General features: G+C 41.6%; 16 protein-coding genes, 2 non-coding genes and 1 pseudogene across 21 annotated transcripts; 10 read left to right on the forward strand and 9 right to left on the reverse strand.

Annotated features, from left to right (window-relative positions):
* Nucleotides 1-3,170: 3,170 nt before the first annotated feature.
* On the forward strand, nucleotides 3,171-13,392 carry LOC127779281 (uncharacterized). 2 transcript variants are annotated; one of them, XM_052306013.1, is made up of 21 exons: nucleotides 3,375-3,514; nucleotides 4,587-4,791; nucleotides 4,898-4,967; nucleotides 5,571-5,613; nucleotides 6,032-6,109; nucleotides 6,237-6,321; nucleotides 6,407-6,489; nucleotides 6,623-6,680; nucleotides 7,392-7,502; nucleotides 7,903-7,960; nucleotides 8,139-8,235; nucleotides 8,720-8,755; nucleotides 8,971-9,107; nucleotides 9,968-10,038; nucleotides 10,128-10,181; nucleotides 10,294-10,436; nucleotides 10,546-10,695; nucleotides 11,219-11,452; nucleotides 11,585-11,644; nucleotides 12,109-12,339; nucleotides 12,964-13,392. In XM_052306013.1, exons 2-21 carry the CDS (start codon nucleotides 4,677-4,679, stop codon nucleotides 13,114-13,116), a joined length of 2,067 nt encoding a protein of 688 aa, XP_052161973.1. In that variant the 5' UTR covers nucleotides 3,375-3,514; nucleotides 4,587-4,676; the 3' UTR covers nucleotides 13,117-13,392. The 2 variants fall into 2 exon arrangements, with proteins under 2 accessions (XP_052161972.1, XP_052161973.1); XM_052306012.1 differs by lacking the exons at nucleotides 4,587-4,791; nucleotides 4,898-4,967 and having other exon boundaries at nucleotides 3,171-3,514.
* Nucleotides 13,393-15,058: 1,666 nt separating this feature from the next.
* Nucleotides 15,059-17,688, forward strand: LOC127779385 (transmembrane emp24 domain-containing protein p24delta9-like). The gene is made up of 4 exons (XM_052306123.1): nucleotides 15,059-15,425; nucleotides 15,558-15,767; nucleotides 17,150-17,226; nucleotides 17,330-17,688. Exons 1-4 carry the CDS (start codon nucleotides 15,165-15,167, stop codon nucleotides 17,472-17,474), a joined length of 693 nt encoding a protein of 230 aa, XP_052162083.1. The 5' UTR covers nucleotides 15,059-15,164; the 3' UTR covers nucleotides 17,475-17,688.
* Nucleotides 17,689-18,057: 369 nt separating this feature from the next.
* Nucleotides 18,058-23,114, reverse strand: LOC127779384 (integrin-linked protein kinase 1). The gene is made up of 11 exons (XM_052306122.1): nucleotides 22,687-23,114; nucleotides 21,936-22,010; nucleotides 21,112-21,228; nucleotides 20,371-20,465; nucleotides 20,047-20,167; nucleotides 19,885-19,964; nucleotides 19,219-19,278; nucleotides 19,019-19,140; nucleotides 18,845-18,930; nucleotides 18,630-18,745; nucleotides 18,058-18,520 (listed from the first exon to the last, which is right to left on the reverse strand). Exons 1-11 carry the CDS (start codon nucleotides 23,056-23,058, stop codon nucleotides 18,391-18,393), a joined length of 1,374 nt encoding a protein of 457 aa, XP_052162082.1. The 5' UTR covers nucleotides 23,059-23,114; the 3' UTR covers nucleotides 18,058-18,390.
* Nucleotides 23,115-29,055: 5,941 nt separating this feature from the next.
* LOC127779609 (uncharacterized) lies at nucleotides 29,056-31,865 on the forward strand. Of its 2 annotated transcripts, none has more exons than XM_052306434.1 (5): nucleotides 29,056-29,468; nucleotides 29,557-29,643; nucleotides 29,735-29,842; nucleotides 29,971-30,174; nucleotides 31,378-31,603. In XM_052306434.1, the coding sequence occupies exons 1-5, from the start codon at nucleotides 29,172-29,174 to the stop codon at nucleotides 31,378-31,380; spliced, it is 699 nt and encodes a 232-aa protein (XP_052162394.1). In that variant the 5' UTR covers nucleotides 29,056-29,171; the 3' UTR covers nucleotides 31,381-31,603. The 2 variants fall into 2 exon arrangements, with proteins under 2 accessions (XP_052162394.1, XP_052162393.1); XM_052306433.1 differs by having other exon boundaries at nucleotides 29,068-29,468; nucleotides 31,459-31,865.
* Nucleotides 31,866-31,900: 35 nt separating this feature from the next.
* LOC127779611 (glucan endo-1,3-beta-glucosidase 4-like) lies at nucleotides 31,901-36,406 on the reverse strand. Its single transcript, XM_052306435.1, has 5 exons — nucleotides 35,975-36,406; nucleotides 34,638-34,734; nucleotides 33,520-33,858; nucleotides 32,438-32,465; nucleotides 31,901-32,336 (listed from the first exon to the last, which is right to left on the reverse strand). The coding sequence occupies exons 2-5, from the start codon at nucleotides 34,702-34,704 to the stop codon at nucleotides 32,114-32,116; spliced, it is 657 nt and encodes a 218-aa protein (XP_052162395.1). The 5' UTR covers nucleotides 34,705-34,734; nucleotides 35,975-36,406; the 3' UTR covers nucleotides 31,901-32,113.
* Nucleotides 36,407-38,156: 1,750 nt separating this feature from the next.
* On the forward strand, nucleotides 38,157-41,322 carry LOC127778769 (serine/arginine-rich SC35-like splicing factor SCL33). Of its 2 annotated transcripts, none has more exons than XM_052305388.1 (6): nucleotides 38,157-38,402; nucleotides 38,944-39,098; nucleotides 39,625-39,702; nucleotides 40,434-40,598; nucleotides 40,676-40,777; nucleotides 40,884-41,322. In XM_052305388.1, the coding sequence occupies exons 2-6, from the start codon at nucleotides 38,950-38,952 to the stop codon at nucleotides 41,029-41,031; spliced, it is 642 nt and encodes a 213-aa protein (XP_052161348.1). In that variant the 5' UTR covers nucleotides 38,157-38,402; nucleotides 38,944-38,949; the 3' UTR covers nucleotides 41,032-41,322. The 2 variants fall into 2 exon arrangements, with proteins under 2 accessions (XP_052161348.1, XP_052161347.1); XM_052305387.1 differs by having other exon boundaries at nucleotides 38,157-38,302.
* Nucleotides 41,323-43,752: 2,430 nt separating this feature from the next.
* Nucleotides 43,753-45,522, forward strand: LOC127780616 (uncharacterized; annotated as a pseudogene).
* Nucleotides 45,523-60,549: 15,027 nt separating this feature from the next.
* Nucleotides 60,550-63,683, forward strand: LOC127778766 (IQ domain-containing protein IQM2-like). The gene is made up of 10 exons (XM_052305385.1): nucleotides 60,550-60,652; nucleotides 60,772-61,174; nucleotides 61,263-61,377; nucleotides 61,496-61,561; nucleotides 61,714-61,802; nucleotides 61,912-62,002; nucleotides 62,112-62,258; nucleotides 62,355-62,447; nucleotides 62,568-62,669; nucleotides 62,776-63,683. Exons 2-10 carry the CDS (start codon nucleotides 60,795-60,797, stop codon nucleotides 63,448-63,450), a joined length of 1,758 nt encoding a protein of 585 aa, XP_052161345.1. The 5' UTR covers nucleotides 60,550-60,652; nucleotides 60,772-60,794; the 3' UTR covers nucleotides 63,451-63,683.
* Nucleotides 63,684-64,000: 317 nt separating this feature from the next.
* On the reverse strand, nucleotides 64,001-64,119 carry LOC127780969 (U5 spliceosomal RNA). Its single transcript, XR_008018861.1, has one exon. It is a non-coding gene; the product is annotated as a U5 spliceosomal RNA (small nuclear RNA).
* A 690-nt stretch (nucleotides 64,120-64,809) lies between these two features.
* LOC127778450 (DEAD-box ATP-dependent RNA helicase 36) lies at nucleotides 64,810-68,931 on the reverse strand. The gene is made up of 6 exons (XM_052305055.1): nucleotides 68,093-68,931; nucleotides 66,549-66,871; nucleotides 66,013-66,216; nucleotides 65,824-65,908; nucleotides 65,326-65,424; nucleotides 64,810-65,195 (listed from the first exon to the last, which is right to left on the reverse strand). Exons 1-6 carry the CDS (start codon nucleotides 68,762-68,764, stop codon nucleotides 65,073-65,075), a joined length of 1,506 nt encoding a protein of 501 aa, XP_052161015.1. The 5' UTR covers nucleotides 68,765-68,931; the 3' UTR covers nucleotides 64,810-65,072.
* A 2,014-nt stretch (nucleotides 68,932-70,945) lies between these two features.
* LOC127780002 (uncharacterized) lies at nucleotides 70,946-73,171 on the reverse strand. The gene has a single exon (XM_052306945.1). The coding sequence runs from the start codon at nucleotides 73,063-73,065 to the stop codon at nucleotides 71,308-71,310; it is 1,758 nt and encodes a 585-aa protein (XP_052162905.1). The 5' UTR covers nucleotides 73,066-73,171; the 3' UTR covers nucleotides 70,946-71,307.
* An 8,507-nt stretch (nucleotides 73,172-81,678) lies between these two features.
* Nucleotides 81,679-84,338, reverse strand: LOC127780261 (uncharacterized). Its single transcript, XM_052307186.1, has 4 exons — nucleotides 83,658-84,338; nucleotides 82,747-82,983; nucleotides 82,391-82,611; nucleotides 81,679-82,240 (listed from the first exon to the last, which is right to left on the reverse strand). The coding sequence occupies exons 1-4, from the start codon at nucleotides 84,336-84,338 to the stop codon at nucleotides 81,973-81,975; spliced, it is 1,407 nt and encodes a 468-aa protein (XP_052163146.1). The 3' UTR covers nucleotides 81,679-81,972.
* Nucleotides 84,339-85,067: 729 nt separating this feature from the next.
* Nucleotides 85,068-88,742, reverse strand: LOC127779885 (TSL-kinase interacting protein 1-like). The gene is made up of 8 exons (XM_052306804.1): nucleotides 88,294-88,742; nucleotides 87,355-87,531; nucleotides 86,933-87,135; nucleotides 86,595-86,833; nucleotides 86,298-86,493; nucleotides 85,843-86,211; nucleotides 85,664-85,750; nucleotides 85,068-85,550 (listed from the first exon to the last, which is right to left on the reverse strand). The coding sequence occupies exons 2-8, from the start codon at nucleotides 87,461-87,463 to the stop codon at nucleotides 85,425-85,427; spliced, it is 1,329 nt and encodes a 442-aa protein (XP_052162764.1). The 5' UTR covers nucleotides 87,464-87,531; nucleotides 88,294-88,742; the 3' UTR covers nucleotides 85,068-85,424.
* A 4,729-nt stretch (nucleotides 88,743-93,471) lies between these two features.
* On the forward strand, nucleotides 93,472-96,315 carry LOC127779046 (ras-related protein RABA5a). The gene is made up of 4 exons (XM_052305723.1): nucleotides 93,472-93,770; nucleotides 94,929-95,321; nucleotides 95,523-95,850; nucleotides 96,008-96,315. Exons 2-3 carry the CDS (start codon nucleotides 94,982-94,984, stop codon nucleotides 95,843-95,845), a joined length of 663 nt encoding a protein of 220 aa, XP_052161683.1. The 5' UTR covers nucleotides 93,472-93,770; nucleotides 94,929-94,981; the 3' UTR covers nucleotides 95,846-95,850; nucleotides 96,008-96,315.
* A 1,030-nt stretch (nucleotides 96,316-97,345) lies between these two features.
* LOC127779044 (uncharacterized) lies at nucleotides 97,346-99,154 on the reverse strand. The gene is made up of 3 exons (XM_052305721.1): nucleotides 98,649-99,154; nucleotides 98,190-98,565; nucleotides 97,346-97,621 (listed from the first exon to the last, which is right to left on the reverse strand). The coding sequence occupies exons 1-2, from the start codon at nucleotides 99,060-99,062 to the stop codon at nucleotides 98,209-98,211; spliced, it is 771 nt and encodes a 256-aa protein (XP_052161681.1). The 5' UTR covers nucleotides 99,063-99,154; the 3' UTR covers nucleotides 97,346-97,621; nucleotides 98,190-98,208.
* Nucleotides 99,155-99,903: 749 nt separating this feature from the next.
* Nucleotides 99,904-102,361, reverse strand: LOC127779043 (uncharacterized). Its single transcript, XM_052305720.1, has 7 exons — nucleotides 102,231-102,361; nucleotides 101,434-101,499; nucleotides 101,284-101,349; nucleotides 101,096-101,193; nucleotides 100,874-100,999; nucleotides 100,478-100,735; nucleotides 99,904-100,386 (listed from the first exon to the last, which is right to left on the reverse strand). Exons 2-7 carry the CDS (start codon nucleotides 101,477-101,479, stop codon nucleotides 100,147-100,149), a joined length of 834 nt encoding a protein of 277 aa, XP_052161680.1. The 5' UTR covers nucleotides 101,480-101,499; nucleotides 102,231-102,361; the 3' UTR covers nucleotides 99,904-100,146.
* Nucleotides 102,362-105,661: 3,300 nt separating this feature from the next.
* Nucleotides 105,662-105,733, forward strand: TRNAH-GUG (transfer RNA histidin (anticodon GUG)). The gene has a single exon. It is a non-coding gene; the product is annotated as a tRNA-His (tRNA).
* Nucleotides 105,734-112,989: 7,256 nt separating this feature from the next.
* LOC127779911 (pectin acetylesterase 12-like) lies at nucleotides 112,990-117,089 on the forward strand. The gene is made up of 12 exons (XM_052306842.1): nucleotides 112,990-113,616; nucleotides 114,245-114,327; nucleotides 114,461-114,590; nucleotides 114,689-114,762; nucleotides 115,116-115,202; nucleotides 115,295-115,419; nucleotides 115,551-115,611; nucleotides 115,786-115,839; nucleotides 115,925-116,002; nucleotides 116,104-116,209; nucleotides 116,297-116,442; nucleotides 116,583-117,089. Exons 1-12 carry the CDS (start codon nucleotides 113,442-113,444, stop codon nucleotides 116,697-116,699), a joined length of 1,236 nt encoding a protein of 411 aa, XP_052162802.1. The 5' UTR covers nucleotides 112,990-113,441; the 3' UTR covers nucleotides 116,700-117,089.
* A 10,344-nt stretch (nucleotides 117,090-127,433) lies between these two features.
* LOC127778605 (myb-related protein Hv33-like) lies at nucleotides 127,434-129,103 on the forward strand. The gene is made up of 3 exons (XM_052305224.1): nucleotides 127,434-127,705; nucleotides 127,981-128,110; nucleotides 128,254-129,103. The coding sequence occupies exons 1-3, from the start codon at nucleotides 127,573-127,575 to the stop codon at nucleotides 129,029-129,031; spliced, it is 1,041 nt and encodes a 346-aa protein (XP_052161184.1). The 5' UTR covers nucleotides 127,434-127,572; the 3' UTR covers nucleotides 129,032-129,103.
* Nucleotides 129,104-138,304: the final 9,201 nt, after the last annotated feature.

Below are 138,304 nucleotides of genomic sequence, written 5' to 3' on the forward strand. Positions count from 1 at the left end.
CTAAGCTAATCTAATCTAGCAACGCGATTTAGCCGATACCGGCAGAAACCCTAAAACGAGAAGCAGCCGATAGAGCTAAATTGATATGCTAAGACTAGATTAACAGAGACATATGATAAATAGGTAGGCAAATATATCATCCAAACCAGAGCAATCCAAGAGGTCGAATGTTCTGATGCAGCCTTGAACGACGCCGACGTAGACGATACAATTGCCTGGACCGATGAAACATTGGACTTATCCCTTCGCTAGAGATCGAAAGCCGATGCAGCCCCGCGTCGGGTGCCAAGTTCCGCCGGAACGTAAAAACAAAAGTAGAAGTAAAAAGGGTGGCGATGCGCCGAATTGTATTGACCGTGAAGATAATTACATAGACCCCGGGTGTACATATTTATACCCATGGGTTGATACAAGACCTTGTCAGACAAGAAAGAAACTATCCTAAAAATAAAAGGAAAAGATAAAGTCCTTATCGGACACTAAACACACTTTCCTAAAGATAAAAGGAAACTAACAAACTATGTCTAATTAATAGATAAACTGCCATGCCGCATCCTTCTTGAACTTGAACTCTTCTAGATAAGCTTCCTTTGATTGATCTGACTCCACCAAGAACACGACAGCATGGCAACTTGATGACTCCCATCGGCTGTTTCCTTCAATCGTGATTCCAGTACTCTAATGCCGATATTGACTCTAAACCGATGATGACTTCGGGCTTTACCAAATTTCACTGTTAACACATATATGTGTGCCTAGATTTATTAATATCTACATAAATGTGGACAATGCTAGAAAGTTTTATAACCTGAAACGGAGGTAGTACCTCATAATTTTGCAAGCAGTTTCAGGCAAACATAGTAGTGTTGGTTTTCAACTAGTACCTCATAATTTTGGTAGGACAGTATCAATCCTCACTCTCCAGGTAGCAGAGAGTCTCCTGGTGTTCTTCTCCATTTCTAAGTGTTGTTAATTCTGTCATCCATGTGATGAGACGGGTTTAATCTGATCTCTGCAACTTATAGTCCGATTGGATGAATGGTCCGTTTGTTGATGAGTGTTTGTGTTACAAGTTTGCAACGCCAGAATCTTCTTGCCGATGAGCTCCAAGCCTTCACACACATTCACATTTCACAGCCTCGCATCGCATGAGCGGATGAGCCTCTGCACGCTGCTGAACCAGCAGCCTTTACCCGCTTGGCCGCTTCTGCCACTTTCACAGGAGGTTCAGTGCAAGTGCAAGTGCAGGCCGTCCTGAATGCAACGGCTGCATTGCATAGAGACGCTTTAATTTGCCGTGTGTCCGAACAGAGGCAATGATCTGGGGTACACTATCGACGGCGAAAAAGCGCCTCCTTCTCTCTTGCAGCGACATGGACTACCAGCTTAGCTAGCTGCTGCCTGTTGATGATCGTTGGAAGTATTCGATCGGTACCTTTCTTCTTTTTCTAGTGTCTGCTTTGATGCATTTGACCAAAAAACACCCAAAAGACCCCAGGAAACAGCGGTGACCGTGAGAATTAGTAGCTACTCCCTCCGTCTAAAAAACAGATAGAATGTAACACATCCTATAATAAATAATAATTTGTCCAGATTCATTATTTTAGAATAGATCATATTCTATTTTAATTTGTTTTTTTGACGGAGGGAGTAGCTCTTATGAAGGCCATGTGTGATGTAAAAAAAAAAGAAAAAAAAGGCCATATGTGGGAAATTCTCTCATGTTCCAAACTGTGTTATTTGTACAGATTGTACAGCATGATCAATACATGAAAACTACCGATGTATCCTCATGAAAAAGGAAATGTTTTCTTAGCCCCAATCCTTACAAATTCATGAGACAAAAGTCCACTTATCCATCTATTTCTTCTAACAAAATCGGTGTAGAGACTGAATTTATTTTCGTCATTTTAAACTAAATCATGTTACCTAAGAAAATAATATGATAGATCGCCCTTGCAAAAGTACCCAACAACCCAAATTACTATCCATTTATTTTAAACCCAATAAACTACATCTTAACCGGGCAGGGCTCTGTATACCTTGTTACACCCTCTTATCAATATTTCTCACAAGGCAAAGCTTTTGCCTCTGTTAAAAAAAAACCAATAAACTACCATCTAGTAATTATTTATATTAATTTTTTGAAAATGCTACTACCTCCATTGAAAACACAATAACTTAGGATACCTGCTATATTTTGAGAACGAGTAACTCCCTCCTTTCACCGAAAAGTTATTATATTTTGGAACGGGGTAGTAATAAAACATTCAACAAAATGTATGTACGCTGCTGTGTTTCAAAAAAAGATAAATCCAAAAATGGTAATAATACAAATCGTATAGCTGTAAATCTTTACCTATTATAAAAGTTTGAGATGTTTTTGCCATATTATTTGGTCCATCAATTAGAATCCCAATCGCTTCCGTCTTCATTTTTTTTTTCAGCCTAAGCATATGTTTCCTTTTTTTTTTCTCATGACCGTAACGCATCGTCGCCTACTATTCGTTTTTTTCGTGTCTCCTTTTTTTGATTCGTTTTGTCATGTTTTTTTTTGCTGTTTTTATCTGGTTTCTTTTTCTTCGTTGTTTGTTTTTTCCCGATTCGGTTTTTTTGCTAGGTTTCTTTTTCGCTTTTTTCACCCGGTTTTTTATCTCATCCGATTTGTTGCATGCTTCCGTCGCCGGACCAAACCCTTACGCCGCCGCCACTTCGATCTGTCTCCCCATGCGTTTTCTCCTTCAACTGATTGCAAAAATCGATTCTCCACTTCTCTCTCATCATTTTTCTTATGATTTCTCCTTTCGATTCGGTTTTAAATATCTAGATTTATCAGTCACTAATTATGGTTGGCCGACCTTTTTATCCCAACTTTGTGAATTCATTTTGATTTTGGGAAAACGAAAAGATGATATTGAGTGTTCCCCGCCGACCGACACCCTTGTCCCCACCCATTGGCGAATGCCCTGGAGGTTTGGGTTGAGATGGGAGTAGAGGGGAGTGAGGTGAAAGAAAATTGCTGGTTGGCTTGTGGGGTCCACGTGGGCCCTACACTGACTCAGCCACCACGTCAACCAAACCGCTTTGCACAAGATTAGGGGTTTAGGGTCGTTTAAAACTCAACGACAAGATAAGGGATCTTAGATGAACTTTTTTGGGAGATGAAAAAACTCCAGCCTCATGGGCCTGTGCACATGACCCATAGGCAGGCGACACCGCGTGCACGCCCTCCGCCTCCCCAATCCGTCCCGTCTCCTCGCCCGCCGCCCTCGACTCCCGTCTCCTCGCCTGCCGCTGGCGCCGATCTCCATCCTGCTAGCAGAGGTGGCGCCGGCGTCCTCCTCCTGCTCCCGCCGCATTCGCTCACCGGTGAGCATCCTAATCCATCCCATCCGGCCTCGGCCTCGGCCTCGAATTTCGTCTCCTCGCCCGCCGCTTGCGCCGATCCCCATCCTGCGAGCAGAGGTGGCGCCCGGCGTCCTCCTTCTAGCTTCCACCGCATCGTCGCTCGCCGGTGAGCATCCCTCCCTACCCACACCTCATCAGGTATTCTGCGTTATCCCTCAAAAAGTTTGGGGGTTCAACCGAAACAGGGTTAGATCTGCCTCTGCCCAGCTCCACCTACTTTCAAGTTGTTAATTTTGATTTCCGTTTTTAGCATATGTAATTTGGTTACTGAATCTCATCCAAACACCCTTAGAACGAAAAATGTAAGCTCACATAATTTGTACTCATCCAAACTCACGTAAATTTCTTAAGAAGAATCTAGACCACAAACTACCGATAGTCACACAAAATATCTTTTTATCAAGGTATATTCTTATAAGTAATTTTTATTCCACAAAATTTTCTAAAGGACATACTGTGACACTTGGGCATTAATCTAATTTAACTTTTTTTTCTTTATCAGGTTATAAATTTTCTAAGACATTTGTGCCACTTGGCATTAATCTAATTTAACATTCTTTCTTTATCAGGTTATAAATTGAAACCATTGAACGTACTTTGTCTTCCAGTCCCTAAAACATTGTGATATATCTATAATATTTTAATATTTTTTATTTTAAAAATAATTTAGACTAATAATATAGATATTTAAATTAGGTAATTAATAAATTCAAATCAACTATAGTTTAGAATAAAAAACAAAATGATATATGCCAAGTACAATCTAATAACAATAGAATGTTAGAAACAATATGAATTCAATATTTTTATAAATTTTAAGTACGATTCATACATAAAACTAAAGAAAAATATAAATTTATATATAAGTGAGAACATAATAAAATGTAAGTTAAAACTATTAAAGGAAAAATATTATTAATAAACAATGATGTTGATCTATTACGTATTATTTATTAAGTGTCAATAATTGAAATGGATGATTTACCATGTGACAGATTAATTATTAAAATTATAAAATTATATTGTTTTCATCCGTTGCAATGCACGGGTATTTTGCTAGTAAAATAAAAAAAATACTAGGATTACAAAATAACAAAATTACCTTTTTTTTTCTTTTGCAAATTTAGAATGGTAACAACCATGCTCAAACTAACCTACTCTTAAAACCCCTAATTAAGCCCCTTTGTCCCGAGACCCGACGCAAAGTGGAAAAGCTCTCCCGATACTACCTCCTTTCCTTTTCCTCCGCCCGGCGCGACCCATCTCCGATGGCGATTCCGGCGGAGGTGCGCCGCTACTGGCTGCCCATCCTCCTCGCCGCCGCCGGGTTCCTCTTCCAGCTCCTCGTCCTGCCCATCTCCTTCCCGCCCACCCACTACTACGGTGAGTTCCCTCGTCCCCGGGCGCCCGTTTCAAATTCCAGTTTCCCCCAATCTGGTCTCGTTTTTGAGAGATTTTGTTTTTTTCTTCGGTTGGTTGGATATTTTAGCGCTTGGGATCGAGAGGTTCGCGCCGGTGGAGAGGGTGGTGGAGGCCTACGAGCAGCTCTCCAAGGAGTGGTGAGTGTGGTCGATCCGAATTTGCTGATGATTTTGGGGTTTATTTCTGCGGTGTGCTTTGTTCGATGCAGTATGCGGAACCAAATGCAGTTCACAGGCCTGGTTTAGTGATATAGGAATAATCTAGTGTGATATGATCTTAACGTGCACATCTATTTGGAGAGTACCAGTTTGGTAGTGCTGATGTACTTGTCTGTGACGGATTTCACTGCTTTTATTACTGTAAAATTTAGTCTAATTTAGTTATTCCTCGTATGGGAGATGTTAGTTAGCGATGATCATACTTAGATATGCTTTAGATATGCTTACGAAAGAGTTCTAAATCTGAGATATCTGTAAAAACAATAATTTTTCTCACCTGAGCACTTCGGTAAGGTACTTTTAAGTTTTAACTAGTGAAATTACTTGTAAGTGGACGCCAAGCTTAGGTTTTGGTGAATTACAACTTAATGAGGCTCTTCAAATGCTTTCCAATTTCCAAACCTGAAATTGAGAATGCGTGTGCCAGTTATATTTCACTTTAGCAATGCATGCTACTTTAATTTCATTTTGCATATATCCATTGTGGTAAACTGAATGATTGTTTTCTCAATGTCAACTCAGGCTCGCTGAGACGAATCAGCAAACAACTGTTGATATTATAAAGGTAAGATCAAACCCCATTATCCAGTGGCTAGCCACTATAATGTTGTAAAATGCAGATAACTTTTTCCAGGGGAAGTTTTTCAATAACGTACACATGGGTCCTGAAACAGCCTTCCATTGTAAATTGTAATACCTTGAATAAATACAGCATTTTTGTGTCTCCGTGGTTTCTATTTCAAAGTTAAAACTGAAGGGATTACATGAACTTTTGTACCACACATCTTCAGCCATTAAACCTTATCTATGTTCTTTTCAGATATGTTCAGGGCCATCCTTTTGTTAACATGGAACTTTGCAATCTTCTTGTATTTTATGCAGATTCGTTATGCATATGAACCTTATCTATGTTCTTTTCAGATATGTTCAGGGCCATCCTTTTGTTAACATGGAACTTTGCAATCTTCTTGTATTTTATGCAGATTCGTTATGCATATGAGCTGTTGACAAATCCAATTTTGAAAAGGGATTATGATCTTTTTGGTCTGGACCATCATAAGGTGGTTCTCTCTCTCTCTCTCTGTGTGTGTGCAGGTTTACGTGTTTGCACAAGTAACAAGTTTTTCTCAATTAATTTTTTGTTTCTGGCTAACCTTCACTTATTCGTTCAATCATGATTCATGGTAGGATGTCCTTGAGAAAGTCAAAGAACAGTATCAAAAGGAACACTTTTTGAAAATAGATCTCCCATTATTAAAGGATTCTTCAGTTCGTAAGTTGTCTATATAATTTCTTAGAATTAGGATTGATGTTCATTGGTTTTTCTATCTTAACATTAAACTATGTCCATTCCATAGAATCAACTGATTACGCCTTCAACGTACTGGGCTACGAGTCATTCATGCATACTATTGCTGACGAACACCCACTGCTCATAATGGTAAGTTATGCTATTACTGTAGGCTTCAAGTGTTCTATTTCACATTATATTCACACAGCTCTTAAGAATATTCTTTTGTAGGAATACTGGAAACAATATCCTGCTTCTAGCTGATTTTTGTTCTACTATGTAGGTGTATTCAAAGGGTAGTCCTCGGTGTGCTCAATTTATTGAAAAATGGAAGCAAATCGGTACGTCTTTCACATTGAATTAGTTGGCATTTGGTGCAGTGCTGCCTTTAACTACATGTTTATACATTTCATGAAAAATTAGAACCAACATTCTTCCTTTCATAGTTAGATATATGCTGTAAGGAACTGAATTGCAATAAATCCCAGTTAGTATTATTTATGTAGGATTAATAGAAATTAGAGTTGGTCTCTCCTTCCCCCACTTTAAACTGCCATTTTATATATGGGGCATTTGCAAATTTGCCACTAGTTTTTTCAATATTGCAAGGATATCACTCGAATGACAGTTCTAGTGGTTTTTTTTGCAATTTTCTAGTGGCAGTCTTGCAATAACGATTCAAAGTAGTGGTAAATTTGCAATTGCCCCTTTATATCAGATGCATGTCAGGTTCTTCTATTAAAATGATTTGGATGACATAAATTTTTGGCACTTCTGAGCATTTTATTTTATTTATATTTTAAGGCTGGGATCCTATGTAAGGTATGTAAACTTAGAAGTCACCTCGTTCTTTTCAGCAGTACTTTGATGGATATGCTGATAGTTGAGTTAACAAAATCTCCTTTGCCAAATAACTTGGTGTTGTTAATGTAAATACAGCTACTTGCTAAGAATGGAAAACTGTATCCTTCTGTAGAGGAAAGCCCTCTGCGAACTGAAGTGTCTCGTATACCTTTTCTTTTCTCTGATTAAACATTTTATTCATGATTTAGGCAGCCGACTGGATGGTGTAGCAAACACTGCTATGGTAGAACTTGGTGATGTGCAACTGACTGGTCATTTTGCAGAACAAAGGTTCTCTAAACAGCCATTTTTCCGTAATGGTACGTCAAGTCAGCATTTCCTGTTAATCATAGCATGTACAATGCAACTGCAGCAAATCTGCACATTGTCATTTTATTTTTCATTCATTATTGTTACATAAATTTTGTCAAAATGATTAGGTACACGGGCATGATTAAATTAGGTCAATAAGAGTAGTTCATATGAATTTATAACTGGATTTACCGTGGTATCTAAAGGGGAGTACTCAAGATAATTGGCAGGGTTCACTATTTATGACCAAGAAATAAGGGGCCTTTTCAATTTGATGAATACAACCCAAAGACTTTCACAAACTCTCCCTAAAGTTCATTGTTAAATTTTTCTTTCCTTTAGTGGGAACTCGGAACAAAGCCTTGTATAAGTCATATGCACTTTACTCTATCTGTTTATCACATGCAGGTCTACCCACTCTTGTTGCATACCCTGCAGACTGCAGAAGTCCATCCTGTTACATGAGGTGACTATTCTAGTCAAAGTATTGATTTAGATTACTAAGAGAGTGAACAATCTATTCCTGTTATTTTTTCTTTTGCACAATGAAACCTTATGTCTTGGCTGCCTGTTCATCTTTTCCCATCTATTATAAGCATGGGATATATGATTGTAATCAATATAACTTTGTTTTCTATGCCTAGGTACCCAGGTGAGCTTTTTGTGGATTCTGTTGTTGACTGGGTGGCAACGTCAGTTGTTGGTTTACCTCGTATCTTGTACTATTCCAAGGAGACATTGGTGAGGTTTATGACTGGTTAGATTTTTTAAATTGTTCCTTTTGTGGCTGTCCCAAGATCATGCTAAGTCATAAACAGCTAATTGTTGTACAAATGAATTCTTAATTATCTCCATTCTTCTGTTGAGCTAGCTAAGATTAATATGACCTACTATATGTTGCATACAAAACTGCCTTCCTTGTTCCTTTGCTGGAAATCTTTCTTTTGTTATGCCAGTCATATTAATATTATCCATTTCTCCTGTTCTTAAACACTTAGATTGTAGTTTGATTAACTGAGGTTTTACCCTTCCTTTGTCATCCCTTGTGACATCATGTCTTGATTTAAGGATGATCTCGACCTACCAGCTGAAGTATATGACCATGTATATGCTCCATGCATTATTCATGTTGTATTGTTTGTTATTAGTTTAGAAGCGCGCTTTAGTTGGATAAACTTTTATCAAGAGGATTATGTTTTTAATACAAAGCTGCTATCATTTTCAGGGGCCTGAGTTCATCGGGAAGAGCGGCCATCATAAGGTACATTTGATTTGCTTTACCAATTATTGTGTCATACACTGGTGCATCTATAGCTACTTGGCCTATGGAATCACTTGCATCATTGTTTATGTGCGCATGAGTATACATAACATATCTGGTAGAATGAACAATATTGATAGAATCATTTATAGGGATTTCTGGGTGTTTCATTCTTACCACAATTAGTGCCGCCATCTTTTGCATGTGTTACATAGGTCAAGGTTATCTTTTTCTCAAGTACTGGGGAACGTGCTGCTCCATTCCTTCGCCAAGCTGCCCAAGAGTATTCGACCTATGCATCATTTGCATTTGTCTTATGGAAAGAAGATGAATCCCAGATTTGGTGGAATTCGTATGTCCTTTTTGTACTACTTACTGTTAGACCTTATCCATTCCTTTATTGGTATTCAACTATTCATATGTTCATTCAGTATTATAATTGATACCAGTAGCTGATAATTTTATAATGAATCATGATTTATTTAGGAAATGTGGAAATTTATTCAGTTTATAGAAGGTATTTAAAACTATCAAGCATTTTAGCTTCCTCCATCTAAATCTGTTATTGAGTTCAAAGCTACTTACTGCACATCTGCACCTTTTAGATCTCTATTGACTATATTCATATTTGTAAAGGTAGTCATAAGTACTGTTACTAGCTGATGTAATAGTTTTCTAGTATTAACAGCTGATCTGCGATGTAATAATAGATTGGATGAATGAACTTAATTTTGTTTTGTTTTCTGTAACCTATGCCTTTTGCTTGCTTACTGTTCCACGACTTTTGATATGTTTATATCATATCAACCATGATGATCCATCCAGTGGAAAGTCCAATAGAAGAGCCTCAAGCTAGTTTTGTTCTTTATTAAACTTTACTGCTGTGGATCTGTTTCCTAATCCTTTCCACTTATAAACAGCTCCTTCTGATAGTGATGCGCTTAGATGTTAGATATCTGGATTTTGAAGTTGCTAAGCACCAAGAATAATTCTTTCAGGGGGCTATAAAGCTCTTCTGTGGAGAAAAAATGTTGGTATCTGAAACACCGTATGCAGAAATCACAGATAGGGGCTAATCTGCTAGTGTTCAAAAGACATGATTTTCAAATCAATGAGCATTTCAATGAACAAACATATTTCTATATGTCATGCACACAATTAATTTACAACGAAGTCTTGTTTATTAGTGTTTTCTTGTCTCTTTCGGAGCAGGTTAGGAGTGGAATCAGCTCCATCACTTGTTTTCTTGAAGGGACCAGGTGCCAAGCCCATTGTATACCATGGCAAGTTTCCTTTTCATATATAGCTCTTTCGTTGTTTGGTTTTCTGCATTGTTGAGTTCGAGGCTTACTATTTATTGCCTCTATTCCAGGAACTTTTACCAAGTCAGAGTTTACAAAGATAATGGAGGAGCATAAGCACCAAGGTACTAAGAATGAATCAGCAATATACCTACTTGCCATGCTACAGTTGCTTTTTCATATCTTTATTTAGAAAGAAAATATGTGCTGTCCTCATCATGCATCTTTCTTGTTTAGAACTCCCACAGCTAAGAAGCGATACATCTTTGGAACTGGGTTGTGATGCCAGAGGTTATTCACGTGCTGGAAATGATATAGCAATTTGGTATTGTGTAATTGTTGCTGGTCGTCCTGGTGTAGAGCTAAGTAAAAGGAGACAGGTACTTTTGTGTAGTTGGTACTTGGTAGGGGTTTATGTACTTTAATTATTTTTATCTTCATTATTATCTTCCCAATTTATGTTGCCTTTGCAATTTCAAACTTCTTCAGATTTTGCGGAAGGCCCAAGACCAACTATTTAGTGATGTCGATGCAAGTACTTCCGAGAATGTGGATAGTTCAGTTGTGGTATCAAGTGCCGCGGCTGCCTTAAAAGATGACAGGTTGACCTTTGTTTGGTTGGATGGAGAAGTGCAGAAGGTAGACTGCCTCACAATTCCAACTTTAATTTTTAACTGAGCTGTATTTGAGCTTGTGTTTTGTACTTCCTGTTCGGTGACATGATCCTCGCAAGGTTGGATGAACTTTAAAAGTTCACATTATCATTCCTGCATGAATTGAATGAATAGTCCTTTGAAAGAAAGAGGAGAATATACCAGATACTAGTAACTGTTATATGTGATATTTCGCTCTGCTTTTCCTCACCTTGTTGAGGAAAAAAAGCAACTAGGTGAGGGATATTTGTAAACTAGTTGAGGGATGGGCCTATTTCATGGATTTTCCTCTCCTAACATCGAGGTCTGGTATCTCATTACACCATTATATTACCATCCTACAATCTGGAATCCTAGAATGCTTATTAATTTGTCCATGCTTCCCATGTACACCACTGGAAACCATAGTAACTGAAACATTTTATATCCTAGCTAAATTAAACAAATCTCTGTGAAACAAAGGAGTGCATGACTACTTACTACATGTCCGCTTTCTACATTGTTTGCAGAAACTTTGTGCCTTCTACCTTGCAACTGATTACAGTGGAGCCTGTGGTCCTGGAGGTTTTGGAGACGATAATGATAAATCTGAACTGTTTATTGTTCGTTTCCAAAGAAATGCAACATTTGAGGCGTTGAAAGCTGAGAAAACAAATAATCTTATGGAGGCTCTCCAAAGACAGCATACCGCTGATGCCTCCCAGCTAGTGGCAAGGTATAAAGGCCCGGACGAAATAGAGGAGGTGAGCATTCTAATGATTTATTGAAATATGGTATATCTGTTTCATTTACTATTGGAATCATGTTATGTCGTGCAGTTTAACAGATAAATCTAAATACATTGTTAACTTGGTTGCTCATCACTAACATCGCAGATAAACAAATGGATCTCTCAGATTATCAAAGATGGAGATACTAGGGAAATACCTTACTTTGTAAGTATCTTAAAGCATTGTAATCAATATCTAAACAAATCCTTCTCCTCCTTTTAAACAGTCTGTAGCATGCCTCCTTAAGTCAAACAATCATCTTAAACTCTCTCTAGCATGTCTCCTAAAAAGGGAAAAACCAATGTGACATGAATCATTAGCTTCTGCCATAACTTTTAAGAGCAAGGATATCTTAGATAACCAGCTGCTAAACTTGTTCATACTTGATCCAATCTTTATGCATTGTATGTCCTACTTTACCTACCATCACAATTGGCACAATTCAATCAATACTACTTGCCTCTAAGCAATATTATATTATCAGTATCCCTTGTATCTATCTGACCATATTAATTTTGGCACCAACTGTAGAATTCACCATGTCACCAATGAATGAACATACACTTATTTATACTAAACATCAGCACCCAAGTTTCAGCTTTTTTATGTGGTTTTTCCTTTGTATCTAGACTTCAAAGGTACCAGATCTTGTGCCTGAGGAAACAAGTAAGGAATGGATAAAAAGTACCAAAAGTATCCGCTCAGCAGGAAACAGTGTAAAACAGAGGATCCAGAGCAGTGGATTTCATTTCGGAGATTACCTGACTGACCCAAGGATCGGCCCAGCTTTGCTTATGTCTGCATGCATTTCAATGGGAATAATATGGTACAAGAGCAACCAACGAACTCAAACTACGGAGGTCAGTGCGCATCTAATATAGCAACTCTAATGAGTACTCACTTTGAACTTTACTTACCAACTAAAACAAATATTTCATTCTACCAGCTTAGCTTTCTCATTTGTTTGCTCAAGCCAGTTACAATTTGATAGTGCAGTTTAGCATGAACTATTGAATCAAACCAATATTCCCTCTATCTCTCATGCCATACATGTCCCAGTGGCTCGTGTTCGTTACTTCTCATAGAAACTCAATTCATGTTTGATTTTTTTTTTCCTTTTGTCAGCACAGGACTATGTGTGCAGAATGGATCGTTTTCCTGAGAAATTGTAACTATCTGTCTCCATGGGCGAGTTTGTAGCCACTGTCAACCCTACCAAAATTTGTCATTGCCAAATTGTCAATTTTTGGTACATTTTGGCATTACCAAATTTTGGTAGCATTGATTGTGTTTACTTTAGTACCTTAAACAAAATTTGGTAGAATTTTAATAGTGAAAACTTCTAGAATTACTAAAGTTTGGTTAGATAGCATTGGCAAGAATGTGTTCGGTTTGTTGCTTTACCAAAATTTGTAGAGCGTTTTATTTTGATACCAACATGCCCTACCAATGTTTAAATTCTGACTTAATGTTTTGCCTCACAGGATGGAGCACCTCCTAAAGACAAAACTAAGAAGCGTCGTCCTCGTCCGAAGCTTAGCACGTCACTGTTTGGCCAGCCCGAGTATCCCGCTGACGCTGATCCTGAACCCAAAGATGCTCGTCAGTGGGAGATGACTGACTCTGATTCGGACTAGCGAGTTAAACTCTGTATAATCAATCCACCAATAGGACTAGAGATAGGACTAGGTAAAATGCTAATGCCACCAATATCTGCAATCTTTTTTTTTAGAATTCCAATATATGCAATCTGGAAAAACTTCGAGCAGTTCATCTGTCTGTTCATTCATGTATCTACCCAACTGCTTGGAAGCGGACAAGCATGATATAGACCTCTCACGCAGTAATATACTGTATGACTGTATAAACGTACGTGTACTTGTCTGATTTTGTTAATGGTCGCCTGCCGGAACTGTGGAAAACAGCATAACAGTTTTGTTGATTTTTTTTAGATAGAAAGTATTTATAAAGTAACAAACTTACCGCATACACATCTTAAACAATGATAAATTCAAAAGAAAAATATTTATGAGTGGAGAAATTTGGAAGAGAAAAATGGGGACAAGAAAAAATAGAGGAGATTAGGGAGAGGATTGGGATTATCAGGAGAAAAAATGATAAATTCAAAAGAAAAATATTTATGAGTGGAGAAATTTGGAAGAGAAAAATGGGGACAGGAAAAAATAGAGGAGATTAGAGGAAAAAATAGAGGAGATTAGAAGAAGAGGGAGAGGATTGGGATTATTGGGAGAAAAAAAAAAGAGAAAAAGAAAACTGAAAAAAGGGAGAGAGATTGGGAAGGGGCGTGCGCACTACATACCTATCGGGTTCCCTTATCCCATACCCACACCCGCAATAGCTAAATATGCCCGCTTAAATACTCACATCCGTCGCGTACAAAATCATCCACATATCCACACCCGTGCGGGTAACGGGTACCCATACCCATATAATTGACTTGTACTCCCTCTGTCCCATTAAAACCAACATAGTACTGCATGTAACACATTCTAGTACTATGAATCTGGATAGAGGTATGTCCAGATTCATTGTACTAAAATATGTCACATCCAGTTCTAGATTCGTTTTTTTCGGGACAGAGAGAATATCATTTATAGTTTTGTAATGTAATTGGTGTATTAGAATTGTAAACCATCGATATTTTCTCTGGCAACAATGCTATTAACATTAGCCTTCAAAGACGAGTAAAGAAAATCCATAACCACATTACATAATCAAGAAATCAAATAATAATTTTATATAACTAAATTAGAACAATACTTAAAAGGTGAAAGGAGTTTTATGCTATGATTTAGTAGTCGTTGGGACTTAGTTACTCATAGTTTAGGCTCAATCTTTGGGTTTTTTCACCCATGGGTTGGTGGGTACGGCCGTACGGGTGGGTAAAGAACGGAATCATACCCACGTACCCAACGGGTAAGAGTTTTCGCCCGTTAGTAAACCCATGGATCTAAGAGTTAGAACATGACTAGCTCCTAAGAGCAAGGTCAATAGTGCAGCCCACTGCAAGCTCCAATTACCTCCATGTCATTTTATAACTAATAGAGTAAAAACTTGTCAGGTGTCAGGTCACGGGTCCTGCCATCTCTAGGCGTGCAGCATCGAGTGAGGCGTGCGGGATGGTGTGGGTTAATCTGGGATAAGGATGTATAATAGTTATTCTAGATTAACATCGCATTGGATATGATTGACATATAACCAATTTAAATTTCAACTTAAACACGGATAACACATCAAAATTTCAATGAAAACATCTTTAATTTTTATAATATAATAGTAGAGACTAAAATAAGAAAGAAATGGCCATAAATATTATGAATACTACTCCCTCCATCCCAAAATATAAACATTTTTAGCTATAAATTTGGACAACAACCGTGTGTCCAGATTCATAACTAAAAGTTGTTATATTTTGGGACGGAGGTAGTACTATCACGTATCCGGATTCATCATTAATTTCTGTAGCTAGGCCCATATAATTTGTGCACAAATTCCCAATCTCTAATCCACAATTGCAAGCTACACTCTCCCGGCTTTAATCACTTTGACGTTACTAGTAGCAATCTGCAAACTTGACCTCAATAAGCCAAAGCGCACGCCAAGTCGCTAATACCACCACCGCCGCCCCGTGACGACCTCCCCTCCCCGCCTCCGATCTCCGGCCATGGCCGCGCGCCGCCCCGGATCGCCCGCTCCCAGGTGGGCGCCATGGCCCCTCCTCGCCGCCGCCGCCGTGCTCCTCCTCCTCTCGGCCGCGCCGCGGACGGCGCGCGCCCTCCGGTTCGACCTCGAGTCCGGCCACACCAAGTGCATCTCCGACGAGATCAAGGTCAACTCCATGGTCGTCGGGAAGTACCACGTCGTCGGCCCCGACCCCAACTTCCCCGACAACCCTCTCCCCGACTCCCACCGCATCTCCCTCAGGGTAAGCGACGACGAGCAACCGCGAATCGATTTAGCTAAGCAGCCATGGCGATGGCGCCGAGGGTTTTTGGGTGGGGATTGATGCGATTCGACGCTGATGCCGAGGGGATGGATGGTTTGGTTTGGTTTGCAGGTGACGTCACCGTACGGGAACAGCGTGCACTACGCGGAGAACGTGCCGTCGGGGAACTTCGCGTTCACGGCGACGGAGGCCGGCGACTACCTGGCCTGCTTCTGGGCGCCCGACCACAAGCCGCTGGTCTCCATCGGGTTCGAGTTCGACTGGAGGAGCGGCGTCGCGGCCAAGGACTGGTCCAACGTCGCCAAGAAGGGGCAGGTCGATGTGAGTGTGCTTCGTCTTCTTTTCTGCTCGATTCCTAACCAATCGAGTTCGTTTTCCGTAGTTGGATTGTTGTGTAGGAGTACTTGACTAGTTTTTTCACTAAGCAAACAGATCGTGGCTACTGATTTGTGTGTGACAGCATGGATTTAGGATTTTTTTTTGGTCGATTTCGGCGGTTCTATGTGGAGTGGATTGGGAGTTCATGGGATGAATATTCAGATAATTAATTAGATGGGCTTGAGAGTGACTTTTGTAATTTACTAGCTGTGTTCATCAATTCCTTGCCAAATGATGTTTGGATCCTTTAAGTTTCAATTAGAAGTTTGTTCCCGTTAGGTTTGGTAGTGATTTTGTGTGTGTAGGGCTGCTAGATTTTACTTAGGTAGGTTTGAGCTCTTGAAAAGCTGAAAGTAAGGAAATTATGCATGTCATGTGATGAGAATCTAGATATGAAACCTCTGCATGATTTTAGATGCTTCTTAGTAATCCATGGTGGATTTGCTACTCCCTCCGTTTCACAATGTAAATCATTCTAGTATTTCCCACATTCTAGATAAATATATATCTAGATTCATTAGCATTAATATGAATGTGGGAAATGCTAGAATGACTTACATTGTGAAACGGAGGAAGTACTTGAGAAATCTGTTTAGCCAAGTGATTGATAAATCTCTCCGCCTGAATTGGACTTTTTGATGTCTGAATGTTTGTTTGGATTGTTTATATATTGATGATATGTTTTTGGATTCCGAATATATGTTTTGCTGTGAAAGCATACTAGCCAATTCTTCCTCGGTTCAGTTGAATTTGTTTCCATGTAAATGAGGAAAACGGCTGATTCTCAGTAGCCAATAGACTACCCTTACTCTTTTTGGTGGAGTGTGCACGTCTTGATTTTATACTATATTTCTGGATTGATTTAAATGATTGACATTTCAGTTGTTAGTTGTTTGAAAAATTTAATCGACGTGTATCATAAGTAGTGGCATCCATACTTATTCAGGTACTATTAGAGGTGATCTACAATAGAGCTTGAGCTTTTCAGGATTTCGATACATGGCCAATATACGTGTCCGTTTTGATCAAAGGAAGACTCATGCTTGCTGATTCTTTTCTTAGTCTCTCATAAATTGGGCATTGTCAAGTAGCTTAACTGACCATCTAGGAATTGTGCTAATAAATTTGGTGTCAGGTAGTGTTACCACGTTAGCCCTGTGAGCACTACTCACAAGTCCCTAAACATGTCTGATTTTGTGAGAATATCAGGGCCAATACATGTGGCCATGTTATCTGCGAGAGCAGTTGAGCACTGGAGTAGTGGGGTATTATCTTTCAAAGTAGCTTACAGGTGATGAACAAAATGATTTGTATATGTATTGCAGGTGATGGAGATGGAGTTGAAGAAGCTAGAAGAAACCATCAAATCTATCCATGAAGAAATGTTTTACCTACGTGAAAGGTACTACATATCATTGTGACGTTGTCTAACATTATTGCACTAGTCCAACCTACCTTGTGTCTGGCAATCCAGAAATCATATGTTTGACATATCATTTGTCCAGGGAGGAGGAAATGCAGAACCTGAACAAGCAAACGAACTCAAGAATGGCATGGCTCGGGTTCCTCTCACTCGGAATCTGCCTATCCGTCGCGGGGCTGCAGCTGTGGCACCTGAAGACCTTTTTTGAGAGAAAGAAGCTTCTGTAGTTCTTCTCCAAGATCAAAAGAATATATTGCAGCACGAAAGCGGCTAGGTGTACTTTTTTTTGTGTCAAGTTTATGTTGCTTAGCGATTACTTGTAAGCAACGATGTGTATTATACTCTATAAATTATATTTAACCGTGCGCCCTAGCTTTGTCCAGTTGAAAGTTGGAACAGTTGTAAAATGTCATCAGGTTGATCATCCCAATATCTTCTTTACTCCAAGATTGCCGTGGATTTCAAGTGTCTTGGAAGGACAGCATCATATGAGGCCTTTTCTCATGTGATTCTAATCTTGCTCTGGAGATCACAAAAGGAGCATCCGTTGAAGATCTGCAGTTTCAAACCACTAACTCTAAGATTCTAATCTTCCAAACAATTCGAATTGAGACAGAAAAAAATGTCATTATTTGTCATATGCATACGATTCATGAAAAAAAAAACAATACAGAAATAGAAGATCAAAAAGACTTCCAGCTCCGATTCCCTGCCGCAACATTTCTTTTTCATTTCTAATCAGTAATCTGTTAAAAGGAGTCTGATTAGAGCATACAAAATCTGTTAAAAGGAGTCTGATTAGAGCATACAAGACCAAAATACAAAGTTCACAAAGAACTAGCTTTTTTTTAATCCCCGTAAAAGAAGTGCTTTTAAACAGATTACATGGTACATTTACTTCCTGTATCCACTGTACTGATTCTCAAGAAACATAAAAAGAGCAGGGAACCTAACAACAATAATAATTGTTCAAGAAAAAGAAAAACAAGATATCTGCTTTAGCAGAACAGTACCCATTTTGACCCTTCCTTGGGGCCCTCTAAATTTTGTACATGATAAAATGTCAGGTCTCCCATGAATTCCTCACTCGTAACACCACGCGCAGTAGCAATCGATCGCGATGAATAGACAGACATGAAGCTATTACTGGGAGAACAAATGCCAATGGTGATCGTGCGCAGCTAAGTACTCCTTGATCTTCTCGAGCCTCTTGAGGATCTCTAGGAAAGATGGCCTCAGATGGATATCCCCGGACCAGCATAGCTCAATTAACCTGCAATGAGGAAATCCATGTTAAATTAAGGCGATCAAGTGATAAGAGACTAGTTGAAGTAAGCATGGCTGTTGGAATGTTTCAGGGTTTTGTTTTAGCTTGCACGTACTCCTTTAACTCGTTAGTAAATCCCTTCGAACGAAAGGGTGGGCGATGCCCTTCTCCCACATACTTTGCGGCTTCATAAGGTTCATAGTTAGAGAAAGGTGGATCCCCTTCAAGCATCTACAATCAGAGGAACATTTTGTCATCCAGAACAGAAGTGATCATACGATATAACTTGCTACTTGGTGCTTGCTTGCAAGTTTTAGGTGGCAAAGTTACCTCGTAAAGTATCATAGCAAACGAGAAGACATCAACTTTCTTGTCATATTTCCGGTGTTTGAATACTTCAGGAGCCATGTACCGGTCTATGTGAATACAGAAATCAAACAAGTTGTCAAGATGAATTCGAAAGAAGAGATACGAGGAAAGATAGTATAACGCCTGAACACTTACAGCTTCCAGTCTCCCCAGTCATCTTGTACACATCATTGGCGTGCTGGGCTTTGATAATCTTGCTAAGACCAAAATCTCCAACTTTCAAGTGATTGGCAGCAGAATTTACTAGAAGAATGTTTCTGGATGTCGACACAATAGATTAGAGAGACCAACCCAGGAAACTACTTGTATTAGCATAACCACAGAATTCAGCATACCTTGGTTTTAAGTCCCGGTGAATTACAACATTAGGTTCATTATGAAGATAGGCCATGCCCCTGCAAGATACAGGTGATTGTGGGAAAAGAACACGTGGGTCAATGTTCAATAATTAGAGGGGGGAAAAAGACCACATGATCAATTAAGTTAGAATCCACTAAAGGCTTTGTTCAGTTAATCCCACCAACAAGGGTATTGAGGTGTGGAATTAATCCCTCTTAATCCCCTCCGGATTAACTGAACAAGGTCTAAGGGTAATGCATGATGGTTCAAAGATGTTATAGTGTTAGCACTATAACTAGAAAATATTATGATCGTGATGATACGCTCATTTCAAGCTGAGTTTATAGCATTTACTACATTAGTGATGTTGGCAGTTCAAATGGATCTAATAGATCATTGACTTGCATTGGTCTTACTGATCACTTGGATGCCAAGAAACTTTGTGTAAAGCAGAGGTGTTATTCCATTAGCCAGTATCCTAAAGATGAATCTAACTACAGTCCATAGCCTCAAGTGCAGAACTAGAGTATAATAGAGAATCATTTTACTGTCAAAAGGGTATAGTTTTTTAGCAAACGAAATTCTTGCACAAGCCATATTTTCATCCAGATTAGGTGTTTTATAAGGCTAAAAGCACATCTGCACGTGAGAGCTGACAATACCTGGCAATGTCTAGTGCGAAATTAACAGCAGTTGCTGGGGCAAGTGCACCTTTCTCCTTCAGGTATTGATGAAGGTCGCCCTGGAAAACACATTTGAACTCAGCATTTGCGAGTATTCCAAACAGTCCAAATGACAAGATATTATTACAAAAGAATACGCACTCCTCGTAAAAACTCAGTAACGAGCATTAAAGGCTTGGTTTCTGTGACTGCTCCAAGGAACTGCACAATATTTGGATGTCTCAGCTTTATTAGCAAGTTGACTTCATGCTTGAAATCTTGTCTGCATACCCCAAAAAAACTGATGAGGAATCATTCCAAGAAGCAAACATGTTACACAAAACTAGAACTGCTTCTATTCAAACCTTGAATATTAGTTAGTTAACCAGAATACATGCAAAGTACATGTCCTAGACCCCTAGTTATTCAGTTGGAATACTCCAAGATTAATAAATATTAGTGATTAAGTAGATATAGTTCACTTACATCACCAGCCTGTCATCAGATAGAGATGGAAGAATGCGCTTGACAGCAATAGGTGTTCCTCGCCAGTTGGCTTTCAGAATTTCACCAAAAGAGCCCTGCAGTAGTTGAGATGTTTGGTTAACTCAAAATAACACAACATTAAATGGACTAGTACATGGTCACAATGCAATGGGTATGTTCATGAACTTCCTAGTACGGTTAACTTTTATTTTCATTTGTTATTTAAACAGCCAAAACGATCTTTTATGGCTTCAAGCCATGCTTAACAGTTAAACATCTGTTAATATCCGCTCATGTATACCAATTTCTGCCTCTCAATAGGCCAGTTCAAGAGGTACAAATCCAGTACCTCTGAATCTCAGTTGGCAAAATATTCAGAGAGTTAGACAGTAATTAAAAAAGGTTTTGATTTCATTGCAGTAGGAACATACCAAATGCTGCAGAAATTGAAACTTCAATATGTTAGTGATCAAAATTTCTATCTAGAAATGAAAACTGAAAGCGCACAGCTGGTTCACAGCTAATATAATGGCAAGTTTTGAACACCCAACTATCTCTATTTGCATATAACATCTAAAAAGATCATCCTGCAATCAATTTACATCAATTGTGTGATCGATTCTCAGTGTCAGTGTGTCACTACTTCCTATGGATAACCCCATTCAGTTTACTTTCATAGCAATGGTCATGTTTTCTTACCAATGATTTGCATGAAACTAAGATAATTAGGGAATTATATACCTTTCCGATGATAACAGCTTTTGAGAAATCCAACTCAAGAGGGTTAATCTCCCAGTCAGCCTTGTTTGTTAGGGGTGGTGGAATTGTCTTTGGTTCAAAATGACTTCCAGTTTTCCCCTACAGGAGAAACACAATCAGAGGAATCCAATGTATTTGAGCACAATATCATACTGCATAAATCAATAAGCACAAAAAGATTAATTAGAAATTTCTACCCTAAATAGAAGATTTATTTTAACTGCATGGAACATAACAATGTAGTTGTGCTCAAGATGCACCAAAGTTGCACATGAAACGAAAATAGCAAAAAAGGTTCTATAAAACTCATTCATAGCATATTCGGTATGATTCCAAAAAGAACAATATCACAATATCAGCATCCATAGCATATCCAGTATGATCTCCAAAAGAACATCATCAGAGCTTTCATTGACAATGATGAATTTGTTGTACATACTGCAGTTGCTAGCTGATGCTTGTGTAGCACCACCACAACTGAATCCTTTGGTAACTCGTCTAATATTACGCGAAAATTGCCACTGGCACATCCAAATACCCTGTTTCTACACTAATAACAATATTTGCGACCATGTGCCTGGATCAAGCTTATAAACATTATGCCAAGAACAGCTGCAGAGCGATATACAGGGAACTCACCCACTAATTCCATAACACAGAGTGACTGGTGGAATCGGAATACCTGGTGTTCAAGTTAGAAATTTAGTAATGTTGAGCTAACGGTTAAACCTAAATTCCCCTATTACTTTGCTAGGCAAATAACCAAGACAGACTCTCAAACTGAACCTAAGTCAATGGCCACGTACATATGTCAATCCACCATGTTCCTTGAGTAGCTCGATCATAGCATGCCTCTTTGCACCCTCCGCATCAGCAAGTGGCTGTACAACAAGCAAAAGTCAGCATTATAAACTGCTATCCCAAATACAACCACAGTATTACAGTTGACTGAAATCCCACTGCATGCAGAACAAATCAGCAGACCAAACACAAAAGCTCTGTCCAATAACACGTGATAGACCATTTTTCCCATCAAAACTTATCACCAAACCAAATCAGCAATTTAATGGTCCAATGCACTAAATGGAATTCGGCGAAATGTACTATATCCAAACGATTAATAGCAAACAAGTCTGAAACTCGATGAAGAATTCATTGCAGGAACACGCATTCAACAACGAGCATAGCACTAGCCCCAAGTCAATCCACAGCATAAGCTTCAAAATTCGTCAAACAAGCAAGCTCTAACCCTACCCAAAGCGATCCCCAAAATCCAATCGAATCAAAAGCAGCATATTGCAAACTAAGAACCGTAGCTGATCGCTTTCTCTCCGAAACCATCGATTCGTCGCAGAACAAGCCAAATCCAATCCGAACAAAAATCCAAAAATAGCTCAAACCGAATCCCCAATCCGGATCATTTCGATACACCATCCCGAACAGAGCCCAAGCCGCGGCACGACCCCAAATCCAATCCACACCGACGCAACACGCCCTCCATTTCCAGCGCGCGCAGACGTCGCGAGAGAGAGGGCCGAGGGGCACGGCGTGCCTCACCGTGTTCTGCCAGCGATCCTGGGCGTTGACGTCGGCGCCGTTGGCGATGAGGCACTCGGCGACGTCGTGCCACCCGTGGAGCGCAGCGACGTGGAGCGGCGTGCGGCTGTCGTAGTCGCGGGCGTTGACGAGCGCGGCGTCCTCCTCCAGAAGCTTCCGCACGGCGCCGGCGTCGTTCTGGTGCGTGTGCCACAGGATCAGCGACGTCCTCGCCACAAGCCCCTTGTCGTCGAACCGCCGCCGCGCCCCGCTGCTCCCCGACGACCCCGCCCCTCCCCCTCCCCCTCCCCGTCCACCTCCTCCGCTCCCCCCGCTCTCGCTCCCGCTTCCCCCTCCCCTCGCCGCCGCCGCCTCCTCCTCCGCCCCGCTCATCTCCCCCTCTCCTCTCGTCTCTCCTCGTGTCTGCGTGTGCTTGTCTCTCCTCTGACCTCTCGCGGTCGCGGCTTTCTGGAATCCTACTATTCGGGGGATTTTTATTCGGAGGGTGTCTCGGGGCGCGTGAGCGATCGGATCCGATCCGATCTGACTAATCTCTCTCTCCCGACACCTTAGTTAGCGACTAATCACAGGGGTAATGAACTATAGCCAACTAGTACTATAAACTTATAGCAGGTACAATAACAAACTATAAGCCAGCTATAACTATATATCGAGGAGATAAAAGAAAAAAAAAGATAAGCAGTGGACTATATATTTATAGCTAAATGTAGCACGACTCAAGACACAATGTATCTATGACAGATAGGATCAGATATTAATTGTGTAACATATATTTATAGACAACTATATTGTATAAATTAGCTATTAAATCGACATGATTTGAAGCGAGTAGTATAGCTCGCCACTAGTTCCAAATCATCTATAATCAATTTAATAGCTAATAGATATAATAGTTACCTATAAACATATATCTATACTATTGTATATGGTCCCATCTATCGGACACATATTACATCTTATAGTTCGTGCTATAGCTAGCTATAAATATGTAGTTAGCTATCCGATATGACTAATCTCTCTCCATGACAGCGTAGTTAGCGAGACTAATCACAGGGGTAAGTAAAAGCTTGGGCGTTTTGGTTAGCTTAACCGACGCCCACTTGTCGTGTGCCAGGCTGGCCGGTTCATCGAACCAGAATACCGGACCCATCTGAAACTTGCCAAACACACGCCACGGAATAAGGTGTAACAGACATAATATGGCCCCGTTTATTTTGAGCTTTATTTATGGGTGGAATCATACACTGTATTAGTGTATTGTTTAATGCCATCTTTTGCATGGGCAACATTTCATTTATAAATCATGGCAGAAGAAACCGATTATCTGATGCTCAGTTTGAAGCAGATTATTAAGAAGATTGTTTTGTGAATTATCTACTTTGTGGTAGGGATAAATTACATATTTTAAATAGATGGGTTTAACAGATACTCCCTCCATTCTAAATTGATCTACATATTTCATAGATACACCAAGACCAAGAAAAGCTAATAACTCTTTCATACTATATTTACTCTAGCAACAAACTCTAAGCATGCACCATCCCCACTATTTCCTAGCCAATAGCAAATCAAGATATTGCATGTGGGTTATAAATACTTGTATGCATGGATGCATGCATCAATGTCCATTTACTCTAATGCACAAATAACGAATAGACTTAATGAATGAACACAAATATGTAGATCATTTAGGAATAACCTTAAAAAATCTATATGTAGATCAATTTGAAATGGAGGGAGTAACTTACAAATAATGAGTACAATAGAATTAGTGTTTTTTTTTAAAAAAAAGTGTGTTTTGAGGCGTTGAACAAATAAACTGATTCAGCAATTGATAATAATTTGAAAATAACTGTTGAATCAGTTTATTTATCAACATTGGAACCGTAGTGCTATCATATAATTTCAAAATACTCCAATAGTTTTCATAATAACCGCTTAGCATGTAGTATTACCTTCATCTTAATATATATATTTTTTAGAGATTGATACGGTTATTTAAAAAAAAGTAAAGTTTAATGGTGAAATATTGTGTTTGATTAAGAAGTGAAGCTACGTAAGAAAATTGGATGATGGAGGTGTGATTGTTTGATAAGAGAATGATGATGGATAAATTGTTATATTTGGAACAAATTTTAAATACTAAAATTTGATAAATTTTAGGATAGAGGAGGTATGTATTTTGATTTATCTTACCTCTGAAAATTTCTTGGCTCCATGCTTCCTCTGTTTTATAAAAAACCAAGATAGTATTGGATATTGATACGTCTTAGTTTCTGTGCATATTCATATTATTACTATGAAGTGTCAATCCGATATTTTTTTATGGAGGGGTAGTTAGCACTGACCCTTCGTGGTTCCTACGGTGCACGCAAAAGTGATCGTCACTTCTGTGCTACAACGGGCAGGCAATTGTTCTGGCTGCAGCTAACTCCGTGCTGTATATTCGCAAAGGGTGTCACTTCACTGTCCTCACTTGCCTGGAATAAACTAAAGTTGGGTTCTTTTTCTATACATAAAAAGAGTCGCGTGCTTTTTTTTCTTTTTCAATGGGGCCTGATACGATACGAGCATAATGCATCGCCACACTTAATGCTACTGATAATATATTCTGTGTGAGTCAGATAGGCTATCAGTTTATTTCCAATAAGCAAAAGGCAATTAATGATTCGATCAGGTCGGCAATGTGCATCGTCGTTGGCCGTTGGGTCGCTTGGATTGATTGATTCCGTGTGCTGCTGCTAGTACTATACAGCACATGGATTTTGACATGTTTCGGCTCTTTGTGGACTCTGTGATCTCTGCAAGATTGCTATTAGTACTAATCCCCTTTCTCTTAAGAGCCCACTTCATATTATTAAAACAACGTATATAACACATTAGCTATAAGGTTGGGCATAATTTTTTTCTAATCTATCTATCTGTTATTTATGTATTTAATGTATTTGTTTTAGAGCTTATATTAAGCTAGCTTTTATATAAGAGCTAACATTTTTCATTTTTTTTATATATCTCTTCTTGACGTAAGTTTAAAAGTAAATTTATAGCTTATCATTATGCTTGCTCTAATATCCTTTTCATTTTTGTCTTTTTTAGGCCGTGACAGCGATACCAGTATTTGTCGGGGCGGAAAATGACACCGACACTGACAAGTTACAACTTGTGTTCTATTCTGAACTTCCAATGCGATTTCATTAGCAAAATAATAAAAAAAAAACTCTAATCTTAAGCGCTGTTCTGGATTACGACCTATACTTATCAGTGACGCATTATGTTTACTTGCCAGATAATCTATTGTTTGATTGTTTTTATCGGAATCGTCGATTTACGGGTGCCACTTGAGATAATCATTATGCACTAGAGGATGACGCGAATTGATCAAAATAACCGGGGCGTGACTATATAATTGCTCACAAAGTATATATGCTTAGACGAAAGAGTTGACCAAGATCAGGTTAAAGAAAATTTCATCAAAGGGATAACGCACGTATGCTCCCCGATTTGGCTATGATGATTCAACTTAGAGGTAATTACAAGTCAACTTAAGCTAACCAGTTACTCGTGTGCAATCTAATCACTGTATTTAGCTATTACTAGTTGCATATCCGGTTAGAGGGCAGAGGCGCAGGATGATGTAAGATTAGACTTCCGCTTTTTGTAGTGCGCTTTCGTCATTGCGGGTATCCGGAAAAGGAATAAGTTCATTTGAGGTCCTTTAATTTGTCAACGAATCCGATTTTCGTCCTTCAACCGGAAAACCAGATATAAGAGGTACCTCAACTATCAAAACCGGTGCACTCAAGGTCCCTCGGTGGTTTAGATGGTGGTTTTGGCTGATGTGGCGCCTACGTGGCTAGTTTGACTCGGTCTTCATCTGGCGTGACATTGACGTGACGCTTACGTGGCAATTCGATCTGAAAAAATAAAAAAAACCCGTAGGACCCACATGTCAGTTTCACACACAAAATAATAATAAAATGGTGAGACCTACGTGGACCCCATATGTTATCCTCTCCTTTCGTCTTCCCACTCTCCTCTCTCTCTTCTTTCCTACGGGGCGACGGGCGGAGTGGGGCGACGGCGGCCGAAGCGGCGGCGGGAATCGGCATCACCTTGGACGTCTTCTCGTCGGAGACCAATGAATGGGCGAAGCGCGATGCGGTGTTCGGCGGCGTTGAGGCCTCGTTGCTGTCCCCCAGTCCCCCACCATGCACTATTGCGGCAGCGTCCTCCACGTGCTCGTGTACCCCCGACCGCGTCGTGCTTACGGACCTCGGTGCCAGCCTCCTCTCTATCTCCTTCTTCCTTTCGCTCCCAAAGTCCCAATGAGGAGGCATGGTTCAGAGCTTGCACCATCGACAGCAGAGTTGTCCGCGCACGGCGCATCCTTGTGCAGCTCTATGACACACCCTGGTCGAAATTGCATAACGAATTGATCACCAACACTGTCAATATACTGCTGGCCTATCCTTGTCCATTTCAGCAACCTCATTCATCACTCCTTTGAACCACTCAAACGACAACGGCTCCCGGGTAACCCAGGAAAATTGTGCGCGGCTTGTTCTGTATGCCCTCTTGTTGTTGTTACTTCTTGTTGACACACTGAAGCTGTTGGCGACGACCGACGGCGCCCGGCAAGAAAGGGAGGAGCGGCGGGAGGTGGCCGGCGATCGAGGAGGGAGCCGCGGCATTCCTCGGCGGTGGAGGAGGTGGCGGCTATGGCGGAAGGCGGTTGACGAGGCGGAGGAGGTGCAGCCAGCAGCCGCCGCCCCTGTGGAGGAAGAAGAAGAAGATGAAGACTCGACCGCCACGTCGCCGGCGTCTGCACCCGGCACGAGCGAGGAGCCGGAGGAGGAGGAGGAGGCCCCGACGTCGAGGCGGAGGAAGTGATAAGCCCTTCCATTGAGTCATCGGATGAGCCATCCGCCGCCGCTGCCACCATCTCCCCGGCCGCGGCCACCGTCAACAAGGGCCCCGTGGGAGCTCCCGGCCCCGGGACCGCCGAGGAGGAGGAGGAGAGCGGCACTAGCGCCATGCAGCATATGGTTGCCTCCCCGCCGCTACGCCTCCTCGTTGCCGCGGCTCCCTCCTCGCCAGGCGCCGTCGCCGCTACTCCGGCGAGGCAGCGACCCTTTCCCGTGCCGCTGCTCCCCACCGCCGCTGGGAACAACCTATCAGTGCAGGGGAGAGAGAGGGGGGATAGAGAGAGGAGGAGGGGATTGAGGATGACATGTGGGGTTCGCGTGGGTCCCACCATTTTTATTAATTTGTGTGTGAAATTGACATGTGGGTCGCATGGGTATTATTATTATTTTTGGATCGAATTGCCACGTAAGCACCACGTCAATGCCACGTCAGATGAAGACCGAGTCAAACTAGCCACGTAGGCGCCACGTCAGCCAAAACCGCCATCTAAACCACCGAGGGACCTTGAGTGCACCGTTTTTGATAGTTGAGAGACCTCTTGTATCTGGTTTTCTGGTTGAAGGACGAAAATCGGATTCGTTGACAAGTTAAGGGACCTCAGATGAACTTATTCCTCCAGAAAATGCTGCCCGTTTTAGAACAGTCTGGGCCCACTACGCGCTTCGGCCTGGTTATCGGACAGACTGCGTGGGCTCAATTCAGGTCCACCATATCTGGATCGCTACCATTTCAATCGGCCCAAGAATGCTCCGAATTTCTTCATCCTTCATTTCACTCTCCTTAAGCAGGTACAACAGGATACTATAAGCCAGCTATAAACATATATCAAAAAGATAAATGATAAGAGAGAAAAGTAGCAGACTATAGATTTGTAGCCGGCTATAGCACGGACTTAAATACACAACGTGTGTATGACAGCTGAGACCATGTATTAATAGTATAGTATATGTTTATATGTAACTATTATATGAATTGGCTATTAAGTTTGACTATAGATGATTTGGAGCTAACAGTTGGCTATACTATGTAATCGGCAGTCGTTCTCGCAAATTATTCTCACTGATGAAAAAAATGCAAATTAGACACAGTAATCTATTTTTTTTCTCTTTATTTACTTTGATTCAGTTAAATGCTTTCATTGGAAGATTTTTTTTTTATATTGGAAGGTAAAAAAGTGTCCACTACATTACAAAAATAAAAGAGAAGGAAAAGCGAATGCAGGCGGCGACAGGCAAAGGCTTCCGAGCCTCCAATGGTTGGGTGCAGACGTCACGACCCACCGCTCTCCTCTGGTTGGTCGGTCGGACTTGGACCTGATCAGGTCGGATAACGACCAATCCGACTATCCGACCGACACACGGCTCGGCGATCCGACACGTCGCGTTGCTCTTCGCAATCGTGTTACGAACGTGAGGTCACAATTCATCGGCCACGTAACGTACGTGCCCCCTTGTCCCGACCCGTCACGTGGGGGAAACGAGTGATCACTGATCAGTCTACGCGAGCTACTAGCTTGCTAGGTGAGCTAGGCTAGGTAGTAGGTTGGTGGTGGCGCAGCCATGGCCGCCGCCGCCGCCGCCGCAGCTGCGGCGAGCACCGCTCGCGGCGGGCACCGGCCATGGACGGCGGCGAGCCGTGGTGTTAGTGCTCGCCGTTGTTCGGTCGCCCCTGCGCAGGTCCGCGCGAGAGGCCCAACCGAGTGGTGGCCTGCGGCGGCGAGGAGGAGGAGGGCGCCGCGGCGGCATGCCGTCGCGGCCAAGGCCGGCGCGGCGGACGCGCGGCCGTCGTCGTCGTCGGATGCCGTCTCCTACTCCTCCAGCATCTCCACCGACATGCCGCTCTACGAGCCCACCGGGGTAAATCCGCATCCCCTCCTCGATCTCTGCATCGCCATGGATTGATGCGACGAGATGACCGGAATTCATGCCGGCGAGCGCGGTGCAGGTGTCGTTCGACGAGTACCTCCTCGACCGCGCCCGCGTGTTCCGCGCCATGTTCCCCGACGAGAGCAGGAGCCAGCGCCTCAGCGACGTAAGCAAACCAAACCACTTCGCCGGCGACGACCTCGCCGGCGGCGACGACGATGAAGCTAAGCTGATCCTGTGTGCGTGCGTGCGTGCAGGAGGAGTGGAGAGTCCAGATGCTGCCGCTGCAGTTCCTCCTCCTCACCGTGCACCCGGTCGTCGTCATGCAGCTGCGCCACCGCGACGGCGTGCTCGACCTCCGAATCGTGCGTACGCATGGACTAGCAAAATCCATCCCCAATTTACACATCTCTGCTTCGTGCAGCAGCCGGTGAACCGTGTGCGCGCCATGTGTTTGTTTGTTTGTCTGTTTGGGCCGGAGGGCGCGGCGCAGACGGAGTGGGAGCTGCGTGGGCTGGAGCGCGACTACGCGCCGGCGAGCTTCGACCTGGGCGTCCGCGGGTCGCTCTACGCCGACAGGAGCCGCGGCCGCCGCGCCTGCCGGCTGAGGGGCCACCTCGAGATCTCCATCGGCTGCATCCTGCCGCCGCCGATGCGCCTCGTGCCGGACGCCGTCATGCGCGGCGTCGCCGAGTCGGTAAGTGTAGGATTGAATCACAAGAACTAAGCTAACCAGAGGGGGTGAATGGTTGAGATATCCAAATACCAAAAACTTTTAACGGAAATAAAAGTTACCATCGAAATCGATGGATCGCGGTCTGACCGAGGTAGTCGTGCCGGTCTGACCGTCTGAAAGCCACCGGTCTGACCGAGATTGGAACTCCGGTCTGACCGCCTGATCAGTTGCCGCTTGCTGTCGCCGCCGCCGGTCTGACCGCCCTTACGCCATCGGTCGGACCGCCGCGATGCCGCCAGTCTGACCGCCACTGAGATGCCGGTTAGACCGCCGAAACCCGGTGAAACACAAATCGAAGAACTCTCAAAGTAGATGACAACTTTATTGCTTCTATCTGTGTTTACAAAGTGCACCAACAGCACCCCTTACAAAAATCTCGACTAAACTCGAAACCCTAACTAAACTAGCTCTCAAAAGCTATACAAAAGCGATACAAAGCGATACCGGGAAGACTCACGCTCCCCCTCTATTTATACATGAGGTAGGCAGCCTAAAGCCACGAACCAAACTCATACTAAGAGTCCTAAACACCTTAGGAAACCCTCTAGTACAAGAAAGAAACTTTACATAACAAATCGTACCAAATTTGGACTCCTTCCAAATTCGACTCCGCATCCCATACGCACACAATACCTCCATCGTATGCCATATGGAATCTCCATCAACCACGTGCATCAACTCTAGCCTTAGTATCCCGCATGATATCTGACCACCACGGACATCGTCTTACCACCAAGCCGACTCCCGGTCCATCACCGCAAATACTCTCCCGAGATATCGAGTCACCTACACATGAAATAAACAAAGAAACCATATTCCGAGACCAAACTATCTCCAACTTGACTCATTAGTAGCAAACAACAGTATTACATACGTATAGTATCCATCTAGAAGCCATAACGATGAAACAATCACGAATATCCAAAGAAACAACCCGAAACCGAAACCGACACAGTGTCGGCCGGTCTGACCGCTACACATGAGCCGGTCTGGACCGCTACACATGAGCCGGTCTGACCGGCAACCACCGCCCGGTCTGACCGGTTCCGACAAAACAGTAAACCCTGTTCATCACCTGAAAATCAATTATCTCCAAAACCACTTCGATAATAATCTCCAATTATCAAAACTAATAATCACAGATGCCAATTGTTCATCTTACAGTAAGATCTTCGGTTCTTCGCCAACGCCGGCGGGGCCACAAATTTTGGTTTCTTGGCGATCTTGAAGATTGTGGCGGTGCAGGTGCTGCAGAGACTGGCCGAGAAGATGAAGCAGGACGTCGACGTCGGCATCGTCGCCGACTTCCAGAGATTCCGGCGGGAGAAGGCCGCCGCCGCCGCCGCCGCAACGGGGAAGGTGAACTCCACAGCTGACAGAGAAACCTGAAGCATGGATATCTGAAAACCTGGCCAAAATTTCATCAAAATTTGATTCATATACTACATGATTCATTTTGCTCGTGGGAAGATCAATTCTTGCAAAATAATACTAGAATTTTCTGCGAAGGATATATCCACAATATAGAGTGTGTTGGACTATGTAATTTTGTAATGTGAAATTAAGTAATGTTAAATTACTTAAGTACCTGTCCGAATATGAGTCGTTAAAGAAAAATGGAAAAGAAAGATTCATTTTTAGATTTCCTGTGTTTAGCATCAAAAGATTTGGACCAAGAACACCAGGATTCCACAAAATGGTCTAAATAAAATAATTTCATGATCCAATCTGACATCTGACATATAAACACTGGTCATTTACTCGGGAATAAAACATGTCAAGGTGACTCCTGACTCCTGAGTCGTCACTGACTCTCTCTAGTGAGTGAATTTATAACGAATGACATAATGCCATATGCATAATTTACATGGACAAACTCCAACTAGTGCTGAACTGCTGATCAGAGAACGAGGGAGAGGAAGATCGGCGACGCCAGCAGCAGCGCGCAGAGCGCCCGGCGAGCGCCGGACATGACGCTGTCGGCGGCGTCGAAGGGGGTCAGCGCGCCGCCGGGGCTCCCCGTCCCCGGGAACGTCGGCGACGACCCGTTGCCGAACCCCGGCGTGAACGGGCCGACGGCGGACGGCGCGTTCGCCGCCGGCGTGGTGCCTCCGGCCATGGAGCTGCCAATGTGCTATTATGTCAGCGAGACTGAGCAAATGGTTGACAGATTTCTTCAGACTTTCAGAGAATGTTGCCCGAGAGAAAGAGGAAAAATGCTCACCTTCCTGAGAAGACGCATTGCCCTGAACCTGAAACCACGAAAGAATTAGAGCCCAAATTTCGAACACGATTTATAAATTTTTCTGAACATTGCTAGTTCTTCAGTAATTTAGCATGCAGAGGACAGAAAAAGACAGCCAATCTTTCAGAAAAAAAGAACTTGATCTATTAGCCCAAATCTATGCTATAGGCATGACACATTAAACTGTTTATATTGTATTTTTGTAAGTTTTAAGCTAAAATGCTAGTTTTATTGGAGTATTTGAGCAAAATTTGCATATGTAAACTGAGTTTTCGGTGTTATGAAATTTTGGAGCGTGGAGTCCCAAAGAAAATTTTCTGGAGCCGCCACTACCTGCAACTAGAATCTTTTCCATTTCTAATTGTTGTTCTCCTTTAAATTTCTTTAGTGTTTTTCTGTTAGTCGATATAAAGCAAAAGATCTTGAGTAGGAAAAAAAAAGAAGAAAAAAAAACTGAATTTAGCAGACATTGGACAGGTTAACATAGGTTGATGGGGATCAGGATCCTCTGCAGTCGAAGTCATGTGACTTTGTCTCCTGACATGTGGGCCAAGGGATCATGTGACAAAGGCATTGTGCATTTTGACTGTATAGGGGATGTTTGGGCCTGTTTGGTTACCCGGGCTGCGGCTGCGAACAATGCCGCACTCAATGTGCGCAGCTGCAGTCGCAGCCGTCGCAGTTGGCCTGCCGAACAGGCCCTTTAGTTACAGGGGTGTAAAATTTTGGCACGTCACATCGGGTATTATATAGGGTGTCGTATGGGGTGTTCGGGCACTAATAAAAAACTAATTACAAAATCCGTCAGTAAACAGCAAGACAAATTTATTAAGTCTATTTAGTCCGTCATTAGCAAATATTTACTGTAGCACCACATTGTCAAATCATGGAGCAATTAGGCTTAAAAGATTCGTCTCGCAAATTAGTCGTAAAATATGCAATTAGTTATTTTTTAAGCCTATATTTAATTAGTTCGAGCGTGTCATGTGATATGGTGTAAAATTTTTGTGTGGGAACTAAACATGGCCATAGTATCTCAATCCGGCTGATGGGTGGCTTACTGGGGTCGGTGGCGGTGGTGGTGGCGGTGCCGTTGAAGCTGCAGGTGGCGCCGGCGCCGGAGTTGCGCTGGTAGTAGTCGTTGTAGGCGTAGGAGGCCAACGCCGGCAGGTTGTTCGCCTTGTAGCACGGGCCCCCCGGCTGGATCGCCGCGCAGTTGGCGTGGCCCTGGCCGCAGGCCCAGTTCAGCCCTTCCTGCAGCGCCGTCGGGTCCGCGTTCGGCAGCGCCACGCAGAACATCCCCGTCGCCAGCGACCGCCTCTTGCCCTCGCCCTCTGTCGCCGGGGAGATCTGTGGACCGATCGCCTCGGCCTGGCCGCCGCTGCTCTCAAGAAGACTCCCTGTAAAGATTTTATGAGATGAGTTCTGAAAAGTTTAACAAGGAAACTTTTTTTTTAAAAAAAAATCAAGATAATATAATTTCTCTTAACATAAACTCTCAGTATCTGTAGAATTAAGATGCACATAGTCTATAATAAAAAAAAGACATGATAACAAATACTCTCCCGTCCTTAAATATTTGACGCCGTTGACTTTTTTAAAACATGTTTGACCGTTCGTCTTATTAAAAACTTTTATGGAATATGTAAAACTATATGCATATATAAAGGTATATTTAAAAATGAATCAAATGATAGGAAAAGAATTAATTACTTAAATTTTTTAAATAAAACGAACGGCTAAACATGTTTAAAAAAATCAACGGCGTCAAATATTCAGGGACGGAGGTAGTAGTACCGTAGCAATCTACAACCATCATCTGAAACTAGTAATCCATGTTCAGATTCAGAAAAGGTAGTGCATTTATCATGCTGTAGAGTTCTGACTAGTGGGCTGTATATTCAGATATTCTTCAGGTTTAGTAAAAAGTTAGTAGTAATTTCAGTCAGGTGCAGTAAGTGGCAGCCTGATCATTTTTCACTGGAGAGAGACATGAAAAGGATGGCAAGCAATTCCGGGCTAAGCAAAGCTTCCCATGCAAAGTTTTTGATATTTTGCAGCTTAAAAGTCATCCACAAACAGTTGATCAACTTCGTATCAAATTGGCAATGCATTTCAAAGGTGTCGTTAGGAATCTCAATAAATGAGAAAAAGAAAGCGAGATAGCTACACTACACACCGGATGCGTCTGCGAGGAGAAAGGCGAACAGAAGAATGCTGCATCTTTTCAATCTTTTGGCCAACATTGTACTGCTCCAAGAACCCTCCAAGAGCACCTGTAACAATAATAAGGTTAGTACTACAAACTACAAAGTCGTAAAAGTAGATGAGCAGTGCCTCAAAGTTCAGAGATGTACATGTTCTCTAAAGAATTTAGAGATGTACGTCTCTGAATTCTTCAGAGAACAATGTATATATTCTCTCAATGAATTCAGAGATGTAGCATAGACAATGTAAGAATCGGGACCATGAACATAGAACTTGATGCTTTCGGACCAAACTGCATATTCGCACTATAATACAACAGAAGTCCAGTAAGGTACGTCTTTGGGAGAGGGAATATAATGAATTGCGTCATGTCAGGGACGAAATTTCAGTCCCTAACTATTGACTCCCTATCAAGTGACATGATTCTGTCGGCACGAACTTATGTCATTAAGACGCTAATTGTTTAATTATAGTTCAAGTTATCCTGACATAACTTGGAAACATGAACTGGAATTTTTTTTGAACGAATCATCGAGCCGCCAATTTCATTGAATGGAGAAGGAGCAAACCGGAAATTCTGGGTGCAATAACATGGAACCGCCCATGGAAACTAAAGCTGTGGATTGTTGGTAAAACGGAAGCATCTAGCTACATGACCACTTAATTGTTCATAGCACATCAAAAGATTCTACTTTTTGTATCAGGACAAAGGTATGGGGGTATGCACCTTTCTTTCACCAATTCTTGCAATAGAACTAAAGATGACCGAATTTGGCACAATTCAAATCTTCAGTAATATATTATTCAGCTCGCTTGAGTTAGCTTGTGATCCAATGAAAAAGAAAGGTAAAATTTCTCTCTTTCTTTAGGAGAACGGTAAATTTCTTTACAGAAGAAACCAAAGGTGGTGGACTTCTAATATATAATTCTCCGGTTTTGGACTGAAAATCTGACTGTTAAAGAAAGGGGAAACGAAAGATCATGCTCTGTCTACCCTTAACTGAAACAGGTTGATCATGCTGTTGGGAACACACTGCAAATATTTTCAGGGAAAAATCAAAGGGTATCGGAGAAGAAAGCCAAGAACTTAAGAACAGAGAAGAGCTGATCGACAAAGGCGCCAACAGAAGGCCAAAGATATAAGGAACTGGGAAATCTAGCTCAAATAAAAGACCGATGATTGGAAAGGAAAAACAGGCTAAATTCAGATCAAGAAAAGGGGAAGGAAAAGGATAAAAGGAGCATCAGAATTGCTTCGAGAGCACAACTCTTCTAGAACTTAGAACAGGATACTGAAAAGAATCATACCTTGGCCACCAACTCGCCAAGTTCTTAGCTTCTTCCAACTGCCAAGAACAATCTCTTGTTCCTTTCTTGTGGACAGAGCTCGAACTTATGAAGTCTGAACCCTCAATTTGCGGGATATGAGCAGAGCCTAGCAAGGAAACCTGGATATGTGGTCTTTCCTACCTTCTATTGGCACTAAGTATATACGAAGAGGAGCGATTAGGCTGTAATTTTGCTTTGGAAACAGATTAGAAGAGGTGCAATTCGGCACTAATACTAATACTGCCAAGAGATTATATGAGAGAGAGAGAAAGGAGATAGTGTAATGGTTCAGACTTCAGAGGAACGCAGAGTAGTTGGTAGGCAGAAAAAAAAACCCAGCAGATTTTCTTTTTCTGTTGTGTTTATGGACGGTGTGTGTGATTGATTTTGTCGCTATATATGGTGTGTGTTCTTTTCAGTGTGCTGCAGGATACTACTACTGAAATTCTTATTTTCATATGAAGAAATACTACTGAATTTTTCTGAATTTAAATGACCTATCATATATGGAGTAATGTTTTTTTTTTTTGCGGGGAATATATGGAGTAATGTTGAGTGGACCAAACAGGCAGAAAGGGAGTTAAAGGTAACACAAAACATAGACTGATCACTGTTTTGTTGTGCTACTTTTGATCAATGATCATTGATCAGTGATCACCCCAAGAGTGGATGATGTGCATGCTAAATTCTTTTGATGATACACTAATGATCAATCAACCTGCCTTTATCTCAGCTACACTTTCCCTGCCGGCCACCTCCACTCTGAAGAACAAGCAACCACCAAGCACAAGTAACAGTATCTTCATAAGAAATTCGAAAAGGTACCATAAATTTTTTTTGCAACAAATAAGGTTTAATTTAAAGCGTAAGTTTTGTAAAGTTCCAACTGCTCTTCCCAGATCAATTGTTCACATGCTTCGCATAAAGATCATGCATGCTCAGTCATCTTTTCATTTAGTTTGCATGAGTGCATGGCCTTTTTTCTATTCTGAAGAAAAAGAACAACCTTACCCATATTCACCGACAAGATTCTCGTATTACTGCTGGTGCAGTTTAAGCCACTAATACGTCCGATCGGGGTACCGGACCCACTTGTCAGTGACTGCTACCGCACAAGTAGTACTGCAGATTCCATGTCCATATTCACTTCTGAATTCTGAATTACCAAATGAGGTACAGCTTTCAGTTTTAACTATAATCTTCTCCATGCATCTTTGTATCTTATCTTTTGTTCCATACGTCCATACGCCTATGGAGTGTACATGTGGAGGACAGACAGTGGCACAGGTGGTTGGTACTAGCACATCAAACATGAACGGAGTCACAATCAGCTAAGGCCAATCAGTGGATTACACACATTGGGTTCGGACCATTCCAGGGCTTTCTCATCCCCATCACTTTGATCACTTGTGTTGATCCTAATCTAGAGCTTGTTTAATGTACTAGTCGTACTACTCATAAATATTATGGATGCTAATCTTGAATGTTCCTTTTGCGTTCTTCTGAATAAAACTTTGGATATAACCTCTGAACCCTGATCAGGAAAGCTGGTTAGATGAACTGTAAGCATGAGAATAGCTATGCTGGTGATATTGTCAAACAACATCAAACCTATTTACATATAGCTACTCAAATCACGAATGACAGATCAACAGAAAGGAAATGTTATCATCGTGCGCAGGAAACAAGAAAAAATGTTAGGTAGATAAGCCTTAGCCCTTGAAGAGGGATGGAATGCAATGCCTGCTTTTTTAATGTAATACTACTGCAAAAAATCTTTTGTCTTAGGTCAGCTTCTCACAATCCACAAATCCATTTATTCAACTTACTTAGGAGGAGATCAAATTTCAAGAATTCAATGAACAAAAATTACCCAAAATTTCTTTCAAAAGGGTTTCAAAATCACCCAATACAACATCAATAATAGAACAGGAAAAAGAGAAGAAAATGGATGGAACGGCCTCGGTTTCCTACCTTTCAGGGCCGAGAAAAGGCTAGGCCCACGAGCCGATGACAAACTTCGCGGCCCACACAACGACATCGCCACTCGCACCGTCCAACCGCGTCATCTCGTGGACACGTGTCACGATCCGACGGCCAACACGCCACGCGTCCCCATCATAAAAGGCCTTCAGGCGCCGCCACGCGTGTGCGCTCTCCCGTGCCGATTCGGGGCTGCTCCGGAAGCTTCTAGAGCAGTAGAATCCAAAACTCCAGAGGCGAACGCGACGCGACGAGACGAGACGAACCGAAGAAGCATTCCCTCCCTCCGCTCGAGCCCCTCCGTTTTGATCCGATTCGCTCGCGGTAAGCGTGATTCCATCGCTGTAATCGCCTGCTAGGTCGGTTGTGATGGTGAGATTGTTTCCTGTTTGATCTCCGGGATGAAGCCTAAACCCTAGGAGAGGTGTGTTTATGAGCAGTAACATAATTCGTTGGGTGATTTTGGTTATATAATGATCCGGATCGATGCTGTAGTTGATTATGTGGTGGCTCTAGGGGCGTCTTTAATCTACTAGTTCGTTAGGTGCGGTTGGATGGGGTTTGGGATGATTTGGTCGTGATGCTTGGTGAATTTGTGGTCTCGCACTGTGATGCTGCGTACTTACACACTGAAATTCTCGTTTTCAAAAAACAAACGCTGAAATTCTATGCGGAAACTAGTGTTGTTAGTTGGCGCCTTGGTAGTATAGACTTGTATACTCTGCAATTATTCGGCTGTGTGGTGATTGTACTCTGAAGCGCTCGATTAATTTCTACCTTTTTACTTTCTGTAAATAGTTTAAGCCATGGACTTAATTTCGATTAGAGGGAATATGCTTGCGCTATGCTCTTGAGACAATTGATTACTTCCTGTTTATTATTATTGCTAGTGTATTAACGCTATTACATTTGTTTACTGCTAGTTTTATTTTCTTTTTCTAATCTTATGCTGTTTGTTGTTCTAGATTGATATGGGGAGAGGCTACAGTTACAGCCCATCACCACCTCCAAGAAGCTATCGGAGAAGGGCCAGCAGCCCAATTCCCCGTGACCGTTATGGTGGACGTGGTAGAGATCTCCCGACCAGTCTTCTAGTCAGGAATCTTCGTCGGGACTGCCGGTAAAATTTCTTGAAATTTCCTGTGGCCAGTAATTGCGAGCGCGCAACTTGTAGATGTGCCATGTATGAAATTTATACTTTGTTGTTGAACTCGACATATTTACAAAATATTGTACGGTTACGCATCTGTGGCATTCTCAAGTTCTTTCTTTTGTGACGCTCTGCTTATTGAGCTAAGATGGTTTTGTGAGCCTATATGTGTTCTTTTATTATCACTTGGTGCTACTACATTGGTAATTGGAGTGATAAATTTCAATATTTATAAAATTCCAGTTCCAGTCTTAAGCCGGTTATAGCGGCCAAAAGAATAGGTATGTCTTTGAGCTGCATGCTGCATGCTTTTCTGTGTGCACGTGGAAATTTGGCGCGAATAATTGGCATCAAATTTAAATGCATTCCTGAAGAGGAAATCAGACATTTAGTTGAAGCTTCATTATGTTCTTGGTTATGATTCTTGTATGTACTGCAACTGGAATTCCATCTTTCCTCTTTAGCCCTTTTAACTCACAGTACATTATGTATGCAGGCCAGAGGACCTTCGTCGGCCATTCGGACAATTTGGTCGTCTCAAAGACATATATATTCCAAGAGATTACTATAGCGGGTAAGGCACCGTATGTAGACTAGTACTCCCTCCGTTTTACCATGTAAGACTTTCTAGCATTGCCCACATATATATAGATGTTAATGAATATAAACACATATATATATGTTTAGATTCATTAACATCTAAATGAACTTAGGCAATGCTAGAAAGTCTTACATTGTGAAACGGAGGAAGTATTAATTGGCATTTACACCAGCAGAGACTACTTAAAATTTATAGCTGGGATTTATACATTGACATAAAAAGTGCACTCTGCGAACTCTCCTTTTTTTTTAAAAAAAAAGTGTGTTCTAGTTTTACTAGCAGACATTAAAATACTTCTGTCATCCACTTGAGATTAACAGTGAAAACAAGTTTGTGAAGACACAAGTCTTTAGTGATTCAAGTCTGTTGAAGAGAAGGGAAGAGACTGAGAGTTGCAAGTTAAGAGATATGCAACATAAATATTACAGATGAAGAGAAGAAATGTAATTACGGGTTTAAGAGATAGTTCAAGTCATGAAGTGTTTGAAGTCTATATTTATAATCTGACAGGTGCAAGGTCAGAAGCAGAGTGCACACTCTTGTTTTACTTAATTTGTATTCAATGCTGTACAACCATGAAAAGCTTCATAAGTGAATTTGTTTGTTTGCTGGGTGTCGCATAGCTGAAAACAGAACCACTGCCATTTTTAAGTAAGACTGTTTTAAACCTTTTATTCAGACATCCATTTATTTGTCCTTTTCAGTGAACCGCGTGGATTTGGATTTGTCCAGTACTACGATCCTGATGATGCTGCCGATGCAAAATACTACATGGACGGGCAGGTTATTCTGGGCAGGGAAGTAGCTGTTGTATTTGCAGAGGAGAACAGAAAGAAGCCTTCTGAGATGAGATCTCGCGACAGAATAAGGTTCGTTGTCCCATCCTCCCTAGCGCAAATGCATAAACTCGCTGCTCTATTCACTTATCTGCTTGCACAATCTGCAGTGGCAGCAGAGGTCGTTCCTATGACCAAAGGTACTCTAGGTCACCGCGATACTCTCCTCCTCCAAGGGGCCGCTCGCCTTACCGCAGCCCGAGCTACTCAAGGTATATATGCGCACACGCTCTTTCTGTCTTCATGCTTCAGCCTACCAGCTTCAAACTACTGTTGCATTTCACAATGACACGCTTGAAAACATGTCTGTCTTGGCAGGTCTCCTTCGCCTCGGTATGCAAGGCGCAGGATGAGGGAGAGGTCCTACTCACCAGTTGAGAGCAGATCAAGGAGCAGGAGCCCGGTCGAGGAAGGATACGGTGGTGGATCCACACGGAGAGAGAGGTCGCTCTCTGTCAGTGAATGAGGTCTAGAGCGCTACCGGTAATCTTCAACTAGTAGTCGCTATGGCTTTGCGAACCATATGTTACTGTCGTGCTGTAGTGGTATCAATAACTTGGCAAATGTTGCGTCATTACGCCTTTCCTGGAAGATCGCAAACATATTAAGTTACAACGCCGGTGAATTCTGCTCACTTTGGAGTTGTTCTTGCTTTGTGCTTGTTTTGCTGTGGATTCTGAAGAAAACGTTTTGATATGGTTGCCCGGTGGATGGGGATCTGGCACGATGGTCGAACCTTGGAGCATTTACAGCATAAGACCCTTTTACAGGAGCTAAAGAAACAGCTGATCTGAGTATCTGATTAGCAGCAGCGGTATGCCATATGTGGACGTCGCAGCACCGATAAGCCTTAAACCAAGTCGTTGCCACCCCAGCTAGGTCGGGCGCACTAACTAGTCAAGTTCACTGCACTTGCACTGCAGTGGCCGCGATCTCACGATCACCTCGCCAATGGAGCGGACGATTTGTGGCTGCCTGAACTGAAGCTGATTGATTCATTCAACTATTCAAGCCGGATCGAGGTGGATGATCTGGATTGGATTGCACGCTAGATGATTTAGACCGTTGGATCTGTTCAATGATAATGAGTAAAACGAGTTGTGAATTATAGGACTGCGGCGGCAGCACCACAGCAACAACAACAATAATCCTCTCTCCCTTTCACTAGCATCGTTCACTTTCATTAACATCTATATAAATATGGACAATATTAAAAAATCTTATATCATAAAACGGATGATAGCATACAATGGTACTCCCGCACTTGGAGATGGTTACGTGGGTAGGGGGTACAAAGCGGAATGCAATGTTTAGATTCAGGGCTGAAAAATTTTGTTGTCACATCGGATATACGGACACACATTTAAAGTATCAAACATAGTTTAATAACAAAACAAATTATAGATTCCGCCTATAAACCGTGAGACGAATTTATTAAGCCTAATTAATCCATCATTATGAAATGTTTACTGTAGCACCACACTGTCAGATCATGAAGCAATTAGGCTTATCGTCTCGCAATTTACACACAATCTGTGTAATTCGTTTTTTTGCCTATATTTAATACTTAACTAGAAAAAATGTCCGTATGTTACAACGGGTAAAGACGTTTTTTCAGTGATATATTAAGAGTTGAGCAATAAATTAAAATATTAGGATCACTATATATTACAATTGAAAGTATTAATGGAAATTCTAACATTGGGATCGCTATAGATTATAATTAAAAAATTTCATGAAAATTTTCCAGTGTTTTTAGCCTAAAGCACTCCTTCCTTTTTAGCCTAGGCTAGTCCGGCACCTCCCTCTATTTGGTCTGCTTCCCTTCGACCCAGTCACAAGTGGAGCCGTAATCCCAACTCGCACAGTTTCAACCTCCCGAGTATAATTAATCCTGTTCCCGAGAAGATGACTACCAACTACATCTTCAACCTCCCGAAGATAGTCCCGTACCCGTACGGTTGCCGGAGCAAATATCCCCATCAAATCAAGTCGAATCTTTCTCGATCAGCCAAAATTGTTGAGGGTTTTTATCCACTCGATCTACTCTTTCTCCCTTTTTTTTTCCCAAAATCAAAGCATATAACTCGGGATAAAAACTACCGGGGAAGATCGCTGTCATCATCAGTAACTATTAAACGGAAATTAAATCCAGCGAATTAAAGCCGAATCGGAGGGAAAATCACGAAGAAAATGATGAGAGAGGAGTGGGGAATCGATTTTTACAATTAAATTGGAGGAGAAAATGCACGATCGATGTGGCGGCGGCGAAGCGCTAGGGTTCAATTCGGGAGGTGTGCGGCGAACCGATTAGATTAAAAAAACCAGATGAGAAAAACAAAAAGCGCACCGGAGAAAAAGCCGGCGACAAAAAAAAATTGACAAAAAAAAAACCAAAAGCCCCCGAAGGCGAGCGGTGAACATATCGGATTAAAAAACTGGACAAAAAAAAATCAAAATCCTTAGCGTGTGCGCATAAAAAACTCTTTCGTGTGAAAAAAAGGAAAAAAAATACCGGTGCCAAAAAAACACGGACTTTTTTTTTTACTGGGAGACTTTATTTTTTTCCTTTTTCTATGGGAGTCAGCCAATTTTTTTACGATGTTTTTTTTCCTTTTTTTTAATCTCTAGTTGAGTCGGACTGGACTTTTTCTTTCTTTTTCCACCTTTTTGAGTCAAACTTTTCTTTCTTTCTTTTTTACGGACGACAGAAATTTCCTTTTTAGTAAAGATATAGATTAAAATAAACATAAAATTAAAACTGATTCAAACACGGATGACGTACTAAAATACCGGCAAAAACATCTTTAATTTTTATAATAGTAGAGTAGAGATAGAGATGCATGTGGCTAAATATTCATTGGGATAGGGTAAAATGCTTTGCTAGGGGATTTAAACAGACCCTAAGCTAAGGTAAGCGCCTAATACTTGTATGTAAATGTTGAGTATTTGTTTGCAAATAGTTGGATTAGTTTTTTGGGAAACTATAAGTCAACTATTATTATTTTATTTGAATACATTGAAAGTAAAAAAAAGTATAGGAATTAATTACAAAAACAAACGAAAAAAGAAGCAAACCGTGGGCAGCATTGGAACGTTACTGGGCCGAACGATTTCTCAGGCCCATTATTATTAGTCGAGTCGAGTCGAGTCCATCCGCCTAGCAGCTGGCCTTCCTTCTCTCCTCTCCTCCGGCGGCGCCACCGATAGCAATCAACCCTTGATCGTCGATCCCTGAGGGTAGCATGGCTACCGTCGGCAGCTGCAGCGGTCATGAGGAGGAGGATGTCCTGCTCGACGGCCATGCCTACATCGGCAACAAACCCAACCACACCACCGCCGTCGACTTCACCAGGAACTCGGAGCGACTCGTGGCCTCCTTCTGGAGAGCGCCGCCGCCGCTCCCCTCCACCCTGTACGTGTACAGCCCCGACATCTCGGATCCCGCCGCCTTCTCGGAGGCTCCACGCATCATCCGCATGGTGAGAGGCTTCATCCTCTTCCGCGTCGTCATCCGCTCCCGTCACCGCTTCTGCATACCCATGGAGGATTTCGACTACTTCGTCTACAACGTCCATGGCCGGGCGCTCTACAGGATCACCAACCCGGCGCCGCTCTCCTTCCACGACGACGTCGTCGGCCTCCTGCCCCGGCCTTTCCGTACGAGTGCCCGCTGCTACGTCGCCGCGCTGGTGCCCACGCCCAACCCTAGCGTGTTCGCGCTCCACGTATTTCACTCGGATATCGGGAGATGGGCATCCACCCAGGTGGTTCTCAAGGATCCACAGCAAGATTTCCCAATCAAAATCCCCAGGAACGCTCGTCGCCTCTTGAGCCATTACCCAAGCACCGAGATTACGATTGGTGGTGAAGGCGGCACCATGGGCTGGGTCGATCTCTGGCGGGGCATTCCTCTCTGCGACATACTCTCCCCGGATCCCGTCCTCCGAGGTGTACCTTTGCCCTTGCCAAGGGTGCTGTTCAAACCTGATGGTGAGATTAGCTCTGATCATTTTGGATGTCCAAAGCCATTTCGCCGCATTACATTCATCAACAGGCCGGACGGCCGCCCCTGCCTCAGGTTTGTCGATTTGGATGTCAGTTGCACACGGCTTCCTGATGAAGATGAAAGTGGCAGGCCCTCCTTCTGGTTTGATAGCTGGAGTGTCATCACATGGAGCGACTTCAAGATGAGCAATTCCTTCGACGACTGGAAGAACGACTGCATGCCAGTCCACGCAGATATCATCATCTTGAAAGAGCAGATGCGTATGCAACTGCTGGAGTACAAACTGCTGCGGAAGAAGCCATCACAGGACAGCAAGAGTGTGTCCACCAACGCAGAGCGGAAATTGGAGAACCTCTGGGTTTCTCAACCCACTCCCAGCATGCTTCCTCCGAATATTGTTTACCTGATTGCCAGGGCCGAATTCATGCATCCCAAGGCTTATGTTCTAGCTGTTGACATGATAAAAAGAGAAGTGCATGGTGTGACGGAGTTTGGAACCATGAGGGAATTGGCCCCAGATATCATTTGTATCCCTGGTAGTGTCTCCCAGCATAAGGTGAGCCTGGCAATTTCTCAAGGTAATTTACATTGTATATACTACTCACCTGCATCTACAGATACGTTTAATTTACCACCTGTTATTTGCACAATGTTAGAGATTGCTATTAAGGATAGAGATCGCATTCCTGTTTTTCTTTACTCACCAGTTGAGAGCAGATCAAGGAGCAGGAGCCCGGTCGAGGAAGGATACGGTGGTGGATCCACACGGAGAGAGAGGTCGCTCTCTGTCAGTGAATGAGGTCTAGAGCTACCGGTAATCTTCAACTTGTAGTCGCTATGGCTTTGCGAACCATATGTTACTGTCGTGCTGTAGTGGTATCAATAACTTGGCAAATGTTGTGTCATTACGCCTTTCCTGGAAGATTGCAAACATATTAAGTTACAACGCCGGTGAATTCTCACTTTGGAGTTGTTCTTGCTTTGTGTGTTGTTTTGCTGTGGATTCTGTAGAAAACGTTTTGATATGGTTGCGCGGTGGATGGGGATCTGGCATGGTCGAACCTTGGAGCAGTTACAGCATGAGACCCTGTTTACAGGAGCTAAAGAAACATCTAATTGGTAGTTATTTCAGGAGAATCTAAAAATGTTGAAAAACTCGGCTTTTGGCTTTATAATTTATTTTCTGGATTATATAGCTACATGATCCCATAATCTGGTTAAGAATATGGATTGCTTGATGGTGCAAAAACTCCACAAGTAGCTAGAGGTCTCTAAATATATCCTCCGTCCAAAAGAAACTCAGTATTATTCGGTTTTATAGTCAGTGGTTTAGAACGAAAGCAGTTCTAAAGAAACTCAGGCCATGTTCTTTTCTCCAATAAAAACTAGATAAGCTTTTGGATAAAAGTGGTACTTTTTTAAACTTTTTTTATAAAAAATGTTCGAAAATATAAGATTAATCTATTTTCAAAGTTTGTAATAATTAAAACTCAATTAATTATACGTTATTACCATCTTATTTTACGTGAAACACTTAATTTTTATATTTATTTTATTAGATTCAAACACCACTCAATATCATTCAGATTTTTCGGAGTACGGGCTACTCCGATGGGATTGAGACCACAATCACCATTGATGGCTGACAAGAGGCTAGCGGAAACTGGGCTTGGCAGCGTGTACGTCGCGGGCTGAGCAAGGCTGGCTGGGCCGAGTCGAGCGGTCACCCACAGCCACACTAGGCCCAGTTCCTCCGACCGCGGAGCGCAGCAGCGGCCGACCAGCAAAGCAACGCGCATCTACCATCTACAGTAGTTGTGAACAAAGGAGGCGCACGCACATGTGTTCCGTGGCAGCGAGCAAAGCCAAGGCGATGGGAGCTGTTCAGTTCAGCCACGGCCGGTGATGACTAGCGCGTACTCTATTTTGTCATGTGTAAGTACTCCCTCTGGTTCAAAATATTTAACACCGTTGACTTTTTAGCACATATTTTGACCGTTTGTCTTATTCAAAAGAATTTATGAAATATGTAAAACTATATGTGTACATGAAAGTACATTTAACAATGAATCAAATGATATGAAAAATAAATAATTACATAAATTTTTTAAATAAGACGTATGATCAAACACATACTAAAAGTTAATGGTGTCAAACATTTTTAAACTAAGGGAGTAGTAGCTAGCTAGTAATGTGAGCTGTAAACTAACCAAGCAAATTAAAAGACCGTGACCGACTGACCGCCATCTTGCAGGGCAACGCGAGCAAATATACTCCCTCCGTTTTGAAATGTTTGACACCGTTGACTTTTTAGCATATGTTTGACCGTTCGTCTTATTCAAAAACTTTTGTGAAATATATAAAATTACATGCCTACATAAAAATATATTTAACGATGAATCAAATGGTAGGAAAAGAATTAATAATTACTTAAATTTTTTAAATAAGACGAACGGTCAAACATATACTAAAAAGTCAACAACGTCAAACATTTCGAAACGGAGAGAGTACTACTACTGCCATATAATCCCTTGAATGGGCGTGCTGGCACACGGATCAAATTTTCTTGGCAAGAAGCAACAGTGTAGGCAGTATAAATAAATACTCCTATATAGTAGTATTAGTCGTCGTCGTCGTTGGTACAAAGTAGAATGGCAAAATACAGTTAGAGGGATGGCTTGTGCAAGTTGATGCATGGGCATGGCTTCTTATACCGAGTACTAGTAATTAACTTTTTTTTTCTTCTTTGCATAGAGCAAGTTTAATAGTTGAGCTAGCTCATACTAGAGCTAACATGTATTATAGATTAACTATAAGCTAAGTTGATTATATTTTTCTCTCCTTTTTTTCTCTTATTATAAATTTAATATAAATATTTTAAAGCATGTGTAAACCTAATTTTTTATAAGAGTCAGCACTTCTCATTTTTCTTTATCCCTTTCACATGAGTTTATAGTTGGTTTCTATCGATACGTATGCATCGATGCAACAAGAGACCAGGCAGCACACTGCAAAGCCTCGGCCGATCGAATAGCTTCGGCAAGTTGAAGGAAATGGATCTCTTCTGCATTCTGATCGAGCTTGGACTAGTGCAGGATGTTAGGCCAACGAAAAGGCATCCCAATTGTCAAACAAACCCACGGTCTACTACCATGCTAGTCGTAATGCTACTATATATATACTCCCTCTTTCCCTAAATATTTGACGCCGTTGGCTTTTTTAAATATATTTAACCATTCGTATTATTCAAAAACTTTTATGAAATATATAAAACTATATGTATACATAAAAGTATATCTAACAATGAATCAAATGATAAAAAAATAATTAATAATTACTTAAATTTTTTAAATAAGACGAATGGTCAAACATGTTTAAAAAAGTCAACGGCGTCAAACATTTAGGGATGGAGGGAGTACTTTGTATATAGGAGTATGTAGCCAGTACTGCGATGCCAAAGTTTACACTAGCTACTTTGTTTTTGACTTTCAATTGGATTCGCCTCTCTGACTAAAACTAAAATCAACGCCGGAATTCATGTCCCCCAAAGTCACATGTATCCTTCCACATGACAACTCGCATTGACATCGCATGGTGTAGACTTGCCTCGAGACCACACTACTTTTAGGATATGTTCTGTTTCCACACAAAAATTTTACACCATGTCACATCGAACATTTGAACACCTACATGAAGTATTAAATATAGGCTAAAAAATAATTAATTGCACATATTGCGACTAATTTGCGAGACGAATCTTTTAAGCCTAATTGCTATAGGATTTGATAATGTAGTGCTACGGTAAACAATTACTAATGACGGATTAATTAGGCTTAATAAATTCATCTCTCTGCTTATTGACGGATTATGTAATTAGTTTTTTTATTAGTGCTCGAACACCCCATACGACACCTTATATAATATCTGATGTGACACGCTAAAACTTTATACCGCTGGATCTAAACACCCCCTTAGTCTTTTACCAATAGCTTTCATCCCTAGAATGGTCCGTTCATAGTCTTTACCACTAAAAATTACTACCTCCCTTGCTTTACTTAACCTCTTCTTGATTAGACACCCCATCAGATAAAACTTTTTTCACGTAAGCATATCAGCCGAGAATTAAGACTATATATATTTGCGACTCCACACAATACGCGTGTTGACTTGGTTTAATTTGGATTAGATGAAATTAGGTTCCGTCCAATTCGAATCGTTTGGTTGGGGCATTAACATCGAATCCCTGATGCAAGATGATACCCTTCAGCTAGCACTATTTGGGTCACTGTCTGCAGTGTCAAATATACATATTGGTTGCTTCATGCGAATTTCTTCAGGCTATGCTCTCTTAATTGGATAGTCATTAATAATCAACTATAACCAAGCTTAGCTTCAGTTCACATTTCTTGGTAGTTTAGCAGTATGGCTCTCTCTGTTTGTCGGTGAAGCTGACGTTGCATGCAGAGAAAGAACGCTCTTCAGGTACACATCAGCTTTTGGTTTAAGCATTGAATTTTCTTTTCCTTTTGATGTGAATGATTGGTCTAGGAATGCTCCACGTTGCAACTTATCTGCTGATTAATTGGTTAATTCGTTGGGTCCCGGTTGCCACTTAAGACAGGTCACGACTTCTGTAATCCAAACCAACATGCATTCTACTTCAAAATGTATCATTCATAGGAGAACTTCATGCAAAAAAAAATAATAATAATAAATCAAAGTAGCCTTGAAGACAAATTTACGCGTACAGAGTATTTGAAATTCGGATGAGATAAAGTTTCCTAAAGTGTATATATATATATATGTGTAAGAAATGAAAATTGAGATGGCGTGTAGTTGTGGCTGCAAGCAGCAAGCATAATATAGTAGCAGAGTATACATGGATATATAGCGTGCTATGATTTGTATGGAGTATCTCACTACAGAGACCACCGTTACCGGATCAAGGATGATCAAATCAACCATATTAATTTCCCAAATAATACATGCATGGAATCATATAAAACTGCACATGTCAGTAGTCATCACACCGAAAGATCAGAGTACATATGGTGTGTGTGATTAGTTTAATTAGGACTTAAAAAAGGGCTAGTTAATGCTGCCAACAGCTGGAATTGTTGTTGGCCAAGCTGGAGTCTCTTCTACGTACACCTCCCATACAACTCTTTTAATTTTTTAAGTCAATCATACCAGTACATTTATAATGCAATGCAATTGCTTTCAGTTCATCGGTGTGGTGATTAATCATATCCAATAAACAGGTCATGCATGTATTTCATACAAAGGGAGGAATCCCATTTGACCCCCTCAATCCAATCCACATCTCTTTGCTTACCTACTCATATGGGATTTTATTTGTGTTTCTTTTTTGTGCCAAGTCAAAGGTTAGAGGTGAACTTTTAACCTAACTTCTTATAATGATATACATATATATATATATATATATGTGTGTGTGTGTGTGTGTGTGTGTGTGTGTGTGTGTGTGTGTGTGTGTGTATTAATTTGTGTACTGATGATGCATGGATCAGCAATGCAACATCAAGATCTTGGAACAGTGGATTGCTGATTGCTGTAGTAGCTGCCTTCCAAGCTGTCCTGTGGAGAGGTGGTAGCTAGGACTTGTTCTATCTGGACCTATGCAAACAACTTGGGCAAAATCATGATTTAGATTTGTTTTCTTTTACAAAGCTAGCTTGAGAAAGTTTGTTTTTGTCTAGTTGTGGACTAGATTTCATTCAGATGGATAGCTCCAATTCTTCAACAGAAACAGTAAGAGCAAAGTAGTACATATATACATACAAGTAATAGTACATCAACTGAGCTACTAATAAGAGCAAGTTCAATAGTATAGCCCACTACTAGCTCCAATTTATCTATAACCGATCTAATAGCCAATTCATACAATAGTTGCTTACTATACTATTAACATATGATCCCACCTGTCATACACATATTGTGTCTTGGAGTTCGTGCTGCAGCTGGCTACAGATATGTAGCCTGCTGCTTTTCTCTCTCATCTTTTATCTTATTAAAATATATTTATAGCTGGCTAATATTCCGCTATTGTACCTGCTCTAATACCACCACTACTACTACAGAAATATAGGTGCTACAGAGTTGGGCTTAAAGTGCCACAGAAATTGCTCAAAACAAATGGTTTGATCTCTCATAAGAAAATATAAGAACTTTAGAAGGAAGAGAGAGAGAGAGCGAAAAGTAAATAAACATAAGGTTAAATCTCTTGCTAAAATTCTAAAATATACTGTAGGGGTTTCCCCTCCATATTAACCCCCTTAAAAGAAATCCTCATACCAATCATAATGTATCGGAATTATTTATTTTCATTGATTTTTTTATATGCTATGTTTCTCAGCATTTGCTTGCTGGTTTTTAGAGTCGATTTTGAAACTTTTTCATTGTAGTATATTTTGTAGCATTGATTTTTAATAAATCAATAAGAGCACAAAAATAAAATATGACTTATAAGTTATTTTCATTGCTTCCTTCACATCTCCTGAGCAAATAATGGATTTCTTTTTCTCAAAAAGGAGCCCTTAATAAGGCATCTCCTGAGCATACTTGCCACCTCAGCCCTGCAGTTGGGGCAGAGCAGAGTAGGGAATGGAGTAATGAACAGTAATGCAGCAATTACTAATCTTCATGAGCGTGGTTCCACTGCATTGGCTGGATGAGCAAGAACCATGGCTGTCACACACTCTTGCGTCTCTGACACAAAAACATGATTCATTTGCGTTGGCATGTGATTAATTACTCCGTATTTAGTTTGTCAGGAATTTATTAATTTTGCAGCTAAGCTAGCGACCCAAACTCAAAGTGCCACACGTCCTCGGATCGTAGTGGTACGGTGGGTGGTACGATGATGGTGGAGTACATGCAAGTACTGCGGCGCTGTACGGTCCCCTCATGCGGCTTGACTGCTTCTCCTCTTCGATCTCTACTGCAGTGCAGACTCCTTGGATCCAAAGGAAAAACAGCTTGGATCTGCTGTTCTCCTCCTCCATCAGTTGTGTCTTGCATTTGCATTTGCATTTGCGTGCGCCCGGTCTGACTATCTGAGTACTAATTCCCGCCTTTTGACCACCGCACGCGTCGTCCGGCTTCTCAAGCTCTGAGTCTTCTGACCTTGCATCCACACGTGAAAGTTCTTAAATCTTTTTGGCTTTCTGCTAATCCTTCGGCGCCAAAAGCTATCAGAAAAATTTTCAAGAACGAAGCAAGGTTTCCTTAGACGATATGCAGGGTGGACATTATATCCACCGGTTTTAATTTCAATGTTTAAATGCTGTTAACTTTTAAACACATGTTTAACTATTTATCTCATTAAAATACATAACTACTATTTCTTTTTATTTGTTTTGTCATAAAAATACTTTAAGCATAACTTATGTTCCTGTATATTCACACAACTTTTAAATAAGATAAATGATCAAACATGTATTCAAAAGTTAACAATGCCAAACATTAAAAACTAGATGGAGTATAAATTCACAGTTTCATTGTTTACTCTTCAGCTTATTAGGTATAGCCAAAATTTGGATGTTAAATTTTAGTTTTAATTTTGATTTATTTTCATCGTAGTTTATTTTCAGCATTGTTTTCTAAATCGCTAAGTACCCATAATTTTTTTGTCACTAATAAGCATTACAGCTTATAATCAGCCGTGGGGAAAAAATGAGTCTGTTCATGTGCTCAAGATAAATAAGAAAAAGAGAATCTGTACCATTGAACTAGTCTAACAATTTATCGTCAACTTTAGCCCGTTCTATAACATGATACTTAGTTTTTCAGTTATTTCTACAATCTGCCATTATACGGGATATTTAAAAAAAATCTTATAAGATCTGTAATATATATATATATATATATATGAGTGTAGTAAATTAAATGATCTCACTAGAAATTTTTAAAAGTTAGGAATTCTTTGCTATCCCCTTTGCACAAGATAGCTATTTTTGTGTGACATATGAGAGTGAAATCACTTACAAAAGATAATAACCTAAAAATATTTTTTTGTAGGATATAAATTATGGTTTATATTAAAATCAACACAAAAAATATTCTGTGTAGCATATAACAAATAAATCATATACTTTTTTTAAAAAAATAGTATTGCAGAGATATAGAAACATATCACGAATTTCAATGTGATGTAAGGAGGATAATTTTTTTTATATTTTTTAAGCTTCCAATGGGATAAACTAGTTGTTAATTTTGTATGTCTATAAAGACATTTTGAATATTTTTATAAAAATAACTGTCTCAATAACATATACTCCTATATAATTTCTCAACTTAATGGCATATTATATAAAGGAAATAATTTATCCAGTAATGTAAACTCGGTATCATACAGTATATTTTCTCAAATAAAAAAAAAGAATGCATGTGAGGTTGTAGTGTAGAGTTAGTACTCACAAGCCACAAAACTATAATATCATGGAGAGTAAAAAAACAGAAATGAAATCTGAAGCAAAGGGAGACAAGTTAAAACGCAATCTTGGGCATGAGAGCCAGATTGGCCCCCAGGAAAATTAACGGCTACTGCGACGTGAAAGCAATAAACCCCTGTACCCACTGAAGATCCCCGAATCGCTCTGCATTCGTCGGCGCGGCCACCTGCAAGCAGTGCTCATCGCGGATCTTCTGCGCTCTATAAATTATGGCTGCAGATCGATCGATCGATCGATCGGTGGAGGCCACACGGAACGGCGTACTACTATACGTGTACGACAGTTTAAAACCCGGACCAATCACGCTGCACGGATACACAGCTCGACTGCATTTACGACGCATTATAGTATTGATCTACTACTGCCTGCCAGCTCCAATTTGATTTATTCATTTCACTCTAAATTTAGCTGGAGCACTTTAAATTTAGAGTTACAGATGTGGAGTTGAGACAAACAGTTTCAGTTCTATCTAAAATAAGAGCGAAGCTGAGTGAATCGCTCTCACAAAATAAAATGGAAAGATGGATCGGAGCTGTGTTTAAGCTGCTCCATAACTTTATTTCAAACCTAACTTTTTAAGCTAAATTTAAAAGTTTAAGCTTTAACTTAGCGGTTTAATTAGCACTGGTGTATATAAAGAGCATAATCAATCATTGCTGATACCGTGATACGATCCGTAGCATGGGACACAGTGCGTGCATGCATGCTGTTAGTTGCTCTCTTGACTCTTGACATCTCACCATCCAGCTCTCCTGGATCAGAGATGAAAAGGAATGATCAGCACATATCCATTAGTCCATCCATCTAGTGTGCATATTAATGCGTGGGTTTAATTCTGCATCTATCACTGTCAACCTAATCATTCATATATTGTTTGCAGCACAAGGCAGGATCACACCGCCCGCGCGCGCGTACGTGCACCAGCTTATTGTATCTGTGTTCTAACATGTAGTAGTGCAAGTTGTTTAGTTCATACTAAACATTTGCAAGTTGTTTAGTTCATATTAATGCATGTTAAAGGAAAAGATTATATTTCAGTTATTTCATTGGTCAAATTTGAAATTGTTTGAATTCTTCTCATAAGCATCTGATTAGCTGAAAATATCTGGTTTCCCATGCAATGAAATTAGTGTTGTATAAATGTTTGTATTGTCATGGAATTTAAATCATAAAAATACTTATATTTGGAGTGTGGAAGTTTATAGCTGCAGGTTCAGACATGCCTAGCTAGGTCGAGGCAGAAAACAAGCTTATAGCTAAGATTTGCTGCGGTTTTCTATGTCGCTTTGCAGTGGCAAGATATACACTTGCATAGGCTCTGTATAGTTCCTATACAAAAATTTTACATCATGTCACATCGAACATTTGAACACATGCATTAACTATTAAATATAGGCTAAAAAATAACTAATTGCACAGATTGTAACTAATTTACGAGACGAATCTTTTAAGCCTAATTGCTTCATGATTTGACAATGTGGTTCTACAGTAAACATTTGCGAATGACGGATTAATTAGGCTTAATAAATTTGTCTCGCTATTTATTGACGGATTATGTAATTAGTTTTTTTATTAGTACTTGAACACCCCATGCGACATCCTATATAATATTCAATGTGACATGACAAAACTTTACACCCTGAATCTAAACACCCCCATAGTATAATTATTCAGAAAAAAAATACAGTAACACTACTAGCTAGTATACAGCTAGCATAGGAAGCTTCCTAGAGAGTTTCTCGTCTAAATATATAAAAACTAATTCAAATATTTTGTGCAGGGCCGTGCGATCCAGTTGCATATGTACAGTTGTACCGTTTGTACGGTGGACGGATCGATCAGTTTCTCAGCACGCCGCATGATCCGTGAGCTGCACTAAACAATGCATCGCATGCTCGCCTAGCTGCTAATTTAGCTCAACTAATCCTGATTTTATATATACATACGAAGTGATGGTTAATTAACCAAGCTCAACTCAATAATATGCGCGCATGCATATGCTGCAGAAAATATTAGCTTGTGGCTACAACCTTACGTACGTAAGTGTCTCTCAGCTAATTAGTACTCTCTGTGTCATGCAGGATGCTGCTGATCAGATTATCAGCTGCTAATTAATCTATTTATACTCCCTCCTTCCTTAAATGTTTAACGCTGTTAACTTTTTTAAACATGTTTGACCGTTCGTCTTATTCAAAAACCTTTGTGAAATATGTAAAACTATATGTATACATAAAAGTATATTTAACAATAAATCAAATGATATGAAAAGAATTAATAATTACTTAAATTTTTTGAATAAGATGAACGGTCAAACATTTTTAAAAAAGTCAACGGCGTCAAAAATTTTGGGATGGAGGGAGTAGTTAACTAGATGAAACCAGGGCGTTGCTACGGAAGTTCTGTATAATAGTAGTATAAATAACATGTAAGATGGCTGGATGATGTAACTTTATTTACTTTATATGATTTTCATCTTTGATTGACCATTGAAAAAATTTATAAACAATTAAGATGACGTGGTTTATAACAATGTAAATCATTCAAAAGCAAAACTAATATGATGTTGCTCAATTAATAACAAAATAAAATGAAGGAAGATAATATATATTAACCATCTAAAGGCAAAACTAAAGTATAAAAGAAGAAAAGAATGAGATAATTTAAACCATAAATCAATTATTCAAGGACTAGAAATAATTGAAATGATATGATTTAACGAGAGAATAGAGATATAACACATTAACTATACCTAGTGAGGATGAACTTCGTAGATATATAAGAATTTGATTCGTTGGATATATAATTATTGGGTACTAATGGGAATCTTTAATTTCTTCTTGCTCGAACGATTCGTTGTGTTCCTCGATCGCGATCGTTTTTTTTTTCAGGGGGCCATGCATGCATTGTGTCTCTGATTCTGGGGTATGGGTAGTTGATTAGGCGTCTTACTAGCCAGCAATCGTTGCTCCATGGCTGGGTAACACACTAGCAGAACATTACGTATGGTACATCATCATATGCATCTTTAATTTGCATATGACCTCTATTATTTTGCTGTTTAGTCAGCGCTTAGTATAATTTGTCTGCTTAATTATATGATTATATCTGTACACATGTACGGGAGCATAGTGTGTACGTGCAACTAATTATACAGTTTAGTCGTTTAGATGAATTAATGGTGTTGTTAGAGAGTGTGACTGATCTGACCATAATGCAAGCATATGTACACGAGCGTTGTGAGTATGACCGATGATCCGATCAATCATCAGTGGAAATGATCGATCTCTATCAGCTATAATCAATAGTGTGTTGAACTATTTTGATGAAGTGATGAAGCATATGCAGTACACCTAGCTAACTTATCCTGGTCCTCCTCCTGCGGTCAAATCATATATATGCCATTCAATTCGCCGCATCTAAATCGGATTCATTCCGGTCTTGGCTTACACATAAACAGCGATATGCGAGACGAGTGAATTTTGCATGTATATATATGAATTGTTTGAGGAATGGAAACCATTTCATTAGCGCGCGCGGTACGCTCTATCGAGCACATAGACAATGCGGTTTTTGAAAAACTTTATGGATTTTCATGGCTCGAGATGACATCCCTCTTGTTTTATGCATGTTACCGAAATAGTTAATACTTTTTTAAAAAAATAGATTAATATGATATATATGATTCCACAAACATGTAATGTTAATTAAATTTAATTTCTACACAAATTAAACTAAAACTAGTACAAAGTATATTCATAATTATAGGCTTTATTTTGTTACAACTTATAGAAGTTGACTTTAAAATTATATATTTACGGAGTAGCGATAAATCTTATATTATTTTATTTGGTCAATTTGTTTTCAATCTTTTAATAATTATTCAAGTGACAAGTAAGAAATGAGAGAATGTCCTCGAGAAATGAAAACATTCATATGATTTTATTAGAGAACTTTAGAATTCATTTTTAAAATTTATAATATTTAATTAATTTATTTGTATCTCAAATTATTCGACTATTCATTGGAAAAAAAACACCAATAGCTCCAAGCATGTATTTGGTCTATGCAGTCTCTGTGCGTGCGTATTTACCTACTACTTTCATCCAAAAATAACTTTATTTTCACTCATATCCCACACGTATCAATAGAAAAACAAAAGCACTAAAATATCCTCTAAAAATTGTCAAATTTCAATTTAATTGTTCCTACTTTATCTAACTCAATTGCACTTTATCTCTATTTCTACAAATTTAAATAAACATGGTTGTTCAAAAACTAATTTATTTTAAGATAAATAAGAGGGATAAAGATATTTTATTTTGGTAGGGGGGAAACTACCACTGCATGTACCCCGTTATTATTGCACGTACGCGGGTTCACCAGGCCCCGACCGGCTGTAAGCAGGGGGGCAGGGGGGAGCAGTAGATCGCCGACCAGTGAAAAGAAAGATTCGATCTTCTCGAGGGAATTCAGGATTTGGCCGGAGGCGGCGGCGCCGCCGGGTGCGGTGGTCGTCGTCGTCGCAGCGATTACCCACGCGGCAGTCGGCGCGCGCACGCACGCACGTACGTACGTGTGTATGTACTTCCTCCGTTCCACGGAAAATAAATCAAAAATTAAACTTGACATATTCTAAAACAACGAATCTGAATAGATAAATACTCAGATTCGTTATACGTACACATTCAGTATTAAGGCTGCGTTCCCAACCCTCGCTCCCTGGTACGGAAAACGGAGCAGTGATTAGCACGTGATTAATTAAGTGCATTTATTATTTTTTAAAAAATGGATTAATATAATTTTTTGAGCAACTTTCATATATAATTTTTTTAAAAAAACATACTCCCTCCGTACTCATAAAGGAAATCATTTAGGACAATGTTTAAGTCAAACCTTGGGAATATAAATTATGAATAACTCTCAAGTTGTTGAGTTTGAAAATATAAAAATTATATGAATAGATTTGTCTTGGAAAATACTTTCATAAAAGTAACATATATCACTTTTCAATAAATATTTTTATAGAAACAAGATGTCAAAGTTGTGTTTTGGAGACCATGTCGCTGTCCAAAACGACTTCCTTTACGAGTACGGAGTCGTACCGTTTAGCAGTTTAAAAAGCGTGCGTGCGGAAAACAAGGAAGAGAATTCTATGCCGGGACTAAAGATCATATATGCCCGCTGTAGCCACCAATCGGGACTATTGTGGATTTCGGCCGACCGATCAAAGATGATTTCTCCACCAGTGTAAGTTGAAAATCTTTGATATCAAAAGCAGTCTAAGTTAATTTTTTATGGGACGAAAAGAGTATATGTGTAAGGTGGACAGAAAATTAATCTCAAAACTAGCCCGGGTATAGAGGATTTAGCCGGCGCCACATTCCATCATCGTCCGTCGACAATGTCAAACAAATTCAGGCAGGAAGAAGCAGCAGTTTGATTTGCAGATGGATGGAAGGGATCCATATCAGACGGCCGGTGTGTGTGTGTGTGTGACGTACTGCCAGACTGTCGCTGCCCGAATCATCGTGTACCCATCCCATCCCATCCATGCGCCGATCCATCCATCCAACAGCTGCACACACATCTCCACATGCGTCATGCGTGCGGTTGACTATAGAGGTCCCCTGCGCGTTGAGACGGTAACCTAATGCTTTTGCTTGCGCCCGTTCCGGTGAACATTGCTGTCTCTGCACCCACGACTCTCTCTCTCTCTCTCTCTCTCTCTCTCTCTCTCTCTCTCTCTCTCTCTCCCTCCGGCTATAGAAATACTCTACTCTCTCCGTATTTCATATGCTTCGTGTCAAACATTTGAGCGGCGAACATAAACATCTTTTCGAATATTTCAGTTGGGTATATGAAAATTTTAAAACGATACCAGTATCCAAAATGGATATCACAAATATCACATATATATTTTTCAGATCCAATAATGGTTTCCAAATTTTCAGTACAATGTGGTTTACACTGCATATTTTCCTAACTAATCTGCCAAGCTAAGTTGCTTACAGACATATAGGGATAATGGTGGGCATTCAGTCAGAGCAAAAATTTTGGTCTTTCGATCAGTTCGTTCATTGAAAAATGAAAACCAAATAATAGTGTAAAATTATCAAGACCGGTAAATTTGGTCTCGGTCTGGTCTCGGTCATGACCGAAATAATCAGAAGACAAACTAAGAAAATCCTCATAAAACCACATGAAAATCATCCAAAAAAATCAGAGAGGATTGGAGGCTAGGTCGCATTCTCAGTCAATAGCCCCTCAGCTAATCTCCAATTATCGTCGTCGTTGCTTGCGTCCTTCTGCTCCGCTGTCGCTAGAGGGGAGGGAAAGCCACCAGCATAAGTGCGACGCGGTGAGGGGAGGGAAGGCCGAAGTGGATGACTAAAGGGGGAGTCGGAGGCGGGCTATATGGTGGTGGCACGGTGCGAGCCTGCGAGGAGGAGGCACAAGCATGACACGGTGCGAGGAGGGATGCGCGAGCGCGGTGCGAGGAGGAGCCGTGAGCACAGTGGCGTTGAAGCGCCGTGGGGTTTGTTGAAAAGGGAAGGGGTAGGAAATTAGGTTTTCTTCGCTTAGAGGGTATTTCAGTTGTCCAGTTAACCAAAACCCATGACCAAATTAACCAAATAAATTACAGTTACTTTAGTATGAAGACCGAATTTATGACCAAAATTCTTGGTCTTGGTTAGTTCGGTTCGATCTTTTTCTGCCCACCCTTAGTAAACGATATAACCAGGAGTAGGGTAGCTAGATCTAGAGCCATATTCCTAGCCCTAAATACTTATTGAAATAACACTAAATTTAAAAAGTTTAGAAGAAAAACAACAAACCTATAAAAATTACATCAGTTGAGTGCTGGTTCGAGAAACTTTTAGTGCCCCTTTGATTTGGAGGAAAAACATAGGAATTTTGGAGGATTTCAATTCTATAGGAAAATTTCCTATGAAGCCCTTTAAAACAAAGGATTGAATCCTATCCAATCCTTTGAAATTACTATGGAATGGACAATCCTATAGAGATTTTGGAGTAAATTTAGCAAGAGCTCCAACCTCCTGAAAATTTTCCTTTAAGTCTATCTCTTTCATCAAAGGAATAATTCCTTTGTTCTTCGTGCGGTTGAATCAAACGGTCTGTGTTTTTCCAATCCATATACAATCAAACGGTCATCAAACGGCCCTACCACGGCATACAGATACAGTCGAGCTTCAGGGGCTCAGGGCTTCCAGCTAACCAGCCAGGCTCACCTGCTCTTTACACGCTGAGTCCGAGACGGGTCAGCGTCGCCACCGCCACCGCGCGCAACACGAGCGCGCCACGTGTACCGCTGGATCTTCGCGCATACGGACCAGTACTACGCTTTTCCGCATCCGATGGCGCCCCGGGTGGGTCCCACCACCCCCCGACTACTCGGTCTCTCTCTCTCTCTCTCGCCGCCGACTCGCCTCACCCGCCGCTATATATATTGCCCCTCGCCTCCCCCCTGCCACCTTGTCTACTTACCTCATCTCATCTCACACCAAAAACAACCAATCCAAAGTTCCAAACCACCACGACGACGACGAGCTAGTTGTTAGCTACACCGATTTGGTGCCAGCGACAAGGTGAGTGAGCGTTGAAATGTTGCTGTTCGTGGTGATTGGATTGGAATGGTTTCTTGTTCTTGGTTGTTTTGGGTGTCGAGGATGATATTTTGGTTGGTTTGGTTTGGTTTGGTTTTCAGAGAAGATTTTTTGGATTGAGGTGATGGGGGTGCTCTTCTCGTGCCCGGTGGACGATGAGACCGCGGCGGTGGAGGACGCCGCTCCGGTGGCGGAGCAGGCGGTGCTGAAGGCGTCGCTGGGCTCCGGGGGGAGGCTGCGGATCGAGGGGTCGCTGAGCTTCAAGACGAGGGAGCAGCAGAGTCTCCAGGTGGAGACCAAGATCCCCGCCGTCACCTCGCCGCGCGCCGCGCCGGCGCCGATGCCGAGGGAGCTCCTCCGCACGCGCTTCGCTGATGCCGCCGCCGCCGCCGCGCCGGAGAGCCCCAAGCACGAGGCCGCGGCGGTGACGCTGCAGAAGGTGTACAAGAGCTTCCGCACCCGCCGCCGCCTCGCCGACTGCGCCGTCCTCGTCGAGCAGAGCTGGTGCGCCCCCCTCCCCCCAACCAAATCAGAAACCTCGCCGCCGCCGCCGCCGCCGCCATTGCTGATCCGCCGCGTGTGGAATTCGCAGGTGGAAGCTGCTGGATTTCGCGCTGCTGAAGAGGAGCTCGGTGTCCTTCTTTGACATCGAGAAGCAAGAATCCGCGGTGTCCAAGTGGGCAAGGGCAAGAACACGAGCAGCCAAGGTGAGAGCATTTCATGGTTTCACACCTCAATTTGTTTATTGCAAATCTTGGTCAATGGCCAGCTCTTCCTCTCGTTTTATTTCAGCTCAATTAATTTCTGATTTCCACCCAAATTCAGGTTGGAAAGGGGTTGTCCAAGGATGATAAGGCTCAGAAACTCGCATTGCAGCACTGGCTTGAAGCTGTAAGTCGTCTTCTTTTTTTACAGATACTGTAAAAATATATATATATATATATATATATATATATATATATATATATATATATATATATATATATATATATATATATGTTGTGTGAAGCATGTGCTAATGGTGCTTAAATTCTGATGAACAGATTGACCCGAGGCACCGGTATGGACATAATCTTCACTACTACTATGACTGCTGGCTGCAGTGCGAAAGCAAGGAGCCATTCTTCTACTGGTGAGTGATATAATAAACTGAATAACTCACCTTGAATTTTTTAGCCTCTGAAGTTTTTGATCAGTCACTGAAATCTGAAGTTGTAATTACCTTGTTTTGGCTCTTTCAGGCTTGATGTTGGAGAAGGCAAGGAGATTAATCTTGAAGACCGGTGCCCGAGATGGAAGCTTCTAAGCCAGTGCATCAAATACCTTGGTCCCGTAAGTGTTTGCAACTTTTCAGTCAATCTACAGGGTTTATCTAAACTGCTGCATCAATCATAAGTACGTATATTCAGGACTAATGAAGTAAAAAATTGAATGCGTGCAGCAAGAAAGAGAAGACTACGAGGTTGTGATTGAGGATGGCAAGTTCATGTACAAGAACAGCCGGGAAATCCTTGACACATCTGGAGGGCCAAGAGATGACAAATGGATCTTTGTTCTGAGCACATCCAAGAATCTGTATGTTGGTCAGGTAAATAATGCAGATACCCTCATGCTGCCAACAAGCTGCAGTTGCCTTCTGTGAAATGGTTCATCATGTAACATTGCCCATGAATCTCTATTGCAGAAGAAAAAGGGCAAATTTCAGCATTCCAGCTTCCTCGCTGGCGGCGCAACGTCTGCTGCTGGCCGACTAGTTGTCGAAGATGGAACACTGAAGGTAATTGATGATCTCCTCCTAAGCATCTACAGTCTTGTAGTATTTTAGAACAATTTTGCATCATCTGGTATAGATTTGTCAAACATAATGCTGATGCAATCTTGTGATTGTTCTTGACAGGCAATCTGGCCTCACAGCGGGCACTACCGCCCGACAGAGGAGAACTTCCAGGAGTTCCAGGGCTTCCTCAAGGACAACAATGTCGACCTCACTGATGTCAAGGTGAGCATGCGTATGCTGATTGCTGAAACCACTGACATTGAAATGAGATGCCACCAATTGCTTCAAGATTGCATTCTGAAGTTTAACACTTCCAATTCTGTTGCAGATGAGCCCAACTGAAGAGGATGAGGAGTTCTGGAGCAGGCTGAGGAGTATCCCTTCTGACCGGTGCGCCGATGCCGCTGACAACACTGAAGAAGAGATGAACTCTTCTGAACAAACTGTCAATTGCCAAACGTCTGAAGCCACTGAAACCCCAACTGAAGAGATCTCATCACAACACATCCAAGAAACAATCAACAATCCTAGCACAACTCTGCCAAGGGTGGCTTCATCAGAAGGCCCCGCGACATCGAATGCCGGCGACAACGGCTCGTCTGAAGAAGGAGGAGAAGATCATCATCGTCAGGAAGAGGGCGATGAGCCATCATCGCCGTCGTCGTCGTCGTCTGTGCCGAGGGAGAAGATCCTTGAGAGGATCAACTCCAAGAAGGAGGCCAAGTCGTACCAGCTGGGGAAGCAGCTGTCGTTCAAGTGGACCACCGGCGCCGGGCCACGGATCGTGTGCGTCAGGGACTACCCGTCGGAGCTGCAGCTCCGGGCGCTGGAGCAGGTGCACCTGTCGCCGAGGAGCGCCGCCGCCGCCGCCGGCGGCAGGCCGTCGTCCCGGTTCGCGTCGCCGCAGAGGTCAAGCAGCCCGATGGCGAGAGGGTGCAGCGAGCCATTGACGCCGAGAGAGGCATTCCGCTCGCATCTGCAGCAGGGAGTGCTGATCAGGTGAACTGATCATCGCTGGATGGGGAGTGGAAAATTGTGATGATACAATTCACCTGTTCTTTGCCTTGAACAGGGTGATGATACAAATTGTGCATAGAAAGAATAAGGGGTGGGGGTAAAGAAAATCCTACCCATGTAGATCTTGTAGTAGAGTCTCAAAAAAGAGATCTTGTAGCAAGAGTGATATACACAAATCAAAGCAAATCAATACAAATTCTTTCATTCTTTGTTCTTAAATAGCACAATATTCTGACTGAAGCGAATGTTTCACAATAGTACCATTTGTACTAAAAACACTAGCAGCAAAATTGGTTTTGACAATTTCGTACTAGTTTTCCAATTTTTGAAAATAACAACACCTGGAGGAGAAAATTTCAAATCACACGAATATACAACTAGAACTTGAGAAACATTTCAACTCACAGAATTGAAACCCATGATAATTTAAGAGAATAACAGGAGTTAAAAATTCCGAATTGTAGCCGATACCAAAATTTTAAAGTTCAAAATTCCGAATTGTAGCTAATACCAAAATTTTAATTTCTGAATTGTGGGGCCCTCTCTGAGAGAGGGCGCCCTCCAAAAATTAGCGTATGCTGCTTAATGTGGCGCGCACACGGTATTCTTTAGTAAAAGGCGAAAGAATAGTTCGCTTTGTGCTCACCACGCAGCTGCGTGCCTTTCAACCGTAGCCCGCCGCCCTCTTATATAGCCGAGCTCACTGCCCCCTCCGACCTAGCCAGGCGAGGTGGTACTAAACTCGAGTAAACCACGCGCTTCGGCGCTTCACACCCACTACCACTAGGCCACTACCACCACCAGCCCAGCTCACCAAGGAAAGCCCAAGAGCTCTTGTGGGCTTCCAGCCTTTCACGCGTTCAGGCCCACGCGCTTTGTGTGCAACACGTCTACACTCCACAGTTCCACACCAGTATCAGATGGAAAGGCTTCTGGAAGCCTTACATTTTCTTCCCAAATACCATACCTCTGACGCAATTTAGGAGTTGTTTGGTTTATTGTCCTCTAAAAATTATTGGTAGCATTAAAATCTAAGCAAGTTATAGCACTACCGATGTTTTTTGATAGGGTAGCAATTATAAATATTGGCGTTTGCATTGTTGTCAATTAGGAGGTAAATTTTATATTATAGTGAAGAAAGTTCTAAAATCATGCCAAATTAAATATGGGCATTACTAACCATTTGGCTTCAAACCAAACTAGAACATTTACTATTCAAATTACCATGGTATGTTTTGGCATCAATCCGAGACAGCCCTTATAACCAGACTTTAGCTATTTTAAAAATAAAGTTCATAAATTCAAAAACATATCATACTATCGAGTGCACTTTCGTTCATCAAAATTTGATACTTAAAGGTTATTAGCCGTTAAGCTGAAATAAAGTAAGTCACTGGTCAATGGTGACAAATACCAAGTGCCACTGGTAAAGACCAGTAGTACATTTGATTTGAGAGATCTAGTGATTACATGTGATTGCACCTACCTACTCAATATTACATCCATCGCTACAAAATTTCATTTCACCGTTTCTTTCTGTGATCAACACAGGAGAGGAATCGTCGAGACGATGTCAAGAGCACAAGCCAAACCATTTTATAGCCAGCTTCACTCATCGTGTTTCCGCTTTCTTTCTTGAGCTCTTTTCTTCTGTTCTTTTCTGGCTTGTACCTTGTCTTCATGGCCCTCATCTGCCATCTTCATATTCGCAAGACGCCTCGCTTTGAATACCTGTATCATATGGACAGTTAATAGTTGAGTAAAACTCAGTTATCATGAGAAAAAAAAAAGATGCAGTAATAGGTCAGACAATACTAATCTAGATGCAAAACGAAAAACAAGAGAAGACTTCCTGTCACACCTTTGTAGCATCTTTATTGACATCTCTCATCTCGCCATCATATGCACCTAATTGCTTCCCCACAACATCCTCTATCTCATGTAACAGACGTATATCTCTCTGCAAAGACATCAATGTCAGTATGCAAGTTCCATTAAGAACTGGGAGGTTGCAAAACTATGGAAAGGAAACCAAGCAATGTAAATGCACTACTGCCATGTAAAATTTCTGATTTGATTACTTCTAATATTCATGAGTCAGTATAAGATAGTTTGTTGGTAGCTACAATCCATACTACACAGACTAAGATTTCTGAGTCATTAGTGAGCATGCTTCGGTTAGTATACTTTTCCATTGAATTTTTTTTTCTAATTTCAGTTTTCTTTACAGAAAGTTCCTAGCCCGTATTTTTTTTATCAATAAATACACACTAAATTGCAATCATAGATATGAAGAAATAAGGGGAAAACAGGATGGTTGCATCAGAAAAGAACATTATCTGAACTCAAGCATACAGACCTGGGTTGTGATAAAGCTTATCGAGAGCCCTCCCCTAGTAGCTCTTGCAGTTCGTCCAACTCTATGGATGTAATCTCGTGGGTACCTACAATAAGTAATCCAACATGCACCCACCAGGCATTAGCATTCGTCAAAATACATCAACAAGGTGTACGAAGTGATTATTGCATATAAAGCTAGTTTAAGCACCTTGGAACGTCATAGTTGATAACAAGATCAACTGTTTGGATATCCAAACCACGACTGGCTACATCAGTAGCAAGCAAAACTGGAACCTTACTGGATTTGAAATTATGCAATGCTGCCAGCCTTCTCGACTGAGGCTTATGAGAGTGCAAGGAAACAGCAGGATGACCAAGCTCTTCCAACAGAAAATCCAAATATTGGCATGTCCTGTGCAACAATAGATTTAAGTTAAGTTAACATCACAAGAAAGGATTGAACTTTAAATGGACAACAAATGATAATCACAGAAGGGGCATACATCAAGGATGCAGAGGCTACATAAATCTTTATCTAAAAAAAAGAGGCTACATAAAACTTGTGTGGAGGTGCATACAATAAAAAGTCATTTTCCACACATTTGTGATAGGACATGATTTAATAAAGGTTAACCAATATACAGGGAAAAAAAATAAAACAAGAGATGTCTTTGAGAGATAACAGTTCTAAACCCTGTGCAACTACCCAAAGATCAGATGATTTATTGTGTAGGAGAGGTATACCTGCAGGTTGAGACAAACACAATCACCGAACGTATATTGTCTTCGTTCATTTTTGACAGAAGATAGAAAAGATAGAGCTCTTTAGCATCAGGAGGTACATGGATATACAGCTGCTTTAAGGTATCAACCGTTTTGAACCCTTCATATGCCTCAAAAAAGTATGAATTGTTGCCAGAAAGCTCAAGCAAAGATCGCAGGTTGTCTGAAATTGTTGCTGAGAACAAAAAAGTTTGGCGCTTCTTTGGTAAAGAGCCAAATATCACTCGCAGGTCCTCCTCAAAATTGATATCTAAAACTCTATCTGCCTCATCCAACACAAGGAACTGTGACAGAAAATATAATACAAGTTAGTTATCTGAAACTAGCACAGTAGGACTGTAAGAGTATGGAAAACACAGTGCACCTTAATAATCTGAAACTTGCAGCAGTGCAAATACGGAACATTGTTAGGTAAATCTATAGAGCAATAAACACAGATAATTCAGATAGGCACACCCCTCAACACTTGCTCATAATTCCATATCCAAAAGGCTTGTTTGGTTGGGACCATAGGAGGGAACTGAAGTGAGGGAATGGGAATCAAGGTGCGATAAGGATTAGGAACTTGAGGGTCCAAGTCCCGTCCTTTTACACCCATGCACAAGGTGTTTAAGATATATCCCTTCATCATAATTACATGAGGATTTCTTAAATGCTACTACCTCCATCCTAAAATATAAGGATTTTTAGAGTTGGACATGGTTATTAAGAAAGTTGGTATAATTAAATGGAAGAAGGCTATGATTGGATGAGAAGTGGAGGTAGGTGAGAAAATTGAATGGTGGAGGGTTGTGATTGGTTGGGAAGAGAATGTTGGTGAAGAAGTTGTTATAGTATTTTGGAACAAATCCTAAAAGCTAAAAGTTGTTATATTTTGGGACGGAGGGAGTATAAATTTATCTCTCGCATTTTTCCCATCCCTTCCGGCTTCCGCCAAACAAGAGAATAGACTACAAATCAAATTTCTATGGCCGAACCCACCAGAAATTCGTAACTATGAACTCATATTTCCCTGCTCAATTGTTATCAAACATTACCTTCTAATTTCTATGTTCTATGCAACCGATCTGATACCACAAACATGAGCACGCACGATAACTTGCTCATTTTTTCTGTGATAGCATATCAGTACTATAAGAAACAAATGGAAGTCTTAGCTTCTGCCCAGAACTCCACATGTAACCAAACAATATGTTTCCATGTGACTATTTTTTCACCACCACCAAGGAACCATTTCAGGCATACATCAACTGATCACTAAAAACATCCTTCTGTTCATATGACCACTTGATTTGAGAACACAGAAACTACAATTCTTACACCACTACCCAACAGATAATTTCTCGAAACTAAAATACCGTTCTGTTCGGCTCTCGTACCATAAATCTCTCAAAAAACTATGTGTTTCCAGCAACAGAAAATGTACATACAGGGTTAAGAGAAGCAATGAAGAACGAGTAAAATCCTCCAGATTACAGCTGAAGGAGATAAGTTTAGGTGCCAACCTTGGTGCGAGCGAAGACTTTGGCGAGGTCGGGGTCGTCGTTGATGAGCGTGGCGATGCGGCCGGGGGTGGCGACGACGACGTGCGGCCGGCGCGCGAGGCCCTTGGCCTGCCCGAGCGAGTCGAACCCGCCGATGGCCGCGAGGCACCTGAGCCCCAGCGGCGCGCCGAGCGCGCGGAACTGCTCGGCGAGCTGCGCCGCCAGCTCCCGCGTGGGCGCGAGCGCGAGCGCCGCGACGCCGTAGGGGTCCTCGCCGAGGCGGTGGAGGATGGGCAGCGCGAACGCGGCCGTCTTCCCGCTCCCCGTCTCCGCGATCCCCAGCACGTCCCTCCCCTCGAGCGCCCGCGGGATGCACCGCCGCTGCACCGCCGTGGGGACCCGCATCCCCAGCGAATCGCACACGTCGACCAGCCACTGCGACAGGCCGAGCTCCGCGAAGGTGGAGGGCACCGCGGCAGCGGCAGCATCATCGCCGGCGTGCTCGGTCACGGCGGCGGCGGAGGCCTCGTCGGAGTCGCGGAGGTCGGGCTCGATGGCGGGGGAGGGGCTAGGGTTTGGGGGTTCTTCTGGCTGGGTATGGACTTGGGGCTCGGCTTCCTGCTTGGGTTTCTTCTTGCTGGACTTGGGCTTGGAGAAGAGGAGGAAGGGGCGGGCTTCGCCGTCGACCTCCATTGCTCGCGAGCTTCGCGGCGGCGGCGGCGGCGGCGGAAGGGTTTCGGTGAGGGGAGGAAGCGAAGCTCGCAGCGTGAGGGGACACGCCCGCTAGATTGGGTTGATCCTAGCCCTTCGGTTCAAATCTGACGCTTCACAGAAGCAAACAGGACAGGACACAACGTTGGGTCGCTCGCTCTACTCCCTTCTTACGTTCTCGCGTTCCATGTTCGGTGTACTTCGTTTTATATTATAAGACTTTTCGCGTTCATATACCCTTCCGTTTCAAAATATTTAACGCCGTTAATTTTTTTAAGTACGTGTTTGACCATTCGTCTTATTAAAAAAATTAAATAATTATTTATTCTTTTCATATCATTTGATTCATTGTTAAATATACTTTCATGTACACGTATAGTTTTACATATTTCAAGAATTTTTTTTAATAAGACGAACAGTCAAACATGTGCTAAAAAGTCAACGGTGTCAAATATTTTAAAATGAAGGGAGTATGTGTTAACATCCATATATATATATTAACATCCATATGAATATGAAGAAAGACTTATAACCTGAAACGGAGGAAATATTATTTAAAAAACTTATATAAAAATTAAAAAATAAGTTTCATGCTTATCATCTAATAACAATAAAAATACTGATAAAAAAATTCAAATAAAACGGAAAGTTAAACATTAGAAACGGAAATCTACAATTACACTTAAATGGGTCAGAGGAGTACTGACCAACTTGACACGGGATAAAAAAATGCTTTGCCATAGTATAAAAAAAATTACAATGATCTTGCAGACATACTTATTTGCGTACACTAACAAAACCAAAAATTTGGTAACAGAACTGCAAGGAACACGTTAAAAATTTCCAAAGACAATGGCAGTAGTAGTACCAAGGGTGTGTTTAGTTCACACCAAAATTAGCAGTTTGATTGAAATTAGAACGATGTGACGGAAAAGTTGGAAGTTTGTGTGTGTAGAAAAGTTTTGATGTGATGGAAAAGTTGGAAGTTTGAAGAAAAAGTTTATACCTAAACTCGGCCCAAGTAGATATCCATTTTCCTTGTTTGCCAGTCTAAAGATTTCAATAAGGCCAAGTTTACTTCTAAACTATTTCTTCAAACTTTCAACTTTTTTATCACATCAAAACTTTTCTACACACATAAACTTCCAACTTTTCCGTCACATCGTTCCAATTTCAACCAAACTTATAATTTTGGCGTGAACTAAACACACCCTAAATAACTTTGCGCTAGCAGGTTGTCTGAACTGTGCCCATCGTTGAGATGACTGAACCAGCAATGTTACAGAATCCAGCTGTTTACAAGTCGAGGATCCAAACAAATTTGTTCAAAAATAACTGGTCCCTTCAAACCTATATTAACTTTGTGTTTAGTTAAACGTCTAAATTCAACTATGTGTCAATAAAAGAAAAAAAGACATGTTCAACAGCAAATTCTGTGTGTGAATTCTGAGCTCTGCTTTAAGCCATTTACCACATTATCGCAGAACTAACTTCCAGGCATGTTCAGGAATTAAGGAATGGAACACAATGCATCAGCACCACAGTTTTAACCAAATGTAATCTATTTTAATTACAATCACCATGATTAACTTATATATTCCATAACTGAAAACAGACCACTAGAAATCCCAGAATAGCCATTAAATCTAGTGTATGCCTGCCTGGAAAGAATGAACCCCTTGTCTTTCCCTTCAAATGATACAAGGTGACTAGCTGCCCAGCATCCAGTCGTCTATGAAGAGAGAAGTGTGACATTGCTTGTAGTTGCAGTGCAGCTGCTTGATGTTAACACACTGAAAATGACATCTGAACTAACTGATAGTGTGCTACAGATGTTTCTAGGCAGGGTTGTCACCAAAAACAAGAGCTGAACCGGAAATACGAACCAACCTACCTGGCAATATTATCCAGCGTCTGTAATTAAATCCATTTGAGCATGGTATGACATGTCTACTATTCTGACTGTTACATGAATTTAAAATTGTCAAAATTCTAGAACTATCAAGATAGAAAACTGAAAGCACAGTTCCCAATCCCCAGAGGTCGATCATTTGTTCAAGATGCTTAGGTAAACCACAATGATGGTAAAAAAGCAGCATGTGTCGCACTTGATATTCACAAATCACAATGTCCTTGATTTGATCTAGCAGTAAAATGCTCAAGTTTAATTACGACTGCATTTCTTACTTGAAAACATTTGGCATGAGAAATACATGTATAATAGCAGATAAGTGGCAAAACAGATGTTCCCGGCTAACTCCAAGGGAATAAAGATGGCAACATTTTGCGAAGGGGCCAGTAACAAGTTACAAGAAACTTCTCAAGAGTAATACATAAATTACACAAAAAGAATGGATGGCACATAATCCAGATCAACGTGTAATGAATTGAACATGGTACGGCAGGAAATACATTAAGATGATATGCCTAATGACAAACCCTGGATGAAGTTCCTCTGAATTCCAATGCGCCAGCCAAGGAAGAGTATATGGACATCGCTAATTATCACAACACGAACTCATGTGTCACAAGTTGCATGTATTGATTCCATCCTTGCAATCCCTCGTCAAGTTGTTGAAAGTTTCAACTTGAGTCTTTGCTCTATAGAATACCTCTGTGTCCACAATCACCCTCATATATGCATCGAACGGCACTGGCCTCCCACCACTTAGCGTTGTCGTTTCATTGTACCACTCACTTGTATTCGACCAAAGCTCCTTGTAATCATCAAGCAAGTGCACATGAAAGTATGACCTGAGCTTATCAAAGTAGTTATAGAACGGCTCATTGGTCGCAATGTAGAGGTTTCTCATCGGCTGCTTAATAAGTTTTGGAACCTTATCTACAAGTGCCTCGGGTGATGTATCGGCATCTAGGTTTGGATACATTTGCTTGTTCTGTGCCTTCCACCCTCGGATGACATGCAGACCATCATAATCCCAGTCCATCCTACCAGCAATCTCAGTGACAATGTTCATCAGCCTCTTCGACTTCCAAATAGCATACCAAGGCCGCTGGATGACCTTAGCGGCTCGCCCCTCACACACCCTGTACCAGTAATTCTCAGGCTCCTGCCCATCAAACAGCCTCCAAATGATGTTGCTCTTGTCCCTCTTAAGCTGCATTGGAGTCACCTTGTACGACGGTACCTTCCGCACCGAGATCCGGCCAGGACCCTTCTTCTTGTCCCAGCGCTTCCAATCTTTCAAGAAGTCCCCTTCCTCCACCACAGACACCGACTCCTTCAAGTGCTCGAAATCAAAATAGTACCTAAAATCCTTCCCATCCTCATCCTTCCCATTGTTCGTGTGCGCCCCGGACAGACACATGTTCAAATCCATCACGAAAGTCCGGTTCAAGAACTTGGCCTCACCAAGGCCACACAAGAAGCTCCATATGAACTGGTTCATGCTCTTGCAATGGTCACCACCTCTCATGTAGTACAAGTACTTGCCTCTCCTGAACTCTGCCTCTGAACCAACAATTGGGATGGTGTCGTTGATCTCCGTGTCCACTGGCGGCGGCGCGAAGCGCGGGTTCCGGTTCTTGGAACCCTTCTGACGAGGCGGGCGAGCCGCATTGGTCCCGGATCGGAACTTGCCGACGCGGTTAATGTCGAGAGCGCATCCATCGCCGGGGACAAGGGCGAAGCGGCGGTAGTCCCTGTACCTGCGCCAAGATTTCTCCCTCCGGTTCCTGAACCGCCAGGCGACGTCGCACTCCCCGGGCTTGGGTCCCGGCACCGGCGCCTCGTAGCTGAGGAAGACGATGGACTTGCGGAAGAAGGCCTTGGCATTGAACGCCTTGACGGCGGCGAGGACGCGTGGGTCGGAGCAGTTGAGCGGCGCGTCCGGGTCGCAGGTGCCGTTAACCGCGGCGGCGGTGGCGATGGCGGTGGCCTGGTCTGGGTCGTCGCGGCGCGGGGCGGAGGGGGTCGAGGAGGAGGAGTTGAAGTCCTCGCCGGTGGGGAGGAGGGAGTCGTCGGGGAGGAGGAAGGTGGAGTTAGGGAGGACGCGGGAGAGGGAGGTGGTGATGGCGGCGGAGGACTGGAGCCAGGGGTCGGGCGGCTGGTAGGTGACGGCGACGACGGTGACGACGAGGACGGCGAGGACGAAGAGCGAGAAGCAGACGTTGCTCGCCGCCTTGATGATCGACTGCGCGACGGGGACCTCGCCGACCGGGGAGGAGCGGCGGCGCGGGTGCGGGTGGTCGTCGTCGTCGCCGGAGCTGGCGCGGAAGAGCGGGGCGTCCTCGTCGTGGTCGTCCTGGTCGGAGGATGACATGGTCGGAGTTGGATCTGGGGAGAAACGGAGGCGGCGAGATTTGGGGCGGTGGGTGAGACGAGACGAGACTGCGAGACACTCCCCCCCGATGTGGTTGGCGTCGGGGAGAAGGGAAGGGAGAGTGAGAGGAAAAGGGGTGGTTGGCGTGGTCGCTTTCTCGATGTGTCGGCGCACGCACTCTGCACGTACGCTGCACGGTCACTCTACCCGATGGGATCGGGACTACTACCCTATGTTGGGCCAGAGACCCCCCTACAGATAGGTGTGGCCCAAATTTTTGACCCACAAACGAGGGGGAGGGCTCACAGGGCAACCGGAAAGAAAAAGTCTACTTTTGACTCCCTTAAAGGGACCAAATCTAGTTCGTACCCCTTAACCACGGAACGATAGTCCCCAAACTATTGAAACCGGTATAATTTGACTCCCTTAATGGTTTTGGAGCACGGTTTCACTGACGTGACGCTTATGTGTTGATGCTGACCTGGTCTTCCCCTCTCTCCCTCTCTTCCTCTTTGACTTTCTGTGGGTAACGGGGGTCGGGGCAGCAGGCGGGGCAGGGAAGGCGAGGGCGGACCAACGGCAGCATCATCCTCACTCCCCCTTTCATCTTTGCTATTGGACATGCGGAACGACGATGAGAATGGCAATGTGCGGAGGAGCTGTCGATAGTGGCAGCGGAGGAGGAGCTCCAGCGCCGAGGCCCTCGCGCTCCTCGCCGAGCTTTCCTCTGGCTTAGCATTGTGCGCTTGACAAGATCGATGTCGACAGCAACGACCCAAGTTGAACTGTTGCTCCGGGTAGGGGGAGAAAAGGAGAGATAGATTGTGGAGGTTATGTCACTGACAGTTAAGTCCCAATGTACTGTATTAATTTTATTTTTTCTCTGAATGCAATGCCACGTCAGCACAAGTTGACCAAAGTCAAAGGGCCACGTGGGACGATGACCAAGTCAACACTGTCACATCAGTAAAACCGCTCTCCCAAACTGCTGAGGGAGTCAAATTACACCGGTTTCAATAGTTCGGGGAGTCGTCCTATCCAATTTTGTGGTTAAGGGGTACGCATTAGATTTGAGTATTTGACCCACTACTAAGGGAGTCAATGTGGACTTTTTCCCAACCGGAATCAGATGGGCGAATGCCCATCTATCGAACTGATGAATTCGACCCAAATTTAGGCCGAACTCCCAATGGGCCGGCCAACCGGCCCATCAAGTTTCTCCCAAATCCGGAGCTCGCCTCCTCGGTCTTCGGTCTTTCGGTCATTAAAAACTCAGCACCGGCAAATTCGGTCTCGGTTTTTTTTCTCGGTCTCGGTCTAACCGAATTCGTCTCGAGACTCGGCGCAGGTGGGCAGCGAGAGCTGGTGGCGACCCACACGCTGCCGCTCGCCAGGCGCGCCGCGGACGGCGGCGCTCGTCGCAGCCGCGGCGGAGGCTGGAGGCGGCGCCGACGCGGACGGCGGCGGTCCTCACTGCCGCGGCGGAGGCTGGAGACGGATGGCGGCGCTCGTGGGGGACGCTGCGGAGGCGGGAGGTGGCGCCAAGGCGGACAGCGGCGCTCGTCGGGGCCGCGACGGTGGCTGGAGGCGGCGCCGAGGCGGGCGGCGGCGCTCGTCGGGACTTGGGACCGCGGCGGAGGTGGGAGGCGGCGCCGAGGTGGAAGGCGACTCGATGGATGGGGTGGGGACTGGGGATGGATGGAGGCGGCGGTGCTGAGGTGGTGGGACTGGAATGGGGACTTCTAGGGTTTTGCAATTTATTGGGTTTATTGGGCCTCCTAGGTTTATTGGGCCACAATTCGGTTTTCTCGGTTAATTCGGTTAACCGAGCCCAATGATCGAAATACCCGAAATAAATTCGGTCTTTTTTATGGCTGGGACCGAACTATTAACCGAATTTCTCGGTCTCGGTTTTTTCGATCCGGTTTTTTCGGTCTCGGTATCGGTATTTTCGGTTCGGTCTTATTTTACCCAACCCTACTCGAACGAATCGAAGAACTCGGCGGCGACACTGACAGTCTCCTCTTCCACCACTGGCCTAGGGCAAGAGATCGAGGAGAGGAGCGGAGGGAGGAGGAGGAGATGGGCGGAGTGGAGCAGGAGCAGCTGCTCAGCCTGGGCGTCCTCATCGACATCGTCGACGAGCAGTGGATGCGCGACACCCTCCCAGCCGACGGTAACCCCTCCTCCTCCCCCCCCCCCCCCCCCCCCCCCCCCCCTCCCCCTTTCGCGTCGTCGTTCGATTTGACGCCCGGAACGATCCCCTCTTTCTTTGATGGTTGTGCAGATGTCCCCGTGCCGCCCGCCATGGCCGTGAAGACGGAGGAGGCGGAGGATCCAGCACCCGCCAGTACGTTCCCCTTCTTCTTGCACCTTTTTTTTTTTTCGAAACAATTTTGGCATTTCATTCCGATCTGGGTGAATAAGATGATTAGCGGATTCTGGATGCGTGTAATGTTGTCTATTTAGCAAATATTGGAAGATTGTTTCGGCGTTAGGTAATATGTATAGCTAACAAACTACCATGCTAGGTTAATGATTCAAATTTTGAACTGCAACATTACTGGATCATATGAGCATATCTTCCCCGTAGTGAATACATCACGATGTGATCCCTCACTGTAATCGCCTAGTTAATGAGATTATTTGTTCTAGAATGTATGTCTCATCAAACTAAAACTTCTGTTTTACTAGTTCTGTTCGAGATGATAAGTAATGCTGCACAGCCTTTGTAAAGTGATGATAGTGTGAATGTGTTATAATCTCTGGACACTGTTTGCATACTATATTCTGTTTGCTGTCAGTATGTTCACTGGCTGGTATAGTATCCCAATTTTTCTGATATATGATTCTGTAATGCCCAGTAGATCAGGAAAGCCAACCAGCACAAGGGGATGTGTGGCGTGATTTCACATTGGAGAATCTCTGATCACTTGTGACCTACAAGGTAAGACATCAGTTCCTATCCTGAGTTCTTGACTAGTACAACCTTAAACAGTACTCTATCTGGACTCAGAAACATGTTGGTTTGGGCATGCTTTAGTCAATTTCAAAAACTTTCAGTACCATATATTTTAACTATTTAGAGTGGACGCATGGAATCATATGTGTAGATTTTTCGCGAAAGGTGCTTCCATAGTATTTTTATTTATCGAGTTTTAGAAGTACTAGCATGAGTGCCCGTGCGTTGCAACGGGACACTAAAATGTTGAAAATAGCATGGAGCTGAAGTTCCAGAAAATTTGTTTGGAACGTGGCAATCTTTCATAAGCATGGGCGTAAACAATTGGCAAACAAAATGTAGCATGTATGTTACCGGTAGAAACAATTAGAGATGTCGATTTACATGAGTATAATGGTATTTTCATTAATTAGGTATCCTTTTCATTTGTATATTCATTCATGTTTATAGTTTTATACAGAAAAAAAACATGGTACCAACCTGCGCTACATCCATTTTTAAATTATTGTATACATGTAATCTCCAATGAGATGAGATCATTGCTTCAAGGCTTCCCACGGAATCAATCACACGCGTGATCTGTCCGCGGATCTCCATTACGTACGGCATTACCTCCTCCATTAAATTGTGCTTGTAAAGTGCAACAGATCGGACGAGATGGAAGCTTAGATGTTGCTAGGAACAACGAAATCACTGGTGGCATCTATATCATGCGCGCCGATACAATAGGATATGGCATGGTGCACTTCGTGCAGATGACTAACCTGACGCTACCCCGAGCGTGCTGCGTGTACGTCTTCATCCGATCGCGGATAGCAGCGCCGCTTTGTATTTGTTTGTTGGGAGATGCTATACTTGAGTATTCTCTGTTTTTCTCATAATTGTCGGTCGACTATGCCAGCCGTCGGATCTCCATCGGACGACTTCAACATTGTCTTCTTCCTCGCGACTCTTTTCTTTAGTCTATCTTCGTTTTAACTGTCAGACCGAAAGCCCGACATGCAAGAGCCGAGAGGTCCCTGTGTCGACAGACCACTGCGCTGCGCGGTGGCATCCCCACCACTGCGTCTCAGCGCCCACCTGGCCACCTCCTCCACCAAGCCGACGTCAACTCCATGACTCCTTTAAGCCCAGTAGCCTACATGCCATCAAATCCTCATCGACAGTCCATGTCCCGTTCCCTAACAATGATCGTCAAAAGCTCGCTGTTGGGACATAGATATGCAACTATAATGAGCGATACTGATGCTCGCGACTCACGACCGCTTTGGACATGGGCCTTAACCAGGGGAAGGGAATTGGACCAAAAAATACAGTGACGAAGTCGGACTCTGATGACGTGCCGTGGGGTAAGAAGCTGAATAGGACAAAAAATACGCGCATGCGGGCAAAAAAGTCGGATGACGTACGAGGCACCGGCAAAAACATCTTCAACTTTTATAATAGGTAAAGATGTGAAGATAAGTTGGTAGTCAATTCTGCATTTTGAAGACTGTACGGACGACTGGATGTGACATTTTTTTTTTACTGGGGGGAGTACAATTCTACACTTATTTAGAATGCACCGTAAAAGATTGTTACAGCTGATCATTATTTTATAATAGATGTCATATGCATCATTGATCTGAAAGAGTGGAAATTCCATGCAGAGTATCATATTTTCTCAACTAAAAATATAACTGCTTGATACACACCGATTGTTATCAGCAGAGGATGTAAGCAATTCATTAAGGAACTCACGATTATGTCAACATTTCCTGAAAGTGGAATTCGTTCTTGGTATCTTGTCTCATTTTGACCAAATAATAAAAATTACATCTATTTGAGTTCTACTTAAGTTTGCACATCAGGTATTAGGCCAAGTATATAAAGACTTCAAAGTAAAGAAACCTCAAGAATATTTGCTGAGAGAGTAATTCATTCATGGTATCGAACCAAAGATACATTTTTGAGTTATACTCAAAGCTTTATGTTGGGACTTAGGCGAAGAATATTAGACTTCCAAGTAAAGAATATACTCTGATCTAGTGCAGCTGCAAAAATGTTTTCTTCAAGTGCAATGGAACTTATTTATCGATGGGAATGATCCGAATGCAAGTCTGTAAGCATTAGCAAAGCCTAATAGTATCAATGGTTTGCAGGATTGAAGGCAATTATGAATTATCATAAACCACTACATGAATATGCAGTAAAGTGAGCTTATTAGCTTAGCACTTAAAAAGCAAATCATCCAATTTTCAACATTGTAGATGACTGATGCATTGCATTCAGAGCATTGCATATTCTCCACATGTGATTATGCAACATGAGTTGGTCTGATGTACCTAACATGATATATGAATTGCAGTGCTTCCAGAGATGAATATACCATGCTGGGAATCTAGGAGCTACGTGGTCATTGCAATTTCTGAGCTTCATATAACTATAAGGTCATCTGAACTTAGCGTACTATCTGGTTTTGTTTCAGCTGTAGTTCGTCGAACCCATGCTTTAAACCGATGTAAATGCTCCAGATATTGGTAGCACATTGCTGCATGATGACACCGAACCTTGTGATGAGAAATTATATGTTGTGAACTATGATGGTGATGAGAACAGTTATTCAGATCTGGAACATATCAAATCACTGGTAGTTTGCAGTCACCACACATTGCCGCATGACAAACAGCAGAGTTTCTGCCTTGGCATGTGTATGGCAACATTCTTTTTTCCAACATAGATCCTTAACCGAGCATATACAAGGAATGTTTTTGGTTGCAGCTGCGATGAAGTAACGTTATTTTGCAGCCTACACGGATCCTGTACTGTCAATGCACATTCTGAAGACCTTAATTTTGTATTCGCCTGTCACATGCTGCACTGCTGCTTCATTCATGCCTTGTGCTGTAACTTGTACGAATGGTTCATTTCTTAACTCTCTTTACAGGGAGGCACTGACCATTGAGGCAGCCGGCCTGTGGTTTCATATGCTTCTGAACTGGTTTTCTCTCTCAAAAGATGGCACAATTTGCGTCATATTAAAATGCATTTTTAGGTTCATGATTTAGCTGTCAATGTAACTATGACCAATCATGCATCTGAGCCGACCCCTTCCCAATCATTGGCCATGATTTCTCTTGGCCACTAGTGAACTTTCTTTTGCTTAACTAATGATGGCACATGCCAACTTAACGATAAAACCTAACCTTACACTTCCAAAGTTTCACCTTAATCACAGCTTATATTGTAGTCTTTCGTTGATTAGCAAGAATCTCCCTACAGTTTATGGCACCTTGTTTATGCATTAAGTACATAGTTGAGGCACATCTGGTGACGAGGCCAGGCTCTCATTTTTTGGCAAAAGGCAGTTCTTCCTTTGGCCTACGGCAACGACGAAAAGCTGACAACCAGTACATGTAAACAATTTCTTGAAGTGATCATGCAATGATAGTTCCAATCATCGTAAGAAAGAATATGCTTAATTAGTGGCACGCCAATGCCATTGCTAATTTAGAATTAACGCTACTGACTTAGTCACTTACTATCCACTGAACCAAAGAAACCTTGAGAGATTAGATTACACTCATTCGGTTCAGATCATGTTCATAACAAGAAAATAAAATTTAAGAATGTCACTTGTGCTCAATCTCCTATAGCTAGCTGGTCCCTATGCTTAGCATAAACGAGTAGTAGTTCTGCTAATCATAACGATATCGATGATATAATCGAGATCTAAAACAAACAAACTATCAGTAAACAAACAAAGAGTTGGATCACCCCAGCATATATTGGTATCTAGATGGGGTGATTAACAAACAGAGAGTTGGATTAACTTAGCATACATTTGAGCTGAATGGATGAATAGCTGTATAATTTTGTGATAACTGTTCTATTCTTAGTACAAATGAATAAATTAATTATTATATTATAAAATTATAAAAATGGATTTAGAATAATTTTCTTAAAATATCATATATATAATTTTTTTTATAATCTCACTATTTAGAAGACCAGGAAACACGTGTTTATTACTCCCTCCGTTTCATATTATAAGTCGCTTTGATTTTTTTTAAGTCAAACTTCTTAAAAGTTTTGATCAAATTTATAAAAAAATATATCAACACTTTTAGCACTAAATTAATTCTATCACATCTAATTAACATTGAACATATTTCGATAGGTTTTTTGTTTTGTGTTAAAAATATTACTATTCTTTTTTATTCGTCAAAACCTTAAGTTTGATTTAGAAATAAGTCGAAACGACTCGTAATGTGAAAAGCGGAGAGGTATAGAAAAGAACACACGGGAGAGAGTGATTTGCAAGTATGCCTAATCGTGGTTGTATAATGCCCGGTGGTGGAGAGCATGTGTCAAAAAAGGAATCAAGTTCGTAGGCGCCGATCGGTTGCTGCCGCTGCCGCTCGCGCCATTTTTCTTATATGGCTCCCTCCCAACTTGCATGCCATGGCGCGCGCGCGCCGCAACAACTCGTCTCCTATATATATACAGCTCTAGCTACCTTAGCTCGTCACTGACCCCAGCTGCTCGATCGATCAATCAATCAGTTCGGCTTAGTTAGTTGCCACCTTAGCTAAGCTAGCTAGTATAGCTCTAGCTTCTTGCTCGCTCGCATGGGTCTCGAGGTGCTCATGGCGAGAGACCAGCTGCTGCAGCGCCCAAGGTGGCGGTACGAGCGGCTGCGCGGCGACGGCGACGGCGACGGCGAGGAGGCGGCGGCGGGGGTTTGCAGGGTGAGGCGGCAGCTGCGGCTGAGGAGGAGAGTGGTGGCCGCCGGCGCCGCCGGGAGGATGGCGCGCGGCGGCGGCGGCGGAGGCGGGAGGAAGAAGGTGAGGCTGATGCGGCTGGTGTTCCTGCTCCCGGCGCGGCGGGTGGCCGCGCTGTTCGCCGAGCTCGTGCGCCGGCTGGCCGCCGCGGCGGCGGCGAGCGTCGTCGTCGACGCGGCGGCCGAGTGCCCCACCATCGTCTTCTCCTCCCAGTGGGGCCTCCCCGTCCTCTCCCACTCGGCCAGCGGCGGCGGCGGCGGCGCCGCCTCCGCCGCCCGGAACGCCAGGCTGCGCGCCTTCTACCTCGAGAGGAGCCTCTCCTCCGCCGGCGCCGGCGCCGCCGCCTCGCCATGCTGATCAACACTTCCGGCCGCCATCCAAGAAGGCATATCCATGGCGATGGCGATGGCGAGCTACAGTGACAAGCCTCGTATGCCAATCATTTCTCGCCATTGTAACCAAAACCATGTAAGGATTCTGGCAATAAGTCGAGCACATGGCGTGCAAGACTGTCGTCGCTGTACACCGTACTGCAAAAAGTACCTGAATATGACTTAAATTGAGGCAACTTGAAAGAGATTTCAGTCTTGGAAACAAGAAGATCCATGGAGATCGGCCGTGCTGGATGTATGTCTCCGCACTTAATTTTTCTTGCCGTTACATACTGGTACCAACGTTAACAATGGTGAGCAAAATCTGAAAAATATATGGGTTGAAATTGTTATAAATTCCGTTTCAACCAACACTGCAGATATGAAGGAACAGGGCATAGTAACTAGTAAGCATACACAATAATTAGATCACATGTTTGGTTAAGGGCAAGTATAATATGCAAAGCAGCTAAAAATTCACCCACAAAATGAATGATTGAAAATCCACTGCTTAGCAGTTAACACCATGACAATATTTGAGAAACAGCAGGCACACACAAATTGCTGAAACCAGTGGAAATGCCTTTTAATTTAGATAAAATCCATTTTAACACTCTACTCCCTTTTATTTTCTGTTCTTGTACTATGTTTGTATTTACATTGACTCACACTATCAATCGAACAAATCCACATTGTTGAAGTAGATTTGCACCTTATTAGAAGCCTTGCCTTCTATTTTGTTCTCTGATGACCCCTTTGTAAATCTGGACATCTGAAGCGATTGCGTGTGTTCTTACGGTAAAAGAAATTACTATACAACATCTATTGGTACAGAGCTGGAATTTGAACATTCTTGATGGTGAGCTCTGAGTTCAGTTGAGCCATGAGCAATACCGGCAGGTTCAGGGCATGTGCCCTCTGATCTTTCCATTTCATCCAATGCTCTTTTTGCGTAGACTGTAAATCCAATCGCTACAAGAAAGGCGACAGTAATAGAGATAACATTGTACACAATCTCCACAGTTGTCAATCTATGGTTGTGGTATTTCAGGCCTGCAAGTGTGAGTATCAGCCGACCACTGCAACAAAAAGGGATAAAAAATTCAAGATAAGAAGGTAATTGTCAACGGTAAGACTTAGGAGCAGCAACTTGCTCAGTGTTGAACTGTATCTGTTCATAGTACATGTCTTCCAATTTATAAGACAAATTAGGATATCTTAATCCTTACCTGTAGATGTTGACTAAGGCGTCAGGTACCATTCCAACAACTGAGCCGCATATGTAAGGGCCGTACTTTATATGGGTGACAGTCACAGTGTAGTTAAGCATTGAATATGGGAAGGGTGAGATTCTTAACAACACAATCACCCGGAATTGCTTGAACCAACTCCCTTTGCTTGCCAGCTTAACCAGAGCTATCTCCCTAGGCCATTTCTTCTCTAACCATTCCTGTATATTCACAAACATTTAGTAGAAGGAGAGAAGCAAATTAAGATTCAAGATTGTGCCTACATACAAGATGAACTGCATCAAATGTATAACTCTTGAGTAGATTTATTAATGGAACCAAGAAACTTAACTTACATGTAACCGTTCACGGAACAATGAACCGATGAAATACGGTATCGACATTCCAATGGCTGTCCCAACCATGATGATCAAGAAACCGAAGCCATAGCCGAATATTATTCCAGTCAACCACATAGAGGGGCTAGAAGGCAGGAGGACAACCGGGAAGATGGCCAGAGAAGCAATGAGCACAATAGCCAACAGATGGCGCCCAAAAGATCTTGCCTCCCATCGCATTACCGGCAACAGCACCTACATTATCAGGCATGCAAATGGAAAATAGAATATGATAATTATATTGTACATTTGAGCTGCAGTTGCTACAATCCAAAGACGAACTCATTGATTGTGTGCTTAACGGCAAAAGCCAGAGATGCAAATCATTTTCATTCTCATACCAATGGAAAATATGCAACAATGCAACACCAACAATTCAGCATACAGCAACATGATGGAATCAACTTAGAAAACTAGAAACTTTAGTGGCATGTGGTACTAGCCTACTACTATATCGTTCTTCTTTTTCCAAAAGAAAAAAAAATTATGTGGATTTAAGCATCGTCTAGATCACAAGGGATTAAATATTTCAACTAACCACATGGCTTGCTCTAAATTAAGATTTAGTCACAAAATTATTCGGTAAACAAAACACTGAATGATACGTCGACCAAATCCATATAATAGAAGTGTTATATATATTTCCAAGATGTATGGTATAATAGACTAATTAGTACTTCCTCCGTACAGAATTTCTAGCATTATCCACATTCATATAGATGCTAATGAATCTTTATATGTAATAATGTCTAGATTCTTTAACATCTATATAAATGTGGATACTGCTAGAAAGTCTTATATTGTGAAACAAAGAGAGTATATTAAAAATCATAGTGACGAGGAAAAAAAATAGAAGGTAGAAGTAGAACCTTTTCTGACAACAAGGGGAGCCCCCACTCGTAGAAGGCGAAGATGATCGACCCCACAAGAAGACCTCCAACCCCGAGCCTCATCCACGCCGCGGGCGATCTCGCCACCGCCCTCGACCACCGGTAAGGCCGCGCCGCCGCCGGAGCCGGAGGCGGCTGCGGCTGCGGCTGCGGTGGCACCGCCACCGCCACGGGCGCGTCCATTCCCGCGTGTTCTTCTTCTTCTTCTTCTTCCCCGCTCCGCCGCCCCGTCCGTTCCTCGCCTGAAGGACCCGGCGCCGCCGCCGCCGCGGTGTCGCACCTGAAACCAAGAAACGCGAGTGCGGTCGAATCAGAGCGGCGGGGAGGTGTGACAAGCGAGAGCACGCGTGCTCGGGGGGTGCTTGCCTGGTCATGGCGGTGGCGCGCCGTGGACGCCGCGGTTGCTTGGATGCGGAGAGGGAAGGGCGAGGCACGCGTCATGGCGAGAGGAGAGGAGAGTGGAGAGGCCAAGGAAGGAAGAGGCAGCTGATAACGGGTCGGGTTTCGCTTCGCTTCCCCACCCCACACACCCGGACCCGCCAAGCCAGCGGGGTGAGGAGCGGGCCCCCACTGAAAGAGGCACGAGTGGGCCTGAGGTAATGAGGCCCATGGGCCAATACCATCACCGTTCGCTCTAACTTGTGTGGGGCCCAGATCCATGCTGGGAAATGGGTTTTGGTGTCGGAGTTTGAAACTCCGAACCCCTCTCATGTGTTTGGCTAATAGGAAAGGGAAATGATTTCCCATCCATTAAAAGACATCTTTAAATCCTAACTGCCCATCTTCCCTTTTTCATTCAATTCTAACCCTTCATTCATTTTCCGATCATTTCCTATTATCCAAACACACACTAAGTTTTACGCAGCGTTCTGTTCTTTTTAAAAAAAATCCTATAAATGCCATTGATAAGCACCTAATTTTAAAAAATATCATTGATAATTACAAGTTTCATAAAATGCTACAGAGCAGGAGGGGGAAGCTAGCGGTAGCGGAGTGAAGAGGAAGAGGAGATCGAGGCCAACTGCAAGTCTGCACCTGCTGTTAATTTCTACTAGGTTCCATCTCTTTTTCTAGGCAATGTTCAACGGAGTACACTTATCTTTTCCGATTCATGTATCCATGGAGGAGAGCTCGATGGGTCAGATGATCTTGCTGGAGAATATGGTTTGCTTCCAGCTTTGTCTAGGCATGAGAGAAGAATGGCAGGCAGCCACATTCAGAACGAATCGCTTTTGAACATTTGCACTGGCAGTTTTAGTAGTTCACTCGACATCAACGATTCAAATGGCTTCAGGGTTTACTCTCACTGTACATTTTTTTGCGTGATCACTTGTGTCAAAACAAGATTGCTGAATTGCACATGGCTACAACCATCGGTAGAGTGGCATATGATAATATTGAAGTATTTTTGCCAATCAGGGCAATCATACAGTTGTATTCCATTGGTAGAGTGGCATATGATAATATTGAAGTATTTGTTAGATATACATATTTCAGTTCTTCCAAATTTAGCCCATGCTTGCTGCAAGACTTTGCATGATACAAAGCAGGCGTCATATGCTAGCAACCAGCAAAATGTTTGAATGAAAAAATTCACTAAATATCTACTATGGCTTCAGCATTCGCCAAAGCCCAAAACGATCGGTTGTTCTCTTAATGCCCAGTTAATGCTGCTTCTTAGTTCCTCTGATCTGTACATGGTTTATAGCTTCAATTTGTCCATATAGGAGCTGAGCTTCAAAAGGCTCAGAAAACAGAGAATTTCTGGAATGCATCCAAGCTGTTTGACAGTAAACCACTTAGCCCTAAACTGTCTGTACCACTCAAAAGTCTAGAGCAATACGCTCCAAGCTCTGGCTCACCAAATTCAGGCTGAAAGCAAACAGATGAAGATAGACAAGAATCAGATCATCTTCCGAAGATCGAGGAAAAACAGCATCTTAAATTAATACATCAAAAAATTTGTTAAAGGCCCTAGTGAATACCAGTGATATGTATGGTGCCACATTGTCCCTACACGAGAGTGGTATATGAGGGCTTGGTTCCTCTTCCCAAACTTCAGTAAAGCATTGCTGCAGAGACAAGCGGTTAAGCATTGTATATTCGCATAGTATATTTGGCAAGAAAGGAAATTAGAGCAAATAAATAACAGCTAGGGAGGTACCTGGTCAACATCTGTGACACATTCTGGAATTGTGCCAAGGATGGATGAGGTAATAGCATCACTATGGTTAGGACCTGAACCAAATGTCCTGATTGAAGTTTGACTCTGCAAAGGAAATGCATGACAAGCTTCTTCAGCATCCCAAAGGGATGGGTTTGACACCTTCATTTGGTTACTTGCTTGTTGCTGACCAATCACAGAAGCAATAGCAGCGTCGAATGAATCGAAATTAATAGGGATCTGTGAGTTATTTTGAGAAAGCAATTGCTTGTTGTCTGCAGAAGGTGCAGCTTCAGATAACAATTCTTCAAAGCTTATATTAGATATGCAATCAATCCATGAAAGCGGCGTTACTTTGCTTTGATTACCCTGTTTCAGAAAGCATGTGAAGAACGTCAGGTCGCAAGTGAAAATACCATTGGTGATGCTGGGAAAAAAAAACTCCTAATACTCACCACAGTATGTACTGCATTGTCCCCAACAGACTGCGCAGCAAAGTCATTCGGGAACTCACTCAAATGAACCATTTGTTTCTGTTCCATGAGAACAGGATCCAGAGGCTTGTTGTCAATGATCTTGTCTACAGAGTGCACATCTTGTAAATTTGGTCCATGGCTTTGTTGCTCAAAATCAGGTTCAAACCAACCATATCTTAATAAACAATAAAGAGCATTTTTTAGCCATAAGATCTGTATACAGCATGCATGGATGCAAAAAGAAGTAACCATATCTGGGGAAAAAGGAAACTGAACCTTAATCGAAATCTCAAAGGGCTGCCAACTGCAGCATGCACATCAGCAGCCGTGCAAGAATCACTATGAGTCCATTTTCCACTGCCAGCTATGTTATCCAGTTGAGCATCATAAGGAAAGAGCATGAGTTCGCCTCTTGCACACTGAGAATTGCCCCATTTTATGTTCAGATGCTGCACAACTGAAGATATCTTCTTTCGTGGAGCTAAAGTCAATTCCAGGTAAGGATTGCGGTTTTCCTGCCACATTATATGGAGCAAAAAGACACATACTATGAAACCTGAAGAAGATTGTATTTAACAAATATATGAAACTCTTGCAAAAGCATAGGTGCTCACCTGCTGCAGAACCTTTTGAATTGCCTTATCTATCGGGAATAATTCAAGCTTGATCTTTCCAGAATGATTTGGTTGTCGGTTAGAGAAATTCTTAGAATCACAAAATTGTGCTTCCATTGTACTACCACCCTTCAACGCCATTGGATTTTCAGTGTACAATTGAGGCGGTGTGACCGCTCCTCTGCACTTTGTGTTAGCATTTCCTGAAAAAGTAGTACTCTTTTTTTAGGACAGTTTGACCAGTAGAACACGTTACATTATGGCATACGGAGAAGTACCTAACAGGTTCATGCAATTGTTTCAGTTGAATTATAGCAGCAGGCGTTTATTTTCCTATCGAAACTTTGTTTGATTATAAATGCAGCAGGTAAACCATACCATATGAGTATAGGAAATTATGAACAAGACTTTTGACACTTCACCTGATGGTTTGTTGATATATTTGCCAGGTTTCAGGCTTTGCATCTTACTACAGCCTAGTTTTATATTTGCTCCTGTTTCAGTTGCTTTACGATGCTGCTGAGGCTTCATGCTTTCTGCTATTCAGCAGCAAATAGATATCCGGTGAAATATTGACTTCGCCTAAGAAATGTTAACTCCTGTAGATAGTAAGGAAACAATTAGCCTGTTCGCTGGTTATGTCCGAAAAGGACCTGTTTGTGCTGTTCACTCCCTTGAAAAAAAAAGGTACCTATTTTTATTAAGAATGAAACACATTGTGCGTGGCCAGATAAAAAAAAAAGAACAGACAACTGACGTGTAATGATGTAATTATGAAATGAAAACGTCTGAAAACAACATTTTATCTGAAAGAAAAAAAAATTTAGGGAATGCTGAATTAAAAATTATGTACATCACATCGAAGACTATGGCCCAATTGTGTCCACACTGGGAGAAAACCCACTGATTCATCTATTGTGGTGATATAACAGGTACTTTTCCATCACCAAGATCAAAGGTCGATAACTCGGTATTGAACAAATCTGATAGAACTTTATTAACTCACTACTCTAGTATATATAAAAAATATATTTTGCACTGTTCTATGAACAAAAAATCGTAACGAGATTCGATGGATATAGTAGTATATTAGTATGTGCTACAAGCAAAATTTCTCCAAACATATTTTTTACTGCGCTAGGACCATTTATTCATGTGTTTTAAGACCAAAAGCAAGGAAGTGAACACAAAGGCCGATTCCTTCCAGAACCTAAATCCCGAAATCATACCGTGGCCCAAACATTTTCTCAACCCCGAAAATTTCATGAACCAATTACCAATCAAACACCTCGCCGCACAATCCCACTACTCACCGATTCACAGTTTCACACCAACACAAGCGCATTCCTAGTAAACCATACCTGATCTCGAAACCCTAGATGTCGCAGACGGGGGACCACCGGTAATCCGGAGAAGAAGACGGGGGCGGAGATGGCGGACCGGACACTGAATGCCGCCGCGGGAGGCCCACCCGCCGCCTGCTCCGCCGCGGCGCCACCCGCAATGCTCGAGAACTCCGGCGGCGTCAGGCGGCGAGGAGGAGGAGAGCGCGGGAGGAGGCGGCGAGGCGACGGAAAATTTTTGCGCGGGGAAACTTGAACACCGGTTGCTTCGCTTGGCGCCACCCACTCCTCGCGCCTCTCCGACTTAAATACGCAATACTCCTCTCCTAAAAATAAAATATTCCGTATTTCCGTGGCGTATTAGAGTATTTTATACCTGTAGAGACGTAGTGGGCCTGGACTCCGCGAGGCCTAGAGAGAGATTCATGGGCTTCATTACGAAGGCCTTTTTTAGGCCCCACCTTAGCTGGGCCCAAACGGTGAGCCCTGCTCTGCTGCGTCGGTCGCCGTCGCCGGCAAGCCGGCCGGCGAGGAGGCGGCGCTGCGCAGCCACGTGGGAAGACGCACGCTCGAAGAAACATGAGAATGCACTACTCTGTGATATGCGTCCAGATGCATCACGGATGGATGGATCCGCAACTGCAAGAGCAGCAAAAGAGGTGTAAAAACGGTACTATCTCCATTCCATCCCAGAGTGTAATAACCATTCTAGAATTTGCTACATTCTAGAATGGAGGGAGTACAAGAATTTTCCTTCCATACCTACATCGTTTCCTCGAAACAAATATAACGACAATATCTTTACAAAACTAATATAACAGCAATATCTTTATGTCGGTTCTAAAGTAAAAGAATTTAGTTTTAAAACTTACATCAGTGTCATATTAAAGTTGATACTAGGTAGTTAAATTCATAAATATGAAAAATTATTGATCGTTTTTATAAATAAAAATAACAAAGATGATATTGTTCTCGACCATTTTTCACCGTTTTCATCGACAGCCTAGCGGCAGAGGCAGAAGCTGCGGTGGCACGCATCCCACACGTGGGCGATTGCATGTCGCACACTCCATCCACTACCCCAGAGTCCAGAGCGAGCAGTACTGTGGCTTGTCTAGTTATGGCTCCTCTCATCTCACAGCTCACTCACTGTGCAGTCCATGTGCATCGACGACAGCTACAAGGAAGAGATATGCTGCTGCCTCTGCCTCTGCCTGCCTGCTTGCAAGTAGACTTGATGGTTCATGTCAATGCCTGCCTCTGCATGCTGCTGTTCATCCCCCCTTTCTTTTCCTTTTCTTCCCATTTAAGCGTAAGGTTTCTTTGTCCAATGTTTAATCATCCATCTTTGTTAAAAATTATTTTATGATAAGTATTTTATTATTAGATGATAAAACATAAATAATACTTTATGTGTGACTTATTCCTTTTATAATTTTTAAAATATGATGGTTGATCAAACGTTGGACACAGAAATCTATAAATACATGACCGAGTGAGTACTTCTTTTCCTAGGAAGAACCGAAAATCACTTATTAGTACTCCATCTGTCTCAAAATATAAAGGATTTAGGTGGATATGATATATCCTAATACTACGATGTGTCACAAAGTATGTCCAAATTCGAGTATTAGAATGTATCACATTCATCTAAAATCTTTTATATTTTAGAACGGATAAAGTACCGTTCTACTGCCTATCCTCACAGCTCCAATGACAGCCTGAATTAAGATAACAACTGACGGAGATGTCTTATATGAAAAAGAGGTGGCATTAAACTAATGGCCACTGAAATTCTTTGTGCTGCTAATTAAGCTGCAGGCTTGGGCCTATCTAACAATCATCATCCTTGCCTTTGTCCTCAAGATACTGGGCAATGTCACCATACGAGAGAGAAGCGAAAGGGGAAGGTAAACTGCATGACAAGGAAAGAATTGGATTTGGAGGCAGCTCATGCTTTCATGGACCACCCCATGCTTTTTTTTTTTTTTGGTCCTAGAGTTGCAGTGATCGATCGATCTCCAATCAGTAGCCAGCTAGCCACCCACAAGAAGCAGCAACTAATCCAATCCTAGGTACAGTATAGTACTTTGCTTCTTACGCCTGCAATGCAAACTGGAGTAGAACTCCTATGCAAGTAAGCTAAGCTAGCTTCTTAAATTAATTACTCCAGTTAATAATCAAACCCAATGTCACATCAACTCTCTGAACGAACGAACATTCACTGACAAATAGGTCCAGACGAATCATGATCAGGCTATCAACAGAGGTTCAAAGTTCAGTAAACTATGCAAGACAAGAAGAGGAGTAGTCTTAACTAATTAACATAGGATGTAAATTTACAGTTGTTTTTTATTTTACTGCAGTTTTTAGGTAGTGGTAAAAGTAAAAAAAATAAGAAAATTGAGGGGTGGGGGACACGGTTGTTCATATGCATGGAACCTGCCTATACCGGGGGTGGCGTTTATGACGAGTCATTCGCCGACGCATCGGCGTTGTGTTTGTTTGCTCGTGCCGGGCATATGGCATTGCATTGCTATTTGCTGGGCCGCATCGCAACCAGCCAATGCAACGCAGGACAGGAGGCCATTACCAATGGCAATGAGAGCTACTCGCTCCGTCCAATAAAATGAATGTAGAATATAAGTCACGTGTAAAGTACTTATTCATATTTTATCATCTCATAACAACAAAAATATTAATTATTAAAAAATTAAATAAAATGGATGATTAAAATTGAGCACGGAAACTCATGGTTACACTTGAAATGGGATGGAATGGGTACAATGAATCTGGTTAGAATTATGTCCAAATATAGGGCTTGTTTGGCACAGCTCCAGCTCCAACTCCCCCCCTCTTGGAGCTGGAGCTCAGCCAAACAGTTTCAGCTCCACTGAAACTGGGAGTGGAGTTGGGGCCGGTGGAGCTCTCTCACAAAATGTACTAGAGTTGTGGAGTTGCCTAAACCCAGCTCCACCTCTTTGGTTCATTTTGTGAGATAGCTCCACCCAGCTCTGTTCCTATTTTTAGTGGAGTTGAAACTGTTTGGCTGAGCTCTAGCTTCAACTCCAGAAGAAGTGGAGCTAAAGCTGGAGATGTGCCAAACGGATCAGAGTAGGCTAGCTAGGTAGAATGCTTCACTTACCTGTCAATGTCGATGTCCCTGCACCCCGGCAATGAGCAGCCGCTTGTGTGCTACGGACAGTTGCTTTGTGCTGTTGTTTGGCGTCCTCGCATGGTCCAAACTTCGGCGGGGACAATTATAATTATGCAGTGTGAATTGGCACATGTTATAACTGTAACTTTGGTAAGATCATGCCATTAAATTTTAACCTTTGGGAGCTTAAGGCATGTTAGTTCACGAAAAGAAAATTGTTTGGGCATCACGTTGGATGTTTGACCGGATATCGGAAGGGGTTTTCGAATACGAATGAAAAAACTAATTTCATAACTCGCATGGAATCTTTTAAGCCTAATTAATCTGTCATTAGTACATATTGGTTATTGTAGCACTTATAGCTAATCATGGACTAATTAGACTCAAAAGATTTATCTCGCGATTTTCTCTCTAACCGTGCAATTAGTTTTTTTAATTTATATTTAGTGCTCCAAGCATGTGTCCAAAAATTCGATGTGTGATGTTTTTGGAAAAATAATTTAGGAATTAAACGAGGCCTTACTATTATTTGCTAAGATTCATTGTTCAGAATGGTTTGACAGGTTGCTGAGGTTCAGATAGGATTTGCACAATGAAAACATAACTGAATTGATGAATCACCAAAAGAGAAATTTACACGCTGTCGTGGGTAAAATAATGGAGTGAAAAAAATGCGTGGAGAATTTACTGTTTCATGATGAGTTGAGTGAAAGTAGGGAGCCGGAGGCCCGGAGCAGTGGAAGGTGGGAGAATTGAATACAGAGGAGGAGAAAGGAAGGATAGATCAACATCAGATGATCAGAGCCGAGAGCATCCATCCAACTGAAATTTTCAATATTTTATTCAAACCATTTATTTATTCAGCGCCCGGATTTAGAAACCACACCCCAAAACCAGAAGAAAACATTAAATAAATTAAATTAAAAAAATCCCCTCCTAATTCCTGCCCATTCTTCAATTCCTTTTCACCTCCTTTATGACTTCCCCTCTCTTCTCTTTCCATTTTGTCCTTCTGAATCTCATGTTATAATCCAATGAGTATTCCTAATAGTGAAGTCAGAATCAAAACTCGTTGGATGCGCTCCTCCTAATCTAGATGGCAACCGACATTCTTGGCCTGAGAATTCCTACTCCTGAGCTAGCCAAATAATTTAATCGAGTAGGCGATATATTGTCTACACGAGCGACCACTAAAATCGTAATATCATACTACATAGATTATTTTACCGAAGTCAGACTTAATTGTTCGAGACCGTGATTCAGAAAACATGTATTGCTGACAACAACATGGAGTGGAAGTGGATGAGCTTGATGGAGTTTGGCATGAGCTTAATGGACCGCAGGTCATCCACCATCTCCTCCACCATTGGATCTACACGATTGATACCTACAGCCACGCCGTCGAATCCGTTGCCCATTGCTTCAACGCCGGCGGGTCCACCTGGAGAAGAAGGAGAAGGGAAGGAGGAGGCTAGGGAAGGGATATAAGAGAACCGTAAGAAGCAACCCCGATAATTCTGAAGCGATATGGAAAAAATTAGGTTTCTGGATTCTAGTGTGTCCCGATAAAAAATCAATTTTTGGGATGAGATAATGGGCTTATCCAGAGAGCTTAAATTCCGAGAAGCAGCTGGTTGGTAGACAGCTTATAAGGATATGGAAAAACTAGGTTTCTAGATTCTATAATTACAATTTTTTTAGAATATTGACAAAAAGTTGAATTGTTTGGACAAAATTTCAATTCTAAGATAAGCTCGAGTTATCAGAAATTCCCCCAAATATGTCATTGGAGCACTACCAGAATAGTACTAACTATTGTTAACTTTAAGAAATACTCCCTCCAGCCTATAAAAAACTTAGTACTGGATGTGACACATCTTAGTACTATGAATTTAGACATCATTGTACGATAATGTCACATCCCGTTCTAGATACATTTTTTTCGGGACGGAGGGAGTATATATTTCTTCAAAAATTTAGAATAAACCTTCATATATGATTTTTTTTTAGTTTGGAGGAAAGTAGGAGAGTATTTGATAGTAGTAGAGAAGAAGAGGGAGTAGCCCCAGCCCTCCATCTAAATCGATCGCACACCCATCCGCCGGCGTCCTCAGCTCGATCTGCTGCCGAAATTCGGCGCGGCCGCCGCAGCATACACACTCTCCTCCCCTTCTTGACTCCCAACTCGCCGTCTCCTCCCTCCTCGCTGCTCTTGCCCCCGCCCCACGCGCGCGGTCCACTCCACCATCCCCTCCTCGTCTCCTCCGCTCCTCGCGCGCCAAGACGAGCCGCCGCTGCCGATCTCCATCTGGCGAGCAGAGCAGAGGAGGGGATCTTGGTGAGCATCCCACATCCTCTTCCTGATTCATCTTTCTATCTCACCGGGGCTACTTTTGTCTGGAATTTGCGTGCTCGTTAACCCTAAGCTTCTCTTGTAGTAGATCTGGAAGAAGCTCTCCTCTTGATTTCAGAGCCTTAAAACTTAGTACTACAAAGTAACAGTTTGTTCGTTTCTTTGTTCCCCAAAAACTGAACCCCCCATGTCCCAAGTTGGATCCGCCCCTGGGTGGTGGTGTTTTGTTTTTCCCTGCTCTGAATATGGCATGTTCAGATTTAACGGCACGTATGTATCTTAGTCCAATGTTGTGAAAGCATAATCCCATATCCAAAGATTTCTCCTTTCTTTCTCTTCTTCTTCCTGTTCTGTCCTCGATAGAGGGTTTTCTCTTGCAACTCAACTTGCTTTTATTTCTTCACCAGTTGTGTTGAAAATTTTCTAGTTTACTACTGTACTTGTCTTTTTAGGAAAACTTCGACATTACAGAATTTGCCTGATAATAGTAGCGTGCCTTTTAGCTGCTCTCTTCAAGAGCTGATCAGTCAGAGGAGACATTATTAACTATGCGGTTAAAAGGAGATTAATTTCCTTGCTGGTACACTAGAAAGGAAGATATTTTGCTAAAGGTGAAGCCTGCTCAAAGCAAAGCCGAATGGCACATGATGCAAGTTATGCAACACTACGCGAACTCATCCACAGTTGCTGTAACCTTCAAGTGCATAGACATTACCTGTCTGGAAACAGGCTGTGCTTTTGTTCACAAGTGATTGAAAATTTTGCTTTTATTCAGACTTGCTTGTTTAGTATGCACTCCAGATGTGAAAAACTCGCTTTCCCCGCGTTCTTATTCTATGCTATTGGTTTACTTCCTGATCATGCATTATGATTCTTGATTGCTTTTGATACACGATTCTCTTCTTGGATGCATAATGTCTTACTGGCAGCAAACTATATTATGTGTATTAACATCTCTGGAGCTTAGCAGGGTGAAAACGAACAGTGTCTATCTACATTATCAAATTGACTTTAGTTTGTGATTATTTGGCCTTATTCAAGCTATTCTGCATATGATATGTTTTGAGATGTTCTTATTATATTTAGATCATCCGCCTTTGTTCATACATTCATGTAAGTGTTCTCACTCTACAAACTTAATAGGTGTAAGTTTGTGAAGCATCAGAGGACAGTTGCATCAATAAAGTTGTCTCACGATGGCCTATGATGGAGATGAGGAACAAAGCCAGGATTATCTATTCAAGATTGTTCTACTTGGTGACTCTTCTGTCGGTAAATCAAATTTGCTGGCAAGATTTGCAAGGAACGAGTTCTATCCAAACTCTAAATCTACTATTGGAGTGGAGTTCCAGACACAAAAGTTGGTAATTGATGGCAAGGAAATCAAAGCTCAGATATGGGACACTGCTGGACAAGAGCGCTTCAGAGCAGTCACATCTGCCTACTATAGAGGAGCTGTTGGAGCCCTACTTGTTTATGATATTAGCAGGCGTCAGACTTTTGATAGTGTTGGTCGATGGCTGAATGAACTGCACAGTAAGAACCAGCATTTCACTTGATTTCTTCAGTATCAAGTTCATCCCTTTCAAAGCTTTTGCTTCCCCAGTTCGTAGTTGTTAAATGTGCTGCAGTGTTACATATTCGAAATCACTTGGACTAAAAACTTACTTGGTTTATGTTCTTTTTAGCTTCTTTCATAGCCTACCATATCTGACCCCTTCTTTTTAACTACGACAGCTCATTCCGATATGAATGTCGTCACAATTCTTGTTGGCAACAAGACCGATCTCAAGCATGCGCGTGAGGTGAGCACCGCAGAAGGCAAAGCTCTGGCTGAGTCACAGGGCCTCTTCTTCATGGAGACCTCAGCCTTGGACTCATCAAATGTCGCGGAAGCTTTCCAAACTGTAGTGAAAGAGATATACGGCATACTAAGCAGGAAGGTATTTCAATCTCAAGAGCAGAAGAGAAGCGAGCAGTCATTAAGCAACGGGAAACCCGTGATGCTGAGCGACTCCAACGAACCAACCAGTGGTGGGAGGTGGTGCTGTTCTTCATAGAGCCTGTAAGACACCCTCTCTTGCCTAACCTTGCTCTATCTCTACGACTCTACTCTTATGATATCAATCCTACATCGTGTTACCTTATTCGGCACCGCTCTGATGATCACCAAAACCAGAGATTCAGCGGCTTATCCTGATCTATTGCACGATGAATCGCAGGACCTGATGACAGAGCCCTGGTGTAATGCCATGGGATTGGGAGACACATCTGTCCATGTACTGCTTCAGGTTTGGTTTAGTGAAACAAACAGTGGTTCCCACCTTCTTCTCTAGAGGTAAGCTGGCTGAGTGAGGTTGGTTGTATGAAAAAGGCGTGTGTGCTTGCTTTCCATCAGAGGAAAAATCTCAATGTATAGTTCGATTGATCCCCTTTCTGAGGTATTGGGTATACGTGATTGTGTAAAGGAAAAAGTGTGACCAACTGGGCTGTTGTGTCATTCTCTCTACATCATTCTAGCCTTAGATTACTTGCTTTTTTGCCGTGCTTTAGCGATCTTGTATTCTTGTTGTTCTTCAGCTCAATAGCTCTACATACCTTACATGCGTCTTAGTGCAGCGAACTGCTAAACATGACAAGCAACAAAATGTATTTAAATATTATGCAACCTGGTTAGTGCTTGGCAAGTCGGCATTCAACCTTTAGCAGTTTATTGATTGCCAGGGACCACTGTCACAGTAACTGTCACTCTATGACACAATATCAGGGCGATTTTGCTAGTCCAACATTATTGGATTAGGCTAATTTCCATTTCGCAATTGCTAAATTCGATGGTTTTTTTTTGTGCAAAATCTCAAAACCAAGCCAGTTCATGTTTAATTTTATCCTCGAACAATCTTCTTCAAAACCATCTAGTATAGATGGCTGCCTCATTTCCCTGGGACATTTTACTATTTACCACTTTTAAGATGTGATATTTAATAATTTATCAAGTTCATGACATGTGAGCTTTCATATTGTTGGTAAATTGTTAATGTCATATCTAAAAGTGACAAATAGTCAAATTATCTCCATTTCCCCATCTACCATGGATAAAGGCGGCAGCAGCAGCTGAGAAAGCAGCACACAGAACATTTGCATCTGCATGGTATCATATCTCACCAAATTCAGGTACAGTACAGTCCACATCAAATGATGAGGACATTATTAGGGATATCGTCATGTTCTACTACTAGGAGCACCACCATCATGTCTTCACCAAATCATTGTAGCTCAATAACGACTGAAAGCAACCACGAAAGCTGACCGAAAGAACACCTTACCTGAGCCTGAAAACCGCAATGACGACTTCACTAATCAGCATCAGCGTACAATGCCACTGCTGCAATACTGCATCATCATCCTTCTCATGAACCGAAGAACAGTATTGGCACTGAATTACACAAGTTCATAAGGCCGTAAAAGTGGATGAAATGGATGGCGACGATCGCAATCTGTGTCGTTGCAAAAATGTTCAGCAGATTCAGGAGCAGTTGAATGCTTTTCCCCCCTTTTATGGCTCTCCAAATTTTCAGAAATATATTAAATCGTGGTGGTAGAGGAATATTGCACGAAGGCAAAGTCACAAGAAATGCTAGGAATATTGTGGTAGGATTTTACTATTACTAATCTAACTGATATCTGATGATTGATATTACATTATGACGAGACATTATGAGTTCATCGTCTCGCTACAATGAATAACTCACTCACTCACTGGCTGCGTCATAACTTTCCGCCTGTTCTTCGATAGCAGAGGCTCTGTGAATTACAGAGCCAAATCTGAAGTCAAGTGCCTGAAAAAGTTAAAAATTGGATTTTTCATCGACAGGGATACTGCGATAAACAGAAGATGCACGCAAGCAGGTTGTGTTGATAGTTAGAACTAAAATCGTAAACATCAAACATGTTTTTTTTAACTAGATAATGGAAAGAAACACAGGCTCTATATCTCCAAGCTAAATTCTGGATATGGGAATTTTGGTGGGATGGGGATGGGGAATTGAGGAATGAACTCCCTCCTTTTCAATACCTGGGTAGGGGCAGGTAATTGGGAGGGAATTCCTCCTTTACTTCGCCTAAACAAATCTCAGCCATCCGTTTTCATTAATGATCTAATCTCCAACTAAACTCCCCATCAATTTCCACCACCTCTACCAAACAAGAGACTGAGATGAAAAATCAAATTCCCATCTTAATCTCACCATCAATTCCCTCGTGTAAACTCCCAATCCCCTTCCCTCAAGTTGCCAAACAAGCCGTTGATGTACGGGAATTTAGAGAAGTAAATTCTCTAAATTCTCTTGATGTGGATTGGCAATAACAATAAATAATCAAACAGTAAATCAGGGGCAGTAATCTTACCACGATAGGAAGCTGTTCATCAAGCAGACGCTGAATTCCCCACTTTGCACTCACCATTCTTCAAACCGTCCTCCTCTGAATCATCAGCCGCAGCAATGTTTTCCTCTTCCTCCTCAAACTGATTTTCAATTTCAACGAGAACAAAATCATCGTCGTCCTGATTTGCGACAAGGACGAAATCCTCCTCCAGATCGTCGTCCTCCGACTCCGACTCCGATCCGGCCAGCGCCGGCTCACCGCTCTCCTCGAGCAACCTGGCGACATCAGGATCGATGGCATTCTCGATCCGCGTCACCTCCACCTCCACCGCCGCCGCCGTCGCCGTGGTGGTCTCCTTACCGGAGGAGCCGATCCGAACGCGGCTCGCGTCGTAGGCCTGAATCGCAGAGGCGAGCAGGAGGATTAGATGCCAATGAGAATGAGATGGCGCGGCGGGTTCAGACGAGATGAGAAGGAGACCTTGACGTCCACAGGGGGGCCGAAGTGCGCGCGGGCGTGGCGGCGGACGGGGAGGAAGGCGGCGGAGGCGCCGCCGCCGCCGGTGGAGGAGATCGAGGGGCGGATCTCGCGGAGGTGGGCGAGGTAGTCGTAGCCGTCGTCGGGGAGGCCGAGCTCCAGGATCTCGCGGCGGACGTGGTCGGGGAGGGGGCCCGTCTCGCCGGAGGCGGAGGAGGAAGGCGCGTTATCATCTCCCTCTCCCACCGCCGCGGCGGCGGCGCCGCCGAGAACGTCGTCGTCGGCGAAGCCCGGGACGTAGTACGGGTTGTTGTCGACGCGGAAGAAGACGCGGTCGGAGGCGTCGGCGGCGCCGGGGCGCGGGCAGAGGCGGAACGTGGCGAAGTTGCGCGGCTTCCGGCTGCGTCCCCGGCCCATGGCGGCGGCGGCGGCGGCGGCGAGATGAGATTGAGTGGTGGTGGCGGCGGTTGCTTGGTGGGGAAGAAGTGGGTGGAGGAAAATGCGGGGGACGAGGCGTTGTCTCGGCCTTGTTCTTATGAAATGGGCTGAGCCGAAATGAAGTTTTCGTTGAGCCCAAGTTAATCTGTTAGTATTTTTCTTTCTTGTTTCCTACGGAAAAATATGCAAATTTATCTTTACTTTCTTTAGATAATACTACGTAAAGAATTTAAACAAAATCCTAATAGAACAAATTTATCTTTCGTAAATCCTGATAGAATACAGATGTAACAAATTTTAAAATTTCCCAGAAAAAGTTGTACTCTCTCTCGCTCTAAAAATGTGTGTTTTTGTTATTGACGTATTACCTCTGTTAGTCTTTGATTTTTTTTGGAAATCAAACTTATTTAGATTTGATCAAATTTATATAAAAATATAGAAATATTTTTAACACAAAACAAAGAAGCTATTAAAATATATTGAATTTTAGATTTAATTGCTATAATTTTTTATAAGTTTGGTTAAACTTAAAGAAACGTCATAGCGGCTTAAGTATGAAATGAAACGGAGAGAGTAGTTTTCAATGTATATGTTTTACCATTATTTTCTCAAACCGTGTGTTTATAAAGACACTACAAATATAACTGTGATACAGTTTTTCTTCACAAATCTACCAACACGTTTTCTCTACATATTTTACATCCATTAATGAGATTTCGAGGTTTGACTGCGCGTCCTTCTGATAACGGATGTACTACTCTGCGAAGTTACTCAGTACAAACACTAATCCGCAGATAAGAAAGGGAAGAACAACAAAAGATTCACAAATGAGGCAATTCTTATTGATCCATTCATTCATTCACATCAGTAGTTCATTACATGACAGGTTCATTCATCACACAAATCACCGAGTACACCTCACGCCATTTTTCACCGTCTTCCTCCCTCTCTTGATTTTTGCAGTAAGCTAGTGTCATTGAGGAAAAAAAAATCATCCACTAATTAATTAATACCATGGGAAAGGGAGCATGCACGGCGACATGGAGGACGGCGTCTGAGCAGCTCAGGCGAGCACGGTGGTCTCGACGGCGGCGGAGCGGAGGTCGACGGCGGCCTGGGCCAGCTGGGCCTGGACGTGCTCGCCGGCGGCCTCCCACAGCTCCGGCACCGCCTCCTTGATGTTGTGGATGCTCTCCAGCGCCACGTCCGCCCCGGCCACCGCCGCCGAGCTCCCCACGATCACCGTGTGGAATCCGGCGGCCTTCCCGGCGGCGATGTTGCGTGGGCTGTCGTCGAAGAACACCTGCATGCACATATGATCATGAGAGTTTCTTTCAGAAATTCAGAGTTTCAGGCTTTCAGAGTTTCATCATCAGTTTTTGATTTGCTTTTACCGTCTTCATGGCGTCGAGCTTGGCGATCTCGATGACGGCTTCCATGGATTCCAGGGACGGCTTGCACAGGATCTTCCTCTTGCGATGAGAAGCTGAGCTGTCAGAACTGCTGCCTCCATCGGTACTGTCAGAGTCGTCTTCTTCAGGTTCAGTCGATGGGTTCAGAGTCTCGAAGCAGATGATCCCTTCGAAGCAATCCTCCAGCCCGAGCTTCTTCAGAACCGTCGCGGCGTGCGCCTTGTCAGAGTTTGTGAATATCTGCAGTTGATTATCACACACACAAATCATGCAGTGCAATCGTGTTCTGAGAAATGATTAAAATTTGAAATGCAGGTGATTTCTCTTGCTGACATGGTAGAAATTTGGATGCTGGAAAACTATCAGGTATCAACTTACAATCTTCCTTTGTGGCAGTGAAAGCAGTAGGTGCCTCAAGACAGGGTCAGGCTTCAGCTTCTCGTATGGCAATGTGCCATGAACATAAGCGTGGAAATCGTCATAGTCGAAATCATAACCCAAGACCTATAAAAAAAATTAACGCAAAATTAAGAGACATAAATGGTATAGTATGCTAAAATTACTAAATAACCAAGGTGCAATGTGCTAGGACAGATATACCTTCAGTCCAGCCATTGTAGTTCCATATTCCCTGTACAGATCAAGACACATCTTGGGAACAAGGCTCTCTTCAATCTGAAGCTTGTTCAGCATATAGTCTGAAATTTCATATATACCACTTATATGAACAAACAGATTTTACAGATCGCAAAATTTAGACAAATGTAAGTCTGAGAGCTTGATTTTACCTTGTATGTTCTTGCGGCAAGCTAAGTTGATTCCTAAGCTCAGTGGGTACAGAGTATCATCCATGTCTGTATATGTGTGACAGAATGTTAAACGTTCAGAAAGTTAGTGGCTGATAAGTAGATGGATGAAACTGTCAGGTAGGTACTTACCAAACAGCAAACAATCAAACTTGGCTCCAGCTGTGTAGGATTCCATCTTTACAGGTTTGCTAGAGCCTGCAATAAATTAACTGTGAGCACAGCAACCTTAAATCATTGAAAAATTGTATCATTTGCAAAAAAAAAATGTTTATAGCATCATATTGTTATAAATATTACTCTACTTTTTTTTCCTGTTTCGATCGCATTTATTGGGAATTATAGTCCGTGCTATTATTATCTCCGGAAACTCAAAGGTTTGGTCTAGCAACACCATGGTCATGGTTATGGATCAGTCACATATCAACTAGTGTACAATACAAAAGAAGTTGCCAAATCAAACTATTAGATTGTCTCTGAAACAGCTGAAAACCGATGAAGTGTGAACAAGGGAAATACAGCCTTGCGACAATATGAACAATTAAGTAAGGGAAAACTCGAGTTATGCAAAGCATTCAGCGAATTTTGTAAGAAGAAATGGTGATCAAAACTAAATCTTTTCATAGAGACCAGTAAAAAAAACTGTTTTCAGGTCTGTCCATGAACAATTAGACCAAAAAACATAAGAGAAAACCATATGCAACTTGAAACTAGAGTAAGCTCAGAGAGGATCATGCTCGCTAATTGGTTCTCAAAGAAGCACTGAAAATAATCAAACTACATCAAGAACAAACTATAATGTCACCACTATCATCTGCTTAATTACAAATTACCAACTGTCTGAGAAAAGAAACGGAGGAAGAACACTGAAAGTCTGAAACAGCAGCAGAGAGAGAGAGAGAAAAAACAGCAAATGGACATGCATGTACCTAGATGCTAAACGGAAGCACAACACAATGCCCTGGTTGATTCCATCTCACCTAGTATCCTCTATTTATACTAATCGTTGTGCTTATTGGAAGATGACACATGGTAGAGACAGCAATGGGTGTCTGAAAGAAGCACATACACACATCTCCTCCACCACACAACCAGCTAAATTTATTCAGGTTTCTTTGCTTTATTATCTTCTGGGATTAGTTGCTTTAGCTGTCATTTTTCCATCAAGAGAGCATCAGAGAGTGCCATCCTACTCGGCCACCTGTATATGAGTACTCTCACAGTGTTGAAAGATTTGCCCAAGTTGAAAGCTAACTTTAGCTTGGATGCAACCGACATAGTTGATAATTGGACATGGGTGATGGTGATGTGGCCTTGTCGTTGCCATCATTACAATGGTGTGATTAAGGTGATTAAAACGCATGATACGTGCTGAATAGTGATTAATTTCTTGGAGTCACCCTGGCATGGACTTGTTTGGTAATGATGTGTGAAATATGTGGAAGTGTTAGTACTAAAGTGTGTCTTCTCCTCGTGGAATTTTTTGGTGCAATGTACCGTGCAAATCACATCGCTTTCGTTCCATATCTGTGCTGTTGATGTGCCGTGGTGATGTGTTCAAGCTCAAGAGCTAACTGTTTTCAGTGTTAAGTGGAAAAAAAGCTCACTGTTTTCAGTGTCCTTTTTTGTATGTGCATCGCAGAGAAAAAAAAAAGCTGGGCTAAGTGGGTTCAGTGCACGCATGAGCTTCAGTTTAGAAGAGGAAAAAAGAAAGAAAGATATGTAATCTTATACTATTGTAATATGATATTCCTTTTGTTATATGCGTACCTTTCTTTGTTTTGGATTGTTCTCTGCGTACCAATCAACAGAACAATCAATCTGTTGAAACAACGATGAAACAATGCTTAATTGCTTCTACTTTGATAAACACCCTCTCTTGATTCTGGCTTGGTTTACTGTTGCCTCCTTCCCTTAGGAATTTATACCATAGATATGCTAATCCGAATCCGAATCCGAATCGAATCCAAATCCTAATACTACTTAGATTAATAAGTAATTAGTTAGCAGTCCTTTTTTTTAATCAACTCTCGTTCACCTAGTCCTAATAGGATTAGAGTTACGTACTCCCTCCGTCAAAGCACCGTTAACTTTTTAGATATGTTTTGCTATTCATCTCTATCTCTACTATTATAAAAATTAAAAATATTTTTGTCCATATTTTGGTATGTCATCCGTATTTGAATCGGTTTTTAAGTTCGTTCATTTTTGAAAATACAGATTCGTGTTTGAGTTGGATTTTAAGCTTGTTTCCTTTTAGAAGTATAAAAGGAGTCGTACAAAAAACTATCATGCTAACTTAAAATGAAATACGGACTACTAATTGCAACTCACTAAAAAAATATCCAAGCAAATTCCCACAATAAATTTTACCCTAGCTAAATTGTATAGCAATAATAAAATTAAAATAGCATTTACCTGTTGTAACGCACGGGCATATTTTCTAGTCTTTTTAAAAATTTTATATAATTATTATTTATTTTGATATGATTTGATTCATCATTAAATTTTTCTAAGCATAACTTGTATCTTTGTATGTTTGCAAAAAAAAAAAGAATAACATGGGTGGTTAAACGTATCTTAAAAAAATTAACAGCATCATATATTAAAAAATAAAGGTAATATTACAACATGCTACCTCCGTTTCAGGTTATAAGATTTTCTAGCATTGTCCACATTCATATATATATCAATGAATCTAGACATAGCATTGTCCAATGCTATGTCTAGATTCATTGATATATATATGAATATGGACAATGCTAACAGACAAAACAAACAATCTGTTGAAACAAAACCCAATTTTCTTTATCACCGAGAAAAAGCAAATCCCATTTGTATGCCCTGCACTTACAGTTCATGAGGTTAGGTTGCATTAGGCACCAATTAGGCAATCCCTTTTTTCAGTACGATGCAAAAGCCTCAGTGGAGATGAGCAACCTGTCCACTGACGATGGCTTTATATACATATCGCAACTAACCCAGCTGCACAGAAACGAACTGTCTTTTTTCGGCTTAACCATGGGGAGACATGCCATGAGCTTCGTTGGTTGCGTTGGATCTGGACAGGTGTTCGTCCTCCTCTCTCCTTCGATAATTCGATTCCTGGCTAGACAAGCACCATGGGAGAAAGAAAAGGCAGAGTGCATTGCTGATACACACACCAACCTGTCCGTCACTCAACTCGCCCCTGATTCTCTCATCTGCACCTGCCTGACGAATCCGGCACGCTACTGGAACTGATTCAGAGAGATTAATTTGCTTTCTTCGGTTCAGAGTGATTGTAACCTGTTCTTGTTCTTGGTTTAAGACTTTCAGAGGAGGTTGAGGTGATCTAGTAGAAGCAGATGCTGATGAGATCATGAGAATAATCGATTTGTTGATGCTAGTAGCTTCTTTTGCTGGAGCAAACAACCTGAAAAATGACAAGCTTGAGGAGATTATTCTTTTTTTTCATGTTTTTGCGTCGATTATGCATTTTGCCAATCGCGAGGGAGGGGATGAAAGGGAAAGGAGTGGCGTAGGGAAAGTAGAATTTATTAGGCAGGCCACATTAAAGGCTTAGGCTTTTGGAAAGGGAATAATTAATAAAGTAACTAACATAAATTATTATTTAGTGGCAGAGAAACATCATCCTACAAGGCTACCATTATTATCATTCTATAAAAAATAAACGCGAATATTAGGGAATGACATAATATCAAATAAATAGAAGGAGTGAGACTTCGAACACAAGCCGGCGAGCTCACCACCTTGTGGAGTTAGCCGGAAGACCCCTGAGTATTTATCAAAAGACCTAATATCATTCTATGCCTATGAAATTATTTAGGGTCTAATTTTAGGGCCCCTTTAAATCACATAAATGAAAAAAAAATGAAGAAATAGAAAAAAACACGTGATTCTAGTAAGAACTTAAGTGCAACACAGATAATTACAAAACACAAAAAAAAACACACACGAATAACCGTTTGATTGGACTGCATGAAAACGCAGAAATCGGATAAAAGAGATGGACTCAAAAAAGAAAATTTTCAAGAGGTTAAAGTTCTTATAAATTTTCTTCAAAATCTTTATAAGATTGTCTATTTCATAGGAATTTTAAATGATAGAATAGGATTCAATCCTTTGTTTTAAAGACTTCCATAGGAAATATTTCTGTACGATTGAAATCCCACAAAATATTTTTTTCCAACAAATCGGGGCCTTTATTAAGCTATGAATTGCTAGATATGGTAAAAACTAAGAACTGGGTTCAGACGACAGATAATCTGAGCAGCGAGAAAATGATGTCAAGATAAAAGAAAAATGGAAATACAGAAGTTGTATTAATACATTTTGATGTTGCAGGAGGACATAAGTTGTGGCTGTAGTTTAGTGGTGAGAATTCCACGTTGTGGCCGTGGAGACCTGGGCTCGAATCCCAGCAGCCACAAATAAAATTTTTATTTTTCCTATTTTTATTATTGCTGGGCTGAGTTGGGGTTTATTTTGGATGGGCCTGAGTTTGGCAAGAGGCCCAAATTTTGGGCATTATTCCTGCTGGGCCCAAATTTATTTTGGGGCATTATTCTTGCTAGGCCCAAATTATTTTATTCTTAGCCCAAATTACGATGATTGATTGTTCGGGCTAAGTATGGGCCGTCGGAGTCGCGGTCCAACTTCCCGTATGCATTTGCAGCTGCTACTGCATATGGACCAAATGCACATCACTGTTTCAGCAAAATCTTTTTTAGCCGGGTTGACCAAGAGACACGGCCAACCAAATTTTATTAAGATTATAAAAGAAAAAGGTTACAAATAAACAATTTATAAATCTAACCGATGAGAGATTGCTGGGAGAACATTGTGCCTAAATGTGGTGAAAGAAAGGCACCACGAAACGGAAAATATGTAGTGCAAACCACATTTGCAAGTTAAATTTTAACTCATGGTGGTGTGGACAAATCTCGGACGTCCATTTTTCGATCCAACGGTAGTTTCTAAGTTTTCACTACATATGTGGTTTGCACTACATATTTTCCTACGAAACTACAGGTCAACCAAAGCAAATAGAGGCTATCCATCAAGGGATCGCTAAGCGATCGATCCCTTTTTTTTTCACCACTTTTTATTTTTTTTACCATATAGTTTTTTTTTAAGTTTATATACCCAAAGTTTATACATCTAGGATTTACACATCTTTTATAGGTCAAAAGTTTATATACTGATTCAAATTTGAATTTGAATTCAAATGCATTTAAAGATGAATTTGAATATGATATATAAACTTTTGACTTATAAATTTTTGGTTTATAAACTTTAGGTGTACAAACTTGTATAAACTTTAAATGTGCAACTTGATATGTATAACTTACTAAAATAGGAAAGTAAAACGGTATACCGTCTGGGGCAGGGAACCGATCGCCCCAAGCGATGGATCGCGCCATAGGAGTTTCGTATCCATCAGGGGATTCGAGCAACCTTTGCGGTCTTCCAAATGGTTATCTCATCTCTAATGTCGTTCAATATGAATAATTGGAGAGGCGTTCGAGCACGCTGATTCAGCAAAAGTGAAAAACCTCCTACACTACTTGCTCTGAACATGGTTAGTTACAGCCAATGAGAGTCAACAAGCCAAGCAGCAACAGCATAGGAGTATGCGTGAATGCGATCCTGATGAATAATAAGCAGCACCAACACTCGCTCCATTTCCTTTCCTTGGCTGTTCCTGTTTTTTTTGTTTTTTTTTGTTTTTGTTTTTTTTTTTTTTTTGCGGGGTGGCTGTTCCTGTTCATATGCCGGCCCGGCTATAATAGATTGATGCGTTGAACTTCTTACACAGACGAGACAACCGAACATGTTGTCTGGTTGTCTGAAGACTCTGAACCTTGCTTGACCCATGCTACAGATCACTCTTCCCGGTTTCTGTCTTTCTACTCGCCTTTTTTTAAAAAAAAACATTTAGCGCAAGATTCAGCGAATATAAATATGGCAGGCAGGTCACTTGTTCAGAGTTGGGAGTAAATTATCTGAAGCAGTAGCAATGCAAATTCAGGCATATGCAGAGCAGATCCATGTGCTCCGATGCAGCTTTCCACGCGCCTTCTGCTCTCTACTCCGCTCCGCCATTGACGCATTGCATGCTCGTACCTACTCATTTCTTCCCAAAATATACTCGTATATATTATGCTTTCGTCTCGTATTTATCTAATACCGTATTTTACTAAGACGGAACTGGGATACTGTACTTCCTCGTGCTTTCTGCGCCATTCTTGAAGTACGGAATACGCTACTAATCTACTGTCTTCTACACTCCACTTCGCTACTTGGCTCTGTCAGTCACTGACTGAACTAAGCTAAACCGATCTGAAACCCTCACACAGACGATAAGATTGAGTAATTTTTTTTTGCACAGATCTGAACAAGGATTAGCTGCTAGTACTGTCAGTACGATATATAGGTAAATCCCTACTGTGATTGTACTGATGCGTGTGATTAGATAATTCATGGTCCATTAAAGAAATCTCATAGATCTACCTAACCTAATCTATCATAGCAGCATCATGCATTGTATATGTGATATGTCCCCATCGAAACACAAACAAGTGCCCATGCAGAGATTAAGCTTATCTGAACCCACCACCTCTCAAGCCTGAACATACGTACGAGCATCAGATCAACGAGCAATATGATCGACTGAAACTAATCTCAAGTACACTAGTTAGCTGCACTTGCAGTAGATCGAAGCCGATCCATCTCTTCCTCTGAATTTATACTACTAGTAGTACATCTGAAAACTGAAAATGGTTATGGTTCAGGTATGTTTTTGTCTCCATGATGAGGCCATGACCAAAGTCTGAAAGATCACTGGATATGCTCTTCAAAAGCAGGAGGAGCATTTCGCCGTGGATCCAACCCTCATCTGCTCGTGTGTGTGTGTCGGCGGGCGGCCAATTTAGTAAATGCTGCCAACTCATGACAATTGTCCAAGAACACTGAATTCTTCAGAGAATTTTTTTTTATCAGTGATCAAAATGCAGACCATTTCTTATTTCTAATGTCAATGGAGGATAATTGAGCCTGCTTTATGCGTTTTCCTTGATGTTTAAGTTTATCGTGGGATCAGTGCAGGACATAATTAGGCAGGAGGATGATCTGATCCGATGCTTTGGTCGTTAAAAATCCCTCCTTTTTCGCTGTCCTGGAATCACGGGCCAAATGCGATTCGCATCCTTTCGTTTTCAAAATGGTCCTCACGATCTATTATTTTTTGGATTAAATTTGATGGCTGCTTGATTAGCGGCAGCAGCGTCATATTTTTCTTCGCCTTTTTGACCGGAGTCCAGCGATCTGATGGTCTGATCTGCTTTCATGACAGATTGATTGTTGCTTTTGAACACCAGATTTATCAAAGGGACACCGATTTGCCCATGCTGATGCATGCCTGTATGCTTGTCATGATTAAAATCTACTACTACTTCAATTTACTGCTCCATCCGTTTCATAATATAAGGGATTTTGAGTTTTTGTTTATAATATTTGACCACTCTTCTTATTCAATTTTTTTTAAAATTATTATTTATTTTATTTGTGACTTACTTTATTATCTATAGTACTTTAAGCACAATTTTTCATTTTTTATATTTGCAAAAAAAAATTTGAATAAGACGAGTGGTCAAACGTTGCAAACAAAAACTCAAAATCCTTATGGGACGGAGGGAGTACTCCCGGAAATGATTGTGCCGTGCATTATAGCTAAAAATCCATGCATTTCTTTACGAGATTATTACGAGTAATTAGTTAAGTTGAGCAAGAAGAATCTCTCTCTCTTGCTCCCTTCCTCCAAAACGGGAAAAAAATACTATCTTACTGATACAGAAATCATGAGTACATTTATTTATTTTAAGAAGGGCAAAAGCTTTGCCTTTATATATATTAATATATAAATAGAGCAGGAGAATTATGACTTCCGAATTCTGATCATACACTTAATTTGTTTCTTCATTTAAGTTTTAGATACATATAGACTACAAATATAACTAATTTATTTGAAAAAACAATCGAAATTTGAAATAATTTTGAATGAAGGGAGTATCTAGGAGATTTAGATGAAGCTGTACAGTAGTGTAGTACATCAGTACATATCCAGGGGACGTGCTGGATGGTTGAAAAGTTGGTTGGGCTTCGTTTTAGCGAGCGCTACGTACATTAATCACTATCACTAGTGAGTGATTAATTTGAGCATATTATATCCTTGACCAATGGTCCCCACCGTATTGTATGGAGATGGATTACTTGCACCAGCATTATTTATTGTATATGTGGACGTATCGTGCGTGTACCAGAATGAGACAATTACACCCTCATATGAGGAGGGTCTGGATCCCCTGGAGTTGGATATAACTCTACCAAGTAGAGTTGGCCAAATCTATATCATCCATTGTTTTCTATGGCTGAGATCATGCCTCATTAAATTTACCTAATAAATTAACTCCTCAACATTAATGGTTATAGCTTGATAGGAAAATTAGTTTTTTCAACGCTTCCTCTATTTTAATTATGTTCTCAACAAAAAATTAAGTGAAAAACTTTTTGTTCTTAATAAACACATACAGTCGATCAACTCTAAGCAGCAGTATATACTAACACTGTGCGTGCTAGAAAAGCCAGAGAATTCAGCACCGTACTGCCAGGACAGTGTTTTCATATATATGCAACAGCATACCATATCAATATTAATATATATAATTTTTTAATAAAATAGATGAAGTATGAAATTCTTGTAATATGTATAATTTTTTAATAAAATAGATGAAGTATGAAATTCTTGTATTAATTCCACAATTCTACAGTAAAAAAAATATCTTAAAATATCTTGTGACATGTTGTTGATGCAAGTTTATTTGTTGCACAGTTAATTACTTGTTTTAAGTATATATTAACGTTAACGTGGCTTAATCCTAACCGTTGAGGTATACGGAATGGCACATATCATGGCAACTCCACCTGATAGAGTTGTAGCCAACTTTACATTTGGCACTGGGAATAAGTTTGGGTAAAATTTTAAAATTCTTACTATTAGTTTTATATAAGAATGACATTCATTTGATTCAATAAGTTTGTAATGCAAATAATATTATTGAGACAACTTTACGCGTACCATCCTTTCTATTTAATTTTAAGCTAAACATTTTTTAAAAATTTGTTGGATAGTCAAAACTTTAATCAAATCTTATTCTAAACATAAAATATTTATAACGGGGGGAAGTACTGTGACTTACTCTATATAATCTATATTTATGTTTTAGGTTTGAGAGAGTGCAGAAGTAAAGAGAAGTTAAAATATACTACTAGGACTTTCTGCCCCGTTCTTACCAACTATGCTAGGTTTCGGTTTTCGACGAAACCCGATCGTAAACAGTGAAATCTTGAGGTTTTGACGCAGAACGAAAGCATCTTTGAGTGAAAATTTTAAATGATTTTTTGAGAATTAAAATTTTAAACAAAAAAAATCGATCGAAATTTGTTGAAAACTGTCATACCACCTAGGGTTTGGATCCGACGCTCAATCCAAAAGCGCACCATGGGATATGCTTTTAACGAGGAGAATTCTTAACTTCTTATGATCTGTTCACTTTCAAATTGTTTTCATTCTGTTTTAAATTTTGTGAGCAAGTTATTGAATATTTTAATCCATTTGTATTCCTAATAGTTGACCATGAAATGGCACCCATACACGTGAGTGGCTGAGTGCCACACAGCTCGCAAGTCGCAAAACGATCAATCAGTTGGTGTAGACCACTAACGTCCAAACGAGTTCTTGTGCAGAACATGTGATTTCGTCTAGGAACCTCCCCCGACAAAACGTTGCTGTTGTACCACCATTTAACAGCTTCTCTCTTTGTCTAATTAACCTCCTTATTAAGAAGCAACAGTAACAGCCACCGGTATCAAACGCGAATTAATCACCTCTATTAATTAAACCAACATTAATACGCAAATAAATACTCCTACAGAAACATTAAAAAAAAGACAAAAAAGAAATCTTTGTACTTGTACTATTGACAAGCAGCATGGTTGAATGCTAAATACTCCTATTTGAGAGTTACTATTGATTAATTTGATAGTGAGAGTACAAACAAATAAATTAACTATTACTCGTATAAAATATAACATAATCGATTTATAAGTATAAAAATTAAAAACAAATTTAAAATAATTCTAAGAAAAATAATATATATTTTTTTATGAAAATTACACCGTCAGAAATTCAAGAAGTCTCACTAGTCAGTCTAAGGTTTCATAAAGGTTGAGTTTTTCGGTGGTACACAAAACGAGAAAATTCATCGATACGGATTATTGAGTATTATTTATTATTATAAACTTAAGAGACAATTTTTAAAGATACATATGGACAAATCATTCCTAAAAATTGATTGTTTCTCGAAGGAAGGGTGGCAGTTACCTCCGTCCCAAAATCATTTCATTTTTCACTTATCCCACACATATTAATACAAAAATTAAAAGATTAAGATACCCTTCACTTTACTAAGGGTCTATTTGGGGAGCTTCTAAGAAACAACTTGTTGCTAGTCAGTTTCTGAGAATTTGGAAAAGTTGGGTATCCCAGCTTCTGGCTTCTAACTTCATTTTTTTAGATTCTACAACTATAGCTTCTTATAATCTAAACCAAAAGTTGGATTGTTTTGAGGAGCTTCTGATTCTGGAAGAAGTGGCTTCTAACTTTATTTTTTTAATTCTACAACTATAGCTTCTTATAATCTAGATCAAAAGTTGGATTGTTTTGAGGAGTTTCTGATTCTAGAAGAAGCTGCAGCATTTAGAAACTTTCCCAAATAGGCCCTAAATTCTAATAGAATTGTCCCCCACTTTATTATTTATAGTATATTTGTCCTACTTTCTAAAACTCTATTTCTAATACAATGAACTTATTTTTTGAGTATGAGTAGTACTTGTATTACTTTTCTCCGTCCCAAAATACAGAGAATTTTAATTTAATGTAACACATTTTAGTACTACGAATCTAAATAACGAATGTTAAATTTATAGTAACAGTATGTGTCATGTTCAACTAAAATCCTTTACTCCATCCGTTCCATTTTAAATGCAGTTCTAGGTTTTCTTGTCTAACGTTTGACCATTCATTTTATTTGAAAATTTTATGAAAAATTAAGACACACATGAAGCACTATTTATATTTATTATCTAATAATAATAATAATAAATTATTTATAAAAAAATTAAATAAGATGAACGATCAAATGTTTGATTCGAAACGTGAGCCACACTTAAGGCTGTGTTTAGTTCACGGTAAAATTGAAAGTTTGGTTGAAAATGGAACGATGTGACGAAAAAGTTGAAAGTTTATATAAATGGAAAAATTCGATGTGATGGAAAAAGTTAAAAATTTAAAGAAAAAATTAGGATCTAAACACGGTATAAAATGAGACATGAGTAGGAGTACTACATTGGGCTTCCTCAATCCTCATTCATCGCCGTAGCCGACACTACTAATTATTTTGCGCCTCCCCATGAAAAAGCTGTGCTGCTTGTAGCCGCTGCGTCGAAGAAGCGCAAGCGAGGAAGTGACCAGCCTGCCTATGGCCGCTGCTCAGCTCAGCTCCCAGCTGTCACTTGCTCCAATGGAGACGAGTACGCCCACCAAAAAAAGCAGTAATTGCATTTCACAGTTTTCCCCACCCTCTCGCCGCCCTCCCCTGGATTCCGTAGTTCCATCATCACCACCACCACGTTCCGGGCGACTCCTTCCATTGCTTCTTTTCTTCTTCTTCTTCTTCTCCATTTCTACAGCCTCACAAGATAGGGAGATGCTTTGCTTCACAACTGTAATTACACTACACGTTTTTTCACTGGAAGCACTAGTGCAGCTGCACTAGTAGCAGTGCACACCGCTCCACAGAATCTCCCAGAAGCAGCCGCTTTTGTTTTGTCAGCCATTGCCAGCATCCAGCTGCACTTGGCTCCGCGTATAACTTCCTTTCTTGCTTGGCCGCTTCTGCTCCTCCATTCTTCCCTCCTCCTCTTCCCCTTCTTCCAGATCCATTCCTCAGGAAGAAGGCAGAGGCTGGGAGTGGGAGGAAGGCCCAAGAACCAGCAAAGAAAGAAGAGAACCATCAACCATGGGTTGTTCTTGGGCTCTTGCTGCTCTGGTTCTTGGCTTCTTGGTGGTGGCAGTCCATGGCTCTGAGCCGTGGCTGAATCAGACGCAGGTCTACTCCACCAATGCCAACTCTGGTAGCAATGGCGTCTTCGTCGGGATTACGCTCATCCAGTCGGCGGCCGCCAAGGGAGCCGGTATATATGTTTCCTTGTTCCCTGAATTGTTCGTTCATTCCTTGATTCTAGTATTTTTTTTTTCCGGCTGCAAAGATTGCTTTTTTATTGGCCTTGCCTTGCCCCCATGTGAGCTCTTGGAATTGGGTCAATGGGGTCTTGGGTTTTCCACTGATTGAGTCATTGAGTGGTGTGATACTGTGATCCGGTCCTTGTTGAGTTGACCCTGGTTGGACAGAGGGTTCAGAGCACCTGTAAATTAGGAGGAGTGTGATTGCTCATGTTTTCTTTTTTTGGTGCCCCTCTTTTTGTTTAGGTGCTCCTTGATTGAGTGATCATGCAGTGTTAACCTTTTTGTTGGTTGGTTGTAGCATGCCATGCATCATGTGTGGATCTTGATAGATATATGCATGTGGATCTAGAGCCTTGGGATGTTTGGTGGTTGTCATGATGAAAATTTCCTTGCTACCTAGTTGGGGGAAAAGGGGACTCAATGCTATCTGTTTTCTGTTAACTTAAGTTGACATTCTTGATTGTCTAGCGAGTAGTGTATCATAAATTCTGAATAATTTGGACCCAAGTTTCCATTTGCTTATAGCAGGGTTGGTTGGCAAATCTCGATGACAGCTTTCTTTGTTTATCATGGCAGTATGCTTGGATGGGAGCTTACCAGGGTATCACCTACACCGAGGGTTTGGATCAGGGGCAAACAGTTGGCTTGTCAATTTGGAGGTGAGAAATACACCCCAATTCCCATATATGTGAACAGAGAGATAAGTTTGAGCAAATGGCACTTTGTGGCACTAGAGATTGTTGTATATCGTTCAGGCTTTAGTAGCTGATGGTGATTCGTTTGGAATTCCAGGGTGGAGGCTGGTGCAACGATGTTAAAAGCTGCGTGTTTCGCAAGAGCAGTCGGCGGGGTTCATCAAATCACATGGAGAGCCAACTCCAGTTTACTGGGATAATGAGTAACAGGCCTGAAGAAAATCCTGGTATTCTTTCGATCAATTCTGTCTTGATATAGTTCATGCGAATATTGCTATTAATTATTGGTGGCTGACAAATTATGACTGTGCTCTCTTCTTCTTAGATTTCTACAACTGGAACAGAGTGAAGGTTCGATATTGTGATGGCGGATCCTTCACTGGTGATGGGGCTGATGCGGTGAGTGCAAATTTTGTTTCTGCATTTTAGTGCGTTGGTTTCCTGATATTTAACTGGGCTGAAGGGTTTCAGAAGATAATCAAGATAACTGATCACCTAAGTTTAATGTTTCCCAAAGGAAAATGTTTTTCAATTTAAGTTTAAGTTCTCTTAGATAGTAGTAATATTTAGTGTACACGTTTCTTCCTAGTGACCTACATTCCATATTGCACACAGTGCACATTCCATTCAAACAAATATTCTGAAGAAATACATACTTCACATCCCCCCAAAAAAATTACTACATAATATACATGTTTATGTTTTTTTCTACTGAACTACATGGTTCATTTATCAGAGTTTTCTTTCTCCAGTCTGCAGGCCTTTATTTCCGAGGTCAGCGTATTTGGCAGGCTGCTATGGATGATCTGATGGCCCAAGGAATGAGATATGCTAACCAGGTACTGATCCTTCCACAGCTAATCATGTTTTCTTTAGCCTTTTGGATTTTGGAAATAATTTATGTTTCCTTGCCACAACTCAATTCTACCAGGCACTTCTTTCTGGATGCTCTGCTGGTGGTGTTTCAACCATACTTCACTGTGACGAGTTCCGTGGATTGTTTAGCGGCAGTACAAACGTGAAGTGCCTTGCTGATGCTGGAATGTTTCTGGACTTGTAAGTTCACATATAGAAATGAGACTTGCTTTGATGCAGTTTTTCATGCCCATTCTTTGCTATGGATGAATACTGGTAGAGTAAAAGCTAATCATCTGATATTACGTTATGGATTTAATTACCATTTGCAGTGTTGATGTTTCTGGGCAACGAGAAATGAGGGACTTCTTCAATGGTATTGTGAGATTGCAGGTATCTGCCACTGTCCACCATGTTATGATACTTCTGTTCGTCATGACTGTAACACTTCTTCTACATGTTATGCTACTATTAATTTATGTCAGAATATACGATACCTTTGAAAAAAAATATTTTCTCAATATCTTTTTTTCGCTTATGTTCTCATGAAAATTCGACCAAAAACAGGGTTCCGGAAGAAGCCTGCCTAGGTCTTGTACCTCCCGCATGGATAAAACTTCGGTAAGGAAAACATCAAGAAGTATCTAACAAAGATATACACAGTTAGTTTTTCACAATTTCTTTTTCTAATTGGTGCTCTCTACAGTGCTTTTTCCCCCAGAATGTGGTGCCAAACATTCAAACTCCAACTTTTATTTTGAACACTGCTTATGACGTGTGGCAGGTATTTGTCAGTTGTTTTGCATGTTAACGGTATGATAAAGTTGGTCCACAAATATAAACTATAAAATGTTCAAGGACATGATTTTATTTTATATTTTCCAGCTTCAACAAAGTGTGGCCCCCAAAAGGGCTGATCCGCAAGGTCTATGGCGAGGATGTAGGATGAATCATGCCTCCTGTAATAGCAACCAACTGCAATTTTTACAAGGTACTGGGCTGTTCTCCCAGATCCATGAATTATAAACTGTCAATTCAAGTCTAGATTGGCTGACCCCCTGTGTATGTATGATGGCAGGTTTCAGGAATCAAATGCTCGATGCGGTGAGGGGTTTCTCCGGCGCAAGGCAGAACGGTCTTTTTATCAACTCCTGTTTCGCACATTGCCAGAGTGAGAGACAGGACACATGGTACGCAGGGGATTCTCCTCGTCTCGGTAACAAGGTACGCAAACTCTGCAGTGATGCCATGAAAAACATTCTCGCTTCGAAAGATTTCCTGACTGTCTGAACTCTGAGCTCCTACATGTAAAACCAGTAGTCTCATCAGACCCATCCCATGTACTTTTTTTCTTGGATATGCAGAGAATTGCTGAAGCAGTAGGCGACTGGTTTTTCGATAGGGCAGACGCGAAGTACACAGACTGTGCATACCCTTGTGATGGTACCTGCCATCATCTTACATTCAGGGGAGATTACTAAGATTCATTCTTAGACCACCACCAAATGTAGGTGGCAAAAAGAGGGGAAAAAAGGGACACCCAATGGGAATATATACAGAATAAGAGGAAGGTATAGATAGAGGATGCAAAGCTAGTGACTTGCATGGACATGTTCATCATTACTCAGATATGATCTTAGGGCAGGGCCTGGTGTGCTTGCTAATGTGGCATGATCAGGCCTCTGCATTTAGCTCCACACACCGATTGATTCTTTTCCATTGCCTGAATTCCCTGGATGATGTATCTCTGAACATTTGGACCCCAATGGTGTATCTGTATCATAAATTTACATATCCATGTACTAAACGTGATAATATGAATGAAATAAGTAATGTGCCTGCAAGAAACCCAATCATTTGTCAGGCAAATATCTACCATTTGGGTCAGTTGGTCTCCTGTATTCTCCCTGAATATCGGAAATACAATACTCCCTTAGTCCCAAATTATAAGGTTTATATTTTTTTACACGGTCTACAATGACGTACTTTGACCGTTAATTTGTTAATTTATTCTATGTTACGGTACCAACAAACATGAAAATAACATCATATGAAAGTACTTTAAAATTAAAATATAAATCTAGTGATATAACATACGTAATACTTAGCATATGTATGGTTAGTATAATTATTAGTCAAAAATTACCGAATTTGATTTTAAGAGGACGTCCTATGATTTGGGACGGATGGAGTATTATACTACATCACTTTTAACACATTTTTAAGGTAAGTTCACGGGAATTTCTGACCTTGTGATTTGCTCTGTGATTCGTGCTTGTTTATTTTCTAGATTCTGTGACTATAATTTTTTAGAATTTGGATGAAAAATTAGACTGTTAGGAAGAGTTTTTGATTATGAAATAAGCTGGCTGCAAGTATGAGGGGAGCGCGTGGACGGGTGGGTGGTGGGTAGGAGGAGGGGAGAATGGGCCTAATAGGCCTGGAAAAAAGAATGGGCCAAGTAGATTGAGAATAGGTCCAGTAGACATTAGCTTCTGACGGCCCAACCTTCCATTCTCTCGTAGGCCGCTGCAATGTCATGTGGGCCGATGGGATCCGTAGCCTACAGCCCACCACCCACATGTGGCGAATTTGACGCTCGAGAAATTTGTGCAAATTAATTGGAACCGCCTATTTGCCTTTTGATTATGAAATGGAGCAAGGAAAAGGCTACATTGAGTAAATATGATGGATTTGAAAATAAAATTCCAAAGGTCCTGTCCTATATTGAGCTACTGTGCCGCATTAATTGGCCGGCAGATGCACTTTTGAACTACCTGTGGTGTGTACGTGCTGAAACAGTTTCTTTTAAAACAAACTTTAGGTGGATCATTCGCCCTTGAAAAAATAAAATTCAATGTATCTTTTTTTGCGACAAAAAAATTCAAATTTCACTTAAATATAATTAAAAAACCCCCAAGATAATCCTTTGATTTCGAACTGCCACCTTTCTTGCACGTGCACTGTTTTAATTATCAATGATTCAATGAGTAAAATAGGTTACATCCCCTTCTATACAGTGACACACAACCACGGGATTTTTTTAATATAAAAAACAAAATCACAATTAGATGTGTCGTACAATGGCATGGCATGGGCTACGTATGTACCACTGTACGGAGACCGACGTCCCTACGTATACGCCTACATCAAGCTATACCGTTTTCTCCAACTGCCAAACAGTAGCACCAGCCAGCACTGTACCACCCAGCCTAGCTACCGACGTTTCAGATAGGTTTTGATTGGAGAGCTCCAGAGTTTGAAAAGCAGTTTGTAAACTTATGAAAATTTAGAAAAGCTAAGTTTCCAGCTTCTTCAATCCCCTTCTAGTCAGTTTTGTGGATTCTACAATTAATAAACTACAAATTCTTAGAATTTAGATGAAAAAATATAGCTAGAGTCTATTTGGGGAGTTTCTGGCAATGACAACTTCTCCTAAAATCAAAAGCCCTTCAAAACAGTTCAACTTTTTTTTGGGATTATGAGAAGGTATAGTTGCAGAATTCATAACTCTAGTTAGAAGTTGTTTTTTTTTAGCTTCGCAAAATTCTCAGTAATTGAATTTCTATCATCAGAAAGGTCATTAGTACACGATTAATTAAATTTTATCTATTATAAAAATTAAAAATAGATTTATTTATTTATTTATTAAAACAACTTCTGTAAAGATTTTTTTAATAAAAAAACATACAATTTAACCGTTTGAAAAACGTGATAATGAAAAATGAAGAAGTTGGAGTTTGGAATTGAGAAAAAGAACCGGGCCTAGAATCTAAAATGGACTGCGGGGAGCTGTAGATTCGGAAAGAAATTGCATATGTAAGATTGTAAAAAGTTGCTTGGTCTAATTAAGCTAGCTAGCTAGCCCACGATCGAGGGCGCCGGCCGGCCGCCGGCGCTAGCTGGACAACGCACAGCGATGGCGACCCACGTAGCAGTGTACAAAGCACGTCGTCCTCTTCCTTAATTCCCCGCTCGCGCGCGCGCGCACACGCTGTCGGTCTCGTCGTCCGGCCCCCCCTCGCCGCGTTCACACCGTCACACTAGCTCGCCTCGCTCGCGCCAACTAAAGGCCGCGCGCGCGAGAGCAAGCGGCGACGGCGACGCGCGCCCTTAACATGTTGTGTCGTTGGCCCGCGCGACGACGGCGACGCGCGGGCGAGAGAGAACGGCAGGTGGGACGTGCGCGTCGCGGCGGTGGGGGACGCGCCGTGCGTGTGCGTGTGCGTGCCCGCATGGCGCTATAGCTGGACGCGTACGTACCCTCGCCTCGCCGCCGGCGAGCGTTGTACGTACGACGCGTGCAGTGCCAGTGGCACACAGTGATCACTCACGGACATGTACAGACACACACAGCGAGAGAGCGACCACCGTACGTGTGGTCCCAGCTCTCGCATGCAGCAGCGCAAGTGCACACATCGTGGCGTCCAGTGTACTACGTACTACTACCTCCGTCTCAGGTTATATATACGCTTTCTAGCATTGCCCACATTAATATAGATGTTATATACGAATATGAACAATACTAAAAAGTCTTATAACCTGAAACGGAGGAAGTAACTATCTACTACTCTGTCTCAAAAAGAATCAAACCCTAAATTTGAATCTGGATACATGTTTGCTCAGATTCAAACCTAGGGTTTTATTTTTTTTAGGACGGAGGGGTAGCTAGCTGTATGTTGCTACACTAGTGGCATATACTCCATCCATCCGTCCCATAGAAAACGAATCTATAATCAGATATAGTATATTTTAATATTACAAATTTAAATATATGTATAGATTTATACGTAGTATTAGGATATATCATATCTAGTATTAGATTGGTTTTTTATAGGACGGACGGATGGAATACGCTGCAGGGTACAGTAGAGGTGCAACGCGACAATGGCGAGACAGCTCTGCAATGTCGGCTTGGTGCTGGCTGATCGATGCTGCACGCATGCATGCGTTGCACTGTGTGTGTGTGTTGCTCGCTCGCTATACTGGTCTGGAATAGTAATATTTAGCCGCCCGTGTTTGGTGGCCGGGTGGAAGAAATATTTTTGTGGCTACGATATGATGATGCCGTGTTTGGTCGCCGGCCGGCTAGCTGCATAGCAGCGGAGCCAGCGTGTGTGTGTGTGTGTGGGAGGAAGAAGAAGGCTGAGCCCCCCTCTCTTGTAAATGTAGCTCCGCCACTGGTTGCATGTATCCGGTTTCTGATCCCTCGCCGTCGGTTGTTACGTACACCTACATGCATGCAGTTGGAATTTTTATACTTTTGTTATTTCACTTGCGATAGATTTTTGAGCTCCTGTCTATCGGTTTTTCGTTCGTAGCATCTTACATTAAGATTCGTGTCCCTGTATATCTAACTTACAGTTACACTCACTTACAATGCACTTATGCTCAGCTACAATGCATCAAACTTATTTTTTTACAATTGTTTCTATCTCTAGATTTACATTTTTGACATGTTTGTTTTTTTATTTCATTTAAAATAGGTTGTATACATTGGTTGAAAATTATATAAGATTTGAAACCCCTAATTCATCGAAAGATCAGTAAGTAGTCCCTTTTATATGCCCAAGTAGTCTATCAAGAACAGTGGCGAAGCCACGATTAAAACATAGAAGTGGCCTAAAAGTCTTGGAGTAGGGTCTAATACACTATTACTTAGGCTAATTACCTAACTAATTAGGTGGGGTTACGTGTGAAAAATAATTTTTTTTTTTTAGAAAAAGGCCAGAGACCCGGCTTATGTTGAAAGCTATGAAAAATAATTTGTTGGAGGGGCCAGGCCACTGGCCGTCCTTCTGTCTCAGCCACCGACCAAGAAAGAACTACACTTTGGATGATATAGGTAATTTAACTTCCTCTCAACTGTCGAGCATCTTTTAGGCGGCGCAAGAAATTTACAGATCAATTCGATATTTTAAGCATTTAAAAAAAGATTATCAGGACTATGGGCCGGATCGACAGTCCTTTCAGTTAGCCAAAAAAAAAAATTATTCCAGCATATATATTATGCTTATTAGAACTCGCACATACGTACATATATCATCTAGTATTTTCTGCATAAATGTAGAAATCACATTAAATATGTCTATTTTTATATAAATATCATTCATGAATATACTACACATGGATAATTGTCTAATAAACGTATAAACTTTGCTACTATCTCCATCGTCCCGCACTGAGTACATTTCTAGCTTTGTATCTGTACAACAGTACAAGCTCAGAGCTAGAAATGCATTTACTACTACAATTGTCTGCACGAGGTAAAATGCTTGTTTCACCCACTCTCAATTTTCACTATGTTTTGTACTAATAAATTCCACTTTGCACCGAAGGGCATCATTAAACTTAGCCTATAATAATCTCAAAATACATAAATTACCCTTTTAGTTAAGTTCAAACATAGTCAAAATTCACGAAGTTTCATATATTAATTTCAAGAACACTGATCTAACACCTTGTACAAAGAAAAAAGTATTTTGATATAGCCCAATGCAACAAGTGGAACAATTTGCATTGTGTTTTACCTAATGCAAATTGAAGTGAAATTCACTCCATTTCAGTGCACGTTCATTATATTACGTGTGAATTAGAGTTACCTACTAGCTAGACCATATGTTAATTTGTAACTTACGTTAACTGTAACATGAACTATTTAATTTGTGGCTGCTTTCTTCTCACTTGTCCCTGTAAGCTTATCAACACTGCTGTGCTTATATTGACCCAGCTGATTAATTAAGTGCCCCACCAGAGTTGGTGCTATGTTCCTTTCTCTAATGGCTGTATTAAATGTAATATACATATATAGATACATGAGTTTGGCATCTTCAGGCTTTTTTTACTGAAGTCCTAATTAAGCAATAATGCAAAAGCTATGCTGCTTTCAACAATTAATATTAGAGTTTGGTACGGTGTGTGCTGATCGAGGTAATTAGAATTATCATGCCACCGACGAATTTTCCATGCATGTACAATATATATGTAATATTTCTACCTCCATATCATAGTCTATACATAGACGTAAAATTGCATACATATATATTCATTACTACTAGATGTGTATCATGTTGGTAACGGTGGATATTATATTGTGTTGTCCAGAGAAATGCATCCGACTGCCCCGAAGGATAATTAAGTTAGATAACTTGATATGAGCTTATTAATTATCAGATCATATCAGACATATGTTATTCTTTTAATCCCTAGCTAGCTTAGCAGATATCGATCATTAGCCAATAGCAATAAATTAAAACTCTCTAAAACAATGCAAAAAGGACATGGTAATTAAATGTATATTGTATCATCATAACTCTCCTTATATTTATTTGGATAATATTTGAGGAGTAGAATGCATAGTGTATGCATGGGGTCGTGCTGGCCCTTAGAGGGTCAATTAGGGCCTCCCAACTTTCCAACTCAGATAGTTTCTATAGCAAGTATTATCACGAAAATAAAAAGTTAAGGTGATAAAAAGCTAATGTGACATAAGAGTTAATGAGAAGAGAAAGGAAAAAAAGATGAAGAAACCATTTCTCATGAAAAAAAGCTCTATACATAAAAAAATGAAAATAAAAGGATATGTGAATAAAATAAGAAAAAAAAGGTAATTGGATGAAAATTTATTTTGAACAAGCCACGTCCACTGAGATATAGTTTCTATACATAATATCTATATGATATAATAAATACATAAACTATAATAATAGTACTTGATAATTTTTAGGTTGGGATTATCTTTAAATCGTACTCGTTATAGTATATCACAACGGTTAAACTTTATCTTCATTATTAGCAAATGTACGCGTTACATTAAGCTGCTATTTTGCAAACCCCAATAATGTACATGTACATATAATTATTGTACCTAACATGCGCATGCATGCATGCATGCATTATGTCTGCATGCCTCCAGCTCCATATGATCAAAGGAATCTACCACATTAATTCCATAATGGGCTAGTTTATAATTATGGACTAATTAATTTTGCAGTAATCCATAATATATTCTGATTAGTAAAAATAATTTAGCTACCTCTATTCATATTCAATTCTTTTAAGTGTGTGTAACTAATTGATCATTTATACGAAGCTGCCCCCCCCCCCTAAAAAAAATAAAAAGAAAAACAAACTATTCACTTGCTTTTGGTGATATATGCGTATATATGTTTATAATTTATACGTAGACAAAGACAACCAGTTGTACATGTGCGCTGCAAAGCTAATTTTTTAAAATTCTTTAATCAATATCTCTTGGATTATAACGATTTCCCGAATTAAAAATTAATTTGCGAAAACAACAAGGCCGGCACATATAAATACTGAAAATCACACCTATTTATACGCACAGAGCCCACACGCGTATAAATATATATGACCGGCAAATTAGTTAACTCTGGTCTGTTTGGTAGAGCTCCAACTCCTAAATTTTATTATAGGAGTTGGGTCTGAGAGTTATGGAGCTGCCTAAACCCAGCTCCACCTCTTTCTAGTTCAGGCCTGTTTGGCACAGCTCTAGCTCCAACTCCACCCCTCCTGGAGCTGGAGCTCAGCCAAATAGTTTCAGCTTCACCAAAACTGAGAGTGGAGTTGGGTGGAGCTTCTCACAAAATGTACTAGAGTTGTGGATCTGGGTTTAGGCAGCTCCACAAGTCCACTTCAGACTCAACTCCTGGAGTTATATTTAGAAGTTGGAGCTGTACTAAACAGGCCCTCATTTTGTGAGAGAGCTCCACTAAGCTCTGCTCCCATTTTTTATGGAGCTGAAACTGTTTGGCTGAGCTCCAGCTTCAGAAGAGATGGAGCACTGAAGCTGGAGCTGTGTCAAAAGGCCCTAAGCAATGTAATATAGCTAGTCCTGCTTTAATTGAGCAAGTAGCGGCTTTAATAGTTGAACTTGACATGCATACGTGTACGGTGACGCGGTTTAATGCAATGCACGTACGTAGATACGTACGCGTCGACGTAGATTTTTATTATCAGCTGGTCCCCGGATTTAATTCGCCGCGAGCACATGTACCACACGCATTTATACGTACGTACGTACTATACCATGCAATTGACCCTATAATTAATTAGCTAACTCTGAAATATGTTTTTTTTTTCTTAGAAAAACATTAGGAGACGCACTGATAACATAATCCGGCCTAGGTGGGGTTGGCCGACCCACTCGGGAAAAGGCCCAATCACCCTAAAATACTAGTCTAATAGGGGAAGGGTGGCTCTCCCTTTTAAGATGACTTCCTTCTCCCAAGTTAAGTAAGGTGGGATTATTCAAAGGCTCACACGGTCGCCGCCTGACTTTGACGTCTTTACCAGTGGGTAATAGTGGAGAATGTCCTCATCACGCACTCACACAACTATACTTACCCCTATTTCTTAGAAGCAAATGCACATGTATCTCAATATACGTCTACAAGTACTCAAAATACAGATGTTAGGAATAAATCCATGAAGTAGCTCCACTTGTCTCCCACGAAATTCCTACAAGTAAATTTCACAGAATTACATGTACGTAGTCTGACCAAACTATCACAAGACACTAGAGATTTAAGATGGTGTATCCCAAAACTAGCAGCCTTATCTTTTCGATTATGCTTATACTTATCAACCAAAATTTAAATTTTTAACCTTAAATTTGAAATTGATTTTAAAGTTTTTTTCCATTGAAGTTTATTTTTCAGCATTTGCTTTTAGATCGCTAAGAACACATATATAATAGTTTTACTCATAAATTATTTTCCGTTTGCAAATATGCCGTTGGCTTATTCTTTATATAAACCAAACAACGGGGACCTAGATTTTACACCAAATTTATCATACATAAAACTATATATTTAAGGTGCAACATCACAAAACTATATATTTAAAAATTAATTTATCACAAAACTATATAATCCAGAGCTTAAATAATACCTAGCACTATTAAACATTATAGTCTTATGATTAAATTGACGTTAAATATGTAGTTTTATGATAACTTGATTACTAAATCTATGGTTTTATATTTAATTTTAAATACATAGTTTTATGATAAATTTAGTGTTAAATCTACATTTTTTTTCATACACCATCTTATGTAATTTTGTGATAGTTTGTTCAATGAATCTATAGTACATTATTTTGTAAAATTTACTCAATTCCTACCGAAGGAGCACCTACGTAACTGTGCGACACTAAGATTTTGAACCCTTAGTTAGCAAGTGGCATGCACCTACAACTTCACCGTCACACTAAATATGCTACCCTACTAATTTGATTTCGATCAAAAGCTTGAATAAGGAAGCTAGTGTCTACTAATTGCCCAAAATCCTTGCATGCATGTGTAGCGTGTGAAATACTAATTATTGCCGAATCATCAACACGCGGGAAGAGATAAATGTTCTGTCGGTGAAGAGGGGATAAAAAGCACATGTGTCATGTATATTCTTCGATATATCTCTGTCATGACGAGGATGGTAATTGCATTTGGCAGCTAGGTACTGCATATCTATATGTGTACATGTTGAGCAGCTTTCTCCAAGAGAGAGAAATTAACATCATGCAAGAGATATATAGATGCAACTAGCTAGAGGTCTCCCTCCTGTCATGAAAACTAGTAATTGCTAGCTAGCTTAATTGTGGTGTGTCACATCAACTATTGATTAATCAATTACTAAGGCGATCAATAGTAATCACTGTGCATGCTAAAGAGAAAGGCAGTTGGAAATAGTATTATTATTATTTAACATGTGGTTACCATCCAAATGCCATCTCTTCCACACATGCAGTACCGCTCTATCTAGCTAGCACTACTGTTTGTCTGTCCCTAACCAAGCTATAGATATAGATAACCAAAGGCTAATTAATTAGGCCCCCATGGCCATGCACGATAAGATTCTGTGTGTGCTGTGGCATATCTGGCTAGCAATTAATTATTGCATGTAATTAATTGTTAATTAATTAATTAATTGATGGTGAGAAGATGAGACCGATAATTAAACCATGTTGATCGGTTGCTTGCGTTCCAATTAAATCACTGGTCGAGAATGAAGTGATGCTAAAGCAAAGCGAATGTGTGTGTGCAAAGTCCAACAGGGGCATGCATTCATGCAGAGCTAGCAATAGCATCTGCAGTAGTTAGTGGCAGATCGATCGATGCAAAAGTGTCAAGGTGAACATAATGTTAGCAGGAGAGAGATAGATAATTAGAGGCAAAAAGCTTAAGGCAGAAAAAGAGTCCAACATATGCAGCTGCTGCTAGCCCTACCAACACAGCTGATCTGACGAAGTGTGATGATGAGCTGGGTGGATGGTTACTACACCTGATCACCACACATACCCTGGAGATAATTGGTGAAGCTGCCATTAGCAGCAGAAGCAACCGTTTTCTGCTTTGTTGTGTGTAATACGTGATTAACTTATTGATTTACGCATTTTAAGACAAATTTATGATATTAACCTCTCCCCACCCACACTTATGATATTATGGTAGGTACATTTTAAGACAATTTTACTTATATTAATTTTACGTTTCTAAATTATTGTTTTAGAAGTTAGTGATGGTCAAAGTTCCAAAACATCAATCGAGGGGTTCCTTTGACATAGAGGATTGGCAAAGAATTTTTGAAATATTCAATTCTCTTCGGAATTTTTTTCCGATAGGATCCTTTGATTCGTAGGAACAAGATATGAATATTTTCGTAGGATTACATATTTCTATGATCAATTTCATAGAAAAATAAACAAAAGGTTAGACTTCTTGGAAACTTTTCATGGGTTTAATTTTTTTTTCCAATGGTGCAATCAATGTGCTCCTCTTTCCATTTCCTACCCCTTTAATTCCTATATTTTTCCTATTACTTATCCTGCGTTTCAAAGAGGACCTAAATCTTGTCTTAAATTAAACGACAAACATTTATGACCAAAGTGAGTACTATTATAGGTTGAAGTTAGTAAAGGTGGTGGAAAATATTAGCAAGTGATCGAGAGAGAGGAGAGAGCTTAAGGTAGGGAGACCTGAGCTGAGAAGAGAAAGTCTTCGAGAAGAAGAAGATGATGAGATGAGATGCTTCATCACTCATCAGAGAGAGTGTAACACTCTGCACACCACAATGGCCACCTACTTGAGAGCGACCTCCCGCCTCCCGCCCACGCAATCACCTCCCTCTCTCTCTCTCTCTCCCGCCTTTTATACCTCGTCTTCTTCCTCCTCCCACCCCCCCCCCCCCCCCCCCCTCTCCTCTGTCCCAGCTCAAGCTTTCGTCTTCGTCTTCGCCATCGTCGTCGGGACATCGCCGGCGGTTTGGTTTGTTCTCTCTCGGTCGTCGGCGGCGGCAATTGCGACATTGAGCACGGTGGTGGTGGTGGCCATCTATGGCGAAGCGGGCGGGCGGCGCGAGGAAGAAGCTGAGGAGAGGGCTGTGGTCGCCGGAGGAGGACGAGAAGCTGATGAACCACATTGCCAAATATGGCCATGGCTGCTGGAGCTCCGTCCCCAAGCTTGCAGGTATATACACTCACTAGCTATATCTAACTATACATAGTTCATAGCTCTAGTAGCACTAGTACTACTACAAAGATGGACAATGTAATTTAGCTTAATTAGTGCCATAATACTAGTTACTCTCTCTGTGCATGATTTGTGCAATTGTGCTTAATTACGAAATTTTCATGTCACTTAATTAACTGAATTGAGCTGAAATGAACCTTTTTAGGTAGGAATTAATTGGTAGTTTGAATTTGATATATATCATTAGAAATTCCAATTTGTGGTTGCATTAGGCCTTGAGAGATGTGGGAAGAGCTGCAGGCTGAGGTGGATAAACTACCTCAGGCCAGACCTCAAGAGGGGAGCATTCTCACAGGAAGAAGAAGACCTCATCATCCATCTCCATTCCATGCTAGGAAACAAGTAATTAACTCAAACAAATCCATATACACATTACTACTAGATTATCATACTAGTAATTTAACTACTCTTAATTAATTATAGCTTGGATGGTTTCTAGCTAATTAATCAATCAAACAGGAAATAATCAGTTTGAATTGAATCAGGTGGTCTCAGATTGCGGCTCAGCTGCCGGGTCGGACGGACAACGAGGTCAAGAACTTCTGGAACTCTTACATCAAGAAGAAGCTTCGCCAGCGCGGCATCGATCCGGCCACCCACAAGCCGCTCGCCGAGGTCGTCGCCGCCGCCGCCTGCGCCCGCACGCCGGCGGTGTTCAGCGACGCCGAGCTCATCCTGTCCTCCATCGGCGCCCAGCCGCCGCCGGAGAGCTATATGTACTACGATGGCAGCCGGTACAGCACGGAGTGCGGCGCCGCGAGTGTCGGCGGCGACGGGTCGCTGTCGTCGCTGTCCGGGTACAGCCAAGCGACAGCGGAGTTCGCGGTGGACGGCGCCAGCGCGAGCGCGCTGCTGCACTGCGGCGGCGGCGGCCCCACCTCCTCCGGTGGTGGCGCCCCGCCGGCGCCCACGGCGGCGGTTATCCCATCGGTGTCGAGCTCCAGCACGCTGAACTCGATGGTTGGCCTAAGCCCCGCCGCCGCCACCACCACCACCACCACCACCGACGAGCAGTACGGCAACACCAACCACCTCCCATGGCTGGAGCTGGGCCCAAGCACCACCACCCCCTCCTCCTCCGCCGCCGCCGCCACCGTCGACCACTACGGCGCCGCGCTGGACGAGCTCAAGTGGTCCGATTACGTGTTCGACGGCTACAACCACCAGCTACCTCCGTACAACCATGGCGGCATCTGTGGCGGCGGCGACAGCAAGGACACGGCGGTGCACTTCGACGCCCACGCCCTCGGCAACTGGTGCTAGCAGCTACCCCTCCGAAAAAAAAAAAAACAATCATAGCTATAAACCTAGACATATACGTGTCTAGATTCATAACTAGAGTTTGTTTTTTTATGGGACAGAGTAGTACCATCTGGCTAAGCTCGAATCCACCCCAAATTAGGCGCAACGAGACTGACGGCGAGCGATGAGCCATAGCATTGATCAGCCAATCAATTAGTAGGCGCCATAATTGCATGCAAGCATGCTGCTACGTATAAATGTACGTATACCTACGGGTCAAGTTTTCAACGTGTATACGCGCGTGTGAATTAATTAAGTAGGCGCGTACGTAATTAAGATCATAGCTGATGTTTGGTGAGAGGTTTTTGGGTTGTCAAAAGATTTTTTTTTTTTTTTTTGGTTTAGTTTCTTTCATTTCTCTTCTCTCCTTTGATCGATCGATCGAGAGATATCGATGGATCGGGCATTAGTTTGCTGCTTTTGAGTGACATGATTGTGATGATAATTAAAGTCTTTAATCTCGATCGCCGGTACACGTACAACATGTAAAGTTCTTCATATATATATATATATATATATATATATATATATATATATATATATATATATATATATATATATATATATATATAGACATTGATGCTGAAATCCGTACGTGTAAATATATTATGTGATCATGGTGTTCTATATTTCATATTTGAGTGGTCAGTTAATTGAATTAATTAATTAATTAAGTAATGGTGGTGATTAATCAGTGTCAGACTGTCAGCGCATAGCTTTATAATGGGGTCGTCCGGCCATATATTCGTGTCTGTTTCTTCTCCCTTTCAGAGTTGGGTGTTGGTCCCGTATGTAATTACGTGGCTCGTTGCTTCAATTTGCCAATGATTGAGCTAATTAAACATCCATGGCCAAGATGTACTTTTACTGTACACTCTTTGTCCGGTAGCTAGCTAGCACAAAGATCTGCCTAGAACGTGACCGTTCAATCATAGTTTTGGAAAGGCAACTTAGTAATTAATTTAGTTTGCATGTGTTAATTTACCTTTGCTAAGGTTGGCAATTACCTCACTAGTTCCTGAAAGATCAATATATGAGCACTAGATGGATTGTTTTTAATAATGGAATTCATTCCCATCTTTGCTTCCAAGAAGTTACAACCAATTATTATAAAAGTTACAGATCGATCGAAAAAATATAAATTATAAAACCACAGCTTGATTAAAACACAAGAAACTATTTAGCCTTACCAACCTATAATATCAAGGTATTAACATTAGCTGGATGGGAAAGCATCAATGGTACATTGGTAAAATCGTGAGTACCAGAGGCTGGAAGAGTTGAAAATTATGCTACTAGGGTTGAAATCGTACTGGTGACTAAATAACTCTAACCACTAGAGTTCAAATCGTACGGGGTGTCTGTAAACATAGTTGTATAGACATTTAATTAGTGCAGAGGCTAGAAGAGTTGTACTACCTTTTTCATAAAAAAGAGAGAGCATTACTTGAATACATAAGATTGTCTAGATTCGTTGTACTAGAAAATATCACCTCTAATATTAGGTTGGGTTTCTGAGACGGAGGGAGTAGATACATGCAGACAAGTACTCTCTGCATTCTTTCTTTCTTCAAATATTTTGATAATGCAAGTTTGTTTCGTAATAAAACCCATCGATATCAATTTTTGGATACTGAATATTAATATTCTTGATCAATATATCAATGGTTTGAGATTTTTTAGTTTGGACATTTATAACATTCCTAGTTGAGTGTAAACATGATCGACATGGATTTATATACAGCCATAGCAAACCTAACAATAATGCAAATGGAGAGGACCAATTAGTTGAGTGTAAACCATGCATGTGCGTCGATCTTTAAAGTAGCCAGTTTTTATATATAAATCATGTGCAGAGTAAAGCACACAATTGGGCGGTTCACAAATGCTATTTTGTTTAATTAATTAATCTTCTCGCGATCAAACGCTAGCGTTTGGCGAACTAAGTACATACGTGGATGGAGACACATGCAGGCAAGCAGCAAGCAGCAAGCAGCAGTAGCTAGCTAGCACTTTGGCCCCGTTTAGTTGCTAAAAAGTTTTTCCCAAAAACATAACATCGAATCTTTGGACACATGTATGGAGCATTAAATATAAACTAAAAGAAAAACTAATTGCACAGTTAGGGAGGAAATCGCGAGACGAATCTTTTGAGCCTAATTAGTCCATGATTAGCTATAAGTGCTACAGTAACCCACATGTGCTAATGTCGGAATAATTGGGCTCAAAAGATTCGTCTCGCGGTTTTCAGGCGAGTTATGAAATTAGTTTTTTCATTCGTGTCCGAAAACCCTTTCCGATATCTGATCAAACGTCTGATGTGATACCAAAAAATTTTTATTTCACGAACTAAACATGCCCTTTGTGTTGAAGAATTGAAGGGTAACTAGTGAATGGTTTTGTTTGTCAAAAAAAAACTAGCGAATGGTTTCTTCATCTTTTACCTCTCTCATCATTAACTCTCTTCCACATCATATTTTTGCTTATGTGATAATATATTTAATGCTATAGACACTAAATGGTATGCAGTCTTGGGGATGGCCTAAGTGCCTAACCGCTCGAGAGGATATCCTCTTGTTTATCTTTTCCAACTAAATTCAACACAAATGGTCATAAAATATTTAAAAAAACTTGACAATACAGAGTACAGTGATACACACTAATTAATTAAAAAAAGATAAAATTGAGTATACAATACTATTTAAATGCTGGATTTATCTTTTTTTTATCTCGATCGACATATGAGCTGAGAATATACTTTAGATATTGTTACACAGAAATGAGGGAATATTCTCACGATGGATTAATAAAACTGTTTCCAGCCGCATTTTGAACACATGATGCTAGCTTAATGGGCACACTCAATAATCACTATCATTGAGTCGCCATAGATGGAGAGATGCTGAGGCAGCTATCGCAAATAGGACTATAGGAATAGGAATAGGAGTGCTAATCAAACACCTGCAGGTCAGTGTATAATGGCGACCGGCAAAAGATGGCCTTGATTGATTGATTTTTATTTAGGAAATTAATTAATTAAAGAGCAACTAACATGCATTTCTCGTGTCGTGATATATATGCAGCGCAAATTAAAATACGTAATCCGCCAATTACAAAATCTGACACGTATTACGTACACGTCCATGGATCTAGATACACACCTCACCTCGCGTCTCGCGTCTACTTCAGACTTCAGAGTTCAGATGATTAATTATATATGCAAATTTTATTATTGTTTCAAGTAGTACTAATTACTCCGTCTGTTCTATAATATAAGGATTTTAAAGAATCGTATCCCTTCAAAATACTTATATTATGGGTGGGAAGGAGTAATAATTAACTAGTGACAAAAACATGCATACACTTGGTGCGGCCCTGCTTAGATACACTGATCATGAGCGCATGGCCAGCAACCTCTGTAACCGACAAAAAGAGGGGGGCTAATTATGAACTTGATCGTACGTCATGTCTCTCGTCCTGTTTTCACTTTTTTTGTCAATGAATAAGCAGAAAATATAACGCCATGCTTCTAAAAGGGAAAAGTTCGAATTACACTGGACGAATTAAACCCCTTTACTTTTATAAACAGTTTCGGAATACGCCAATATACATTGTATTTAATTTCTATATGGTGTACACTTTGTCAGTAGAACAAACGTGACAAGTAATAGATAGAGAAAACCACTTCCGTCTCTCTCATGCTGCACTTTCTCTATCCCTCTTTGAAATCCCTAGCCAGCGACACAAAGGGTGGTGGGATGAATCAGCTACTGGTGGATATCGATCGAGATTGCTTGCAATATCGCTGAGGTTGACTTGCTAATATAGATGGCCATGTAGGCCGCCGAGGCTTGTCGGGCCGGCACGGCCCGACCGACGCACCGGGCCGTGCCGTGCCAGCCAACGTGCCGCACTCACGGCCCAGGAACGGCCCAACACACCTCGGGCTGTGCCGGGCCGGCCCGTAGGCATGATGGGTCATTGTGCTTTTTCTCAGAATAAGTCTAATTTTCATCCCTCCTATTGGCTGTGACATATATACAACTAAAAAAACGTCTATTTTACCTCCCTCTTCTTTGGGCTGTGGTATATAAATAGCTAAAATAAATCTATTTAAGGTCCCTATTCTTTGGACAATGACATATATATGTCTATTTTAGTCCCTATACTTTGTGTGCCGGGCCTAGCCAACCGGCCTGACCGTGCCGGGCCAGCCCAGCGTGCCAGTGGGGAGGCCCAGGCACGGCTCGGCGGTCGTGCCATGCTTGGGCCGGGCCAAAAAGTAGTGCCGTGGACCGGGCCTTCGGGCCTCGGGCCTTATGGCCATCTATACTTGCTAATGTCCTCCCCGAGCTCGATGAGTTGAGCCGTTGCAACTATGGTGGATCTTGGGGCTTGTGATGGTTTTACATCTAGGGCCGTTTAGGAGGTAGGGGCACATCCTCACTACCTCCCTTCAAAAGCTCCTCCTCCATTACCAGTCACTCGAGATATATATGGAACGTGTTCGCATCAACCATCTTCACTACCTCCCCTCCATGACAGAATTGGGTTGTAAATTTGTCTAGTTCACTAGCTTGTTGATTGGATTGGATATAAGAAGTTTCCGCAGGTCAGAAATTGGGTGAACAATTCAATTCGAGGCCCTATGATTTGCTCAACTTCGAATTTGAAAAGCTGTGATGCGTACGTCGAAGTTTTGGGCCGAAATTTGTTCGATGTAAATAGCCAAGTTTCGGCCCAATTATGCTCGTGCAATTATTGGGCTCATGGCCTGCGGCTAATACCTAGCCTGGACAGGCCCATGTAGACCACAACATTTCATCTTCGAAAAGTACACCGAAGGTCCCTCAACTTGTCATCGAGTTACAAAATCATTCTCCAACCGTAAAACCAAATATCCAGCATCTCTTAACTAATCAAAACCGGTCACAATAGATCATTTGGTGGTTTTAAATCCGGTTTTATCCTACGTGGCGGCTGAGTCAGTATGAAACCCATATAGACTCCACATATCAGTATGACACGTCTATCTTCCTCTCTGTTTCCCTCTTTTCTTGTCTCTCTTCCTACTCTCCACTCGAGCCGACTCGTCGAACACCTTGCCTCACAACCACCCCATGGCCGACCGCGTCCACCCCATGCCCGCGCCACCGCTGCCGTCCTCGTCTCCTCCGCCGGGACGCGACGCCGCCACCGCCGCCGCCGCCACTGGCACCATGCCGCTGCATCCCAGCTTCCGCGGCGCGCCGCCGCCGTCTCCAAGCACATACATCATCCAAATCCCCAAGGACCAGGTCCTCCGCGTCCCGCCGCCGGACCGCGCGGCCCGCAAGCCGCCGCCGGCTCCACCACGCGTGCTGTGCCGCCTTCAGCGCGTTCCTCCTCCTGGTCCTCCTCGCCGCCGGCCCGTGGCCCGCGTTCCACCAGGCGCCGAGGAACGTGATGGTGTTCTCGACGGCGTTGACCGGAGGAGGCGTGAGCTTCACGGAGGAGTAGAGGAAGCGGCTCGATCGGCGCGGTGCCCCTGAAAATCTCACTAGCAAGCACAGATCAATCTCATCACTTCTTTCTTCTCTTAGATGGCCTGGTTGACTGCGAAGGTCCTGCTGCAGATGGCACCTCTTGAGCAGCCTCAACTGCTTCAGCTTTAGAGCTTCTCAAACTCCTCCTTGTCATCCTCGCTGGTGGGCCTGCTCTTTCATTTTCTTCAACCAGTTCAGATTTGACTCCTCTGCGTCTAGTCCTCAGGTTCGTTAACATCCTCCCCGCTGCGCTCCTCCCTCGCCAGCCGCTGGCCGCGCCGGTCGCACCACCGTGCGTCGCCGCCTCACCCCGACGACAACGCGCGGCCACAGCAATGGCGCCGCACGGCACGCGGAGGAGGAGGAGGTAAGGCAGACGACCGCCTTACCTTGAATGGTTTTGTAAGTTAAGAGGTGTCATATATCTGGTTTTGTGGTTAGAGGATGATTTCGTAACTCGATGACAAGTTGAGGGACCTTCCGTGTACTTTTTCCTTCATCTTCATCTTCTCCTCCCTTCTTCTCAGGCTCGGTGTATATATGTACATCCTGGAACTGAAAGAATACACTCGTGGAAATACAGATTTGAGTGTGAATTGCCTAGTTCTTGCAGTTTTTCTCCTACCTGGCCTGTAAATAAGTACCTTCATCAATGAAATTCAGACGTTAGCTAGGCGCTTTGAAGTGCACTCTGCGTTTCTGTGGGCCGAAGGACGGAGGAGAGATTGGAGCAGTCCGATGCGCAAGCGACAGGGGTGATGTGTTGAACATGCTCTCACGTAGAATTCTCTATGTTAGAGTATCCGGTTCCTTTTAAGTGCTTTAAAATGTTCTTAATTGTACCTTCTTAACTACTACTCTCTCGTTTTTATGCCTACGATTCTTAAACTGCTAAACAAAATGATATGACAACTGCTTTAAAAAATTATATTAATCTATTTTTTAAGTTTTTTTACTAATACTTAATTAATCATACGTAATTCCGCTATTTCATTTCACGTGTCAAGAGGGAAGTGTGTTTGTAACTCCTCAAAGGACACAACTTAGGATTATTATAATCTAGATTATTAGTAATAATCTGAAACTAATAGGTAGATTATTATAATCTATAAGCTAGATTAGTATAATCTATAAACCAGTCTAAACGTGTTTTTTTCAGATTATTGGGTGACTAAAGACTCACTACCCTTAAAAACTTTATGCAAATTACCCACCACTACCATCGAACCCAATAGATCGAGCGCATCCGCTTCCTGCTTCCCTTGGCTGCACGCGTATCCACTTCCTCTCCTCCCAATTGCATGTGAATTCGGCGCCTCCCCTAGCCATGCGTGCATCCGCTTCCTCTCTCCTTAGTCACGCGCAAATACTTCCCCAGGCCCTAACCCTGCGTGCGAATCCTTCCCCAAGCTCCCATCCTGCGTGCGAATCCTTCCCCAAGCCGCCACCTTGTGCCTCGGCTCCTTTCCCATGCCGCGCCGCTACCGTCGTTGCCGCCTCATCCTCCTCCCACTCCGTAATAGCTGAGGGCATTATAGACATTAGCTTTTCAAGCCCAATAATTTATGTCTCCAATAATCCAGAGAAACAAACAACTCATAATTTATTCTTATTCTACTATAGCTTATTATAATCCAGTTTATAGTAATCTAACTCAATAATCAGGATTATAATAATTTTAAATTGAAATAAACAGAGCATCAGTAACTCAAACAAAATTAGTTAAAAGCCATCACTCATTACTACCCCATCCTTTGTGTCTTTTTTTTCTTTCAAATATCTTTCAAATATTTGACACTACATAAGTTGTTACTACTTTCCACGAATTTGCCACTAGCACGCTTCATATTCTCACGAGTCTTCACTTGGTCATTAATTTGTGCTTTAGCGTATCTTTTCTTTATATAAAGCTAATGTCCACTAAAAATATAAAGCTCAACATGCAAGTATAATATTTATTAGCACTCCTAAAACCTACATGCAAGTATGCCACATCAAACCATTAAGCATACAAAACTCAACATGCAAGCATATAGTAATTATACCTACAATTTATTTCATTCTAAAACTAAATATACACATGCTAAATCATCATTATCAAATCATTTTTATAATATTTCAATCCAAATCATTTCATCATTTTTCCATTATCTAACATATATCCCACAGCAAAACGTGGGGTATCATCTAGTTTTACCGAAGAGTGCTATCGCCAAAATAACAACCAGGTTTAATGATTTTGTGGGATACCTGGATGTAGCGGCTGGAAAACCGTTTCTTCAATAAAGATTGAGACAAAACTGAGATTGGGTAGAACTGAAGAAAATTTGGCAGACGGAGAAAAAAATGGCCAAACGGTTTCGTATAGAAAAAAAAGAAAAAGAAAGGAGGTTATTCAATAGCCATAGTAGGTTTCATTCTTTTCTTCCATTCAAAAAGCCAAAGAAAAGGATAGTAAATTATCGATTCATCGTTGATAGCTCTAACCAGAGGGATATATTGTGATAATAGCGGTGGATCAAACAAGAACTTGATGTCGATCTTAGATCCGAGAACTGAATATATTACAATGTAATATATAATGCCAGGGCAAAAGACAAAGATCACGGTCCAATTGCCTGAATCAAAAGCGTTTGCATTGCGTAGGATGAATAGAAAATAAAAGACATAACGGAGGTTAACTAACGAAAAAGAAAAAGAAAACAGAAGAAAATACATGTCAATGTCAAAATTCAAGCCATATAATTGCTCTTCACTTGTTCTTCTAGAAACGCTATCCGGTCGATCCGGTCTGATTGGCAGCAAAATTATTGGAATTTGGTGTCAATTCTGATTATGTCAGTGATTCCATGGAGGAAAACCGATCGACGCGATCCGTGTGATCACCAGTTGAGAGTTTAGAACAAAGCCTTTTCTCAGCCAGATCGATAACTCCGTAACTCGTTGCCAAAACTGCTAGAATCACCGTTGATGTCACTGCAAGTCTGCAACTACGCAGTCTCTTTCCAACAGGGCAGGTACTCGTCAATTCCAAAATATAGTTAATTTTAGTATTTAAAATCTTTACATATTGTAAAATTTATAGGTGATCCTGTATTCAAAATTCTTCCGTCCATCATCCGATACGCGGGCGAGGTGCGCGCAACGTCACGCGGAAGTTATATATGTAATTCCGTGATCAACTCGAACACGGGAGCAACCATCCGGTTAATTAAACCCATCAACACAAGAACGCTTGGGCGCTGGTTGTGTCGTGCTCGTGCGGCGTTGTGACAATATGGTAGCTATAGAGGTTATAAAAGCAATCGGCACCTTCTTCCTCTGGCAGTTTTGAATGTTTACAATTTCGGTATGCTTTTTAGATTCATACATAATTTCTGTTGCATTTTTTTCAATGATTTTTATTATAGATTTGCATAAAATGGTGGTATGAAAAATATGTAGTTTTCTATTTAGAAACACACCCACTCTTCTATAAACGCATACACGTACACCCTACTCTATGACACCTCGAAAAGAGTAGGCTAGACCAACATATCTCGAGATACCAGAAAAAAGTTACCAGGAGTTCTATACCTATTAATTATCTAATTATTAACTGATATACAAATTAACATGGTTAATTAGGATTGCAAATTTACTCGGGTTCTGAATTAGGAAAATTAAACCCTAATAAATTGATGTTCATCGTATTTTTATTTATTTATTT

Source organism: Oryza glaberrima, chromosome 7 (genome assembly GCF_000147395.1).
Source record: "Oryza glaberrima chromosome 7, OglaRS2, whole genome shotgun sequence".
Classification (NCBI taxonomy): Eukaryota; Viridiplantae; Streptophyta; class Magnoliopsida; order Poales; family Poaceae; genus Oryza; species Oryza glaberrima.

Excerpts from the sequence above, each read along its gene's own strand:
- LOC127779611 (XM_052306435.1), bottom strand. The coding sequence starts at position 34,704 with ATGTTGGCCAAAAGATTGAAAAGATGCAGCATTCTTCTGTTCGCCTTT. Across the intron at positions 33,859-34,637 it reads TCTCCTCGCAGACGCATCCG|GGAGTCTTCTTGAGAGCAGC; the intron begins GTGTGTAGTGTA and ends AAATCTTTACAG. Across the intron at positions 32,466-33,519 it reads CACCACCGCCACCGACCCCA|GTTCAGGGCAATGCGTCTTC; the intron begins GTAAGCCACCCA and ends TCGTGGTTTCAG.
- LOC127778766 (XM_052305385.1), top strand. The coding sequence starts at position 60,795 with ATGGGGGTGCTCTTCTCGTGCCCGGTGGACGATGAGACCGCGGCGGTG. Across the intron at positions 62,003-62,111 it reads GCATCAAATACCTTGGTCCC|CAAGAAAGAGAAGACTACGA; the intron begins GTAAGTGTTTGC and ends GAATGCGTGCAG. Across the intron at positions 62,448-62,567 it reads TCGAAGATGGAACACTGAAG|GCAATCTGGCCTCACAGCGG; the intron begins GTAATTGATGAT and ends TGTTCTTGACAG.
- LOC127778450 (XM_052305055.1), bottom strand. The coding sequence starts at position 68,764 with ATGGAGGTCGACGGCGAAGCCCGCCCCTTCCTCCTCTTCTCCAAGCCC. Across the intron at positions 65,909-66,012 it reads ATCAACTATGACGTTCCAAG|GTACCCACGAGATTACATCC; the intron begins GTGCTTAAACTA and ends TACTTATTGTAG. Across the intron at positions 65,425-65,823 it reads TAAGCTTTATCACAACCCAG|AGAGATATACGTCTGTTACA; the intron begins GTCTGTATGCTT and ends ATGTCTTTGCAG.
- LOC127780002 (XM_052306945.1), bottom strand. The coding sequence starts at position 73,065 with ATGTCATCCTCCGACCAGGACGACCACGACGAGGACGCCCCGCTCTTC.
- LOC127779044 (XM_052305721.1), bottom strand. The coding sequence starts at position 99,062 with ATGGGCCGGGGACGCAGCCGGAAGCCGCGCAACTTCGCCACGTTCCGC. Across the intron at positions 98,566-98,648 it reads GCCCCCCTGTGGACGTCAAG|GCCTACGACGCGAGCCGCGT; the intron begins GTCTCCTTCTCA and ends TCTGCGATTCAG.
- LOC127778605 (XM_052305224.1), top strand. The coding sequence starts at position 127,573 with ATGGCGAAGCGGGCGGGCGGCGCGAGGAAGAAGCTGAGGAGAGGGCTG. Across the intron at positions 127,706-127,980 it reads CTCCGTCCCCAAGCTTGCAG|GCCTTGAGAGATGTGGGAAG; the intron begins GTATATACACTC and ends TGGTTGCATTAG. Across the intron at positions 128,111-128,253 it reads CATTCCATGCTAGGAAACAA|GTGGTCTCAGATTGCGGCTC; the intron begins GTAATTAACTCA and ends GAATTGAATCAG.
- LOC127779384 (XM_052306122.1), bottom strand. The coding sequence starts at position 23,058 with ATGAGCGGGGCGGAGGAGGAGGCGGCGGCGGCGAGGGGAGGGGGAAGC. Across the intron at positions 21,229-21,935 it reads AACATGGTGGATTGACATAT|GGGAAAACTGGAAGTCATTT; the intron begins GTACGTGGCCAT and ends TTTCTCCTGTAG. Across the intron at positions 19,279-19,884 it reads TTCGCACTAGACATTGCCAG|GGGCATGGCCTATCTTCATA; the intron begins GTATTGTCAGCT and ends TGTATCTTGCAG.
- LOC127779911 (XM_052306842.1), top strand. The coding sequence starts at position 113,442 with ATGGGTTGTTCTTGGGCTCTTGCTGCTCTGGTTCTTGGCTTCTTGGTG. Across the intron at positions 114,763-115,115 it reads CTGGTGATGGGGCTGATGCG|TCTGCAGGCCTTTATTTCCG; the intron begins GTGAGTGCAAAT and ends TTCTTTCTCCAG. Across the intron at positions 115,840-115,924 it reads CCCGCATGGATAAAACTTCG|TGCTTTTTCCCCCAGAATGT; the intron begins GTAAGGAAAACA and ends TGCTCTCTACAG.
- LOC127780261 (XM_052307186.1), bottom strand. The coding sequence starts at position 84,338 with ATGGATCTGGGCCCCACACAAGTTAGAGCGAACGGTGATGGTATTGGC. Across the intron at positions 82,612-82,746 it reads TGTTCCGTGAACGGTTACAT|GAATGGTTAGAGAAGAAATG; the intron begins GTAAGTTAAGTT and ends GTGAATATACAG. Across the intron at positions 82,241-82,390 it reads GCCTTAGTCAACATCTACAG|TGGTCGGCTGATACTCACAC; the intron begins GTAAGGATTAAG and ends TTTTTGTTGCAG.
- LOC127779385 (XM_052306123.1), top strand. The coding sequence starts at position 15,165 with ATGGCCGCGCGCCGCCCCGGATCGCCCGCTCCCAGGTGGGCGCCATGG. Across the intron at positions 15,426-15,557 it reads CCCACCGCATCTCCCTCAGG|GTGACGTCACCGTACGGGAA; the intron begins GTAAGCGACGAC and ends TTTGGTTTGCAG. Across the intron at positions 15,768-17,149 it reads CCAAGAAGGGGCAGGTCGAT|GTGATGGAGATGGAGTTGAA; the intron begins GTGAGTGTGCTT and ends TATGTATTGCAG.
- LOC127779281 (XM_052306012.1), top strand. The coding sequence starts at position 3,195 with ATGACCCATAGGCAGGCGACACCGCGTGCACGCCCTCCGCCTCCCCAA. Across the intron at positions 7,961-8,138 it reads AGTCCATCCTGTTACATGAG|GTACCCAGGTGAGCTTTTTG; the intron begins GTGACTATTCTA and ends TTCTATGCCTAG. Across the intron at positions 11,645-12,108 it reads CTAGGGAAATACCTTACTTT|ACTTCAAAGGTACCAGATCT; the intron begins GTAAGTATCTTA and ends CTTTGTATCTAG.
- LOC127779046 (XM_052305723.1), top strand. The coding sequence starts at position 94,982 with ATGGCCTATGATGGAGATGAGGAACAAAGCCAGGATTATCTATTCAAG. Across the intron at positions 95,322-95,522 it reads ATGGCTGAATGAACTGCACA|CTCATTCCGATATGAATGTC; the intron begins GTAAGAACCAGC and ends TAACTACGACAG.
- LOC127779609 (XM_052306433.1), top strand. The coding sequence starts at position 29,172 with ATGGCCGCCGCCGCCGCCGCCGCAGCTGCGGCGAGCACCGCTCGCGGC. Across the intron at positions 29,644-29,734 it reads GGAGCCAGCGCCTCAGCGAC|GAGGAGTGGAGAGTCCAGAT; the intron begins GTAAGCAAACCA and ends GCGTGCGTGCAG. Across the intron at positions 30,175-31,458 it reads TGCGCGGCGTCGCCGAGTCG|GTGCTGCAGAGACTGGCCGA; the intron begins GTAAGTGTAGGA and ends GTGGCGGTGCAG.
- LOC127779043 (XM_052305720.1), bottom strand. The coding sequence starts at position 101,479 with ATGGAATCCTACACAGCTGGAGCCAAGTTTGATTGTTTGCTGTTTG. Across the intron at positions 101,350-101,433 it reads GTTTGATTGTTTGCTGTTTG|ACATGGATGATACTCTGTAC; the intron begins GTAAGTACCTAC and ends ACACATATACAG. Across the intron at positions 100,736-100,873 it reads CACTGCCACAAAGGAAGATT|ATATTCACAAACTCTGACAA; the intron begins GTAAGTTGATAC and ends AATCAACTGCAG.
- LOC127778769 (XM_052305388.1), top strand. The coding sequence starts at position 38,950 with ATGGGGAGAGGCTACAGTTACAGCCCATCACCACCTCCAAGAAGCTAT. Across the intron at positions 40,599-40,675 it reads AGATCTCGCGACAGAATAAG|TGGCAGCAGAGGTCGTTCCT; the intron begins GTTCGTTGTCCC and ends CACAATCTGCAG. Across the intron at positions 40,778-40,883 it reads CGCAGCCCGAGCTACTCAAG|GTCTCCTTCGCCTCGGTATG; the intron begins GTATATATGCGC and ends CTGTCTTGGCAG.
- LOC127779885 (XM_052306804.1), bottom strand. The coding sequence starts at position 87,463 with ATGAAGCCTCAGCAGCATCGTAAAGCAACTGAAACAGGAGCAAATATA. Across the intron at positions 86,834-86,932 it reads TTCAAAAGGTTCTGCAGCAG|GAAAACCGCAATCCTTACCT; the intron begins GTGAGCACCTAT and ends ATAATGTGGCAG. Across the intron at positions 85,551-85,663 it reads TGGCACCATACATATCACTG|CCTGAATTTGGTGAGCCAGA; the intron begins GTATTCACTAGG and ends GTTTGCTTTCAG.